At 41.1% G+C, this 121,326-nt stretch overlaps 3 protein-coding genes across 8 annotated transcripts; 1 reads left to right on the top strand and 2 right to left on the bottom strand.

Annotated features, from left to right (window-relative positions):
- Window positions 1–18,743: 18,743 nt before the first annotated feature.
- SOGA3 (SOGA family member 3) lies at window positions 18,744–88,870 on the bottom strand. Of its 6 annotated transcripts, XM_030489797.1 has the most exons (14): window positions 88,570–88,870; window positions 88,343–88,381; window positions 85,144–86,144; window positions 84,599–84,823; window positions 81,506–81,664; window positions 60,863–60,934; window positions 58,470–59,645; window positions 56,868–57,207; window positions 49,848–49,954; window positions 45,451–45,649; window positions 42,504–42,845; window positions 42,079–42,158; window positions 39,351–40,725; window positions 18,744–37,437 (listed from the first exon to the last, which is right to left on the bottom strand). In XM_030489797.1, exons 3-8 carry the CDS (start codon window positions 86,065–86,067, stop codon window positions 57,097–57,099), a joined length of 2,667 nt encoding a protein of 888 aa, XP_030345657.1. In that variant the 5' UTR covers window positions 86,068–86,144; window positions 88,343–88,381; window positions 88,570–88,870; the 3' UTR covers window positions 18,744–37,437; window positions 39,351–40,725; window positions 42,079–42,158; window positions 42,504–42,845; window positions 45,451–45,649; window positions 49,848–49,954; window positions 56,868–57,096. The 6 variants fall into 6 exon arrangements, with proteins under 6 accessions (XP_030345657.1, XP_030345655.1, XP_030345658.1 ...); XM_030489795.1 differs by lacking the exon at window positions 88,343–88,381 and having other exon boundaries at window positions 88,449–88,870; XM_030489798.1 differs by lacking the exon at window positions 88,343–88,381 and having other exon boundaries at window positions 49,848–50,236; window positions 88,449–88,779.
- Window positions 37,472–45,585, bottom strand: KIAA0408 (KIAA0408 ortholog). Its single transcript, XM_030490286.1, has 5 exons — window positions 45,451–45,585; window positions 42,504–42,845; window positions 42,079–42,158; window positions 39,351–40,725; window positions 37,472–37,543 (listed from the first exon to the last, which is right to left on the bottom strand). The coding sequence occupies exons 1-5, from the start codon at window positions 45,583–45,585 to the stop codon at window positions 37,472–37,474; spliced, it is 2,004 nt and encodes a 667-aa protein (XP_030346146.1).
- Window positions 88,871–108,769: 19,899 nt separating the features above from the next.
- C6H6orf58 (chromosome 6 C6orf58 homolog) lies at window positions 108,770–120,334 on the top strand. Its single transcript, XM_030490877.1, has 6 exons — window positions 108,770–109,328; window positions 112,452–112,538; window positions 115,761–115,945; window positions 117,123–117,256; window positions 117,621–117,859; window positions 119,885–120,334. Exons 1-6 carry the CDS (start codon window positions 108,908–108,910, stop codon window positions 120,070–120,072), a joined length of 1,254 nt encoding a protein of 417 aa, XP_030346737.1. The 5' UTR covers window positions 108,770–108,907; the 3' UTR covers window positions 120,073–120,334.
- Window positions 120,335–121,326: the final 992 nt, after the last annotated feature.

Genomic DNA, 121,326 nt, shown 5'->3' with positions numbered 1-121,326 from the left:
AAGTAAGAACTAGAGTTTCAAATGGGATTTTCTGCAATGTGACCTAAGAGCGTTCCCCACCATCTCCAGGAAGTCTGGTTTCTTTTTCATCATGAATCTAAAGAAGCTCAAGTGTACATTGATGCAGGGATCTGGAATTAAGCAATGAGGATGAATGCGGAAAAGCAGTGTTATTTGCTATACAGATTTATTGTTCCAAGTCACTGCAGGAAGAGCAGGGGCAAGCAAAACCATCCCCTAAATTATATTTTGATAACTTCATAAAATTAGCGACACGGTGTTACATCCTTGCTGTTCCTCTGAAACCTCCTCTCTGCTCTGCAATGACACATGAAAAATGCATCCTCTGCTATTGCTGCTCCGAGTTAGAGGAACGAATCATTTCCTATGAGCAGCTGTATCGTCATTGCATTGATAGCGTATTGAATGCCAGAAGTCCTCAGTAAGCTCCAGAGCATGGCGGGGGATCAGGGTAGAGAACAGGTTTATCAGATACTGCTGAGGAATGACTTTTCTCTGCAGGGACATGCTACCTTGGCTGACCTCCATGATCGCTGGGGCAGAGTGGAGTTAAGTGGTGTCACTGGAAGAGCACAAGACCCCTTAAAACAGAATAGCCTTTCGGCAGAGCCTAACACTGTCCTATCAGACCATGCACTGCAGGACAGCCAATGTCACCACTGTACCTTGAGGTGCAGCACTGCTGTGCCCTGAACTCATGTCAAAAGGGACACAAGCCATCTTCAAATGCTGCTTCAGACCTCTGCTCTCCTCTTCCTTCTCCCTACCTGCAGCTACAAATGAAACACCAGGGTTTTTGTCTGCCAGCTTTGCAAGATATTTACCATAAACCACAAATTGTGATTTTTGCTGAAATGCCACAAGGGGGAAGAATTGTGTTATTTGGAGGGCAGCATTCCTTTCAAACATTTGGTTTGTTCAGCCAAATTAAGACTGAGGTTGCTCTACAGACCCTCTGTTGGGAGGGCAGGGAGCAAAAGAGGAGAAAGAATAGGGTCAAACAAATCCTTAAGACCCTAGGAAAACTCAGTCAAAGTCTTCAAACAATTCTGGGTTTGTGTGCAGAGGAGGAAACTAAAGTTTTTCATTGTATTGGTGAAAAAAACCCCAACAAAACAAACAAGCAAACAAACAAAACCAAACCCAAGCAAAACAAAGCAGAAGAACAGGCTGGAGAATGAAATATCAGCCACCCATTTCAGGTTTGTCTGAAGGCAGTGTCGCTTTCCTAGCAAGCAGGGCTGTATTTCGCGCTAACACTGTGCTCCAGAGCACATCTGTATGATGATGTGTTTCTGGGTTTCTACAGAAAAGAAGTAGAGGCTAAAACAACCTTCTGCTTCAGATTAGTACATCAGCTTTACGCCTACAAGTTGCAAGTGCTGGAAATGTATGTATATATATAAGCATCGTTATGCTCATGGATTGACATAATGAAGACATGCTTACATGATGGTGTCATTTGGATGCTCTTAGGTAGCTGAGCAGTTCAATGAGACAGTGTAATGAAATACAGAGTGTGAATTGCTTTAAAATAATCTTGGATGTTCCCAAACTTTTGCCTGGGTTGTTTGACCATAACAAGAGAAAGAAGAGAGCCACTGAATTAGCATTCCTGGGAAATGAATAACCTGTTGCAGCCCAATCAGGAAGGCAGACATAACGTCTTCCCTCCTCAGGAAGTAACAAAAGCTGAGTTCATACTGCAAAACGTAACTAAGGGCGTTTGTCATAAGTTAAAAATCAATGAACTCCAGCTGTCCCTCTGGTCCTGAAAGGTTCCTTTTCAATGAAGAAATATTTCTTCTTGCAGGAGCATTCCAGAAAACAGACTTTGCCCTTAGTGACAGTGTGAAAAGTGAAATTGGGTGTGACATAGCTTTCCAAGCTAGCAGAGAGGCTTTCTGAGGAGCCCTTATATTAAAAAAATAACATGCTGAATGAGGCTTTTAGCCCAATTTCTACAATTAGAAAATCATCAGAATGAGACTTGCCTCTTCTTCTGAATGGAGGTTCAGCCTCTGTTTCGAAAGCTGCCTCCTGGCTTGCCAAGGAGCACTTTCTATTATCAATCCATCATGCTGAAGTATGCAGAAGACAAACCAACCTCTGGCATGAACCAGACTAGCCTTAGAGTGCCTATTTAGTAAAACTTATCTAACCAAGGAAGTATCTCACAAACCAGAACAGATGGATTGTATGAGATTTTGGCTCCTCCATCTTCTGGTCTGGATCTGCTTCCTCTTTATCATTCAAGAAAGGCTTATGGTTCAGCGCCTTGCATCCATGCAGGCATTAAAGATGCTCTAAGTCCCCTTTGAATAGGAGGAGTTCCCTAGTAGTAGAAGGCATGTTAGGGATCTGGATCTCCAGTTCTGCTGTTTATTCCTTATGGACTGGGCAATAAACCTGTGTGATGGTGAGGAGGCGAAACTAAATTCAAACTGTGAACCCAGGCAATAAATCTGACAGAACACTTTGTTGTTGGAAAAATGTCCCACATACAGCATGTTTGGGTGGAAAAGAAATGACTTCATAGTTTATAGAGTTCCTCATTCCCATTATGTTGATGTCTCCCAGGAATTAAAAAAAACAAAACCATTGGGATTTTTAAACCAGAGTTGGTGCCTGCCAGCCAGCCATCAGAAGCGATCATGTCACTCCTGAGAGCAAGCAGTGTAAGGAGGAATGGTGGCTTCTGTGTCCAGTTTGCAAGTTCTAACAATGCCAGCACATGGGTGGATTTAGACAAGAAACACACTGAAAGAAACACACCTGTACTGCAGGCAAATAAAGATGAAATTCACAGAGCAGTTTGGTCTCTAGCAATTATCCACATATAGTGAGTAAATAACTGTCAACAGGAAAGACGAGAAGTTACAGTTAAATCTTGGTTTCACATTCTTCTTTGAAGAAATATAAGACCAGAATAATTTCTTGGGAAAGTGGGAGCATTCCTGAAATTTCCTGAAATATTTCTGAGATTTCTTTCTATCCAGCATTTATTCAAAGGATACCCAACTACAAGTTGGTGCCATGACTTCCCAGGAGCGCAAGGCTCATAACTGATTAAAATGCAGTATTTCACAAGTTTATCATCTTCTAAGGGTGGTGCAACCAAAAGATTACATGGTCTCACCTACAGTGCTGAATTTAGGTACTGCGCTGTCTGTATTAAATGGCAAGTTAAGTTAAGGGCATTGATTTGCATAGTAAAGCTATTAAAAAAAATAGCTTTTTTTTTTTTCTCAGTTTCCTCAGTCCACACCTTTCTTGCAAAGCTAAGCCTTGTCTCCAGCTGCAGTAATAAGCAGCACTTGACCACAAATGCATTTTTCTGATGTGATGGATTTGGGTTCAACAATCCTGCTTTGGAATATGTTACTAGAAGTGAATTCAGTTTACCTAAAGCAATGAAAAGGATATTTTTTAAACTACAATCAGTTCTCCTTAAAGAAGCCCACACACTTTTGCAATCAATATATGCACAAAATGTTCCAGAAAATAATGTATTTTTCTTAAAGAGTTTAAATAGGATTTTTTGAAATCTGAATATATAATACAGCCTGAGCCTTGATGGCTTACGTCCAGGAGTCATAGAAAAATAAGCTAAAGGTCAAAGGCCTTCTTTAATTATTTCTGATAAATCTTAGTGTATGTGCGTGTGTGTGTGTGCATACATATACATACCCAGCAATCCACAACACACTAAATGGTATAACAGATTCTCCATCTCTGTTGTCTTTAGTTTCTTTCTAGAAGCTTTTTGGGTCAGGAATGAATTATTGCACTCAGGACAGGAATAGCTGGATGAAGTGTAATGACTTGTTGTTTTACAGGAAGTCAGATTTGAATATCTAATGGTTGCTTTAAATCACTGAAGCAACAAACCAGCACCATTAGCAGGAGTATTAGCAATAATTATTCAAAAAGCCAGTCCCAACCAAAATAGTCAGCACAAATGCTCATGTTTTACATTGATGCCCCAGAATTATTCTCTGGAAACACCATGATATGGGAGATTGCAGCCACATGTTCAGCGACCCTTGGCTCCTCTGTGCTTAAGGAAGGATTATCTCATGGATGTGCCATCCTTTTCTTGGCGGTGTGTGCTTTTTACTGTGGCTTATGAAGTGTCTTGGCGAGGCTGTGTGGACTGAGTATAGAAGAAGGCTGCACACAGCTTTTTACAAGCATTTCTTATAGATTTTATTCATACATATTGATCCAATAAAAGAAAGCCACATGCGAAAAGCAGATCCCAATGCATTCTGTAGAATCTAAACAGGTTTCTCATTTAAATGGTAGAGAAGCAGAGGCACGGAAAAAGACAAAAGATAAAAACCCAAAGGAGATAGATTATAAGCTATATCACCCTCAGTATGTTACTAAAAACTTCTGCTGGGGTCCTTCATGCCTATTGCCGTCATGAATTGCCACAGCAACAGTAACTCATAATAGAAATCTTTATTATACCTTCTTAAGGGCTGACAGTGGACCTTATAGTTTGATACTGATGTTTAACTTGCATATTTCAGATGCAAAATAATATATCGCAGGTCTGTGGGTTGAAAACTTTTCTGACTTGCTGACTCTTAATTACACTTTTTTTAAGCACCTAGTCTGCCTCTTTATTTAAACCTAGTGACAATAGGCTTGCTTTCCTTAATGCCTTCTCACAGACCTTTTAGAAGTAGTCTACAAACCCTATGTAAAACCACACTGCTCAACCACACCGTATGAACATGTTGAGGGGTTAGGGCTTGTTGACTTTCATCTTCACAGTATCTAATGCCAACCACAGCACTGTAGGAGCACGCAGAAATGCTTGTGCCTGTTGGAATCAGGGAGCTCCCTAGCATTCAGGAGAGCTCTTTTCCAACCACAATACCCAGCTGCAAATCGTAAATATTTGATGATACCTATTTGCAGCAATGTGTGTAAAAGGCTGCTGACCATGTCCCTCAGTGGAGCAGAGACGATGGACCCAAGAGGGCTGAAATGTAAATGCTAGGAAAATCCTAGGTGCAGAAAGAGACCAGAGTCTTTCTTCATGTAGGCAACATGATTGCAAGGGCTGCTGCAGGCATCATTTAGAAATCCAGGCCATCATGTACCTGCTAGTACCTATTGGCAATATATATATATGTAATATCAAATATTGCCTTAACACTGCTTTAGGTTTGGCAATGCTAGAGGGGTCTGGTTTGATGGGAGTACTCAGCATGTGATATTAGCATTTGAAAGAAGACTTTAGCAGGGTAGGAAATGAATGGGCAGGGGTAACTCAGGGTTAAAGTTGGATTTCAGAGACAGACAGTAAAACCCAACAACCAGGAGACAGCAAATTCAAAGCCTGGTTCTGCATGCCCTGGTTTTCCTGGCTGCTGGCTGCAATAGAAATGCTAGTGAGGAAACTACCCCAGCTGTTAGAGGCACAAAGGAGATATTTGTGTTGTGATGAAACGCAGATATATAGTAAAACTGTCAAACTTCATTTGAGCTATTTAACCCACACTAGGTCCCATCTATTTTTGTATTTTACTTTGCAGAACACACAAGTTCACCATCATTTTACAAACTTCACACATCAGGGGGCCTCTCTCCTTTGAGGTAATTTTCTTTAGACAATGTAAATGTCAGCTGCCAGTTGTAAGTATTATTATTTATATGGAACTGTCAAGAAGTGATGGGGAAATGATGCAGGTGGCTCACTTCTGTCTTGTTAGCTCTCAGGAAAGGTCAGAAGAGCCCTTGAAAAAGGACACACTGTCAAAGCCGAACTGTCTTCCAAAATCCATTCTGCAGAAACACTGCAAGAAAGCACACGCTTTAAAGCCAGCTAAGGCAGCACTAAAGTGCCAGGTTTTTCTATTTTCAAAAAGCTCCATTAATGACTACTTGTGGTGTAAGAACCCAGAGTGGCCAAAGAATGGACAGAGCTCAGACTAGTAATTGCATCCAGCTGCATTTTGTTTGCTTTGGGGATTGCTTTTTTCAGCCTCCTGTTTGAGCTGACTTAAATCTGAGCAAATTTCATCCTCTGATGGACATCCCCACATATCCCCATTTAATTCTCCCTGAGCTGCCAGTGCATGGAGCGGCTCTCCGCCCCATGACCTGGATGGCAGAAGAGGAAGGCCCTTCTACCCATGCTCCATTTCTTACCAAGCTGTACAGTGTACAGCTTTAACACTGATGGTAGATTTTGTCCTTGCAACCTTGGCAAAGGAAGATGGGACGTGTGGTTGAGAACAATAAGATTCAAGGCTGATTATGGCACTAAGCTGTGGAAAGACTGGCCAGAATTTTTGCAAGTGACAAAAGGAGGTCTCTTCACAGAGGTTGGGCTGAAATCCCCAAAATATTAGGTACCTAATTCCCAAGGAAATCAATAGCAATCAAATGGCTAAACGTCTTGCCTGTTACATAAAAGAAGCAGAAAGAAATTACTTTAGCTTACTTATCAGAATTGCTGATGCAATTCTTTGAAATTCTCCTCAAAGGGACAAGACTAAAGGAGGAAAGACAAATTCCAGATGAACACCATGAACAACTTCTTGATATCCAGAGGTGCTCTCCAAAGAACATCCCAGCCCAGAAATGCTCTGGAATAGTTTCAGGTGTGTTGGGTTTCAGACTATTAAATCCATGAAGGTTTTTGCTCCTTCCTACTAAAAAAAAGAAAATCAGAAAATCCTCACATTTCCCAACAGAGGAGAGAGACCCACTTATTATCGCTACTGTATAATACTTCAAGAAAACAAAAATGGGCAGGGCTTTATGAATTCTGCCCACACCAATATTTGCTGTTCTGACTTCTCCTTAGCCAGACCCATGTTGTCAAAGAAATGGGATCTGTCCCCAGCAGGATGTGGGTGAAGCTGTATAGCAAGAGTGGGTTCCTCCCTCCCACTTCTGGTTTCCTGATCCGAGGGCAATGCACAGCCAGATGTGTGGCTGCAGAGCCATGCCCCTTTCGGGATGGCTACCATGTCTATTTTTGTTTTACTGGTGTGCTCAGCTGTTCTTTTCCCCTTGGGCCATGGTGTGCTGGGATCTCATCTCCTGAGCCCTGCCTACAGAATTCACAGAGAGAAAACACTGAGACACAGAATCATTAAAAGGAAAAGTAGTTGCACGTGCACTTAAGTGTACAGCTACTGTGGGGCCAAGTCTTTTAAGAGAGCACCATGGTATATACTTAAATCGGAGACTGAGAGTTTGTTTTCACTGCTGTTTCTGATTCTGCCGTTGGAGGTCCTCAGGAGCAGAAGCACATGAAGAAAGACAAAAGCCCAGTGCCAGAACACATTTTGGATGAGGTCGTGATGGCTTGGAAAATGCACTGCTTGTTTACCCATGAGGCTGTTTTCCCTTTGACACAGACTTTGTCTTTGCTGGCAGATACTGAAAGCTCACTGGGAAGACTTGCCAGAAGTTGTGCTCATGAGAGAGAGGGAAATGCTGATTCTTTGGTACCTCCAACTCTTTGCTTTTGGCCGTGACCCCTCCAGCCACCTCAGCAAGCCAGCCACCTTCTTGTGGGAAGTGGAGACTGCTAGCCATGGCTCCTCAGCTCCCAGATGGAGAGGGGGGAATCATCTGCTGCTAGGGCTCAAGAGAGCTGCCTGGGGGTTGTCAAGGTTTCCTGTGAGGTGCTGGACAAACCCGCCACTCACATACACCCATCTTTGCCTCCCCAACTGTAAAATGGGAGGAGCAGCGTTAATTCATCTCACATGCTGCTTCTCTTTTAAGCATAGATGACTAGGAAGTGCTTTGGATGGAGGGTTCATCAAAATATCAAGCCTTATCCTTTCCCCTCACCATGCCTCTTTTGGCTACTTTTCCCTGAAGAATTTTATCTGGAGTTTATTGTTGCTCTGCTTTTACTTATTCCCTGGAGATTTACATCATCTCCCCATCCCTTCCCCCTGCCTTTTATTCCCTCATTCTCTCTTCTAATTACCTTGTGCTCTTACTCTCCAATCACTGCCTCTGCATTCTCTCAAGACTGTAGTTGCATGATAATTAGTACCAGACCTGAGCACTACCTGTCTTATCAGGACAAATGAGACCAAACAATCACATTCCTGCCAAATTAACGCAAGCTCATAGCAGCGGTTTCTGGCAGCCTGAAGCTTTCGTACAAGCTGTGGGAGAACAGACAGTACCTGATGCAGTGTGAAGTTAAAACAGCGAAATAAAGCCAGCTGACAAAATCTGAGCCCATCAATGTTCTTGGAACAAATGGGGGATGGCAGAGTTTATTGCTGTCAGATTGGTTTCAATGGGCTGGAAAGGTTTTGACCCAGTACTAGGAACCCCAGCTTTCACAGTCTAATTAAAGGTCTGATATTACCAAACAGCAGCCTTACACCTGTGAACACACTAGATCCTCCATCCTCTCCTTGCCCCTCACCACTGGTTTTTCTGGTGCAGGGATGAGAATGGGGGATAAAGAAAAGCAATGCAGGGCAGAGGGTGATGAAAAGGCTTTCACCAATGGTGTAACATCTGAACTTTCTTTTAGAAGTCACTTCCTCTATAAGTACGAAATAAGTAAAAGTGATCAGTGCATTGAACCCAAGAGCACTGGTCAAAGCAAGCCCTGTACTGGTTTGTGGAGGAGTGAGTGTATAAAAGTCTGCTCACCCAGGGGCACTGCGCTTGCTGGTTGGCTCTCGAGTCACTGCATGTGCAAGGGCTGCTTTTATGCTCCAGGCATGTGGCTGGGCTGTGTGTAACTGTCCTAGCAGTGAGGCCAGCCAGGCAGGCATCCTGGAGCTGCTGGTGCTGTGCCAAGCTGTGGTACCTTGTTGGCCACCATTTGTGGCTCTTAACATCCACCTCAATAGCTGTATGTGGAAAGGTCAAACTCCCAACTCATCCGCATTGCCCGTTTGGAAAGTCTGGCATTGGAAAGTCTATTATTCCTATGCATAAAAAGCATTTTGTCTCCTCTGATGGCAGGATAGCTCTGGGACTAATATGGTCAATCGAACGTTGCAGAAGGAGAGAGAAGGACACTGCCATTTTATAAGTCCTGAAAACCTGTTTGTAGTTAAAAGGAAACTCAAAATTACACAACCATAAAGCTCAGGTTTGTTGTAAAGATGGATTTTTAGAATTAAAAAGATGATAGAATTTTTGGAAAAGACTTGTTACCAAGAGAACAATTTTCATATAGATTAGCTCTGTGGGTTCAGCAGATTTATGTAAGAAGCAAAATTAATCCATTCAAGATGCACACTCAGCCCTTACCCATAAACAAAATAAGGCATTCAATCACATTTTGACAATAGGGAACAATATGTGTGTATGTTGCAAGCTGCTCTGGCTGGGATCGAGTTAAATTTTAAGTTATTCCCATCTGTTTCAAATATCCTGATGCATTTGTCACAGTGAAAGTACTGAAGAGCACCATGTCATGATAACCTGAGAGAATAAGCCACCCATTTACCTGGTTCTATATGCTCTCTCCCCGTTTCCCTGACCTTTGAAAGTTGCTTTACAACTTTTATGCAAAGAAGCCAAAAGTCAGCAAAAAAGTGTGTCGTGTTGGTAGAGGAGCTGCAGTGTGTAGGGATAGTGTAGGCTATCCTGAGCAGGCAATTTTTTATGTCCCTCTAGCTCTGCTTGTGCTCTGACAGCACTCATGGCTTAAATGAAGTAAACAAGTCAAAACAAAGGTCTTCTAAAGCTTGTGCAGGATCCTGTTCAGGCTTTCTACAGCAGGGACCCTGCTGGAAACTAATATGGACAGGACTGCCTTGGAGTAGGATCTTAGATGCAAAGGCCTGGTGACCATGAAAACAGATGCTGTGAGGAGAAAGGGAAAAGCAATTCTCCATGACAATAGCAGGTAAGACAAGAAGGAAGGATTTTAAATGAAGTGCAACATCAGATGTCCTGTTTAGCCTTTGGGGGAAGCTCTCCAAACATCAGGAAGGCATGGGAAGGGAGTTCTCTGAGGCAGTTCAAGTCTGACTGATCTTGCCTTAGTATTTGAGACTCTTCTTAAAGCTGCTTCCATCCCCATTTCCTATCATTTTATGAGTTATTCCAGAAAGCAAATACTTTTTCCTGGGATTAAACTAGCCCGATCAGTGAACTTGTCCTCTGGTTCAGAGTTCCTTGCATCATTCAAATACAATTTTTCTTTTATTAAACTTCATGGCATCTGGGTGTTTTCCAGGCTATTCCATGTGCTAATAGTTTTAGAGTCATTTGCTAATGTGCAGAAATGCCTGTAGTTCCCTCAGAATTCCTGCCTTAACAGGTAGTCCTGCAATAAGCAAATAAGCAAAAGTCCAAAGAAAGTATAGCTTATGTCCATGTCGCCTATGTATGGCTATATGGTTAATATAGAAAAAAAAGAAAGATTAAAAAAGAGAAACAATGGCAGCCCTATAGCATACTTTGACAAAGCCACAAACATGTAAACTCACAGGCAGCACTTGCTGAAAAGAAGCTAAGCTAGCCCAGTGCTTTCCAAGTTTCTTTGTTTTCAGAGGCATTTTCCAGAGAAGGAGACCTTTTTTCTCACTTTCCTTGGCTTGCTTTTCCTTCTATGAACCCCTCACGAATCAGTCCATCAAACAGTTGACCACAGATACTGCTATGGGAGGCAGCTGGTTTGGACTATATTTCTGAGCTAATCGGAAATACCAGGATGCAGAAGGATAAGACTGGCAATTTCCATGGCAATTTACTACCCTATTAAAAATAATCAATACAACAATCATAACAAGTAGCAACTTGTTACCACAGAGCAGGGAAGCAGAGAGCAGGTTCATGTCCACACCATACCGATGCAGTGTTCCTGAGATGCTGAAGTTGAACCAGCAAAACAGAAAACTACATTTGATATGATTTTTAATTTTTAAAAGGTTGTTGCATCCAGAAACATTCCTGGCATGAGCAGTAATTGCAGGGAAACAAGGCCCTGTCAAGTGTACACATGAATGCAGTATCAGGATATGGACTGTGGCAAGAAACAGTCTGCTCATATGCAGGTTAATTTACACAGTCTGTTTCAGTCCATACAATTCTATTTCTAATGACATGCCAGAGCCCAGACCATTCCTGAGAACACTTACATCAGTAAGACCTATAAAACCAGATTAAGATCTCAGGAGGCTTCTTTTAAGACATTATAACCTTGAAACTTATGAAGTAAACAAAGTTGTTTTCACATTTACAAGCAGAGATTTTGAAGAGTCAAATATGCTGAGAATTTTTACACTTGGTGCCAGGTATTCGTACCATCTTTTTCTTATTTGAGTTCATCAAATGCATGCTCTGTTTTTATGTTAAGTGATTCTCATTACATCTTCATGGAACAAATGCCATTTCTATCCAGCTGAATGTCCAGAAGAGCTTGCTGCTCAGGCACATCTGATTTTCACAGGATTTTAATTGACTGCTGTCTTTAATGAAGTCTCTGCCATTGGCAAAAGCCTCCCCACACAGTGTCATAGGGGACACTCCCCATGTCGTGGGGGGCTTCTCTCCATGCCTCTGGTATGTTTGGAGGACTACCACACAGCAGTTCCCTTGGTGCACACTGGCATAGACACCTCTTTGAACATGACATTAAAATGTGTCTCTCTAATGTCACATGCAGTAAATGATATTTAAAATGCAGAAGAGTACCTAACCACTATATTTGCTAATGCTAGTAGATCGATTAATTAAATTATACGAATGATAATATAATTTGCTAATTTTTAAAACTTTCAACACACTTTGATGCAGAGAAACTCCGTAGGAGGAGAGCTCCAGTGTGTGGTGTCAGCCTGTGCCATCTGCTGAACTCGTTCGTCAGCAGCCTCTGCTTTGGAGTGCTAAAACACAGTGGATTTTGTTAGGGGTGTTCATCTTCATGGGCACTAAAAGAGAAAGACGCTGGCACAGCTGGGCAGGTAACTTTCCATACAGCTTGTGGTACCAGACAGGGAAGGGGTTTTTCCATGCTGTGATCAGCCATACTCGCTGTCTGTCCATGGTACAAATATCAGGGTAGGCAAACTCTAGATAACGGGGTAGAGCATGGGTTGCAGGGTATGGGGTTGGAGCATGGCGCTGGCCATCTCTCCTCTGGGCTTGAGACAAGAGCCTCCAGGGACAGTGGCTGCAGAAATGAACTGAAAATCCACAGGCAATGCCATGTACATCTATTTTTTGTGTGTGGCCTTTCTTTCCTTGTGCCAGGAACAGGACACACTGTGAACTGAATAGCCGAAATTCAAACACTCGGGGCTGAGGAGCATGCTAAAGATTAAAAGCAGCATCACACTGTCAGGTATGCACCTTTTAAAGCTCATGACAGCAAGACATCTGATGGAAAGACTGCCCTCCAGTCTCAGCCTTGCTCTCATGGCACTGCTTGCATATAATTAAAGTCTCTGCTCCAAGAACTTGGCAGTGCTGGGAGACAAGACAATTGGCTGCTTTCAGGGCTGAATTCCCTTGCTTTTGCTCAGCGTTTGAGGCAGAAGGAGCCAAGCCAGTGGGAACTGGCTGGAAACCAGCTCCTTGCCAGCTGGATAGTGCCTGGCAGGGATCCGGGGGACCCCCAGCCAGAGCAGGGAAATATCACTCCCCCACCAGTAGAGGGTCTCCTCCTCCCCACCAGCTCCCGCTCTGGCAGCACTGCAGTACTGGGCTGGCTAAAACCACTGGTGAAACTGCACCTTGGCTCTTCACCTGCTACATGATGTACCGCATAGGCATGTATCCTACAGCATCCAAGCACTACTCCATCCAGCGGCAGGCAGTGCTGCAAATACAGGTTATTAATTCCTTACTATGCTATGGTCCTTTTCCTCCCCAGTGACAGTTAATAAATGAAAATACTACAATGGCCCTTTAAAAATTGTTCTGCTATAAGAACATGTGGTTGTAATTACTGTCCTTAGGGACACGCCTATTCTTTTTCTTTCCTTCCATCTCCTCTGTGTACCAGGAAATGTGCCTGCTTCATTACTAGTGGAAGGAAATTTCCAAAAAGCAGTTGTTTGTTTAACACAGGTTCCTGAGCCCATGCCAAGAGTCACCCCCAAAAACTGGGCTGGAGCAAGTCTGAATGAACTGAAGTTTATAAAAGTCTTGGGCACTTCCTTGCTTCTTTACTTTCATTCTTTATTTCTCTCCCTTACACTAACCTCCTGCATGTTTTCTTTTCCTCTTTCTTCTCCTGATTCTTCTTACACCAAGTCCAGCCTCTCTTTGCCTTCTCCCCATTCTCTTTTCTCTGCTCCATCTCTCTTTTGCCCACAGCTTTCCCGTCAGTCCTCATGTTGTTCCTGATGCCAGTCTGCTCTCTGAGTCCCTCTGTTACCCCTGAAAATTCCTTCCATTTCATAGAACTTGATTTCCCTCCTGGGAGTCTGAAATCATCCTTTCTCCTTGTTTTCCATGTTTCCTCCTTTCTATGGTTTCCTCTGCCACCATCTTTTCCCCTTCCAAGCCCCCTGTCCTTACCCAGTCCCCCAGCTCTCCATCCATCTGCTCAGCCGCCCTCCAGCATCCCTCTCTATCCCCATATATCTTCCTGGGGGCTTTCCTCATAGGGCTCCCACTCCCCATTGCCTCCATGCACTGCCACCAGCTCTCTATCATGCCTCCTTCAGTTGCCACCAGAGCTGGGGTCCCCATCTAGCAGTGTTCCATGGCTCTTCCCCTACTCATGCTCCTGTGGGGCTGGCACTGATGTGGCATGGGATTTGCATGGGTCCATGGGGTCCAGACGGCTTGGGGCAGGGGGGCTGCCACCATGCCAAAGCAAGCGCTGCTGGCTGCAGTCATTGGCACTTGGTTTCCACCTCCATGCTGCCCTGAGGAACCACTATTGGAGCCAACAGGCACAAAGCAGTGCGGGCTCCAGCCCTACTGTGAGGGGTTTGTTTATAATGAAAACAATCCTGATGGATTAGGGGAAGCTGCCTCTTCCAAAATACACATCAGATCTCAATATTAGATGGGGAGAAGTGGCCAAAGTAACGTGACCCACAAAATACCTTTGAACTTTTGATTTTTTGGCATGAGGGCAGCAGGCATGGTATTGTGTTCAGCCATCAAACCAATCCCACTTGCATGGCTAAAAACACCCCTGCTACTCCTGCTAAGGGTAACCATGGAAGAAGTTTGGAGTGCAATATAAATGTTAAGGAATTATCAAAACACTGAGGGCAGATAAATGTTTTCATTATTCGTTCACAAAAGGAGTCAGATCAAGCATAGTGTGTATTTCCAGTGACACTTGCCACCTTCTTTCTCACATCCTTCTGGTACAAGAAAGATAGTCTAGCAAGTTGGTGTGAGGCTTGATAATCCAGGAGAGTGGGACACTGGGCGGTCACTGGAGCATTATTAAGAATTAAAATGTAAAATTAAAATGCATTTTTTGTAACAGTATTTTTGGTTTAGAGATTTGGGGATTTCTGAGGGATTTTGGAAGCATGAACACTGACAAACTCTGAAAATGCAAATGTCTATTTAGGATATTTCTATGTTCAAGAATGAAACCTTTTTTTAAGGAAAATCTTCTCTGTTCCAATGCAAGGCTTGCATCTGCCACCTTTGGTGAAGCCACACTGTCTCATACCTGTCACATGGATAGACACGTGTATACAGTCAGAGTACTGCTCCTACATAATGCACTCAACACACCCTATAATGTTAATTCCTAGTCTTTGCAGGGCCAGAACTGATCATTAATTCATAGATTTGAGTCTTTCTAGAAGAGAGCAGAAAAAATTGAAAGTAAATGGGAAATACTGGAAAAGTAAATGTACGTGCTTCTAAATTTCCAGTATTATTTTATTTCTTGACATAATTTGTTATAAAACACTATTGGCTCAAAGTTGTTTTGAGTTTTAGGGAAATTCTCTGACCTCTGAATGCCCATTACTAGCAATCTCAAGTCTATGCACGTACTGACATTTCAAGTCTGTACAGAGTGTTTTGCTGCAGTTCAAAACAGCTCCCAGGAACTGGCTGACCAGTCTAGGTCAAGGCAGTAGCAAATGAATGGGTGTATGGGGATAGGGGTATGCAGGGCTGCACGTGGAATTAGGGAAAGGAGCAACTGGGAAAATGACAGACAAAAGTATAACAGGAACAAGCAAAACAGAACTTACAGAGAAAATGATTGGACGGCATGAACGAGTGAAAGAGAGAACCAGAACATGTAGCTGAAGAACAGAAAAAGTACACAAATACAAATACAAGTACTAACCTCAGTGTTGCGCAGTGCAGACATGAGATATTTGCAGGGCTAAGCCTCATGTAGATCAGGAGTGGGTTTGTTGTATTAGTTGCTGCCTTATAGATGAGAGAGAGAGAGGGATGTACAGGGCTGTGTCATCGTCGTCCCTGTTCCAACCCCCTCCCCCCCACTGGAGGGTACTTATGTAGAGGAAAGATATCAGGAAATCAACCCATTGAAGATCTATCTGCAAGAATGCACAAGTCCTGACAGTTTTGCCTGTCCTAAAACAAGACTACATGAGAGACATGACAGCAAACCAGAGATGTGTGTGCACTTCGCCTGACTCAATGGGAGCAGCCACCAGTTGCCATTAGCAAAACCGCATGAAAACAAGAGGAGCAACTTGATCTAGTTGAAGATGTCCCTGCTCATTGCAGGGGGGTTGGACTGGATGGCCTTTGAAGGTCTGTTCCGACCCAAACTATTCTGTGATTCTATGATTCTAACTAGTGAAGGCTGCACAACATGTTGCAGTGATGAAGTTTGCCGCGTCACAAGCCTGGGATGAGCATATGAGCTAAAGGCAAATGTGTGTTAACAGCAAAAACCAAAGAGAAAGCGTCATAGGTGTTCCTGGGAGATAACAGTAACCAGGCTTCACTGGCACAGAACTTGCTGCCATGTCAGGCTACGGGGTGCTCAGCATGGGAAATGACCACTCCTTCCAACTATGCTTCGGAGAGCAAGGCTTTATGCTGTGTAGGTTAAATATGTTCAGGGCAAAGGACATGTGAATCATGTAATTGACTATTCCTCCTGATGAAAATGATCCAAATATCAATCAGCTACTCCAGCTGGACAAGACATCTTTTATTTCAACACCTCCTGTGTTCTGGCCACCAAGAGAAAGCAAGCCAAGAAAGCAAATCCACTGCTTTTTTAAATTAAGATTGTTTATTTAAAACTAACTGCAAAGCACTAGTAAGATCAAAGGCTAGACTTCAACTTGCTTTTCACTATTTTTGCCAGTCACAAGACAGGTCAGGAAATGCACTATTTCAGAGCAAAAGGTGACTGTTGTGTTCTGGGGGTGTTGTCCCAAAGGGGAAGCCTATGCTGGTTTACCTGCAGGCTGCCATGATCGCTGCCCTTACCCCATGTTTCCACCCCTTTATGGTGGTTGTCAGAGGCTGTGCAAAAGGCATGTCAGTACCTTGGCCTGCTAAGGGAGAATTCATTTTCTTTTGATGGGTTAATGTGCTGAGGATTTATCACGCCAAACCACTCAGCACAGGGTTCCACAGGCCCCAGAGCCATTACAGCAGAGGGGAAAGACACAGCTGGGAACTGGTGGGTGAGGGGAAGAAGGGAGAGAAGCTGGGTCAGCCAGCAACTGGGCTCTCAAGTGGCCTAAATTAATCTAAATACCTAGGGGGATAAAATTCTTTATGCTTAATGCTTATTTCTATTTTTGCCTGGGACAGTCCAGATAAACAAACAGTCTCCTTGAAACAAACCCTCGAATGCTCCTCCAAGTCTGACCTGTGTGAACCAGACTGGGGTTTCATGTGCAATTACATAGATCTGATTTCACACTGTCATCAAAAGCGACAAGCCTGGCCCTGCTGCACATGTCCAAAGCCTCCTTTGCACTGTCACCAGCAGAAGTGTGAACCCACAGCAAGCTGAGTCAGGGAGAGTCTCACACTGAACATGAGTCTTTATTTTCCCTCTGGGTTGGTTTTCCGCTGGAGTTCTCCCCGGTCCTGATTGCCAGATGGGGGCATGAGTATTAGTGCTGGTAATGTGTGGCTTGGAGTAAGGTCCCCTTCAGCAGCAGCAGCGCCCACTGCAGTCTGAGAAAGCAGCACCATCTGATGCTGATGGCAACACAGGGCAATGCTAGAGTGAGCCATCTTGGGCTGTGTGTGCCTGGTGTCTGCACATGTATGCGTGACCGTATCCATGTATAGGTCTATTTTCATAGACAGAACAGAGCTGCCTTCAGAGGCGTGGAAACTGGTACACACATGATTTTTGTCCTGACTTGGCAAGGCTTCCACATCTTGCTGCCGTTAGTGCATATTTTCCTTTCAATGGTCCAGCCCTGGAGACCACCCTGAGCTCTTCATGGGATATGTTTGGCAGCTAGAAGGGTTTGCATGCTAATTGGCTTATATTTTATATATCAGCAGCCGTGCCTGGAACAGTGCCTGATCTTTTGGCTTCATTTTGTGGTGACCTCTTTCATTCAACCACTGCGTGCCTGTCAGTCTGTCAAGTGCCAGGGAAGAAGCAGCAGGACAGAAATCCTCCAAGGATGTGTTTGCCCTTTCCACGTCAGTTCAGGCACTACAAGGAGGTTCATGAGGAGCAGCTTATGAACAATTCAGCTCTTCTTGGACAACGTCCTCTGTATCAAGCAGTGGGCCAGCAGGGTTTGACAGGTTTGGCTTGTCTGAGTTAACAGCCACGCAATCAACACAGCTCAGGCCCACAAAAAACATAAGAGTTCTTGTCATCCCTTGGATAAAATATATGTCTTCTGGCTAAGGGCCCTGTGAAAGTCTGAGTGTTTGTACAGATCCTGCCCTTGCTCTACAGCAATTTGGGTGTGCTCTCTAGCATACTTTTATGCTGCTATAGGCCACCTCTTGACACAACATGGTGCTTATGATCAAACTCATATCCCACCCTCCATGGACCAGAAGATAATGACTTCCTTTTTCACAAACCACAAGACACTGTTAGCATCAAAACATGCCCTGCAGATGCAACAGATGCTAATCTTTCACTTGGGTCCGCAGACTTCTCAACATAACCCCATGGACCACATCGAGTGAGGAGTGGGACCCACGTCTCCTGGGACCCACAGAAATCTGATGTGAGATGATCCAGTAGGCTTTACCCACTCCTGCACACCCTCCTGAACTTTGCTTGTGCATTGGGAATGACATGCATTCTTTTCTCTAGATTTACGTTTTGCTTTCATCCTGGAGACACCTGAACAGCTAGAAGCTCATGATGGACCATGGTCACTGAAGGCATGGGATGAAAGCTCCTGCAGGAAGGAGGCAGGAGCTCTGCTCCATATTCCTGCTCACAAGCACCACTGAAGCCATGGGAATTTAGAGCACAACAAGCACATTGCTGAGGAACGTGGCTGTCTTTGGCACATTTTACACAATGCAGAAAGTGTGAAAGACCTTGAAGTAGACATAAATTCTATATAAACTTGACTGGTGTTTTTAAGGCCTGTTTTGTTCTAAAGGGCAGCCAGGCCCAAAATATCCAAGTTAATATAGCAGTAGAATTTCATGTTGTGTCATACCATGAAGGCCAAATGAAAGATCTAGTCCTGAAAAAATATTTAGTACCTTCAGAAGACTCTCAAACAGCCCTTGGTGCTATTTATAGTGGGTGCACATTGCTCTGTGGTGCTCTGAGGCCCAGGGTCTGCTGTAGCAGAAGGAACGCACAATCTGGAGCAAGGTATATTTGCTCATGGCTAATAAACAACAGACTTTATTGTAGATATTCTTCCACTGCTGTTTGCTACTCACTTTTAAATACTACTCACTTTATCTGACAGAAAAGTTCACAATTACTGCTAACAATCAGAATAAATTACACTCCTAAAGTAATTTCCACTTGAACAGTGACCCCTCCAGGGTAAATCACTCCAGCTTAGCTCTGCATAGCTGTGCTGGGGTACAAGCAGGGACAAAATAAAGACTCTATTAGAGTACAGGAACTTGAAAGAATTGTCATGAGCATTTCTGGTAACATGCTGCTTTTCTTCTTTTTCAGTTGAATGTTCCCTTTGCTATCACCTTTGCATCCTTTGGCTCCAGTTCAGTGAACTACTTGAGCATGTGTTTAACTTCAAGCAGACAATTGTGTCTTTGCTCAATTGGGAGCCTGATTTTTAACTACCTCCTTCCTATCATGAAGGAGGGCTCTCTATGAGAGTAAGCATCTGTATCCTCACCTTTGAGGGTCTGTGAGGTTACTTGAAACATTAGACCAAATGAGATTCTTCAGAAGCATTGCAGTTGCTATTTCCCCTGGGAATGCTTCATGCTGCCATAGCATCAGTCTTGGCCTGTGTACAACTCATTCTTGAGAAGGCAACTTGCCTCTGCAGAAAGCAGACTCTAAATCAGTGGCTTCCTGTGATATTGCATTATTACCACCCTGCAGCAACAGCTCTAGAGACAGCAATCTCAAAGTCGAACCTTCCATGGCTTTCAAAGCAAGAGGTAGGAACAGTATTTTGTCAGCACATTCATTTCTCTCTAGTTGTGCATGCAGTTGCACTGCATTAGCCTAAAGGCACTTTCCTGCTTATATGCCTGTTAATACATACCACATTCGGTTGACTACTGTTTAAAGTGAATTGGGCCTGGCAGAACACAAGCCTTGCTTTCCACTGCAAGCTTCTTTAACAAAGGCTCTCTTGGGACTCCAGGTTTATGGAGGGAGTGGAGGAAAAGCTGCAGAGCTGGGCACAGAGCCACTTTTGCAGGGAGAGAAGACTCATGTAGTGCCATCTGCACCGTAAATGTTTTTGGCAATGTAAACATGCATGCCATGTCTTCAACATATAGCACGCCACATAAAGAGAAAGCTAACATCCCTTGCTAAATCACACCCCTTTTCCCCCGGATTTCACTCTATTTGGATAGTTTCTTACAGAAATGCTAAACGCTTAATTCATCAACCGACTTTCATCCCTGTCTTTTTTGACAGGCCTGAGTTAACGTGCTAACAGGAATGTGTATTTAATGCTTTGTTCACGATTGTACAATGAGGATGGAAAAGCTGTAATGACTGTTCCATGATGCAGATACTATAAATAGAGTGTATGGAAAAGGATGCTCTCTAACGCATTATGTTGCAATCAATAACAACAAGCTGACTCCAATTAAATTTTATTGTCTCTGAGAAAAGTATTTACATTGCAGAACTGCTGTGAGTCACAGCAGTGGTTTAGTTAGCAGTCAGGTTCAATTAGGAATATTTAAGACTAGTGGCTTTTGTTTTCTGCACTCAGGCACTGCACCATTCACCGGTCTTGCTGCAGTTAGTATGTGATCCCCTTACTGAATTCACACTACGGCTGTCGTCACAAGAGTGCTCACTAAGGTCTTATGAACCAAAAAGTTCATATCCTAGCTGGATGCAAACCCCAACAAACATAAGAACTCTTAGTGTGGTGAAGTCTAGAGATCCCAGGTGCATATGATCCTTCAAGTCCTTTTAACCTAAGTAAACAAGAGAAAAGAAAAGCAAAAGGGAAGAGAAGAAGATGACAGGTCAAAGTGATTTGCCCAGAGCTGCACAGCAGATGAATGGCAAAGAATGGAGAAACCCCCAAGTTTCCTAACGCCTGCGTTGTTAGGCCTGACCACAGTTCTTGGACACCATCTTTTATTTTCACAACAGTCTGAGCTATGTTGCGTTACCTTATATCTATGGCAGACTAGCAGCTGGTACACAAGGATTCCTAGTGATAACCAGGCCTCAGGTGACACATAGGAATTAACCAGCAATTTAGTCATGTGGCAGAGACCCAATATGCCCATAAGAGCTCGAGGAAAACCTTCACAGAACATAATCAACCTGCAGATCTCATATACTCATAACACAAGCAAATTAAATCCAAATACTGTGTACTAACACTATGAGAACTGGACCTGGGAGAAGCACATAGTTTCAACTTTCAGCCATTTTCCCTCTTCAGAAATGTTGAGAAACACTGAGAAGAGTGCATGTTTTATCTTTTGTTCCTAACAGATTTAAAAGCTTGGCTAATGCTTTAAAAAAAATGCCTTCGATTATATACTGCAATATGGTTAAGTACAATGGTAATTATTATAATTTCATATATCTATTTTCCAGAGCAGTATTTACATCCCTGGTTTCTCCAGAGCACTTAACGCTTTCCGACAGCTGGTGAGGATGACTTGCTGGGAGGTGGAAAGCAGGGAGGCAGCACTCATTTGGTGTTCCAGGAGAGCATTCTATATCTATATAACTTCTATATGGAGGTTGCTTACAACAACTAATACAATAAAGTTCCTTTTGTCTACCTAAAGTGGCAAATTTATGACACTGCTTGTGCTTTCTTGCTTTTTTCAACTGCAAGGCAAGGAGAGAAACATGGGGAGAGAGACTGGGAGGCTACAAGAGAAACAGGTAGCAGTCAAGACCAAAATACAAGGCAGCCTCAGACATAAACCAGATTCATTTGTCTCTTGCACACAATGACCCCTTGGTGAGAGGAAATTCACTGCTGCCAGTGAGTTACAGGCATCAGAAGCCAGGACCTCAAAATATCCATTAGTACATTATTGGCAAGCTGGATCCCAAAATAGCTTTGCCTTTGAGAAAGATTAGGTTGGCTTGCTCTTAGTCTCTACCTCTTGGCTGTTGAAATCATGGACTGTGACTACGTCCTGCGGAGTTGCTAGTGTCTGGAGCCTGATTTCCAGAGAAACTGTGCCTTACTGGGATGTATATTTTGCCAAAAGTTGGGTTTTTCCCTCTTTGTAAAGTCTTGGTAATATTCAAGTACCCAAGGCAAGCACAGGTACTAAGTTACACTTTTACTAGGGATGTCCAATAGTTATTCTGATATAAATTGTGAATTACATTACCAAATCACTGCTTGCCCAGTGCTCTAGGGATCTAACACGCCACATAAACATCAGGTATCCTAAATTATCATGGTCAATTGGTGACATCCTCCACCTTGTCCGTTGCTGGCAGCGCTATCCAGTTTCACAGGCAGTACTGAGGCCCTCAGGGACAGAATGACCACAGCTGTGTAAATGGCATCACCAGGGTAAATACGTAAACACACAACATGAAGAGGTGGTCACACCTGATACTTTCAATACCAGAAAATAGTTAGTAGCTCTGCTATGACCTAGTCATTCAAAAATGAGTCATTGCCGATCTCTTGAACTTGGAGAGCTTGTGAGTTTATGCGGAAGATTTACCTCGTTTTGCAGTAGAATGCCTTTTAATATTTGTCTGCGTGGTTATAAGAAATGGAGGGTGTAGGATGCCTCTTGGTGTGAAAAATTACGCTAGAGTATTTGGAGGTGCAGTAGTTAAACTGATTTTAGTTACATCATTTCCAGTGATAGTTTCTATCTGATTCTGCCTACAGTATGAACTTTCAGCACGAGGATAAACAGGTTTGTTGTTTTGTTTTTGTCTCTCAGTCTCATTTATTTAATGCTGTATACTGTTCAAGCCCACAAGTTCTGATCAGCGTGCGTTTGTATGTGTCTGGCACCATGCAGTCCAAATCTCCCCTGCTGCCTCCAAAAGATACTCAAATAGATTTATGTTTCTTGCATTAAAATGCATGTCTCTTATACTGTGATGTTTTTAAACATTATATGATTACCCTCCTACTGTATTTCGTCTACCCTATTTTAAAGGGTATCTTTTTCTGAAACCTTGCTTGGCAGAACACTAACTACTCTCTGGTAATCTAAGAGAATGGTTCGCTTACTGAAGCAAAATTATCCACTTACTTAAACACTTCTTTAGCAAAGCCATGGCTCAGAAGCACTGAACAGGATCAAGGTCTAAGCAACAGGATTCTTTTTATGCTTTAATTATCATTGTCTTGAAAGGGAGAGAGGATTATACTTTACCAAACAGGAAAACTAGCAATTTTAAGAAAACTGTACCACAGAAATTTCATGACAGCATGTTTCAGAGTGGGATTTAACCTACTTTGTACCTGTGCAGGCTGAAATGCATCTCTGCTTTTGTCTTGAACTTAGACTTCTTTCAACCATCACTTGTCACATATCAGGTGGCTCTTCTAGGAAGAGCTAAAGAGATTACTCCAGGGCAGAATCGAGGATCGACTCCTGTCTATCTGTGGCCTGCCACTACTAGAGGCAATGGGACCATGGGGTGCACAGCAGGGAGGTATGCCAGAGAAGCTGCCGTAGTGCAGGGCTCGCACTGGGGAGCATCGTCTGGCTCCCCCTGGAGACGCGTCCTGGGGAGCTCCCACTGGCAACTGGTGTTGGCAGGGTGAACTCAGCTGCATGGTTGGTTCAGGGGCTGCTCCTGAGCAGCTGCACAAACCCAACCAGTGAACTCCTTATGAGCAGATGTTTCAAGTGCATACTTCAGCTAGATTTTTCCCTAGATCATTTTACTATTTGTCTGACCCTGAGGAACTTCTAGTATTTGTACTAGTCATTGGCAAAACTCCCATGGACTTCAGTGCAAGTTAAATTTGGCTGCAGAGACATGTCATTTAGTCTGTGTGACGGTTTTTGGTCTCTCATTAGCATTTGCTGCTCACTGCTATACAAAACAAAATGACAAGTTTCTAAAAAGAAAGATTATTCTTTTGCCTGTGTGTTTTCTAGCCACATGAGTAACAAATAGACATGGTAATTTCACTGCTTGCAAGTAAGCATCTGGAGCTTCTTGAAAATCATCTTTAAGAGGCACCACGAGAACCTGCAGGGCTCATTAACTGGGACCCATGTGCTAATTCCATGACTAAGCTGTGTTGAAGTGACTCAGAGACAACCACAAAGTGACACTCGGTGGCTTAGCATCTCTCAGGTCAGCGCATGCCCCAGCTCCATTTCTTTGTGTGGATGTGCCCCAGAGCATCTGTAATCCATGCTAGGAATTAACTTGGTGTCGGCATAAAGAACCACAAACAAAACCTCTGCCCATTTTGCAGCAGTGGCGGAAAGAGCTGATGTATGTCAGAAAACAAAAAGGGGATTGAGTATGAAATATGCTCTGTGTCATTTCCTAATCCAGGGAGAGTTTCTTACGCATTCTTTATGCTTGCCTATTTTGAGAGGACAGAACGGTATTGGAGGTAATTCCAAAGGATAGTTAGAGGCAAAGCAAAATTCCCCTTTAAGGGTGCTCGAAAAGTTTGGGACCATTTTCTTAGACTGAATAGAAAAGTTTGAATAAAAAGAAAGAAGACTAAAAGCACATAAAATGACCCAGGCAGAGAAAACGAATCAGAAAGTTGCATTCATTTTCTCTCTCAGTAAGTGCAGGTGGAGGAATGAAAAAAAAAAGCCATTAAAAAATGTACATTTTCACCATATGCACAGCTAACCTATGTTGCCATTAAAGCAGGCACCTCTTATGGCAGAAATGCAAGTTATGTATGCTTACAGCTTACAGCAGTTTCCAGAGTTGGAAGAGTACAAGAAAGCTGGGCCCAAATCCTAATCTTAGCTGGTGGGGATATAGCTATAACGGTGGGTGTGAGAGGTGTGGGTTCAATTTCCTTCTCTACCCTGTAATCTCGGTTTGGTCACAGAGGGAGGAAAGACAATAGTTGGCCAGATGCTGAAACTCGGTTTGGAAACCTGACTCCCATAAGAAGTCTCTGGAATTACAGAGTTCAATGGCTTTAAAACATGGGTCTCTCTGTGCCACTGCTCTCCAGCTACAAAGTGGGAACAATGGCATTGCACTCCATCCAGAAAATATAAAAAGGGCAATCCATCAATGTGCACAGGTACATAGTCCTGTGACCAAGAATAGGAGAAACATTATATTCAGAACAAATTAACTCATGTTCCTACTTCTGGGTTTTTTTGTTGTTTGGTGGTTGGGTTTTTTCCTCTCTCCTTCCCCCAAAGTACATGATACTGCTGACTGCTATCAAGGTCTAGCTGGGCTTGTGCTGCAGCAGCAGTCCTGATGCTGGAGGAGATTATTCTAACGCCAGAGAGTCAGGAGGGCAGAATCAGTGCTTGGCTGAGTCTTGTCTGTGACTCAGCATTCCCCTCCTCTTCCTGTGTTCTCTAAACTCAGGGACCGAACCTATATCCATACTTTTTCTCCAGCACGGTCCTTCAATAACAAAGCGTCAGAAAGGGTAGCAAAAGTGATGGCAAAATGAACCTAGGAACCAACTGTTGTCAACAGTGTGTTGGTCCTTTACTTCCATACATTGATACAGTACTGAAACTGTAAGTCCCAGCATGCAGTATCACATCTTCATCAAAATGGAATATTGGTTGCCTAGCAATTTAAAATCTTGGTAATAAAATATCTATATTTATGATTTCATGAGCAAACATTATCTGATTTGGTATTGCTGTCCCCCGTAAATTAAGTTTGAGGCATTTGATATAGCAAAATTCTGGACTCAGTGGATTCAGAACACTAAAAGCTACTAGATTCACAACAGAAGAGAGAAAAGGGAATTCAGCATTTTTTGACTGTATTCTGCAGTACATACTGGTATATAAATCACACGGCAAATATCAGAAGATGCAGTTTGGCATTATGTCTGACCATGCTTGAATAATTAGGTCAGTCTTATTTGTTGTTGTTCCAATCTCTCCTACAAATACTAGCTTCCTTGTTTTATTCTGATTCACTCAGGCCCCACAACCATCTGCGATTTGGCAGCTTCTACTGAGTTAGAAAATGTCAGCAGGAGAGGGGAGGGGTGGTAAAGAGAAGAGACAGAAACTTTTCTAGCCATCAGCTTGCCTGCCTTTTCAGCGTGCTTTGTGTGAGCTCTGCTGGCATCACCTACAACTCCTTTCTTTCATTAGAACATCTGATTCTTCTAATTGTGGCTGTCCAGTGCTTGATTAAAGACGTGTTTTTAACTGAGAAGAATGTAATTGAATGTGAGAGTTGTATGGATCCAAGACCTTAATCAGGGGCAGGAGAATGAATTATTGCAGATTTGGAACCTGCTGCATGGAGTCTATTAAATCACACTGACAGTCACAGACCAGTCCAGTTTTGAATCCAATATCCCTTATATGGTAAATTCAGCAATATTTGAATAATTTTGTCCATTGCCTTGATAATAATAAGTTCTTTTGATGACAGTCTGCAAGACTGTCAGCTGGCCTTTGGGATACCCACATTTTCCCAGAACTAGGACTAACAGCAAGTTTTGCCAAAGTGTAATTTGGAGAGATTTGTTAATCAAAGAAAAGAGTTCTCTTTGCACCAGTTCAGGTCCTTCTTTCACAGTTCCTTGCGTTAGAAATGTTAGCTGAAAACTTATCTTAAGTACACAGGGCATGATCCAAGATGGAAAAGACTTCTAATAATTTCAGTGGATTTTGGATTCTACTATTCCTTCTGCACTGAAAGGGAGTTCCTATTGTCTCTCTGCATTGACTAACATACTCTAAACAGACCGGTCAGCCAAAGAAAGTATTATTATAACCATTACTTTGCACAAAGGGAACCAAAGCCAAGGCCCACAGAACTGTGCAAGTGCCTCAATCACTTCAGTAGAAATTAGCAAGCACTATTGAGAATCTCACCCAGTGGTTTGAGCATGATCAGCTAAGGTGTGTCCTGGCAGATCAAAAACACTGAGCACTGAAGTCCCCGTCCCATGATCCATCTTGCTTCTGTTCTCTGGATTAAGACCCAACAGATGAACAAGAACAGATGAACAAGAACAAGAACAGTAAACATGCAGTTGTTAGACCAGAAATGTACATAAAAGGATGAACCTCTGTAGAACATATGTCAATTTTGAAAAGAGCTTCTTAAGATTGTGAATGCAGATTTACAGAATTACTTACTCAATCGCTACATCATTTGCTGGTTAGAATAAGCTTGACAGGGTCACTTGAGATAGTGACCCTGCTGTGGAATGAATCATGCAAGTCCCCCTCCCACTTCAATGCAACATAAGCTAAGTTTTCCCTTCCCCAGCATTAGGTGAACTGACATCAGTCTGAGAATTTGGCTTGTAAGGCAGTGGAGGTTTCACTCTTTCCCTCTTGAAAGGTCAGCTAAAAAGAGCACGGCGCATCTTACATTGCTACAGTAATTTCTGCTCTGCTCTTCTGCTTCATTTCCTTCCTCCCACTATCCCTCAGAAAGTCAAGAGTTCCCTGCTATTTCTTTTTCTGCTTCATTTTCCTTCACTTCAAAAATAGGAATGTTAATGCTTGCTCCACAGGGCTGCAGAAAACACAACTAGAAGATAAACATGTAGCAGTGCAGTGCTTTAAGATTTAACATCTCATATCTAGTGTGCTTTCACACTGTAAGCTGCCTGTGGAGAGAATAGTGGTCTTTCCAAGCCCCAGATTCATGACTTAGCTGGATCACAGTCATTTATTCTACCTCCAAACAAAGTGTAACAATCAGAAGTTCCTCTTGTGTGATATCATTAAAGACTTGAAGATTAAGACCTGTCTGAAGTGATGGATGTGGACGAATGCCCTCTCCTCTTGATCCAACCGGAAGCTCAAAGCCGTGTGCGTGTTGAAAACGAAATTCTCTGTGTCTCTGACAAAGAAATTCTAGAATAGCATTTCCTTATTCCTGATGCGCTGCAGCTAGCCTTATCAGTAACTCAGTCAACTGTGGGTAACATCATTGTTATGAAAAACAGTTTTAACCAGCAGTGACTAAGTGTGTGCACAGAGCATTTCAGAAAAAGTACAAGTGAGGCTGCTGGGTTTTTAAATTGTGTTTAGGAAAAGAAATGCTGCAAGATTCACCCTTTGGCAAACTTGCTATGGGTGCCAAGAGAAACCTTTTTAATTCCTGCCTTTCCTGGTCAGTAGTAACAGCAAGGAGCTCTGGAACAAAGATGATTACTAAGGACATTAGTGTCCACTTGTTGAACAGAGCTGATTTCAGTTCAGCTCTGCCAGTTGTTGCTCTTTCAGGAAACTGGGTGCAAACCTGGGAATCCAGCTACGAACATGAACATGTCCCTCTACTGCTCCTCAGTACAAGGGGAGGAGACCACTCTTTTTGCACAGACTTCTAAGGCAATAAGTCATCACTGCCAAAGCCTGTGCAGCAAAGCTGGCATCTGCTTCCTTGTCTTAGCAGAGATGTCGCACATGCGGCTGGAGCTTGGACTTTTCTCTGTGGTTTTTTTTCTGTTGGATTTGTTGTTGCTGTTCTTTCTCCTGTGGGTGTTGGGGTTCAATGGCTTTTTTTTTTAATGGTTGGCCTTACAGGCTAGAGTGGAGATCACCACTGTGAATTATTAGGAGGAAATTTTGAGCCGCACAAAGTGCTTTGAGATCCATTATAGTCTCTGCACGCTGATAATACTTACACATGGATGTGTAATTTTAAGTTTCTCTCTGCAGCCATTCAAAATTCAAACTCTGTAGGAGGTACCAGGACTGACAGATTATTTTGAGATTTGGTTCTGGATGTTAGGGAGGTTCAAGCAGCAATTAGAATAAACCAAAAGCCTGGATTTGATGACTCAGTTCTTCTCCAGCTTTTGATAAATTCCATTCTGACACAGTTTACATTTGACCCCTGTGTGCCAAGTGAATGAACTGAATCCGATTGTCTTGAATTTGAGAAGTCTTCAATCTTATACAAAGCCTTTTTTCTTACAGACTGTCTTTCTCCAAATCACAGGAAAATGTAGGTGGAGAAAAATACGAATATACTAAAACTAGCCCTGGAAAAACAGCTGCAAACCTATAATGTTTGAACAGAATAGCATGAGAAAGGATTAGGACTACTTTAGCTGAAGTGAATTATAAATGACTTGGTCCAGCTCCCTACCCTAAATGTCTTAATATATCCTTTCCCTAGGACTTTGGTTGGGATCCCAAGTCCAGTGTAACACCACTGTTTAGTTAAGAATGATTGTAACCGTATACAGGTCCCACTGTTGCTGTTTCCATATAGTGCAGTGACAGCACAAAAGCAAGAAGGAAGCAGTAAAAAAAATTAATCAGTGCATACATATACTTAATGTGTAGTGTGTGTATAGACATAAAAGGAAAGCAGGCACTCTGAATTAGTGACATTGATTTTCTCAAATGCAGATCACAGCGATGCCGTCTCCAGTATTACATCAGCCTGGTTCTCCCAGACATATTTAAATGTATACCTCCTATGAAACACAGCAGTCTAGACCAAAAGACATATGGGCTGGCACTGAATGGCATCCTAGGAAAAACAGATTATCTAACAACACGTAACTATTCACAGGCGGCTGTAAAAGCAGCATAGTGCTACTTAAATCACCAGACTGCAACATTTCTGAATGTTGCAAATTACTTTCATCATCCACTTTGCACTCACTACAACAGAAACAAGTTGGTTTATTTCCCAGAGCCAAGCTTAAAGAGACAATTCAGTTCTAAAAACCTTGGTGGGCTGACTGCAGATCACTTTGGCTGGAGATTTTAAAACAGTTTTCAATTCTTTCTGGCCCTTTTTACATCTAGTTCAGCTTTTGGCTAACTTCCAACAGAGAATGTGGATTTCTTCACTTTCTGTCCAAACTGCTGTGAAATTTTGCTATAAAATGAATTAAAATTGCAGAAACCCATCCAAAAGGTTGTTGTGGGAGGGACAGACTCCTGCATAGAAGAGGCAAAAGCTTTCTCCACAACTACAACAGCAAAAAAACCTCCTGTAAAATTATTCAGCCCTAAACTGGCTGCTTTAGTGCTTGTTGCAGAAAGACTGCAAAAGGCACCTTTCCCTGCCTTCTCAGAGCTGGTCCATGGAAACATCATGTGCTGTGCAGGTCTGGAGACCCACAGAAATGAAGCTGGAAGGTGAAGAGAAGCTTCCAGGCAGCTATTTTTACCAGGCCTATTTCTCTTCTCCTTGGGTGGTTGAAACTTAACCTCCTGATGGGAGAGGAAAGGAAGGAGTAAAACTACAGAGAGAAGAAATGGAAAGTCAGCTTTTCTGCAGGGTCAATACTGTTTTATCTTCAGCTGTCGAAGTCTCATACCCATGTACAGGGAGACCAGCACCAGTCGTTTTGCAGTGTGTAAGATAGAGGATTTTTCTGACTATCTCTATTTTCACTTTTTTTTATTTCTTTTCTTCTCTTTTTATGCAGTACAAGAGACAAAATCAGAATAGGAGCTGTAAGGTAGGCTAATAATATATGGAAGGAAAAGGTGAGATGCATAAGCACATTTCTATTTTTTCTTTTCATTGTAAGATTTTATTGCATTTATTTATATGAAAACGGGCTTTCAGAAACTGCTCGATCCCATCAAGTCACATGCTGTTTTTAATGTAAAGCACTGCAGTACTGTCCTTTGGGAGGAGTCTGTCTGCATACAATATTAGACATAATTTTTCTGTATGTACTTTGTATCTGACTGCGGTGCTCATATGCAGAGTAAATGGTGTCTTACAGCAAAAACAGCTGCTGGAGGAAAAAGTTCCTAAGATGTATCATATATATGTATATGTGTGTATATACACACACACACAAAGGAGATGTCACAGCGTACAAGCCAGCTTATGAACATCTTACCACCTTTGGTAGACAGCTACTTCTCCAAGTAGACAATTCAGTTTCAGAAGAACTCCCTGTGTAACTTCTTACCAGCAATAGCTTGGGTAGCTCAACTGCCTCCAGGTGAATTTGGGGGAAAAAAAATAATACCCCAAACTCTCAAAGCAATCAGAATATCTCTGTGGAAACTAGAAAGATTCTGCAAAGAAACAAGCAGACCATATATATACACTTCCATCAATAATATTTTAAGCAGCTCTACATCATGTCTGGTACAAGAATAGCTGACCTGCTGAAGGTATCTCGTAATGTAGAAGTAAAACTCTGTATGATTTTCTGTGTCGCCATGCCATCTGTCAGTGTCATGTTTGCAAAGTTCACAAATGTGTGCCATTTTCTTCAGTGGAAGTCGTTTTCTACTGTGAGTGTGGTTCAGAAATTCTTCTAGCCACACTTCAGGAAAATCTGAGGGGCACTGGCAAAGGACTACGCAGGCACATTTGCCACCGGCTGTTGCATACCTCCAGTTGGAGGGGCAATCAAAAGGAGACTCCTTAACATTAAGATCCCTGTGACATGCTAGCAAGTTAGTAGAAGCCTATGAATCAACTGAGACCAAATATTAAGGAACATCTGGCTTTGCGGGGGTGACTAGCCAAGGTATATTAGCTCGCCCATTAATACTAGCCAGTACATCTTGCTTACTTGTATTATATGCCTTAGACATATCTGTGCAGTGCCTACTCTCTTCCCCCCATTCATATTGGGATCACATCTACTCTATAGTAAAGGGAAACATTATCTCATGCAATAGAGCAGTATATTTGGGACTCGCATATTATATAATATGATTTAAAAGTATAAGATGTATGGGCCCTCCCATACAGTGTCATTTTTCAGTGAATCTTGGCCATACACAGGGAAACATGCATCACTAGGAGCAATCAAAATCTGGACCCTTAAACAGAAATGTTGTAGACTGCAGTTATGAGAGAAAAGGCATAAACCAGATGCTCCTGGATAGGTACCAGGAAAAGTGTAAGAATAAATGCTAATTCATATATTGCACTTACATTTCCCCCCTTTTTTTTTTCCCCTCAGTTTTCCTTGTATCTCAGAAGTGGCAAGGGATTTAACAGAGCATGAAATTGATCTTAACCAAATTCAGGAAATGCCCCATCCTAGGACAGGTTCTATTTCTCCTTTGATGCCCAGCTGTCTCTAGAAAAGGGCATCCCTCTGCAAAAGAGCATAAGACTGTAATTTTGTCACACTGTGGTGAAAACCATCCATTCGTCCAGAAAAGACCATAAGATTGTACTTTTATCCCAGTCTGGTAGAAAACATCCTGCAGTGAGGACTGAAGTTGCTCGCATTCTAGACACGCTGCCTGGCACAACCAGAGTATCTGTATCTGAAGTATCTGTACTCTTGCTGTACTCAAGCCCAAGGCTGGTTCACATTTATCTTCCAGGAATCTCCCCATTTCAGCAGCATGACAGAGTGTGCCCTTATGAAGTGCTGGGAATCCAGTGTGGGTGGAAGACACAATATGTTGTGCATTCCACGTTCATGCTGTGAGCACCATCATGCATCTCCTTGTAAAACTGTCTGCTGCCACAGAAAGGATTAACAACTGAAACTTAAGCATTCTTCAATAACCACCATGCCATCAGATGTGGGAAGAGGAAGGACTGGTGTTAATCTGGCATTACTAACATCAGACTTTCAGTACCTCTTGCTATTACGGGCTCAGAGCGTAGGAAAAGCTTATACAAATATGCTGATTGAAAAAAGATAGTACACTACTGAAGGTTTCAGGTGGTATGAAGTAGGCAGCGCAGAGGAGCTTCCATTAGAAGCAAAGAACTAGCCACGACATTAACTACAAGCGTTGCATCCTCCTCTTTGATTCTTCTTTTCTTTCTGATTTTTATTTTGCACACTTTCACTTTGATCATATTGAGGTTTTGATCTCTCTTACCCCATGGAAATTCTGATGCAGTTCATTTTAGAGCAAGGCACCCTTAGGTATGAGCTCCCATAGCCACACAGTAGCGGATCAACCATACACATCAGAAACACATCTCTGCTGATGCAAGCACTTTGCAAAACAGAAAAGGTGTGAAGGAGGGGGGTATGAGCAAACCTCTGATGCAGATTAATCATAATTTCAAAAAACAAGAACATATTTTGTATAATCTATGCCACTAACAGCTAATGAAGAAAGTGCGTTTTCATTGATGCAAAACAATAGATAGAAATCTAATATATTTGTAGATGGCAATAGAAATCTCAGCATTTTTTAGAATAGGCTATCCAAAAAGTATTTTGACTGTGGTACGGGTAGAAAGTCCTATGAGATGGCATGTCATAGGACATAGAGACCAATGCCCATAAACCACATAAAAAAATACACCCACTGGGAACTGAGGAAGGGTGGAAAGGCCAGAGGCAACAACGGGTTTTGATTTAGTGCATTTAGAGCAAACGCATTCTGCCTTCCAGTTTAAAGAGCATGTACACAACCAAAGACACCATTACAGATTAGTCCAATAGAGAATATCAGCAGTATAATGGCTAGAGCTGTATGTTACAGATTTCAAAGCCAAAGAAATTCTTTTCATAGCAGCACTGTGAGAATTGCGTAACTTCTTGCATGCTAGGAAATTTAGACTTGGTCCAAATATAACAAAACTCTAAGGGAAGTGGCCTGCCTGCTGTGTTGCTGCAGTTCTTTGCTAAAATGCTGTTGAAGCCATCTGGATAAAAAAATCCCTATTTACAGAAATAATTTTTCAAATAGAGAACTGGAGAAATAAATTGATGCTTTGAATACTCTGGGAAATTATGTTATACTGGTTGCCAATTCTTGGCTACACGTAACAGCTAGCTCCCTTACAGTATGTGTAATAGTGAAAGATAATTGTGTTGTTGCTGGAGAACAATCAAAGTTCATCCCTCCAGCAACACTTTAATGATACATAAGAAGTCTGTCACTAACACTGGAAAGCGGAAAGTCTATTTAGTGGAAATCTACTCTGAGTTTAAGGAATGATATCCAGAGGATTTGAAGGAAATTTTTTTTCCTCTACTCCTTCTGTCTTTAGAGAGGATCAGTCAGGCCAGCTTTCTAGCCTTCACATGGCCTATGTTGCATATGTAGATAAGGTCTAACTGACTTCTCTCTGTGTGTTTCTACCCTGCCACACTCCTGCCTAGAAGTGTCTCAGCAAAAGATTATGGCTCCATTTCCCAATGTGAGGGAGAATGATGCTTCCTTTCAACTAAGTACCAGCCAGCTGATTCCTAGTGACATCCCCGTTTCAATGGGCAGCTGGCTGTGTGCAGGGAGTTTTGCATTTATTTCAGGACTAAAGCCCATAAACATGCAATAAAGAGAGTCTTAGATTTGTTCAGAGCACAAGTGAGAAGAACCTATATCTGCATTAAAACTTTAGACAGCATATAATAGGGAGGAATAATATTAAAAACCTGTTTTAAAAACAGGCTTATAAAACTCACCGCTTCCATAGGTGACATTAGGATTGGTAGAAAGGCCAAGTCATACTTAGTCAAGTATTGGTAGAAAGGTCAAGTCATTTGTGGTTCTTGCATGAGAGTGTGTGTGTGTGTGTGTCTCTTGCTTCAGAGCTTCTAAGGTAACTACATTTCCTTGTCAGAGATAACATGGGGGAACCTGAAAGTCCAACAGAGCTCTTCCCCCCCCCGTAGCAAGTAAGTGCAATTAAGCCATTATCATGGTTCAGTAATCACGGTTCTGGGAACTAAAAAAAATCACCACAGTGCACTAGCCCTGTTACAGGTACAGCTGAAGAAAACATTTGAGCAGTGTTGATGGCAATTTTCTGACATTGGCATATCCAACTAGCCACCTGCAGACCAAAATCAGGAGTTTTGATACTTATCAGTATCAGATACTGATAAGTATCAGTACCAATGTCTGTAATTAGATGGACACAGAAAATCTCGACAAAATGGACTTGTCCTTGACCTATTAGTTTATTTCAAAAACCTTCTGTTCATTAAACTTACATACATCAGGGAATGTTGTAGATCTTTGATCCTTTCTCTGGTATTCAACAATGTGATATATGTCAAAGGCAATCAAAAAAACTGAAGGGAACTAAAGAAACACCTTCACTGACTAATCAGGGGAAACACTTTCATAGTTGCATACTTCAAACATAAGTGCACCACCATTTTTCAGAAGAAAACTGCTTAGCTTTACCATGAAGGTAATTTAAAGAAGTTTTATTGCAGTAAACTCTGACTGAAATTAAGAATCATATTGTTTTACAATTCTCTCATATTACCCTTTCATCAGCCTTTGGCATTTAAAGCTGCTCAGATACTTAGGCATTTAGAAGGTCAATTTGCAAGGCTTTTTGGTTTGCTAATTTCCACAGTTATCTACAATCTTAAGCCATGTTCCAAATTCGCTGTGAATCATCTTTAATTTTTCTAGTTCTAAGGAAGTTAATGGAGTGCAATCTCTAAATTAGGGCAAACAGGCAAATTTCTAGTACTCCTGATTTTTCACTCAGGCACATGGATTTTTGCCTCCATCCAAACTGTATAAATTTTCTTTAATATTTTCTTCAAGATTTTCTGTCCTTGTATCTTTTCCAGTAATAACTTTGCAATAATGCCTGAGAAAAATTTGGTGAATTGTTGATCTGTTTGAAGCCTTCATATATTGTTGTGGGATTTTCCCACCACTGACACCTAGAAAGGACCAGAACCTAGACTGGGCAAATTACTCTGAGCATGATTTTCCCATGCAGGCAGCCTCAGTGGCATGATAAGGTGGGATTTATGGTTCTAATGCCTGCTCGCACCAATACTGGCATGCCTGAAGAGTTACCGATGCTACCATACAGGCTATATTGCTCAGAACACATGGCCTCCTGTTTTCTCTCTCTGCAAAATCAAAGTTGTGCAGAGGAAAGAAGAATAAGGCCCTAAAAGGAAGGAAAGAGGCGTGGATTCTCGAGATGACCGGAATAGGACAATAGATCACTATCAAATTAAGCACAATTAATTTTCCCTATATTACCACATATACAATTCACTAGGACAAAAGCCTACACTCTCTCTGAAATCCTTTTTACAGTCACAGAAGAAGATGTGCACATTAATGGATCCTGGGGTGATTTTTTAAGTTCCTTTGAACACAGTATGTTTCCCCAGGAGAAGAAGAAAAGTTTCAAGACAAGATCAGGCTGATGTTGAAGTGCCTCTTTACTCCTTTTAACCTAGACATGCTGTTTAAAGGTAACATTTACCATCATTACTGCACTATGCATCCAGCAACAGCCTAGAAAAAAAATTCGAGGATGAGGGACATTGTCTTTCTGAAAAGTTCAGCAAGAGTCTGGGTAGCATCCATATTTCATTCACAAGCCAAGGAAGGAACAAGCCAGGCTCTGTGCACATCATTCAGACGGCCTATAATACAAAGTCAAGTGATGGCAAAAACATAACTTCCAACGCCATGTGTCTAGGATTTCGGGCACCATTGTGATCATACCTCGATGCAATATTTCCGTACTAGATGCGGCTTGTTGCCAGAGTGCAAGTAAACTTTGTAACTGGCTGCCACGAGTCAGCCTGGGAGCAGTAAATTAGCAAGCGGCTCAGGCACTCTAGTCTAGAAGAGTAAAAAAGGAGTGTGGCTGCAGCACTGGGAACAACGGTCCTTGTTCTCCTGCTTTGATGGAGGTAAATAAGTCCATTGTTATCTGACTTTGCCAAACCTCAAAGTATAATGCTAGAAGGAAAAATAAGTTCCACAGAATTGAGCATATACAACCCTTTTCTTCCCTTCCTTAATTGTATGTTACACTAGTTGAAACTACCAAAGTGTTTACAGTATGCTATATATATAATGGCACATTTAAGCTTTTGAAAGGGATTGGAACCTCAGAAATGTCTCTGGTGCTGAAAAAGGCTAATGTATTACAAATTATATATTATTTTAATTCAGAAAAAATATGTTTGGGTATTTTGACCTAGCATCATAAAGGTTAGGAAACCGAAGGAGGATGCCATGAAGCATGACTGACAGATCAGTCTAGCTAGTCTGCTTCAGATACATATTGTGCAAGGCATTATCGCTGCAATCAATCACAAAAATGCATATTTAGGTTTTGTACATTAAATACTACACCTGTGAACCTATGTAAAAGATATACAAAATATAAATGTCATCAGGACTGTATATTTCAAACTTTTTAAAATGAACACAAAGTATATATATGTAGGCATATAGGTTGTAATTTCAATGTCAACACTAGCACAGTTTGTCTCTTCTAAATACAGACCTGTCTACTTCCTAGTCCAACACATGCACCTACAAACACATGATCATGCATACAGCTTTATGTTCTGCTGTTTGCAGAAGAGTCAGAATATACAGCACTATACATTGTTTCAACTCAAAATTGATTGGCAAATTAAGGAAGATGCTATTTAAAAGAAATTCCTTGTGAGCTATTACCAAAAAAAAAAAACCAAAAGAGAAAACCAGGGTTATAGTTATTTTGTCTCAATAAAAACACTGAAGACCATGGTGATGATGATCTAAGATTCAAAACGCTTTGTCCGGCATGTGGTGGGGGTCACTCTTGGACAAGATACAACAGTGTAGAGCTGGTTGCTATAACACATACCGAACACAGTTACAAGGAGGCGTAGAGCTTTCCCAACACCATCCCACCCAGCTCCGTGTTCAGACTACTGAGGTCTCTGACCGCAAAGAGATAGAGCAGTTATATGCCGTTCTTCTCACAGCAGGTGGTGCTGATGGTGATCTGGATGCCCATCTGGAAGGTAAGCGTCGATTTGCTGGCCGAGCAGGCCGGGAGAAACCCTTCCCGCTTGAACACTTAGCTGGCACAGAGATCTAGAACACAAAGGCAATTCCTTGCTTTAACAAGTTAAGGCTTTTGTGGAATGCAGCGGGAATGTAGGAAGACATTTGGGGTGACCTCAGAACAGGTGGTCTGAAGCTATTAAAAGGAGCACAGTAATGTGCAGAATGCAAAAGAACAGCTATGTATAGGGATTCTCACATTGGCTGTGGTTTAAAATATATGGAGACAAGTGTCAGACACAAGGAAAGGTATAAAATGTTAATGCAAGCCAAAACTGACATTCACTTCTCATTTCTTTACATTTTTTTGAAGTTTTTTTGTCAATAAACACTGTACACTGTTCTAAATGTAGAAGTCAGAATACCATCTTACATTACCAGAGTATGTTCTACATCCTTTTCAGGTATTTTTTGACAACTGCCATTTCAGCAGTCACATCTTGCTAAAAGAACTCTGTTTCCGTTAGTGCAATATGAAGCTGTTTACACTTGGTAACTAATTCATAATGGTTAAGTATTAATGCAGTGTCATGCCTACATGCAGAGCCCTATATACACAGAAAAACCAACAGCTTTTGATCGCAGCTACAGTGATGCAAATAGGAAATAATGAAAATAAACCAAATGCCTCATGCTGTGTGCAGTTCTTTGTATCTTCGTGACGTGAATACTGCTTGACCTAAAACGGTATCCCCTAATCAGGCAATATTCTACACTTAGTTTATACAAATAGAAATGACAACATAAACTGTGAGCCTATAGAGAGTAAAATCCAATTGGTTCAGTAAAGTTATTCTGGGCTTATATCAATGTAAACTCAGTCTTTCTGTAGTCATTATTTCTTCCCTACGTTTCATTGATGAAAATTTGTTTTCCTATCAGAAGTCCATTGGATAAAAAAGAGAAGCTTCATGGTTTTTTTCTTTCTGTGCTGTAGTAAAGATCTGCTAAGCAAGATGCTGCATCACTGCAAGGCTGTCAGAAAGACATGCAAAAGAAAACCTGCATGGTAAGATTCTCAGCTGTTTCAAATCCACATAGCTCCACTGAAGTCTGTGAATTTGTGACAGTTTAAAGCATACCAGCTGACAGTCTGAACCCATATAGGTTTCTCAGCTCAAAACACATTTGCTTTCTCTTTTCTGAGATGCTAAGAGATGTATCTCTGTGTTTATTGGCTAAGGAGCATTTCAGGCAAAAGTACTTTTCTTTCTTTGTGGCCTTTTACAGAACCTGCAACTTAAAACGTATTTTCAAAATCATCTGTTTCTCTTTTCATTAAGAAAGAATGTTGGCAATGGCAATATTTCTAAACTTCTGCAAATAAAATTCAGCCAAATATAAATTAATTAGTCATGCCATACTCTCCTGTTTCTGTGAGCCTATGCATAAATATATAGGAGAAGCCTGGAACTGAGACTAAGTAAGAGGTCATTTTGTTACTAAAAAGTTTACGGAACTACAGTACCCTTTTTCATAGGCAGTTCCAAGGAAATCCTGAACCAACAAGCACCCTGGAGGCTGAAGAATGCTATCTAAGCCACCTAGGATTTTGATATGGCCAAGTGTGCTTAAGCTTTTTGGGAAGGCTTATGAAATAACTCGTCAGCTAAAGGAAGGAGGGAGGGAGTTAAAACCTGACTGCAGTTCTCGCTAGTTCAATCCTTAAATAACTGCACTGCAGTTAAAATCTTGCTTTACGCAACAGCAGCAGAGATCAGAATCCGGCACACATCTTCACTAATCATTCTTACTTTCATGCTTCTGCCCTGCCACAATTCTATTATCTCCAGAGGAAATACTCCTGATTCACCCAGATCCTGGCCTAAAGTGTCTATTTTTACGTAATTATTTACAATATCTTGTTACCCTGCCTCATTTTAGAATCTGAAGCTTGGTATGAAACTGAACTATTTTGTTCTTGTCATTTTTGTGAACCTTACCTCTCGTAACTTCTGCCTCTCTTTTCCTTGCTTGACTTGCTGCCCAATATGCCTGGCTGAATTCCTCGGAAATTCTTGCTTTCCTTGCTCAATCTGGAGCATTTCTAAATACTGACTCAATGTCTCACAATCCCCATCGGTGAATTCAGAATTTGCTCGTGTCCACTGCTCTTTGCAGCATTTTGCACTACACAGAGAAGTCGCTGTTGATTTTTCATAGTTCTTCAAAAGCTTTTCAACAACACCATAGTTCGACCTTGAGTCAGCTGACCGCGGGCGACCGGATAAATTACTTGGTCTCCAGTCATGCTCGTGAAGCATGTGCCTATAACCACTAGTATTTGGAAGTCCATTTATTGGCTTTTGTTGCCCTGCTGTTCTGACAGCTTCGCTAGGGTTGCCAGTCTCTTGCTCTTTTGCTGCAGAGAATTTGGGATTTGAAACACAAGATGTATTTAGAGTTTCTGTCCTGCTAATAGCAGAGTCACACAGTGGGCTGCAGGGTTTGTGATCTTCTGATGCTGTTTGAGGCACCTGGTTTGCTTGCAAAGCATTGTTACGTTTATCCGTGTGAAATACAGTCCGGTTAAACTCATCAATCTTTGCTGCTAAAGTTTCATTTCTCTGGGTCTTTCCCGAAGTATACCTAGAGTCTTCCAAAAGATCATTGTGCAGGGTAGAAGGGGCATAAAAGCCATTACTGTAATAAGGGCTGCTGTGAGACTTGGGATTTTGTTTCTGGTGCATCTTGTTGCTATGGGCCATATTTCCATCTGAACAACTCTTATGGGCTGACAGTGGGGAAGGTTCACTTCTATTGTCTTTTCCAAGTTTGCCCACATCATATGCCCATGTGTTGTGGCAGAAACTCGTTGGTACATTGCACTCATTTTTGGCTACACATATTGCAGCAGTTGCCATCACAGGACCTTTCACAGCCTGCCCTTCATTTGCAAAGGCTGCTGCAGTTTCATTCTGGTTTATAGGTGAAGGATTCATCAGTTTCCCTCCACTCCAACAGTCCTGAGCCTTGCAATTGCTTTTGATGCCTGTGTCTCTTATTGGAGCTTCAGAAAGCTGTACAACTGCAGAAAGTGAGTTTGTTAGGTGCCGAGAAGTACTTCGTGGAGGAACTGGTGGAGCTTCTTTCTTTTGCCAAGATCTGAAGTCTGTTCCTCTGTCACCAGTAAGAACACCATAAGACATGTCCTTCAAAGCCTTGGTGGAGCTCATCAGATTCTTCCTATTATTATGTTCCTCTGTTTCAAAAGCAACTGAAGTCTGTGATTCATTGCTGGACACATGGTTCATCTCAGGCAGAATAACTGTGCTTTGGGTTTCCTCAAATTCCCCCAGGAAAGGAAGTGACTTCATTCTGGAAATAAAAGGAGAGGTGTTTTAGGGATGAGCAATAAGGTTATTCTCCCAGGGGACCACAGCATAGATTCATTCTCCCCGTGACCAAGTGGTTTAACACTCGCCGCTTAAAAAGATCTGGGAGCAGTTTTACTGCAGTTGATACACCCAGCATCATATTTGAAACATACATGAAAAATTTAAAGAAAGCTCAACAAAAGGAACCTTGTATTCCTTTGTCTTGCATTAAAATTCTTTTTCTGAATCTTTATACGTGATTGCTTGTTTTCTTACCTATCCTACAGCAAGAACAGTGGGATCTTGTGAGTTCTAATGACTCCAGTGAGAGTCTATCTGACTATGAAATGAATGAAGCAAGCTCTGGAACATAGCGCATCCTTTGTATAGGTTTCCTAACATTACAGACAACAGTACAAATGTGTCTTTTGAGATCTGTTCAAAAAACACCTTTCTTAGCCAGGGTTTAGAAACTATGCATCAGCTTTATGAATCTTATGAAGCTTTAAAGATACAAACACTAACCCATTTACAATAATAAAACAGTGACAGACAGCCAACTGGTTGCATGGCAGGGAGTGGGGGTGTGAGAAGTCCCTCTGCTCTTTGGGAACATCTGAGAAGAGCTTGGCATGACGCAGAGTTCCATGGGGTCTCAGCATAGCTGAGACAGCCTTTCTCAACCTCTCTCATGGCGTGCACCCTGTCACACGATGGGTTCAGTCTTACCTTCTGAGAATTTCTGCACAACTCAAGAGGAAGACTGGTGTTTAGCTTGCTAAAGGGAGACTGTGAACATTGAATTTTTAACAGATGAAGGAATATTCATTTGTCATACTTTTCAGGGTCTGGCTTACTATCTTTCCATTACTATGTTTCCATGTATGGTTGTTCTTTTTCTTGCCTTCTTTACACTCTTGGGTTGTCAGTTCCTGTCACATCACCACACTTAAGGTTATATATGAGCTTAATGTAAGAAACCTCCCAGCCCAACCAACCCATACAGTGTTGTATAGAACTGCACGGAAATGGGACCAGGGCAGACAGAAGTATCTCTTCACTTTCCCAATCCTCTATATGGCCATTAGAAACAAGTACAATTTAATCTTGTATAAGTACTCATTTAATTTTGTAGGTTCTACAGATACACTCCACTTTGCTAGTAAAACGCGCCCTTGTACCATATCTCAGTATATTTCATTTGAATGTTTTATACTAAGCACTGAAACACTAGGAGGACAGGAACTGCCCAACTCCTAGTAAATTCAACAGCAATCACTCCTTCAAAGTGAACAGAAGTGCAGTCTCATTATTTGCTTTCTTCCTCTAATACAGAGTCCAAATATGTTTGTACCTTCTGTGGTTGGACTTCTTTCGAATTTCCTCTTGATAGCTGCATAATTCTTCACTGACTCTGGCAAGTTCTTTGAGAGCCTTTATGAATATAAAAACAGTCCTTTAATATAAGCCTTTAAAATGGTATCTCCAGAATTATTTTGAAACTTACGGTCACTTGCATTTAAGAGTCACAGCAGAGGAAAGTAGCACAAAGAAAGATATAAAAATGCCCCCAGGTTATAAATGGAGGTAAAGAGCATGCTGTTAACACATTTAAACAGTGAGAAACACTCATCAATAGCAAACCCAGGAGAAAGTAGAGACAGTGCCTTGGTGGAAAGCTAAAACCAGGGAGATCAGTTCTTTAGGCTACCCTGGCAGGCCAAATCCTGCAGTATTTTCCTCACCCTTGTAACCAAGACATGCCCATACTTTACTTACAATATTGAGATCACCAATGTAATTCTTGGCATTTTTCTTGGAAGTTTTGATGCTGAGGCTGTCTTCAGGTTCGTGACAGTTCTCAAAGGCCAGACTGTTCATTAACAGAGTATTATTTCCATTCTTGGCTCTGGTTTCTTTACATTCATGTCCTGTTTTACTGAGCAAACTTCCTTTTTCCATCCTGTCATTTGCAACGTTGTGTTGATAGTTCAGCTCCACTGTGTCACTCTCTTCCAAAGGAGGGGAATGCAAGGACAGCTGCAGCATCTTGCTCTGAATGGCCTTATTATCATGGAAGTTCATATTGCTCTCCCTTCTAAGTTTTACCTCCTGGTAAAGCTGAAAAAACAATAGAACCTTCTGTTAAATCATGGTATTGTGATGAACTTCACGGTAAAAGAACATATTCATATTCTGTTTTGAATGATGCTTCACTCAGTAGAAGAATACCAAGTAGAAGGATTTGTACATGTGTTAGTAGAAACTGTTTCTATGATTCTGTAACAGTGCACTATGTGGTGGACACATCCCTGACCTGATGGATGGGGAATGTGAGGGAATGTGAGGGAGAGAGAAGGCTCTGGCTATGTTACCACCTCTAAAATTATGTTAATTTAAGGAGGGGAAGTGAATTCTCATCACAGACAGTGTCATCTGCACTAAAGCAGACTCTTCTGGTTCTCAGGAAAGTGGAATTCTTCCCTATGACTCAAGATATAAATCAGTACAGCAGAATGGTATTATCTGGCAATGTGCTGTCGCCTTCTTATCTTCTTTCATGCTATCTGCTGAGATGCAGTGGCTTCATTAGTAAAGGAAAAGGTGTTAACTCCTGTCACCCAGCGATTTCAAACTAGGGAACTGTGATAAATTATAAATTAGAAAAAATAGCAACATCATAAAAACCTCTTTGCTTACAGTATCATTTCCAGTGCCAAGAATCCCACGGCTCTTTATAAACATTCATTCTTAACTTGCTTTTGTGAAGAAAGCACAGAGCAGGCACCTCTGGACAGCCATCTGCCTGCTCTCTCGCAGTGCACAAGGCCATCACAACAGCTTTTGGAAGGACAATGAAGAATAACAACAGGAAGAACATGTGGCCATTTCATGAGTAGTTGCTGTGGATTAGAAGTATTCTCACGTTCAGAGCCCTGACACTTGACCTCATCCTGATCTTTTAGACTTCAGCCCCAAGCCCAGCTGCTCCTAGAACTTGAGGGCTGAATTTTGTCATTTCCAAGGAATGAAGGCCTCATACAGATTCAGCATAGCAGTAAGAAGGAAGGATACCACCTCATAACAATATCATCTCCTAAACCACATAAGTCCTCCTGGAGTAATCCAGGAATTAAGTTAGATTTTGGTGGACTAGATAAAACTACCAAATAAAAGTACAAGCTGATAAGATAGCACAAGTTTTATTGAGGAAATCCATCTACAGATGATGGCATTTAAAAGGTATCTCCCCTTTTCTCCAGCCATGTGGCTTTTGGTGAAGAAATGTCAGGCAACTAAAATCAAGAGCAGCTATAGCCACAATTTAGGACGTGACCTTAAGCTACCAATAACCTTGAGGTATCATCTGCAGTTTTGTCTGGTCCTGTAGCATCCACTGATTTGCTTCATTCTCCTCCCCTTAGTCCCATTCCATTCTTTATCTCTTTTTCTGTCTCTGCCATGCTTTCCTAATCCATATACTAATACAGAATGTTAAAAAAACATGGTCTTTGCTGACATTGCCAGTACTGCTAATAGCCAAAATACCTTTTCACAACACATTACTGTCATTCCACAACAGCTCATATACCTAACCAACTGAAATTCAACTACACATGCAGATCACATCACTAACTTTTGAAGCACTCTCATCTCAACAGTGAAATTAGATAAGACTGCAGAAAAATGTCCTAACACAAAAGGCAAAATATGGCAAAGACTATCATACCAAAGTCTGCAAGATTTGCAGGTAAAATATAAGAGAGCTGATATTATGGAGTTTACGCTGCAGGATGGATTAACGGGCAGAGTATGGCTGCAATGCATTTGGCTCTGATAATTTTCCTTCTCATACTTTCATGTGAGCAATCTCTGCCATACATTCCTGCATTGCTCAGCCACAGGATGGTGTTGGCAGAGAGCAAGCAAAACTACTTCATGTATATATTAGAATGAAAAATGTGGAAAGCTCAGTGGCGAAAAAACTTGCTTCTATATGTTGCCAAGGCAGATTGAATTTATGCATAACAGCGTGCAAGAGGGTCCTGCCACAGGGACAATTTGGGAATAAAAAAGTAATAAATAATTACCTTAACTATATCTGGAAGGAGATGCGTTACAAATGGCAGGGAGTGAGTGTTAGTATGTGTAAGCACAAATGCTGTCAGGACTTTCCTGCTATTTACTGTAGCTGTTTTCTCCCCTGAAAGCTGTCTATAAATGGAACAAGTTCTAGCCAGAATGATTCTGCATCATGCAGCATTTAATATATGATCTTCTTTTTAATATTACCATTTACCCCAGCAGACCTGTGATGTCTAATCCATTTTTGCCAGAGAATTATGACACCTAGAGTTTTTGCTACTAAACATGCATTTTCCTAAACACCGTATATGCAGTTGTTCAGCGTGTACTTGAAAAAAAGCACGTATGATATGAGCAGCATGGCTCATGCCCAGAGAACTGGCAGCAGTATATACAGCCAACAATATCATAGCAGACTTCACACAAAGCGACATTGAACCTCCTGCTTCATATTCATGAATATTAAATGAGCAATTGCAAATACGGCTTAACACCCAGCTTTGCATCTTACCATCAGCTATTAGAAACTTCCAGTGACAAATAACAAATAGGATATGAAAAAAAAAATAAATTTGAAGCATCCCCCAATCACTTCATCCCAAGTGAAAATGTTAGTGTTCAGAATTTTGTTTTAAAGTACCTCTTCTATTTTCTTCTGCATAACCTTCCATTGACATTCCCATTCTTTCCTTTCATTGTCAAATCTCTCCAGCAATTCCATCTTCTCTTTATTCCAGTTCCTCTCAGTATTCTCCAGTTGTTTACTCAGGTCCATGGCTACAGTCTGTTTAACAGCAAGAAGATAGCTCTGCTTTTTCTCTTTCTCCCCTGAATGTTTCCTGGAAGTTTATCAGAATAAACCTTACTTGTGTTTGATTCTAACTTTCAGGGAAAAAAAGAATCAAGCAAACCCCCCAAATTATTAACTGAAATGTGCTTGCAGGAGACAGCATCACACAATTGCATGATCTATATCTGAAGTGGTATATGGACAAACCAAGTGTTACAGAACACAAACACAAGGGCAGAGAGGCCCAATGTGGAATGGGGAGGAGGAACACACATCCAGTACCACAGAATTCAGGAACATCTGCTACAGTGAGCTCTGTGTGGTAGCCACTTTGCCATTTCACTATAAACCTGTTTTCAGTGAAATTCAAGTCTGCATGATATTGAATGGCACTTCAGGACCTTGGGATCCTGCAACATCTGCCCTTGAGGGTGAAGGCTATTTTTATGTTTGTTCAAGAGACAACTGCAAGTGTAAAGGGATCATGTTTGCTCATGCACCCCTTTCACACATGCATGTAGCACGACAAAGACTGTGACATTCTTTTGGCAATTGAAGATTGTAAACTTGATACATGCAGAAAATTCTTGTGGCTATATGAATGCTTTAGAATAAATGAAGGAAAACAGGACAGGAAAGATAATAACAAACACATACAGTAGAAAGCATCATTCTACTACATGAAAGACCATAGCTTGCTATAAAAAGTTCATATATTTTGGATTTACAAATCTAAATCTAAAAATGTTAGTTCTAGGACCACCACAGGGAAAACCAGAAACTATTCTCTAGTCTAGTTCAAAACCTTGCTCAGAATATTTAACTAACTAGCCCTTCTCCTTCAGAAGTCTTTAGTATCTTAGTACCTGTGGATGAAAAATTACCAGTTGAACCACTAAATATGTATATTTTAAGTGAAATATTTTGAATCTGCTCATCTGACTTTGAAGCAAAACAGTTACAGATTTTATAGGCCTGGTGTTCCTCTTGCTTTCTTAGGCTTTACAACAAGAACTCCACTACCATCAGCACATTTACTATGCCAGCAAGGCCAAAATAACATTCATTCAAGGTACAATGATCAGTTCACACATATACACACAATATGGTACAATGGCCAGTACACACAGATTGATACTTGAGTTCGTTAACTTTGGCTCTCGAAGCCAGCTGTTGTGTTACTTATGTGGACACGAAATCCAGTTCTAGTCACAAAATGCCTCTGCCATGCTTTGGTCTCCTGCCAGAAACCAATTATATGGACAGGCAAATGAATTATCACAGAATTGACTAGAAGTAAACCTACTTTACCTTCCTGGAATTTGTTAATTTCTCTGACTGATGGTCAGTGATTGCCAACCCACAAGAACTGTCCATTTTATCATTCATATTTTCTTTGATATAGTAAAAATTAATTCTTGAGCTTCACACAAAGTTCTTCCCCATCCTGTATTTCATTGGACAAGTCTTGTTGGTTCAGCTGTGGCTACTGTGTAATCTGCTTACCAGTGTCTGCATTATTTCAGCTGACTGGGAAGCTGATGCCAAACTTGGAGTCAGCTTCTTTCATGAACAAGTATGGGTTGCTTAGTAGCCCAATGGGTTACTTAGGTCTTCAGGTCATAAGAAATCCTGCTAAAGGATCTCTCAACTGACAACCATCATGGGCCCAGTCCTAATTCAGGGTTTGCAAAACTGCTTGCCCCAAGCAATTTTGGGTGGAGGACTTAGAGAACAAGCTGACTATTCTTCCAACATCTTTGTCAGCCTGCTTCACAATGGTGATAACTATGTCACCATATAACATAGTACTGGAGCTTACTCTTTCAAAATCTGACTCATACCTGTCTTAGAGCTCCGAAATGGCAATCTATCCCTCAACTATCTACAAACAGATTTCAGACCCTTCTTCCACCTGCCTAAAAACATCCAGGACAGCTTTATAAAAACATAACCCCCCTCGAAACTAAGAGCAGCATTCCTATCACAAAAGAAGTCAAGCACCAGTTTACTCGTGGCTTCTTAGGGAAGGCAGCCAGGCTACAAAGACTGCACCTCTCCAGGCCACCATTTCAGCATAAAGTGTTGATGAAAAACAACTTACAAAAAAATTCCACTGCACTTGAGACCTGTAAAATCTAAACATCTATTGCTAATGAACTTTTAAACCATTTCAATACTTTCTCTCTTTTCTTTTTTTAGGTTGCAACTTTTAATGCAGTCATTTGCCTTTTTTTTTCTACATTTACATCTCTATAACCTCTCAAGACATCTCTGAGAAATAAAGGAAAGTCAACTCTCTGCTGCACTAGAATCCTTCAAATGTGTGTCAGAAAGAAATAAAAAACTTATAAATGCTGTAAAGTCATGAATAAGACAGTCAGACATAATCTGTAAACAACTTTCACAAATGGTGATTTTGCTAGTGCACCACTAGTAATAATGACCATGTTTCAATCAGCAACATATTACTAGAAAGAAAGTCAATACTATAGAGCATATTTTTTACACATATAAGAATACATATGTTTGTAAAATATGTATTCTTTTCAAGCATGCATACAGCATTGAAAAGACCCCTGGTGGTTTCTTAGTGCTGGGAACTACTATTGCCATGTTTACATTCATCTTTACAATTTCCAAGTTGCGTCATATAGGACCCTGATTATAAAAAACAGATTGGAGACCATCAGAATGAAATCAAGTCTTGGAAGAGGTTAGTTACAGAAATTACAGATAGTCACTTCTAGCTGTAAGATCCACAAAAAGCTTGTATTGCTTCTTAGGCTTCTCCAATTTCCTCTTGACATAAATTCTGAGAAGAAAACTCATGTTTATTGATGTTAGCAGCTGGACGACTATACAATTTTGCTGCTGTTGTACAGTGGATAAATTCCTCAGAGAGTTTTAGGTCCTATTTCTATTATTTTTTTCCCCTTTCTTTTCTTTAGTGTTTTTTTGGTTGGTTTGGGGTTTGTTTGTTTGTTTGTTTGTTTTGGATTCTTTTTGTTTTGGTTTGGGTTTGGGGTTTTTTTTGTTTTTGATTTTGTTTTGGGGGGTGGGAGAGAGGATTTTTGCTTGCTTTTTTTTCCTACTAGTAATAAGATCCAATTTGTCTTCCTGGTAGTATACCCTCTGCCTGTATAGTGCACCAAGATGTCCCCATGGGTATTTCACATGGCTTAAGCAACCCAAAGAGATGTAAAATGCCACATTATAATTTGCAGTGTAGATCAGAACAGTACTGTGCTCTTGCAGTATTGGCACTTTCTGCATGTCCTAGACAAGGTCAGGAGCTCATTACAGCAATCAGGTTCAAGCAAATAATCAATTTTGTCTACATCAGCTGCATTTTCCCTCAACTTTTCCTTTAGCTCTTTCTCCTGTCAAGCAAAAAATGTTTTAAGCAACTATTTGATGTTAATGTTATTATTCCCCCATGTCCTTCCCATGCCCTTTCTATGCACATATTAAAAATGCAAAATAGTTTGCAATTAACCTCTATTAACTTCTGAAAATAATCTGCAGTAACATGAGCTGAGATGTTATTTTTCAACAGAGATTAATTAGATTGGATGTGTACAACCATTCAGATACACAAATCTTCCCTTGATTTTACAGAGAAAAAAGCTACTAAATTATATTTCTAATAATGTGCTGTGTTTTAGATGAATAAAGAAATCACACATTTATGTATTTGTTCAATTATAAAAGTGTGCCATGTGTCACAATACCGTGGACTTTATACATAAAAAGAAACTCGAGTAAAAGAGTGAAAGAGAGAGAAAAAGAAAAGGAGAAAGAAAGAGAGAAAGAAAGAAGAAAGAGAGAAAGAGAGAAAGAAACAAAGAAGGAAAGAGAGAGAAAGAGAAAGAAAGAGGGAGAGAGAAAGAACAAGAGAAAGAAAGGAAAGGAAAAAAAGAAAAGGGAGGGAGGGAGGGAGGGAGGGAAGAAAGAGAAAGAAAGATAAAGAATGAAAGAGAAAGAAAGAAAGATAGATTTGAGTGTTTACAATGTTACCTGTCATCCCTGTTCTGCTGATGTCTGTGCCTGCTCTGAAGAAACTACTCTACTAATAAAGAGTCTTTCTCTAAGAATAAAGACCATACATAACATATGTGAGTACCACATTACATACAAATAACATTAGAGAGACATTTAAATAACTGTTTTCCACACGAGTAATTTGCTTTCTTTTTTAATCTTAGCTGTTGAAACCACTGATTTAAAATAAACCGTAACCATACCTTTCATGGAATATGAAATCCCTTAGAAGTCTTTCAGTCCATTTCTAAACAGCAGTGAAAGCAATGAAATGCATAGCTAGCTGGGATCCAGTTCTGCGAATCTTGATCTTTAAAAGAAATAAGAAAGCTGAGCAAGACACAACCTTCCAACTGGGGCAGCATTTGCAACTCTCTTTGAATAAGTCCGCAACTTTTGCAAACTGAAAAACAGTTCCGTTCAGCATCATCCCAGCAGCTGGCTTCCACGTGACGTCAGTGCACGGAGGATGGTTTTAAAGCCATCTCTTCCAACCCCCAGCTCTGTAACTTAATATCTCCTCATATTTTGTGTAAACAACTCCAAGTCCAGGACATTTTTGGGTTTTATAGTGCAGTCCAGTCTTTAAAGCCTGCCAAAGCAGCCAGTGTTAGTATTAAAGCTGTGACAATAGGCAATTTCAGGTTTCTTTTATTAGCGTCCGTGTTGTAAAGGAGGATTCCTTCCTGCCTTCCAGACCCGGTTTTCAGGGTTATATTTTTTAGTACGATCATTTTGAGCTTTGCAACTTGATCCTCAAAAACTGCTCTGTAAAGGGAGTTTGTTTGAAGCAGTAGTTTTGTTGGTTAACAGCTAAATGAAAGAGCTAAAAGCAAGCCACTCCCCTAAAATCCTTTTATGTATTCTAAATATGCTATCATTTATGAAGTGCAGAATTATTGAGCATTGTATAATTCTACTGTCCTGCATTCTGGGAATGGTGATAATGGTTTCTTTGAGATACACCCAAATATTCCTGCTACTTTATAAGGTTTCTGCATCAGATTCTTTAGTCTGTTAAGATACTTTGTGTCAGCAAAGCAAAGTGCTTGAAATTGGATGGAGAATCTCCCTTGCACAAGGGAACTCATCCCTGGCATAAGGCTAGCAAGGAAGGTCCAAAAACACATCAGTCTGGATTTAAAGCACTAGGAGTGCCCAATGCAAGTGTCGGCATGGGAAAAGGGAAGGGAGCATATGTGACAAAAAATGATCCAGCAAGCAAAGCCGATGGGAGACCCTGAAGCCAGTGTGGCGAAATTTAGCTGCTCTCCCTGCTGAGCCACAGGCATGAGGAGATCAGCTTGCTCCTTGCGTCTCTGCCCACCACAGTAACTCTCCTGTTGCACTACTTGTTAAATTGCTCTCATTTGGCACACCGAGACCCCCAGGCAGCAGCTTCACACATATCACTGCCCTGATGGATACTTGTGCTTGGATGTGGCTGTGCACAGTGATTGAGACCGCTATAGACAGAAACCTCACATTTCAGGGAACATTTTGTCCCCACATGTACCTGGAGAAGGGCCACAAAGTACTTGACTCATGCAGCACAAAATTCTGGTTAAATTCTGCTACCAGATGGGCGTCTTTGAATGCGCTAAGCTGGAGTGACGTATATTTTTGTAGGCAGAGCAGCCAATGACAAAGAGGATCAGCGAGATGAAGGACACGATATGAGGATTCACACATCCTTTGCCTAGTCAGCACTGTCATCTTTAGAACAATAAGGTTTTATCTGTGATAAAATCCATGCACTGCATAAAGATTTTAGCTCTGGGTACATTCTATAGTAAATACCAAAGCAGGTTTCAGGGAAAACACATTTTTTCTCCTTATATGGTCTAGCTATAAGTCTCAGTGAATACATCACTGTGGTGCTTATTCTGCTCCCATGTAACACAAATAATGGGACTTGGGCTATTTGTGAAAATTTCAAAGGTGATCTAAAAATTGAACAAAGATGCCCAAGACTGAATGTTCCTGGAGAAAATCCCCAGCCTCTAAACTCTGAGAATTTAAAAACAGAGCAACAGTGTGGCTTTCTTTTGGGAGGTTACATCCCAACACGACAGCAGACATGGCTGGGAGCGAAGCCTGAGTGCCTGGGAGCAGAACTGAGCCCGCAGCTGGAGGCAGGGTGCCACACTGCTGCTCCTCCCCAAAGCCAGCACAGCTGCACCACTGCAAATGAAGACAGACTCTGAAGATGTGTTTCTTTACTCTTATCGTTCAGAATAGGCTATTATTGTTGTGTCTTTAATATTGCTAACTCCATGCTCCTCCTCGTCTCCTTATGTGAACTTTTTGAAGTAAAACACAGTAAAATTAAACAAAAAAAATACACTTAACCCCAGTTTTCACTCAGGCAAAATCCTACATTTCTGTCAGTGTGAGAAATTAGAAATGTATGAGACTGAGGGGCTCATTATTAGGAGACAAGAGCTGGACACCACTCATAGTTCAAAGGGCCATGTTAAACTCACCCTAAGATGGGAAAGGTAGAGAAAAGTTGGGACAAAATAAATATGAAACAAGCTCTAATCCCCTGGACTTATTGCTACAGACACCCTTAAGTGTAGCAGTAGTGACTTTTTCTTTTGAGGAACAAAAGTTATTCAACAAAGACTGTCACCCCTCCAACAGCAGCAGACAAAGCAGCAAATGTGGCTTTCTGGCCTCTGGCTCAGGCAAAATAAGCAGGAAGACTACAGTAGGTTTATTATATCTGACACACAGCTTCCACAGGCAACGCGTACTTTGTCTACACCCAGTATCAGCTCTGCTTGTGTTAAAAGTCAGCACCTCAACAAAAAATGTGCAAGAGCATTTTAAACAAGTCCTCTGCTAAATTTCTCTTCAGCATTCAAGACTGAAGACAAAAGAGCATGAGTTTCAGCATAGGCTATAATCTGATTATATACTCAGGGTAGTATGTATTCTGGTCAATAGTCTGTGCTCAAGATGGTTTTGCAGCATTTATGGTTGTGCTGTACCAGCTTGGTTATGGTACACCCATTTTGCTATATCCACATAAAATTGGTAACAAGAAGGAAGAACAGTATTGCTGCCACTGTAATCAATCCAACTACAACATCAGATTCCTGAATGATGTACACCTTGATAATCCTAGCAAATACATCTCAGGAGTGGACATATAAATTGGGAAATGAGCAGAAGGAAATACAGCTTCTGTCTCCTCTTACTATTGCGCGCTTCCGCAGTAGCGTATAACTTAGTGGGAGAAATAGAGCCAAAAAAGTGTTATGTCACTTCTCCAAGGTTACATTGGAAATCGGTGACAGATACTTTAGATGTTTACTTTAAATAGAGCCACTGTAATTTTCCCCATAGGCAACTGCATATGTAATGGCGAAAGTTGAGTTTGAATATCACTTCCCCTGGCATTAAATCAGAGACAGAAATGTAAGCCAATAGGAATTACGTCCCTGATACTGATGCCTTCAGAAGTCTCCTACTCACCTATCAAATTCTAGGGTGATTAAGGGGAAGGGCATCTAATATCCTAAAGCTCTGCTTGTTTTTGTAAACAACTCCCAAGGTTCATGCGCAGTTCATGTCTTTTTATAACACATATGTAGACAGCCATGGTTTTGGCAATTTTCTATTTTCCGACTGGCAGGCATATTTCTGCACTATAGCACCTGCTCTCTTCTAGTTTTGATTCTGAAGCACTGGTGACATGTGTCAGCAGACACTTATTCTGTCTCTAACTGGAGCTTCAGGCATGGATATTTTTGGTTGAAAGAAATATCTCTGATCTTGGAGAAGATGAACATTCTAGTATCATGGGAATTTTTCAGTAACAGCAAAGAAAACATTTGTAGAGGTATTTTGTCAGGGCATTCAGAGCCAACTCTAAATAGGAAACAAACTTATCTGGTTGCATTAAAGGAAAAAATGCATCTAACTGGCATAATAATTCATTGGAGTTACTGCCGATTTACACAAGTATAAAAATGTCAGAATTAGATCTACAGATGCAAGATCTCTTCTTTCTGGAAGAACAAGGAATGAATTCTCTGGGAACACAGGAAACAGAAATCAATTTTTTCAGAGAAATGTAAAATTAAGGCAATCTTCGAGTTCAAATTCAATTTTTGCCAGAATATTAGTATTTTACCAGGATATTCCAAAATGACAACTGTGAATCTGCTATTGATATAACTAAGATCTGAACTGATGGGTAATCTGGCATAGCCAGCTTGTTGCCACTTAAAAGCAAAATCTTCCATTTTTCTTATCACTCTTCAGAATTACAAGCTATGCAGCAGACAGAATCTGGTGAATCAGCAGTATTCTGCTCGTGTCTGCCTTGCCTGACTCGCACACGCTCCTGCCAGAGGATGTGGACATGTTCAGCTGCATTTATTCCCTCACCTGTGAGGTGGATTTTGCCCATCAGGGCAGTAACTGAGTGGGGACAATCTGCCTTTCTTCGTCAGTGTGATTATTGTGCTTCCTAGTGAGACCAAGTTATTTCAATTTAGCAAGACACAGAACATACTCCCTGGCTAGATGTTATCTTCTGGCTATGGATAGATGTCCATACTGATTTTATTAGCTTTCTCAGCAGCTTTTAAAATAGTGAAAAATGGAGGGCTGTGAACTTCTTTGCAATATCTGGTACAAAACAGATAAGCAGCTCAAATCACTCCCTTCAAGATGAATGCAGAAGGACATGAAAACCACATCTCGTTTCTCCTTGAGATTTATCTGCACTGAGGTTTGCAGTGGTCCTCACCTTTCCCTTGCTCATCACGGATTCAAAGACCATGGGGAGCTTCTAAAACGATTTTGTATGCTTTGGTATGCCTTAATTTCAGATTGTACCCTTTACAAAAGCTCCCTAAATGTCCCAAAAGGTCTCAGCTTTGATTTGCTTTGTTTGCCTGACAGAATTAGGATGAGGAAAGCTCCAGCTACATGCAAGAAAAAACACTGGGAGAAATCAATGGAGTTATAATTGCCAGTCCTGTGCGGAGGTGATCATCTCCCCCTTTTGTCTTAAGAGGTCCATCCTCACCTTTTCAGGTTTGTGAGAAAGAAGCAAATCTTTCCCAATTACTTCCAAGATGTATTCAATGTATTACTTCAGTGTATTAAGCTTTCCTACTACTTTACAGTAGTACTGTTACAATACACTCAGTGTAAATGAAACCTTCTCTACTCACCTTCATTATATACAAGGCTGAGAAAGGTATAAGCAAGTGTGAGTTAAAATCTGAAAGCCCAGACCTTCAGAACAGACTGAAGTATGATTTTTTTCTCTTTTATGGGATTGAGCTAGTAACATTTAAGAAAACCCAAATGATCTTCTCTTCCCCCAAGGGATACACTAAAACAGAAAGAAACTCAAAAAGTTAGTTTCATTCTAAGACTTGATATGACAAGTTTAAGCTTCAAATTATTATACTTTCAATGTCCAAATTGCAAATCCATGGAGGGGGGGATACATTCTCAAACGGTTGCTGTAAAATTTCTTTCAGCAGTTGCCAAGAGAAAAGCAGCAGAAGAGCCTTTTCCCAGTGATTTGAGAACTACCTTTACAGTTACAGAAATTCACTGTGAAAGGATTATACGCTTCACCATATCTTGCCATAACAGTTTCTAACATGTGGGACTTGACTTAACTTTTAGGAAACTGAGCATAAGGTAGAGCAGCTTAGAAACTCCTCAAAATTATTTTGGGCCTGACTTTCTCTTTAATCAGGACATCAGGCAAGGCTACCTATTAGTCTCATACATATTGATGTATCTTGCTAATAATGATGACAACATCCCCTGGTAGGAATACATGTTTGGATTAAATCAAGGTTAAGTGATTTAACTGGTCAATGTTACTACACCTGCAGAGTATGCTGAGGGAAAGCTAGACAAACAAGGAGAGAAACAGATTTGTTTAATACTGAATATTATGAGTTTACTATTTTTTTCTTTCTTATAAAACAAATTTTATTGCCCAATCTCTGCTTTCCTCTGAGGGGTTTCCCTTAAAAAGGCATGTCTTTTATTTCAGGTAGCAAAACACAACCCAGGCACAGAGATGATCTGCTGTTACTGGGGAATGAGTTAAATGAACAGAGTGCTAGCACGATAAATTAAAGGGAATCCTTATTGCCAGCTAGAAAAACAACTGCTTTATTTATTACCAATATTTATGACTAGATTTTTTATGACGGCATCTGCACAAAAAAAAAAAGGCAGTAATCCACTTACTTGTAAACAACCACCTTTGGAGAATTCATATTTGTGGGACTCGGTGGTTTGGACTCATAAGTTGAATAAAACAGAAAAAGAACTGAGCTCCAGTGGGCATTTCAGATGAGGTTTTCAAAGTGGAAGATCTACTGTTTGTAGAAACTACCTATGTCCAGTGTGGTAGAAAGATATGAATTGCCTACACTCTCACTGCAGCCTCTCACGGGCAAGAAAGGAATACCCAGTGACTATTGATACACACCTGTGTACACAAGCTTCCTTCACCTGTGGTCCCTCACTACCAATGGCATGGTTAGACAGGGGTCACTCAGCAAGCCAAGAGTTACCATGTTCATTCAAAACCCATTCTGAAACCTGAACAGAGGATCCAGAGCCCTGACAGCTACAGGCTGGAAAATGTTATCTGACAAACTCGGTTGCTAGGAAAAGATATCTGACATCAGACCAGGTGACTAGCCTCACTCTCTTCAGTTCAAGTCAGACTATGGAGTGGCCATTTTTCTAGAGCACAGAGAGAATGCAGTCAGCCTACACCCCTCAGCAGTCTCCTCAGCTACTCTGATACCTCCTCCTCGTGTATCTCATTCTCAGGGCTCCAGCTTCTTGCCACATTTCCAGATATAGTGCTGTAATGCCAACCATTCTGATTTTGTGCCTTCCATGGTGTCTAATCCACATCATATAATACTGAAAAACATTATCATCACAATCACGCAAAATACATTCCAGCTGTGACATACAATTGCAGAATACATATAAAATGTGGTTTTACTATTCATATATGGCTAGAATACAAATTCTTTTTCTGGGAGTGGGAAGAAGAAAGGAACAGATTCTTCACACCCACTCTGCATATTTCTGTTTTGCTTCTGATCTGGTGCAAATTATGAATAATAAATTGGTTCCAGTCACTCAGGAATTTTTTATTAAAAAATGGTAAAATCAGACAAAGGGAAAAATACCATTTTCTCTTCGCTTACCTGGAACACCATGGTGAGAGGGTTTCCTATTCAAACTGGGTGACTTTTTGGTATGGTTCTTCCAGGGGTTTTTTTTGGTTTGGTTTGGTTTTGGTAAACAAGTAGTCTTCAGTGTTTTTACAGCAGTGGCTATTACAGAAACTATGTCTCTTGCACGTCTTATCTTGGAGGATGGACAAAATAAACAAACTGAAAATAATACTACAATGAACAGTAAATGATGAATGGCTTACAGTACAAAAAACAGTGTAAAAAGGAAGACAAGTTTAAATATTGTTGTGTATGAAAGGGATGAAAATAATACAAGGATGAGAATAAGTAAAATGATAGGCTGGAACATCTGGGAAAGTAAATACAAAGACAAAGAGAACAGCCAATTAATGGAATAGCAAGTCCAAAGTTTCAACAAAATAAATAGTGAATCAGACTATGTTTGTGGAGGGACCAACTGCCCATCTCCCATGACTTCAATAGGAGTTCTGCATGGCCAAGCCCTGATATGTCCAATTTAACTATTGATGTTATCAGAGATAATACTAACTAGTTTGCTTTAAATTTGTATAAGCCCATGCAGTGCTCTGCCTTTAAGTTAATGGGAGCTCTACAAGCTCAGAGCTATAGCTGGATCAAAAAGTGAGCATGCTAAATGTTGTTTCTGTTTGATTACATGCAATACATGTATAGTAATTGATTAGCTTTAAACTCACTGCGTCTGTGACTTTCTGATACAAGGAAACAAAAGACTAATTAGTCAGCATAAGAATACGGAACAGTAGATTTCAGCTTCACCTGTCAACTACTTTGACTGTAAACCAGCAGAACAGCACAAAGTAAATTAACACAGTAAGAGACTTACTAAAACATTAGATAATACCATGAGCAATAACAGGATTTGTCAACTATAGGATTGCATGCTAAGATAAAGGTAGGTAATTTTCATGGCAAAAGACGTTGAGTCAGCAAGGAATTTCCTCCCCAAAACCTCTCTGGAACAATTCTGCATAAAAATGAACCACAAAAAAGATGTTAGTCACTGCTGCATACAAGCAGTGACCCATAGGCCTTCAAAAGATATAATCAGTTACAGTAATTCCAATATTCACACTATTGTATGGCTCTGTTACTCTGCACAGATTTGCATGGTTTATTTTTCTCCGTGGTTTGTTTTATTCTCTATAATTTTGGAAATTTAACGTTTCCTCCTGTTTAAAATTGATAAGATTTTCTTTCTATCCATTTAGCAGGAACCTAACCACTAAGAAAACAATCATGTTCATTTATGCGCCAAAAATACCGTCTGCACTGCCTTTATTAGCACACAACTCTGGCAAATGCACTTGCAAAGCCAGAAAGGAGTAAAATCTTCCACCTCCTAGAACATAATTCTTATGATTTCCAGGACACTACACTTACTCACTGTTCACAAACAGCCCCATTGGTAGAAGAAGGTTCCATTTGGCCAAATGAGGATTTAAATAATTTCAGCAGTGATTTTTTCCATTGTCTAGAATAAAGAATTTTGATGTGCCATACATCAAATTTGAGACTCAGTTCACTTGGCAGAGCCTTTTTACCTGTAGGCCTTAATAAGTAAAAGTCTACCTGACTCACTGACAAAGGTTCATCTGCACTTCGGTCGTCCGAAGACTTCGGAACTTCCAGTCTGTCGATGAAAGCCTGCAGCTCTTTCCTGAAGGCCTTCATCTGTGCATTGATCCGGTAAAGAAGCTCATGCTCGCGTATTCTGCTGCCATCATCTTCCTCATCCATCAGTCCAAAGAGGTCCCCATTAGCTACATAAATTCTCGCCTCCGTTATGATGGTGCTTGTGTCAGAAATTAAGCGATCTATTGTCTTGCCCAGCCGCTCAGCTTCAGAGCGAATGTCCTTCATCTGCTGCCTGTCAGTGAAGTTTTTTTGCCACCCAGATGCTGTCGGATAAAAAGACCTCGTGGGTGTCAGGCACCGAATGTTGCGTACCTCTTCAGAGTCACTTTCCCCACCGATGGGGCCTTCCCTTTTGCGGTGAGGAGGGCGGGAATCATCATCACTCTCTTTTTTTCCTGCATCGCTTTCCGCATCACTGTCTCTGGGACTGCCACGGATCCCAAGATGAGAGGCCAAGTCATAGCGTTGCATGTTGGACATTAAGACTCTGTTCTCATACTGGAGTTGCATGACTTTGCCACTCAGCTCGTTGATCTGCATTCGTGCAGCTTTTAGCTCCTCCTGTAATGCTTCTGTCTTGGCATTATCATGGTGCCTAGAGCTCTCATGGGCTCCAGACTTGTACTTGTACTTGTTCAGCTCAGCTGTTATGCGCTTGTTTTGTTCTTCCAAATCAGCCAAATTTCTCCTCAGCAATTCTGTTTCATCTTCTACTAGTTGCAAATGCTGTCGTAATTCTGACAGGGATTCACTCTGCTCTCCCAGGAGTGGGTTAGAGGTCCCCGAGAAATCATCTCCTCTTAAATCATCAAGCTCTGCTTTCAATCCTCTATTTTCTACTTCTAGTTCAACTATTTTCCTCCCGAGAATGTTAGCTTCCTCCTCCACAAGTCTCAATCGAAGCTTGAGTTCAGCTTCTCTTGTGGTAGGTGGCCCACCTGCTTCACCTTTTGGCAAGGGACTGTCCAAATCCCCATAAAACGATCTATATTTTTGCAGCTCATGTTCAAATCTGTCTTTTTCTTTATCAATTTTAGCCATTTTCTTCCTCATCAAGGCTGCTTCTTCTTTGACAAACTGTAGCTGGCATTTCAGGTCTTCATTGTCCTCCTTAGAAAAAAGAAAAAGTAGTATTTGAAGAGACTTGATATAACAGGAGACCCCCAGTGGATGGTCTTACGTTACAAGATTAACAATCACAGGTACTTAGCTTGAGATACTAAGAGATTTTCCTGCAGTCATTTTTTCACTGATCAATAAATTTAAGAGAATAAAATAAATACTCAAATTTAAAAGACGGGAAAAGACTATTTTACTTGTGACTACAGTTCGCACAATGCCCAGAAAATATAGGGTGGAGGGCACAGGGAAGGACAGGGTGGGCTTGTAAAAAATCCCTGTATTTTCTAGGCTTGCAACACCATAATAGACTTCACAGTGTACAAAAGTCCTGAAGTCAGCACACAAATGGCCTATGATATTGTTTCACCATTTACATATTTTGCACAAAATATAGAGTTCATGAAAGCTGGAGGCTTCTGTTGCAGCACCAGCAGATAGATCATTTTGCCGAGGTGAGTAGCTCCAGAGAGAAGCCTTCAACACCAGACCAAGGGGAAACACAAGTGTGTACAGTTCTGGTGTCCTCAACATAAGAAGGACATGGAGCTGTTGGAGCAAGTCCAGAGGAGGCCACGAGGATGATGAGGGGGCTGCAGCACCTCCCGTATGAAGATAGGGGAGTTGAAAGTTGGGGCTGTTCAGCCTGGAGAAGAGAAGCTGCGTGGAGACCTCATAGCAGCCTTCCAGTATCTGAAGGGGGCCTACAAGGATGCTGGGGAGAGACTCTTTGTCAGGGGCTGTAGCAATAGAACAAGGGGTAATGGGTTCAAACTTAAACAGGAGAAGTTTAGGTTAGATATAAGGAAGAAATTCTTTACTGTGAGGGTGGTGAGGCACTGGAATGGGTTGCCCAAAGAAGTGGTAAATGCTCCATCCCTGGCACTGTTCAATGCTAGGTTGGATGAAGCCTTGGGTGACATGGTTAGTGTGAGGTTTCCCTGTCCATGGCAGGGGGGTTGGAACTAAATGATCTTAAGGTCCTTTTCAACCCTAACTATTCTATGATTCTATGATTCTACGATTACCTGGTCCTTGACATAGTGTTGTCTGACTGCGCATTTGGGCTAAGAGCTCTTCATTTCACAGCATACAAAGAGTAAAACAAACAAGCAAGCAAAATGCAAATCTACAAATCACGTACATCGTTTCCATAGCGTCCCTGAAGCCTTCACATGAGGATGCAGGCTACAGTTATTACAACATACCTCTGTTGGTGTCTGCTGTGACTTTTTTTCTGATTTTGGTAGGTCTTTGCTCCCTCTTCTTTTGAGTGATTGCTGCAACAGCAACAAAATGAGATGCACTGAATATTTCACTAAAAAGGTATATAATTCATATTTCATTAATTTTAAAACATAGCAAGTCAAAGGCACCTATAAAGGAATTAATTTCTTGCAATCCTAGAGATACCAAACACAGAGGGGAGACACAGCTGCCCCAAAATGACACAGTAATATTATACAACTAAAATATTTATTTAATCAGTCTGTTACTTTTTTAATTCAACACATTTTAAGACTAGTGCATAATGAACGTTTAACACAGAACAAGAGAAGTAAGAAAGCAGATATCCGAAGTGGTAAGTTACAGATATGAAAGCTGAGGCAAGCAGTGAAACCCAGCTTGACCATTTGATATTAACATTTCTGAGGACAAGGCACTTATACATGTGTCTAGCCAGCCATGTAGCCTTAGCCTTTGTAATAGGCAAGTTACATAAAACAGGGTCACTAAGATCCCATTGAGTGTACATTTATAAGCACACCTTTCTCTGTGTCCACCCACAGGCTTCAAGCTTGCAGTCATACCTCTGTAGGTGTATGCTGTAAACAAACTCTGTGCAAATTCACACACAGACCTGGTCACTAGGTTTGTTCTGTTTTCAGAACATATTCAAGCAGATACAATTTAAAACTGCTTGGACTATAAAGTCCTAGTGAGAAACAAACCATATTAGCTTAAGAACAGCACCACACAAACACGTGTATGCACCACCATATGAGCAAGATTCTTTGGTATCTTCTCATCTGCTATGTAGCCAAAGTGAGTAGAAAAGAAACTCCTGGTTTTGGAGCAGGAAGCGCTGGGATGGAAGCCTACCAGCATATCCAGCAAAAAACTCGTTATTGATGACAGCAGAAAGTTCATTAGTGGGCAAGTGGTAGCAGTGGAAAACAACTGCAACCATCCTACTGTCAATGCTCAACACAGATCATCACCAGCAGGATAGAGGAAAGTGAGCAAGAGAATATGTTAATACATTACATCCCACTTGCAGCTGTGCCCAGTTTTTATGTTCCCCAGGCAAAATGTAGGCCCTGAGGCAGGGCAGTGATACAACCAACAGCATCTCCCTCTCAGATTATTCTCTGGTAGAAGGATCTTTTGCGCCGCTGAAAAACACACATTTCCCTGCAACAAGCCAGGACAGGATCCAGCTGTATCTAAAAGCCATTCAGTTCCATACAGTGGGAACTAAAACATGTTCATAATCCTCAAGGAACAGAGTACAGTGGGCAAGTATGCCATACGTAACAATCCTGTGCACTATTTGCCTGCTGGTACCATTTGTTCTCTCCCTTCTGCAGATCATCACCACCACAACAAATATGAAGCTTGTGGACTGCTTGTTCCAAAGGAAAATCAATGACATGGAAATGACTCCCATATAAATCTGAGCAACCACAAGAGATGATTTCTCATGAGGCCTTTTGCTCAAATTTGCTATACAGTTATACAGGAATTAAGAAAAACAACCTCAGATTCAGAATCAGAACTGAAATTCACAGATGGGTCCACCAAAAAACCAGAAATAAAATTTGTATATGTCTTGCAAAAACATTGAATGCTCTCAGCAGTCAAAACAATAAAACCGATCAAAAATCATTAGCTGTGATATCTAGATAGCTTTGAATCACAGGCTTCTAAGGGAATCCAGAAAAGACACAAAAAGTAGTTACATTAACTTCACTTTTCCCCTTTAAATATAAGGCAAACAATCTTGGGATCCAGTCTACAAACAAAATTATTCTTCTTCAGGGTCTCCCATCAGTTCTCCTATTGTGGAAATGGTGTATGCATGTGGAGAGTTTTTTGTTGTTTTTCTTTTTGAATCGGCAAATTTATAAAGCATTAAACTTTCAGAGGATCAGCTTCCTCCTCAGTATTACCACTAATTATACCGCTATGTATTATCAGTTTGAAAAAAACCTTTCCAAATCAGTTAGCATTGCAAACTTCTCCAGATTCTTGCCAATACCACCCACTGATTAAACAAATAAGGGATAGTTAGACTATATTTCTACTTGGTTACCTAAATGCCTTCTATTTGCCCTGAAGAGCTCAGTGTCTCTCCAGATTTAATGAGGTTCTGAAATGCTGAGCTGCAACTTCTCGTGTATCCTACAACTTTTCAGAAGGTAAGATATATGAAAAAGTTTCCATGACAAAAAACCCAAACAAAAAACAAAACCAAACCAAACAAACGAGAAAACCCCAAACAAACCTACACAGAGCAAAAAGTATTTTCTAGGTTTGACATAAAATGAAAAATCTCGTTTTCCCCTTTCTCTCCATATCTTTTCTGTTCCTTTTTGTACTCAGGATACCAACATTTTAATTACAACAATAGTTGTGGCTACGAAATGACTAGGCGCTACTTTCTATTTTGCTCTACTGGAATTACAACAAACCATCCATAAAGCTTGTATTATTCACCAATGAAATGACGGTGTTTAGCAACAGAATTTTGTAGCAGAAAGCAATGAAGAATGTGCAGAATTCAATTAGCAGGATGATTTGGGTAAGTGGATTAGGCTCAGCTGGAACTGGTATGATCTCTTTTTCTGTGAAAACCACCATGGAACAATTTCTGATCACTAGAGATTAAGATCTCTCCTGCACAGATCTTAGCTGACAGATGACACCTGCAAAGTCACAGTGCCCCATAACATCATGTTAAGGCATTGTGGCAACGCTCATGCTGAACAAAGAGTGCCACATATCAAGCAGTATATCCCACTGTAAATAATAAATTTCTGAGAGTTTTTTCAGAGGTACATTTCACAATTTACAGTGGCTACTCTTTCTATCATTTCTCTGAAGACTTGCACTACTCCACTCTTCCAATCCAATATTTAGCATTAAACAATTTACTGCTGCTAATGAAAAGAAATTCATCAAAGCAAAACTAGATAAAAAAAAAGTTCAAATAAACATATGACAAAATCAAAACCAGGAAGCCAGACTCCTGCAAGTGAATCTTCATATTATCCCTGCAACTGGGAACTATTAAAACTTTCCTCATGTTGCTTGATTTGACGTATTAACAAATATTAGATAGGGCGAATGAGTGATTCAGCCATCTTCATATACAAAAACTGTTCAAAAATGTTTGTGTTAGATCACCTTTTAATATAATTCACCACTAATCCTTTTCCCATGTGACAGTGTGCCACAAAGCATACTGTAGTGCCATTAAAAGCCACCCCTGCTGTTCTCTCAATTGTAGCAAAAAAATCTGACCCTCATATTCCAGAACTGCTTTTGAAAATTTGTTGTGAAGGATAATTTGGGGGCTCAGATAGTTTTTCTTCCATAGAATTTAAAAAAAATCATACTGAGTTCACTCAATGATTGAGTTAAAAAAAGACAAAGGTAAAGTATGAAACACAAAAGTGCTCTTGCACTATCTGATCTGTAATGCTTACTAGACAGCGTTACAGTTTTAATAAGCTTGAACCAAGTTACCCATCTGCAGGAGAAAAGAATAAACAAAAAATGCATATAATACTGTTTCTACAGTGGAGACTTTGCTAAACTGCTCAAGCACTAATGAAATATTTCAACAGCACTTGGGATAGTAAGACTAACAACTGGGGCATGTATCATTATATTGTGTAATCTATGTCTGAAAGACGAGGAGGTAGAACTGGGTTTGACCTGACTATTCTAGCATTCACTGTAGCCAGCACACATGGGGCTATGTGTGTGTCCTGGCAATGTGGAGAAGTTTCCATGGTTCAGATAAGACCACAGATAATGTTCATATTAGAGTCACACCAGAGCACATGCAGCAGGCAATTCTGTTGTGATGTTCAGCAGCATCAATTCTCCACTGACCTTCACTGGAGTTTATCCAATGTCTTGCTGGTGCTGCTAAGCACTTCTCAAGACCAGATGGTATAATCCTTCCCTTGCCAGCCCTAAACCGCAAGCCAAATGTGCAGTCCTGTGATGCTCAGCGCTTCTCAGGTGTAAAAAGGCCTGAAATCTACTCTGAAAGTAACAGAATGCTGAAACAATAGCATCACCCTTCACCGAGTAGGAAAGCTGTAAAATAAACTCGAATTCTTGCTACCTAGTCTTAACCTACAGTAAATCTCCCAGCAATTAATAAAGAAGCCCTATGCAAAACACACCAAGATTTTTCAAGATGCTTAGCTTTGATTATTTCAAGCCTGATCTGGGGGTATATAATCTAAAAAATCAATGTTAGCAACCACAGCAGGAATTCCTCACACATAAAGGGATTTCTGGGTGCACAGAGCCCCCCTAACAGCCCCTACCCCTTCTCACAGAGCAGGCTAAGGCCAAAGGCTTCTTGCATCTCCACAGCTGCAAACCAAACCTTCTTATCTGCACACAACTGTACTGTACTCGGTCACGGTTAGCTGCCTCCCAACTGCTGTGACAGGTCTGAAGAACTTCCAAAAACCAGAGCAAACCTAACACCATCTTTACAGTCCTGAAAAACTGCTGAATACTGAACAGCTTTTGGGCTGCACACACTTGCCTCTGTCTGGCACAGAGTGACTATGACCAGGGAAATGGAAATATGCCCTAAGACTCTCACTACATTTTCCCTTCAGTCAATAGTTGGGTAGCTCACAAGGCTGATCACAACAGGCACAAACCAGATTTTTTAATTTACTGCCACTGACTCTAATTCAATGTCTTAGAAAATGTAGTAAAAACTAAATGGACACTATCCATGTTGACAAATTGAAAATTAATATTCTCCTAAAAAACCCAAAAAGATCTTTGTTTTTAAAATGTGTCCTTTATTTTGCACAACTACCGGTGCAATTTGCCAGCAAACAACTAGAGACACTGGCTTTTTCTGCCATTGGCACAAGTCCATAGAATGATACAAGCCTTTACTTCTTTCACCTCCCTTCTAGAATAGGAACAGTCCTGAGTATTTCAGTGTTCTACTTGCTTGCAAAATTAAGGCAGGAAAAAAAATAGCAGGGGACAAGTGAAACACAAAAAAGCACAGCACCCTGTCCATGAAGCAAACGCTAAGCATATCCCTACTAGCTCTAGCAATGCTTTTTGTATTAAAGCTGGCATATTTGAAAATGATACAAAATGAAAAGAATCTTTACTACTTCATCATGGAGAGAAAAATCGTTCTTACATAATCTTTTAAATGTCTTCATAGTACCGAAAAGAAAAGAGGAGCTGCCCTCCAATATTTGTGTTGTTTCACTTGCATTTACTAAGGAATTATTTCAGTCAGCATTTTCAGATCTTTTACCATTATTCATTTGCCAATTAAAAAATAAAAAGAGAAAAAAGATACACAACATTTTCACTTTACCTAGAGAAACCTTTTGCATTTTGAACCAAAACCACATTGCTAGAGTGAATAATGATAACTCTGTGGTTTATCTAGGTAAAAGCATTCTTTGTAACGCATAAAATGAAGCAGAAAATTTATGCTTCCTTCTTTTTCTTATTTGAAAAAAAGGATAATCCTGAGTGGTAGAAGATGAAAGCTGCCTTTTCAAAGCTTTCCATATGACCTGGTCAAATAGCTGGCCAAACAGCTGGCCAGACTCTGATGCTTTGCTTTCTGTGATTACAGTTCTTCATCCACCAGGATATCATAAAATAGTGGAAACAACCTCTCTGAAGAGGAAGATGTCCCCTGCCATTTGAACCTTTCAAAAGATTAAAGAGCCAGACATGCTTAGTTCCCCAGCACTATCTAACTAGGCATTATTACGGATGCAGAAATCACAGTCAGCCTACACCCAGCTCCCTAATCCTGAAACGCAAAAGCAAATCTCAAAACACCATGAATATCTTGGAGTAAAAGTGCAGCATAAGGTGTTTTGTTGTATCGTGATGCTAGCTAAACCTATTTCTTAGGTAGCTGTTTACTTCTCAGCTCAGCTATTTGTCTTTTTTGGGGAGAAGAGAGTCAGTCTTCTTGCCAGGGTTTGCACAATGCCTAGTACAAGCACTGTCCCAGACTTTATCTGGGATTGCCAGTATGACAGACACTATGTCAACATAGTTCAAAACACCACTACATAACAATAGCAATAATCACAGTCACAGACATGGATATGGCAATGATGAATTAAATAAAAGATTTTGCCAAATCTAAGAAGAGGGTTTTTTTTGCACACATTATCACATGTAGAGTTTTTTAGTCTTTGTAGAAGATCTCAGAAGAGATTGCAAAAAAATTTTCATGAGAATGAGAAAGTGCAAGCAACCAGATTAGGTTCATTGCCTTGATTACAAAAATGCATATATATAAACCAAAGGGTATTTACCATATCCCAAAAAAAAAAAAAAAAAAAAAAAAGTTTATTCTGAAAATTAAGAGTAATGAGAAGGAAAATAAGAATGATTCTGCACATGGTGTGTACCTCTATACTGCTCACTGGAAACGTGTACAGAAGCCAGTTCTCAAAGTTGTGGGCTGATTACACATGTACATTTGCTTTCAATCTTATTTCATACTGAGTAGTTGTATTAGATCCACAGACAGCTCTTGTAGAACTCAGGTTATTGAAAGCAGAGGATCAGACTCCACAGAGCTCTGAAGCTATACCACTGTGATGCTGCCACAAATTAAATCTAACTTTTAATCTAAATTTTGTTGAGCAGCTCAGGTAAAGAAGGTGCTCTGGAAAAATAAACCATGGAGGCTAGAAGCTAAAATAGAAGGAAGATATTTTAGCAGCTGGGACATGCCCACACCTACCTTTCTCACTCTGGTACCAGCCTGCTCTCCCATAAGCCTGCATCCAACACTTTTCCGGGTATTTCAACCATGCAAGATGAGATGAGGGGAAGGAGAATATTGCAGTGCTGTCTGAAGCAGTGTCACTGACTACAAAAGGCTCAGAAGACCTGTGACTGATCCCCATGCCTCTTCCTCCTAAATGATGACTCTTCTCCTTTAATTAAACATGCTCAGGCTCTTAAGGGAAATGCTATTCCCAGCAAGGGAAGGGGCTGTGGCTCTTAGGCTGACTTCAAACCTTCATGTAGAGATTGACTTAAGACTGTTATTTAAATGTTTCCTTTGCTATAAATGTGAAAATCTCATTCTGAAATGAAGTTTGACAGTCTTCAGCTCATATACATATTTGATCACTGGGATGCATTTTTAACTAGCTATTATGAACAAACATCAGCCTCTTGAGCATTTATCTTAAATGTCACCGAACCAGCAAATCACCTGCAAATTAATGACACAGCAGTGCTAATAGGGTTACACAAGAATCAATTCTTCCTCCTACACTAATTAACATTTCTTTTGCTGCTGCCTGGAAAAAAACAAAATAATATTCTATAAAGACTGCAAATAGAGCAAAGGTTGGAGAAATGTTAAATACTGGAAAGGATAGTCACCGTTAAAACCTTGGTGCAGTCAAATACCTGTTTTAATATCACTAAATACAAAGATACACATGTAAGAACAAGCGGTAAAAGACAACAGAAAAACAGCCCAGAGAATAGAGAAGATCTTTTGAAAAGCCACATCTCTGAAAAAGACTACAGGGTTATAAATGTCAATCAGCTGAAATAATGTCCAGGCATAATTTTGTGACCAAAGGGCTTAATTCTGTCCTAGGATGTAGATGTCAAAACTAAGGTTCACTGTGCAATAACTAGAAAGGGATGTGCCTCTCCACAGAGTCAAACCACCCTCAGACAAGCTGAATAAATCTCTTCGAAGTAGTGCCTATCTTTCTCTTTGAGGGAGGTCAAATTCCTAACTTAGGATAAGTGCTGAATTTTTAGATGGCTAAGTGATATCAACCTTAAGCATGTGGATTTTTTTAAAAAAGCAAACAAGAAGGCAACAAAAGCCAACAAAACCAACCATACAAACAAAACCCACCAAAACATTGATGCTAGACTCTTGAATTTAGTGTGGTTGTAAGAACATATGTTTCCTGGCTGGTCACTAACTTTCAGCAAATTCACATGAGCAGGGAATTACAAATTTTCAACTCTTCCTGGGATAGTTCAGGAAGAGTTGTGGTACACTGGTCTCAGCTGTCAATTTTTAACCCAGAGCAGCACCCTTTTCTGAAAAGTAGGCATCAACCTAAACAAAATAGCTGAGGGTTATTCAGGAGGCCAGACCGATTGTATTATACAGTTCTGGCTTCATAATTTCTGAATGCATGAAGCCTGACAACAGTTTGGGAACTTAGTAACAATGTTCCTAGAAGCACACCGCAAGGAAAATGATCCTTTGAGGGTATCTATGTGTACTTTCAAGCCAATATTCCAGTTCAAAACTCTTTCTGGGGCACTGTTACAGGTGCTTCTGATGAATTATTTTACCAAAGATCTAAACTGCTATCATCTGTAAAAATTCAAATAATCCAACCAAGCTCATAATATAAAACACTCCTGGTAATTAGGCCTGTTGGATGTCACCATCAGTCGTGCTTTACAGGGATGCAGAAGCCTCCCATTACACACAACACTGAAAGAAACAGATGCATAGCAAATACCTTCTAAGTGCAAGTACTCATCTGTGACCTAAGCAAAAAGCTAGGTTGTTATTCTAAGCTGGATTCATTGCTGAGATAGCCAAAGTCAATTAACACAATCATACAACTAGGATCAGACAAAGCAAAATAGAATTGATACCCACAGGTCTCATTCTACACATCTTGATATATGCTGTTGTTAATGGGAAAAAAAATAATATAGCATGTCAAAATAGCATGTCAAAACATCTCAGCAGAAACACTTCAGAAAAGTATATCTGCGCATCTAAAAAGTTAATCCACTGCCCTTTCCTTCAGAATCAGAAACACAGTGCTTGAAACTCCTAACTATGGAGTGTTATCAAAACCTGAATCTGCTGAAATGCCAGGGGGGTGCATTTCTTGATATTATGAACACTGCAGTAAATGAAAAACAAACCTCCAGGTTGTAGTGGAAAAAAAACAAAACCACCAAAAACCAACATCAAAAGCCTGTTGTTGCTGTTGTTCAGGGCTACTATAGATTCCACACAGTTCAGAAAGGCAGCTGGGCTGATCCCAGAGCCCAGCATGCCCTGTAGCTGGGTGTTCTTCCTAACAAGTGACTCACATCTATTTAAAATGCAGTTAGGTATTTTGTATTATGGATAAAGATTAAAAATATTTATTCAGAACAGAGCAAAGGTGTTTTCAATTAAAGGAGGCTTTAATTTTTATTTTTTAAAATCTCAGAAGTACTGATCATTTTCACTTTTTATTTCTCTTCATGCCAAACATCTGTAATTCAATCTCTTCTGGAGTTAGAGCAATTCACTCCTCCTGCCCCTTATTCAGTCCTATATAAAGCAGCATACAACAGAGTCTTTCCTTCACAGTGCATATAGTGTGCCAAAAATAATGTCTACTTGCAAACAAGTGTCTTTAGAAAGATAATTTCTGAAGAAAAAGTGAAATACTGGTGCCTATTAAAACACATTAATGGGAATGCAACTGATGGGGTAAGACTTAATTTTGTTTTAAAGTTTTGGCCTGCAGCCTTACTTCTATCTATTTTGCTCCAAGATTGTACTTGTAGAAACAGAGGAATGCAGCAAGGATTTACTCCAAACCTGAGGTTTTTCTGAGTCAGGGGTGAAGATAAGACCATCATCACAACGTCAGAGCTTTTGTATGGCATGGGAAGGCCAATGTAGGAGATGAAAGGTGTTAAATATTGTCTCTGCCCATGGCAGGGGGGTTGGAACTAGATGATCTTTCAGGTCCCTTCCAACCCAAACCATTCTATGATTCTGTGATATACACCACAGAACATGGCTATAGATGTGTGCAAATAAGAGGGTCTAAAAGATGAAGGCAGCTCAAAACATGACATACTGCTCTCTGGCATCTAGTATACTTCCAGGGCAGTTCAGAGGTAGAGCACAATTAGTGTGCTGACAGTCAATGAAGAATCAGTTGGCTGCCTTGCAGTCACATACAGTTTCTACTCCTGCCCAGCCCCGCCACGGTACCCATTTGTTGCGGAGTACTCCGCACCACTGTATCATGTATAAGACTTTGCTGTACTTTGCTCTTCATACATCACTCCCCTTACTTCATGTGAGGTATCTGCCTGATGGAAGGTTTAGTACTTTGCACGCAGACACTTGTGAAGACACTAAGTAGCATTGGGCCCAATATCAATCCCTGAGAGACTCCACTAGTGACAGGTCACCAGTTTGAAAAGGAGCTATTCACCAGCACCCTCTGGGTGCAGCCAGTTACCACCCACTTGTCTAGAACATAAGGCATCGGTTTCTCTAAGAGAAGGCATAGGAAACCATATCGAAAGCCTTGGGGAAATCCAGGCAGACAATGTCACTGTTCAGCCAACATCAACTGAGCAGGTTTCTTTGTCATAGAAGGTGATAAGGTTTGTCAAACACAATTTGGCCCTGGTGAATCTGTGCTGGCTTTTCCCAATCATATGCTTCATTTAACTTGTGACAGACCCAAGGAGGACTTTTTCCATAACCTTTCTGGGGACTAAGGTAAGACTGATAGGCCTATAATTTCCTGGATCCTCTTTTGAGCCCTTCTTGTAGATGGGGGTGACATTAGCCTCCTTCCAGTCTTCTGGGATGTCCCCCAATCTCCACAACTTCTCAAAGATTATGGAGAGCAGCCTCTCAGTGACATCAGCCAGTTCTCTTAAGCCACTTAGGTGGATATTGTCAGCACCCATCGATTTGTAGAGGTCAAGCTCCTGCAATAGTTCACACACCAATTCTCCCTTCACTGATGGTGGGTCTGTGTTTGCATCAACCTGGATTTTTTTCCCAAAGCCTGGGGTGCAGCAGTGCTGATAAAAACTGAGGTGAAGAACGTGTTGAGAACCTCTGCTTTCTCAATGTTGTTGATGACTAATCACCTCTGTCATTTGACAGCAGGCCAACATTTTCCTTCTGTTTCTGCTTGTTGTTTATGTACCTGAAGAACCTTTATTTGTAGTTTTTGACATCTCTGGCCAATTTCAGTTTGAGCCCAGCTTTTGCTTTTCTAACTGCATCTCTGCATACCCTGGCAATGCCCTTGTAGTTCTCAAAGGGTATTTGTCTGCTTTTCCTTCTCTGGTACGCTTCGCTTTTGGTTTTGAACAGACTCAGAAGCTCATACTTCAGCCAAGGGAGTCTCTTGCTCTGCCTGCTTCCCTTACCTTTAAGGGCATTTACTGGTTTTGTGCTTCCAGGAAAATGTGCTTGAAAAACTCCCAGCACTCTCTAGCTCCTTTATCCTCCATGGAAGCTTCTCACAGAATCCCTCCCAGCTGAGCCCTAAGTGAGCTGAAGTTTGCTCTGCTAAAACCTAAAACCTTTGTCTTACCACTGACCTTCAGCGTGCTCAGCAGGATCCCAAACTCTACAATATTGTGATCACTGCAGCCAAGGCTATCGCTAAGCTAGATATTACAAAGCAGGTTTTCTTGGTTTGTGAATAGCAAGTCCAGCAGTGCCTCATTCCTGGTTGGCACATCTAACATTCGTATGAGGAAGCAGTCCTCTACACATTCCAGGAAATTGATGGATGACATGTGAGCTGCTGTATTGCTCTTTCAACAAATGTATGGGTAGTTGAAGTCACTCATAAGAACCAGGTTCTGTTGACCTGAACATGGTACGACAAGGTTACCCTTCCTTCCATTGGCAGCTGAGTTCAGCCAAAACACAGGACAGTGCTTACCTCCATGTCGCTATATTCTCCTCACTCTCCTAAAGCCAGGATAAACTACCTAGGGCTGTGAGGTTCCACCAAAGAGCCATCAGGAACATGGGCACTGGGAAATTCGATGTGCAGAATAACTACTAAATCTACCAGGCTACAGAGTGCCCTGTGTTTTTTAACTGTAGACTTGCTAGCAGCACTGAATATCTAAAACCAGAAAACTGTTTCACGTGGAGTTGCTAAAAAGCTTTAGTTTAGTTTAGAGTTTAAGACTATGAGAAAGACAGCCCTGAAGCCTGCAGTGAGCACATGCTCATGAAAGAAACAAAGCTATGGTAATTTTCCTTTCAATTTGAAACAAGCTCAGCTTTGACTTGTATCAGCACATTGCAAATGCTCTGTTTTCCCAGGTGTTTCTTTGAAGGGACAGGTGCATTTAAGTAGTGGACTGAACACAGTGCTGAAAGGACTGAAATCATGTATTACTATTATTCATCAAAGCCTCGGTGAGACTTCCAGGAAGATTATGACATTTCGTGTATACTGATTTCATACAAAAACATGTGTCTAGACCTCTGGTTCAGCACTTAGAAAATGTCTCTATTCTGCCTCTATAAAGCCTTCCAGATGACAGAAAGCAATTTTGCAAATTCATCTGGATTTCTGCTAAATATAGAGACTCTTGGCCTCCCTTTAAACTCCCATTCATGCTTTTGTAATCAGCACAAAGGGGTCAAATGTGTCTTCTATCATGCGATCTCTTCTTTTAAGAAACTAAGCAAATTACACACAGTGTCTTACAAAAATAAATCCAGAGACCTGCCAAAAATGGCAAAAGGGACATAAATAAAATGATAGTTTGAATTTAAAAAGAATAATATGTTATTAAAAAAAACCCAAAAACCCCAACAACCCTTAATCAAAACAACAACAAAAGAACCAATGTGAATTATACGCTGTCTATGGATACAACTGTGGAAGATAGCATGACAACTGCCAAAAAGCCAGCTGAACCAGGGAACTCATTTTTACACTTTTAAGCTACCTGGCAACATTTTCTGTCATTTCAGCAATCAGCTTGGTACCTCTATGACATACATAATTTGTATGTGGACACCTGAACGTCCATCTAGGTAAAGAAATACTGAAACTGGGAAGTGCAAAAATGGAAAATTGTCTTCTTAGATTGAGGACCATTACAGAGTCCTAAAAACTTGCCAGCGCAATGCCAACAATTAGGAGATGACTGAATATAAACCAAGCAATCCCGGATTTCCCAAATTTAATTCCATTTATTAATGTGGCATCATACTTTGAGGGCCTTAGTGAAGTCAGTAGCAATATCACCTACTTTGGTAATGAGATATAAAAGGCCTTCTTTCTCCTTTAGATCTCAAGAAACTCATACCTAAAGACACAGCAACAGACATAGATCTTTTCGAGCCTGCCCCACTGTGAGTGGGGGGCTCACAAGCCCTTTTCTCTGGCAACCAGTTACTATCTGCAGTTACCATAGTGTCCATTACTCCCACAGACAACCGGGCATGACACTTGTGTTGGCTTTGCCTCTGCTGTTGATTGCCCCTTGCCAGTCATTCTCAGCAGTAGGAATTCATATGGCAACAATGGACTGGACTTGGTGTTCTGTGTTCCATTTGCCATCTCACCTGGCTCCATACCAAGTCAGAGAGCCCTTTGCCTAGTTTTGACACTAGTAAATGAAATGGTCGGGGATTGTTCTTAGGACCTGACGCCAACTGGCACACCACATTTCAGTCTCCTTTCAGCTACGGTGACAATACAGCTAAACTTCCCTAGAGCTTCCTTCCAAACAAGCAGGACCACATCCAAACTGTCAGTCAGGAATAAGCTCTGACCCAGGCTAGACCCCAGATCATGCCCAAGCACTGAAGCAGTGGTAGCTGATACAGGCCAAAACCATCCAAGGGATGTGCCAGTCATCTCTTGTCAGAGTGTGGACCCTTCCTTAGCCTGATTTATTTTACAATTGCAGTTTTTGACTAAACGAAGCAATTCGGTAGCAAATAACAACTTTGAGAAGAATGACCCAAGCAAAAAACAGTGTCTCAGGTGCTGACTCATGTCCTTTCTCTAGAACATCATTTCTATGAGTCTGGAAGCTCAGCTCTTACTCTGTGCCTCTGTTCTGGTTAGGGGTTTTTTTGGTTTGGTTTTTTTTTTTAAGATGGCCATTACTTTTATTTTTCCTTTAGAATGCAATTTACTGCAGAGAAACTTTGATTTTACTTGAAGACTGTACACAGTATCGATAACAACTCTGACAAGAGAACTTGCAAATCTAAGGCTACTGATACTCATCACAGAAAGGAAAGAAAACAAGGTAACATTCTGCCACAAGGAAGGAACTCTCATGCCCCCATCAAACCAGAATAGCAGTATTATGTTTAGAGATAATTGAGCAAAATTTATTTTGTGATGGCTAAATTCTTTTATGTTTTAAATGTATTCCAGATACACTCTTTTTCACTACAGTTGCCACTCTTTCATTATTACTTTCCCATTACCAAGCAATCCTGCCACTCCTTTTACACATCCTTGCAAATTTTAAGACATTTCAATAGGAATCCACAAAGCAGCACAGCAGCTTCAATGACTCCCTGAAACAAACATGCCTTCTAGGCACCTTTACTCACAAAACCTCCTCACAAAAGGATATTTATGGAGATTTAGTCTTTGCAATCATTCACTATTTGTCACATATGTTTCGGAGTTATATTATTATTGACCACCAGGCTGTTTATTTTCAGGTTTGATAAACTCTCTTGAAGCAAACGGCTCATGTGAATTGCTGATGGCTGATACGTAACTAAAAATGTAATTTTATGAGGTTTAAGTGTAAACTGCTTCTCAAAGGCACATAATTTGTTCCTGTTTATGGCATGACAATTTCAGAGAATTACTGCAACAGATTTTGTAAGAGATTAATTTCTTACTCCATTATAATTCTTTTCTCATATTCGAAGAAGTAAACTGAAGCAAACTGTTTATCCTGCTCTCTGTAAAGTCGCAGTGTGCTCTGAGCAAAGATGTCAGAATCACACCCTCACAGATTATGAACAGCATCCCTGCTGAGCACTGTTTTTAAAGGAACAAAATATTTGGGCAGGATACCAAAGGTAACAATTTCACACAAGCAAGTCTGTCAGAAGTTACTGGGGGTTCTGCATCTCCAGGCATGCGGTGCTTAGAGAATCACTGAGCTGTGGTTGGAGACAGATGACTGGTTTGCTTTTTCCCGTATAAACTCAGGCAGAGACTTGTTTCTCATCTCTTTTTAAAAAAGCCTCCTTATTATCCTGTTGTTCTTTTCACCAAAGAAAATTGAATTTTCATGAGGCAACAAGCTGAGATTCCAGATCACAGAAACCCTCTGCTTAACGGTGCTTTTAGTAGAAATGTTGCTGATATGACTTGGTATTTGGGTTCTCCAAAGGATCCAGCAGAGCACTGGGTTTGTGAGAAACCTATTAAATCCTCCACTGCTGCCATCTGGTGCCAGGAGCAAGTAAATTACTGTAACTCTTCGAAGACTTACCACTTACTACACTGATCCTGTGAAGCTGATCAGCTATATCAGCAGGCATGCTAGCATCTCATCTCTCTGCCTTGTATCTACTCCCTCCATTACAAACTGTTGGAAATGAGGCTCAAAACCTGAAGATAAATTAAAACATGAGGTACAAATAGGAAATGCTTCGGGGACAGTACGATGGAGGAGACTCAAACCTTCCCTTTCAAAGCAGCACAACCAAGCATCCATCTCCAGTGACTTGTATGCATGCAGCATGGTCAACAAACAGAAGCTAGAAATCCACGAACGTTTACGGAGCTATAGCCTTGCTGGGATCACAGAGACACGATGGGATAGCTCAGGCTAAGCATTAGAACCAGAAACCTTTTCTCCAGTGCTCACAGTGATGTAGTTGCCATTTCCTAGCACAGAGTGGTTCTCCATTGCTCTTAGTTCAGATGCAAAAGTGAAGAGCTACAGCTTGGAAACAAGGAAAATAACAGAACGAACCAAGGAAGCTGACAGATTTGTATGTGGAGGTGGAAGAATCAGGGGAAAAGGACAAATTTTGCAACAGAGAGAAGCTGTAACTAGGAAATGGGGATAATATATTTGGAGCAGAGTAAGACAAAAATGAACTGGAAAATCTCCTCCTCCAGGGAGGAGATTGAACAGTCATGCAGAGTTGGAAGGGTGCAGGGAAGGAGGCAGTGGGAGAGAGAAGAACAAGACTGGAACTTAGGAACCAGAAGACAGAAAAACAGCCACTGCTATAAAATACACCCTCCCAGAAAAAAAAAAGAAGATAAAAAACAAATACAGGATGAAGCCCAAGAGAGAGAACCTGAGACTCCGAGCTGTACGAGAAAGACTAGAAATAAGTGCTTGTGGTTAAATGGCAGAAGTGGTTTAGAGAGAGAAAGGGCTGTGAGAAAAGAGACACACTGGATTTTTATCACAGACACATAATGGGCAAGCTGATATTGGTGATGAAGGGGACTAGGACGGGATCATCCCTTATCGGTTCTTTTCACGGCTCTCCAGATTTTGGTTTTGAGGCGGGGTGTTTTGGGGGTTTGTTGGGGTTTTTTACAGCAGCTCTTTTTCTGAAATTTCCAGCTACCCTCCTTAGTTCTGTGCAGCCTGAGCACTCAGAGATATAAAGAGAGCTAACCTATGCATAAACAGCGCAGGCAAAGGTTGCAAGAGTAAGCAGAAAAGTGTAATTACTTTCCTGTGGTCCCACAGCAGGTTAGTGCCAAAATGAGGAACAGAATTCAGATTCCTCCTCCCAGCTCCAGTGCCCAGTTCCCCAGACCCTGCTGACTTCTTCCATTTCTGTGCAGCATACAAAACAGACCGACTAACAAGACAGGCACCACTGCAGCAAAACACAGACCCATGTCAGGAGGCATAAACTCCTCTGCCCGCAGTGTGAACTGAAGGGACAAAACACATCTCTGGTTCATGTTCCATGTAGCCACAGTTGCCACGAGCTCTGCATCTGAGCTAATAACTTAGGCTTAGAAGAAGAAAATGGTAGACTGACAACATCACCCTAATATGGTTGTAAGAACTCAGCTGTCTTGCATGCACCCAGGTTACAGCACTAACAAAGCAATCTATTTCTATCTAGAAACACATATGTCTCTGAAAAGCACACTGCCTCTTGCAGTTACATATCCACATTGCAATGAGAATTTGTAAAGCCCAAGGTCCACTACATCTGTCATATTTTCCTGCTACTTCATTTGTCTCACAACAAACCATCTAAGGCATGGCTGACTGGTCATTTCCTACATAGTTAGAGCAAATGAATGAACTTTTAGTTCATGATCACAAAAAGCTCTACAAGAGAGTTAGCTAGGCTTTAACAAGTGGTTACCAATGAAGTCAGGAACTTTAATTAATTAATTAATATTAATTAATTTACAACCCATTAATTTTTCTTTTTTTTTTTTTTTTATATCTGAAAAAAACTACATCTAGCTTCTCTTTCTTCTAGGAAACATTTCACAGAACCACAGAATCATTAGGGTTGGAAGGGACCTCTGGAGATCACCTAGTCCAACCCCTCTGCCAAGGCAGGGCCACCTGGAGTAGGTCACACAGGGACGCATCCAGGCAGGTTTCTCTACTTCATTTTCAGCTTCGCAAAAAGCATTCCAATTAATAATAACAAATAATAAAGAGGAAGTCAACAGCAGTTGCTACAAATGAATTCTGAGAACTGGTAATGCAGATTAAAAAACTTGTGTTTCTGTGTGGACGTATGTAGGAATAACACTAACTGAAATAGATCAGGTTGGGAGACTGAAAAGTAACTTGTAGAAATGTCTGCTTTGCTGGAACACCTTCCAAATCCTGGATGCTTGCAAGCTTCTGCTGCCATCCACAACTTCTACTTGTCATGGAATATATCATAAACATTTTTTTCAAAAGCTCCAAACCAAGAAAGCAAGCATCAACTATATCTCCATTAATGGACAAATATAGTCACAAGTCTATATTCACCCAAATGTTCACTGGAGAACTCTAGATTTATCTCTACACAAACACATCTGCTAGCATTTATCTCTTATATAAGTTTCCAGTCAAGTCTACCATGTTTTTTGAAACAATAAAGAATCTACACCAAGAGAACTTTGGCTTTTTTTCTGCTCTAGAGACTGCCTAAAAAAAATTATGCTTCTGCCTCCAACATTTTTTACTAAGCCTTTTAACCATTCTCTGCTATTTCACACTGTTCATTATAAAAGGAGACCAAATTTCCCATGACAGTTATACATAAATATGTTCTAAGAAGAATTGAAAAGTTTTTGTTTTAGCAGTACATTTGATGACATAAAAATACAGAAATCAGTCATTATATACTCTGAGCACTGTTATGCTGTAAAATAAAAATGTTTTATTGTCTTTGGAGAGTAACTCTCATTAATTCTAAGCTCAATAAAGTGAAGATCACAATCCAGACAAAAGGTCTTGACTCTCTATTTTTACTTGTGCTGAGTACAGAACTTCCTTAAGCAGGAGGCACCAGTGGTTATAATGGCTGTACTGAAATGAGAAAGGGTTGTAAACCCATGAAACTAGATGAAATAACTCACAAGCAAGCAGAAAATCAACATTATGACTATCTGAAAATGATATTTCAGATGCACTAACCCTCCAATTGTCAGAGAAGAAGAAAAGGTATTTGTCACAGAAAAATCCTAATGCACTTCAGATTGCTTTGGGTTGGTTTTATTGGGCTGTTTATTCACAGATTCTACATTTCAAATCTGTAAGAATTAGTATTCTTCACCAGCATTCTTCCATTAGTCCCCCAAGTCACAGCATGCTTGCAAAATGCATAATAATTTGGCTTCACTTCAAACTTGTGTTTTTCTGACTTGCACTTCCTCAACCATCCTCCAACTTCTCTCATGCTGTGCTGAAAGTCCTAGCCTGAAAAGCAGCCTTCTACTAGGAGGGAATCAGCAGCCTGTTTGGAACACATAAATGAAAACTCCTGCCTAGTTATGATAATGTATGTAATGACTGGGCATGGCAGTTCTCCTCTCCACTTCAGTACAATCATGTATTTCTGACTCTTTGTCCAGTCCACCTCTACTCTGATGTAAAGTCTTACTGCATTTTTCCATTCTAGCTCAGTGCCCCTATTCTATGTCAGTAGTAGGTGTCCATCTGTTTCAGCTTCACAAAACTGTGTAGAAGAGCCCCTAGCTTAAACATGACACTCTCTTCTGGAGTCTCCAGTATCCTTCCATTGATACCAACAGCAAAAACAGAAAGGGGCAGCCACCTAAGCTAAGAAAGAAATGGAGAGCAGTATGAAAGCAACAGAACCATAATTGAGCATAGTGGGCCAGAGGGAAGAATCAGGATTAGGAGAAAAAGACTACTGATGACAGAAGTCTATTTGCTGGGTTAATTTCCTGCAGGTACACAGCACCCAAAGAACACAAGCTATTAAATTGCCACTACACTTCATTGTAATCTGAAGATGAAGAAGCAGCAAGGCAAAAGAAGCTTACACAAACTATCAGAAGGCAGGAAGAAAGGATCCAGAAATGAGAATCTACAAAAAGGTAGAGTCTGAATGGACTAGAATAATGAAAAATTTGGGGTAAAGCCAAGCTTAACAACAAATTGTAAGGATAATTACAGAAAGATCATGCTCCCATAAAGAAGATAGTCCTGGAAACTGAGTTGCATTTGATGGCAGAAACCAGAATGAAAACAGAAGAAAGTCTCAGGCAGACGAGAGAGAAGCTGAATAAGGCTCAGATTTCATGCCCTTTTCAAATCTGTAATTATCTGAAAAAGCAGTAGAAGGTGGAACAAAAATACCTGTTTATCCTCTACTAACATGTCTGAAATTCAGTTCCTGTAAAGAAAACATGTGAATATTCTTAACAGTACATCACTTAAAGTAAGCACTTGCAGTTCCTAAAAATTCTGTAACTTATACAATTGAAAAATTCCTGCCTTTCTTAACAACCAAAACATCTCTTCTGCTTCATACAAGATCAAAGTAGACACTGGCATTCCTACTAGGGAATACTACTAAAAGTGAAAATCAATGGCATTCATTGAATTTTAAACAGTGAACTGGAGAGCTGTTTCTAAAATTTGTTCCGAGAAGTCACTCTTATTCAACAGTTTCTTTTTATTGTGTGCTTTTTTATCTCTGCTGACCAGGCTATTACTGTTGTAATACAATTTTCTGCTTACTTAATGGCACAGGATTTTGCATCTATATAATGGCAAATGGAGTAATTTTTAAGATTAATTAGATATAATGTAAAAATAGGCTTAAACTAAAAGGCCAGGTAGAGTCTTTCACTTCACAATACTCTAAAAAACATGACTGAACAAGACGAGGAGGTGGCTGAATCCACAGTCTCATTGTGCCTGCTAGTCCCTAGCAGTAGTTAGCAAGGGAAAAACACTGGTCTTTGTAAAAATGTGGGGGAACATCATCTGCAAAGTTAGGTACCTCTGACTGCCTTCAGCACTCTTCCTGCATGTATCTTAACATAAGTACATTGTCTCAATTCCTCTGACCTCTGTTACCATCAGTTCCACATTTCTCTCCTTGTATAAGAAAAACAAAGCCACAGTTTGGTTTCTGTTTTGCATAGGAAACACCAAATATTTTAGTTTGTTCTCAGCTTCCCAATCACCAAGCTGCACTTCAGCACTCTATAACTTTCAACTTTTGGCTGTCATATTTTGTGACCCCAATACAAGTTATATGAAGAAAAACAGTTAGTTCAGCAATATGAATTTGAGAACCACAAATACTTTGTGTAGAAGTAAATAGCAACACTAACCTCTTTCATTTTTTCCAGTTCATTCTGTAGTGCTTGTTTGGCAATTTCAACTTCTATAAGCTGCTGTCTTAACTTTTCATTTTCATCTTCTGTTACAGTACGTTTTTCTTCCACGTTTTCCAACTCGTGATGAAGTCTCACCGAAACATCTTTTGCAACCTAAATTGTTATATCAAAAGAAAGATTTAAAAAATTACTACTCCAGTGCAACTATTTAGAAGTTAATTCTGGATGTTTTGATGGAAGCAGTATGTAAGGAAACATGTAGACAAGGACATCCACAGAAAGAATTCTCAATGGTTCCAAATTCAAGCCAATTGCTTCAAAAAAAATCATACATTACTCCTGAGGACTTCACTGTAAACCACATTAGACACTAAACCTCAACTCCCTCTTAAGTTCCATTACGCTGATGGTGAAACAGGACCTTCATTATTCCTGGAGACAGTGCAGCATCTACTTTCTCTCAACCACTCCTAGCTTTTGTTTTGCAATGCGCTAAGGTATACGCTCTTCAAACAGTTGACATGCAGAAGCATCTAAAAGCAGGGCCCACCTTCTCTAAGCCTTTCCTACCTGTGCCTTGCACATAACAACAGACACATCTTGATTTCGACCCTGTTAGTTTCTCTCTTCTTCCTGGACAGTTAATCTAAATATCCAGCATTAACTGCTATTGGTTCATTTAAAGATTAAAATATGCACAAACAATATCTTTACTGACCTTGTGTTCACCCAAATGATGCAAAACTAATGTTTTTTATTGTTTGGTTTGTTTTTTTTTTAACACATTTCCCAGGAATTAAGTTAAAAGGCATATTACCATGATCTAATTCCTCTTCTTCATGTAAAGTAATGAGAATTTTGCCATTCAGGCCACTTGTGTTGTATTTTGTGAAACCACCAGAAACTATAATCATGCACCAAAAATATTTAAATATATACTAATCACTGTTATGATGGTGATTTAGACACATACTTGAAAAGCCTAATTTCCTGCTTTTTTTAGAACATTGGAAAGTATAATTAATCCTTCTTAGCATTAGCTAGGGGAGCTCAGAGAGCTATACTTTATGGCTTTCACTAGAATGATCTTTATGTTTGTGGGTCAAAGAATTCTCTTTGACATACTAACACTCTAAAGAAAATCATAATTGTAATCAAGCAGTCTAGAAGAATCCGATCTATCAGAAAACAGCAGCAGCTAGTGACTCAGCCTCCCCTGACAAAAAACCCAGTGTGTGCGAATTACAGATACAACACTGCAGTGTAGCACAAGATCATTCAACAATCTCCACCACTGTACATGCAGTCAAGACACAATGCCCAACAGAAAGAGTGAGTGGAGGGGAATTTCAGTTAAAACCATACTCCAAAGAGACTGCAGGATGATCTAAGAATCACACCACAGGGCTGTAGCTTGATGTTTTTTCCTACGCTCAGTATTAAACTGCTCACCTGGTTGCCCAACCAAAGTAAATGGAAAATCATGGGGGACATTTTTAACAGCATCCTGTCAGAATGTATCTTCAGTCCACAAATACAGGCTGGATCAGTAAATACAACCAAATAACAAAGTCATTACTAGTAGTGATTTTTTGACAGAAAATTTGGTGGTGTAGCAGTTAATGCAGGGAAATCCTACAGAGCATTCTAGATGATATGGGAAATGGGACTCACTTGAAAGATGCATTTTAATACAGCTATGTGCAAGACTGTATCTATGAAGGATTAAGTCCCCTAATATATTACCTATGCAAAATGAACAGCATTATTTTGGATAGAAATTCTTCAGAAGAGGGCTCGGGAACATTACAGAAAACTGCACGAGTTACAATGATGGTTAGACAGCACCCAAATTCAACTAGACATTCATCCCTGCTCCAAAGCAGAACACATTCATGATCTGTGGGAACACTTTGCAAAAACACTATTCCTTTCCAAAGAGTCAGTTATATGGTTATCAAGAAAGACATGGGAGAAATCCTAATTCAAGTGAGGCCTTTGTCCAGCTCAACCTAAGGCCTCAGCTGTCACATGCTATATCGCAGGCGAGCACCTAACCAGAGGTGCTCTCACCATTTCCCCTCCCAGGCCCTGCACATGTATGAATTGCTGATACGAAGTAACACCAAGCCAATAAAGAATTCAGCCGTATAAGACGGAATCACAATATTCACTTGGGACACGAAGGCTCACATTCAAATTCTGCCTACAAGGTGCATGCCTCCATTATTCAGCTAAGCATCATTCTGAGTGTGCAAAACATCTCGTTCTCCTCCTGCAGCTTCTCCATGTGAAATGGCAGGAGACCACTCAACTGAAAAAAGTTGGAGTCCTGATTCAGCAGAAGCCTTTAACAAAGTCTAGTGGATGGAAGCAGAAATTAAACAACTTCCAACTAGCACAAGAAAGGCTGTATTTTTTCTGTAATTGGACCATTTAGCTGTAGAATGGAGATGATGGATACTTTACCAACAGCAATCTTTAAACAAGGACTGAAACTTTTCCTCAACAATGGGCTGCGGTTCATTCAGATGTTATGGATGAAGTACAGTTGATTACACATTGAAATTTGATGGGTTGTGTTTATGCTTTCAGGTGGATGTGGAAAATCCTGGCTTCACTGAAGGTATCAGCAGTTTTTCCACTGACACCAGCGATGCCAGGATTTCGTGTGTTGACTCTGCAAGTATTCGATCTGCTGGTCCTACAAAATCTTTACTACAGAGTACCGTAATGCCCTCAAAGTCAGTGGGATTATTTGGTAAGGTTGGTTCAATTTTGCAGTCATAGGGTATGTTTTGCGTTCATCCTAAAAGATTCCAAACCACGAGATCTTAATTTGTACTTGAGTCATTTCTTGCACATTAACTTTACAAAAAATGATTGGACTGAAGCTGAAAACAGATTATCTATGTACTGAGGGGTGCCTAGTACTAAGGTACACTTGGCCATTGCTATCCTGCAAGCTGCTTTGAGTACACACTGTACAACAGAACAGATGGAAATGCCTGAGTCATGAGGACCACGAGCACAGTCATGTCTCCTTCTGAGGTGCTCCCTTCCCTCGACACCTGTTCACGTCTGTACCTTGAGGTCCTGCTCCATGCTGCGCAGGAGCTCGCCATCAATCTCGCCGGTCTGGGCGTAGCGGAGCCTCTTGCGCTCAGCTTTGCGCAGCCGGTACTGAAGGATCCGGCAGTTCTTGTTGGCTCGCTCCAGTTCGTGGCGCATTTCCTGAAGCTGGCAGGCATCCTCCTCAAAGAAACTGTCCCTCATCTCGTCCATCTCTGTCCTCAGCTCATCTATTTCGTTCTGGCACCAGGGCGAGAAGGGGACAGAGATGCAACAGGTGGGTCATAAGCACAAATGTTAGCACGTATAGGTGAAGGCGGCCAAAATGGAGCTCCTCCCCGCAGGGACGCCAGCTAAATACAACCCGGCTCATTAAAAGAACCGCAGCGAAGCAGGGAAGCACCACTGCCCGCGACAGGGCCATCTTAACCCTGCCTCCAGCGCCAGTACCGGGGGAGAGGGCGGCCGGGAAACCCCTCCCGGGCGGGGGAAGGAGGGAGACCGCCCGGCCCCCGCCGGCCCCGGTTCCCCCCACCCCTGCCGCCGCCCCGGCCCCTCACCTTGAGGCTCTCGTTCTCCTCCCGCAGCTTCTCCATCTCTTCCTGCATCTCCTCCTGCAGCTGCGGGCTCAGGGCGCCCTCGGGGGCGCCACTCCTGCCGCCGCCGCCCGCCTCGCCCTGCCGCAGCCCCTCCGCGCCGGCCGCCGCCATGGCAGAAGGCGAGGAGGCGGAGGCGGCCGGGGGAGACTCGGCCGGGGCGGCAGCCGCGGAGGAGGAGGCGGAGGAAGCGCTGCCGCTGCTGCTGTGGTTGCTGCCCTTGGTTTGCATCTGGGCGGCCGCCGCCAGCCCTTTCCTGAGGTGGAACTGGATGAGCTCACTCTGCAGGCATCCCTCCTTCCAGTACCCGCCGCCGCCCGCCGCCCCGCGGCCCTTCCCCGCACCCGAGGAAGATGGAGGCGCCGGGGCCGCCTCCCCAGCGCCCTTCAGCGGAGACCGCCCCGCTTTCCCCCGCCACTGCTTGGGCGGCGGCGGCGGCGGCGGCTGCGGCGCCACCGCCCCCTCCCGCTCCCCCCCGCCGCCGCCGCCTCCTGCAGGGGGCGCCTCCTCGGCGGTCCGTGGGGCTGCGGGCTCGGCGGTGCGCGGCGGCTCCTCGGCGACCGCCTTCCCGCCGGCGGCGGACGGCGATTCAGCACCGGCGCAGGGGTGGACAGCTCCCGGCGGCGCGGCCCCGCGCGTGGGCTTGTCGGCGGTGCGGCCGCGGGCGGCTCGGGGGGCCTGGCCCGGCGGTGGCCGCCCCGAGGCGGCCTTGGCGGTGGCGGCGGGCGGAGCGCGGGAGGCGGCGGCGGTGGTGGCGGCGGGCGGCGGTCGCGGCGGGGTGTCGCGGGCCCTGGCCGGGGAGGAGGCTCGCTGCTGCTTCCTGCCGCTGCTGCCCTCGGGGTGGAGGCGAGGCTCGGCGGCGGCGCCCCCTGCAGGCGGCTGGCTCATGGCGGCGGCTATCTCGGGTAGACGTCCATCACCGGCGGCGTCCTCCGCCTTCTCCTCCTCCGCCGCCGCCCTGAGAGCTGCGGGAGGAGAAGCGGAGAAGACGGTCGGGGTGGGGACGGAGAGGGCAGCCCCGGGGCGGCGGGGACACGGGCGGATAGCCTGCCATCGCCCTGCCGCCGCTGCGCCCCGCCTGCATCCGAGCCCGGCCCCGCGGCCACCTGCGGGGACGAGCCGGCCGAGGCTGAAGCCCAGCGTCAGTGCGGGGCGGCTTTGGGGAGGGAGGCCATGCTGCACGGCTCAGTCTGGGATCAGTTCCCGCTCCGCTCGCATCTAGGGGCGTTCGGTCCCCGGTGCCCCCCGCCATGGGCTGGCGAATACGAGTTAAATCTCCATCCACACACAACCTTCCCTCTCGCTCGCCCTCACTACCAAGCCGAGTACAGGTCTGGGTTGCTGCCGCTCCTGTTTGTCCCCTCAAAGGCCTCTTCCAGGCGTCTGGCACAGCCAAGGGCTGCTGTACAAAGGGCCGCACACGTGGAAGCAACAACAGCTACCCCTTCATCTTTGAGAGGGACTCTTCCAGGACAAGGTTAGGCCTCCGAAAGTGTCAGGAATTGAGTGCCGTAAAGGAAAAGAACCATTCAATCAGCTTCTGAACCCAGATTTAGGCCAGCTTGGATGGGGCTTTGAGCAACCTGGTCTAGTGGAAGGTGTCCCTGCCCATAGCAGGGGGCGTTGGAACAGCTTGATTTTTAAGGTCCCTTCCAACCCAAACCACTCTGTGATTCTGATTCATTCCAGCTTGTTTTCAGTGGCATTGTCAGGAATTAAGACTATTAAGACTTTGTTACTGGTTGCGCTGGTATAGGACTGAGGTATAATCACTCCAGGAGATTTTCAAAACAGAGGAAGCAAGGAATATACCCTCACCCAATATGAGAGGTTGTGGAGTATTTACCAAAGGGTGCTCACATGGCATTTTTCCTTCATAGTGACAAACCCCGAGTTTTTATGGCCGCAACAGATTTAAAAGGACTGTTAAAAGCCATATCACGTTGCTAATGTTCCTTAGTATATTCTGGAAATAATAGCTATGATCCACATAGGCTTTATTCAGCTATTCCTAAAGGGAAAATGTGGATGAAAGTAGAAATGACAGCATTCCTAACAAGGCCTAACGATTCCCTCCTAGAAAGTAGCTTAACTATTCCCGACTAGAACAGGGAATAAAGAAACACAGCTGGGCAGACAAAGTCATTGCAGACATCATACCATACCCTGACAGTTGGTTTACTCCCTGGAACACACCAAACAATGAGGCTGTGTTTGTTCTGCTCTCACTGGCAGGAGCACAGGGTTTCCTCCCAAATGCACTGTCATTATCACCCTTATTTTAACCAATATACTGGAAATTAATGCTCAGAAAAACACAATTTGACAGAAACTTCCCAGGCATTAATTAGTACAAAGGCAGCACGGGAGCACAAACCTATCAAAACTCACACTTTATAAGAGATTTTCTGTGTATCTCTATTAACCATCACAAACAGAATCCCCGCGGTATTGTTCAGAGCTATGCAGGCACAAAATGTCACTCTTGTAAATCCAAGCTTAAGGAAACTGTAAAAAGCCGTGACTCAGCTTAGATCCTATACCTTACTCATTACTATACCTTTTTTCTAATGTTCAAAATTAAAATGAAATCGGGAACCCCGAACTATAACTGGATCTTTTCGGGAAGTTTCACTGCAGCAAAGTCATCCGGCTCCGCCGTGATCTGCTAGGAGCACAAGCCGCACCGTGCCTGTCCCAGTTCCCGGACCGGCCACCGCCGGCGGTTCGGGCGACTGGCGTTATTTTTAGTTTTTTTTTTCTTTTAACTGGCACAACGAAAGGCCCGTTTAAGCCCAAGTCAGAAATCTCGGTCCTCACAAAACTCCTCCACACAACCTTTCCCCCCGATGCAAACCCACGTGGCGCCAGGACGCGGCGTCTCCGCAGGTTTTCCTGCCGGGAACAGCTGTCCAGGAGGAAAAACGTGTAAATAAAAGGCAGCAGCAACAAAAGGGAAAAGTCCGGAGGCTCCACCCGCCAGCGTGGGGGTCTCCCGTGCCCGGGGTCCCAGGCAGGGCTTCCCCCGCCGCCAGCCCCCTTCCCCCGCCTCTCCCTCTCCCAGATCCCTTAAGGTCGAGATGGGCTTAAGCTTTGGGAGAGCTGCTGCCTTTTGTCCGGGTTTTGAAGGCGCGGAAGGATTTTCGTAGGTCCCCCTTCATACCTGGCGGGTTTGTTGCATCCTAATCCCGAGTAATGTTCCCTTTTCGGAGGAAAAAAAAAAAATATAAAAATAAACGGCTTGGGTCTAAACAATCCGCATTACTCACCACCACTTTGTCTGCCGCCGGGCTAGCAAAATGCATGCAACGGAGAGACGAGCACCCGTACACGAGGTACCCGGCGCTGCCAGAGCCGCTCAGGAAAATGAAGTAATATTCATGAGCTGACCTCACCAGGCCTGGGAGACGGAAAGGGGGGGAGGAAGAAAAGCAGCGAAGAGAAGAGAAAAAGAGAAGATAAAACGACAAGAACCCCGCCCAGGCCTGAAGGCTGAGTTGCGTCCCCTTCTCCAGCTGCACATGATGGAATAGGATTACAGAGCAAATGGGGGAAGGAGCGAGCTGCATGCGAGGGATGCGCCCGGTTTCCCTTCCCAATGCATGCAGGCAATCGATGCCGATCAATTATTCAGTGCCCCCTCCCAGGGAGCCTGCTCTGCCCCGGCAGGGAATACCGGGCGCCACCAGGACGGTAAAGGGATTTTCCTTTGTTCACTCTCTCCACCCGCGGTGGGAGCGCAGCAGCCGGGAGAAATAGAGACAAAGGCTGCTCTGGTGAGGATCATCCCCTGGTGTTATTTATTCGCGTGAATACAGGAACTACCGGGCCATTGACCCTATAATGGGCAAACCCCTGAAGTGATCATCTCTTTTACCTGCTTATTTTATCACGAGGTGAATTCACCTTTGCTCTGAAGCATCTCAGAGGACTCCTAAGATTTCATGCTTGAAGTCTTTTCCAATCATAGACAAAGAAAAGGAGAGAAAAAGCTTTCTTTCCTTTTCTTCTCCCTGTCCTCTGAGGAAGGGAACATTTCCATGCCACAGCTGTGCCTGGGAGTGCCCTGGGCCAACCCTTGTCCGTGTTCTGCGTGAACACCCACCAAGAACAGGCTCGGAGGAAGCAGTGCTGGTGTTGGGGCCTTCTTATTCTCCCCGCAGCAGCTGGCAGCTTTGGTGGGCTCCTGGGCTCTGCCTCAGCCCTCGAAAGCACCAGGGGGACACAGCCTGCACTTTGCTCCAGCCAGGAGAAAACTGTTTTCAGGCTGGAAGTTCCTCCCCAGGGATAATTAACTGAGGATTTTGTGCCCATAAGTATGCCAGCATATACATACATGCATACATCTATCTACAAAATATATATACACAAATACACTGTACAGACTTACATACATAAATGTGTGAGCATACACATATGTGAGTATACATATAATGTATATGCACATAGTTTTATATATTGTATCTACATATATGTAAGTATCTGTACATACCTGTAGGTGTATGATGTGAGGTCCTCATGCATCCCCCTCTTGCAGGGGGAGGGCAAGCTCAGGGGAAACAGCTGCCTTCTTTCCAGCTACCCCTGCTCCACAGTCCTCTCTATCACTTCTGATATGGCAAGCAGGACCCAACACATCTGAAACAACATATCCTGGGGCAGGGGAAGGTGCTCCCCCCATGCAGATGCATGTCCTCCAGTCTTGAGCCCAGGGACTACATGAACTTGATATATATATATAGATGTGATGAGTCGAGGAGAATCAGAAAATAGGAAATGGAACATTTATGCTGAAGAAGAAAAACACTGGGATGATGAAAAGCTACATTTACACATTAAACATATTTAATGATTTGTTAGGCCTTTGAAACTCCTAAATATTGACTGCAGTCATACCAACTGAACAGAGTAATTGGTTGAAAACATGATGAATGAAAATACAAAATGTTTCTGGAGTTGGAGCTGAGAAATTTTCCTATTAAAGTGGTGGGTAGATTCTGCTAGAACACCTAGGCTTCTTGTCTCAGTGAATATACAGAACAGCAGTGATGAGGTCATCACAATAACGTAACATTTCATCCACATGATATCCTTCAGAAGGACAAGCACATCAGTCCCTACCATTAAGCACTGGACAACAACTGGCATCCTTTCTGCTCCCTTGGTAGATGAGATCCCTGAAGGGACTTTCCATAGTAAACCAAAAATGGGATATGGTGACATCCCATACAACGTACAGGTTTTATTGTGCTTTTGGAAAAAGAGCCTTGTTTTCTCATAGTAGAAATGAAAACCAGGTCATCAGATTATCTTCACCCATATTGTCAGGCCACTTGTCTGATAGAAAAGACCAATCTTATGGTAGAAAAACTTGCCCATCTGTCAGCATAATTTGGGATTTTTGACTTTGTTCTCAACACTTCTATTCTGCCTAAACCTTCAGTGCCAACACAGTTACAAAAACTGACACAGACAAAAAAAAAATGCTTCTACTTATAACATCTACTTTTCTGGGGGGAATGGATATAATTTACACAAGCAAAACACTCTTTTGCTAATAAAAGCTCTATTTCCATTAGAAATTTGCTGCTAGGTCTCTGTAGGCATTTTACATCACCAGCAAGTCATGTATATAATAGATGCAGTAATTATATCTACTCTAGAATAAATCCAGTATGAAGAGACCTATACAGAGAATTCAACACAGTAAGAGTTCCATTTATGATCATTGTCAGTCTCTAAAACCTGTGGATAGAAAAAATGCACAGAAAAAAAATATTAACTTCACATAGAAAACAAGGGGCTCTCTGACTAATACCATTCAGAAATGAAGCACTGACTTGATGCTGAACAGTTGTATAAATACATTGGCTAAAATGTCAGTTCTAGGCAAAACAATGGAATCAAATATTAGAAATTATTTTGGGATAAGTAGAGAACAAACTAGAAAACTTTGTTATTGCTCCAGCATTATTGCATTGTACAGATAGATTTTCATTACAGAGAGCAGTTCTGGTCCCCCATCTCAAACCAGGCATGATGGAAGTGGGTGAGGTACAGAGAGGGTCTACCAGGGTCTGAAGTGGCTCTGCTCAAGGAATGACTGGGTATGGTAGGAGTCTTCAGCTGGAAATGGGGTGACTGAGGAGAAATATAATGCAAGTCCCTACAATCTTTAGTTAGGAAAGTAAACAAGAGTAAAAGGTTCACTGTTACTCACAGTCCCTTCCCTGTAGTAGTAGTGCAAAGATGCAAATGCGAAGGAAAGAAACAAGCAGAAGAATTCCAGAACATAAAATGGTCCTTGTGGTTAAGCTATACAACTCCCTGACACAAAGTGTTATGAATATAAGGGTTTACAAAGCAAATGAACAAAGTCACAGAAGAAAAGTCAATTGGAGATAACAGGATAAACATGTTGCTAAAACACTCCCCACTGACAGGTGTTTTTGTTGTTGTTGCTTTGTTGTTTTTTTTTAATCTGGGAAATGGTCTGTGAGGGATACTGGTTTGTGTTTTTGTATTCTCTTCTAACATCCGCTATTGACCACAACCAGTTACCTATTAGTAAGCTAAAAGATCTTTGATCTGTCTCCATATGAAAATTCTTATGCTATTAGTATTACCCTATAGTTTTGCCTTTCTGTCCCACATTCTTTTAATTTCTTCATTTCTTTTTCATTCTTCTTCCTTAGATTTGTTCTTATGCAGAGCATTGGTAACCTGCTGCATCCTGGCAGAACATACCTGTGACTTCTTCAGTAGTTTTTTGCCTTGAATAGCTAAAAGTATTTTGAGTTGGATTAGAGCTGGAATACCTTGTTTTCTAGTCCCCGTTACTGCTTGCTTACATAGAGATGCATCTTTTATTCGGCCTACAACTGTGTTTAGTTGTGTGCAGTTGTGAAAGAGATGAGAAGACACCAGGCTGAAAGAGGAGGAGAGGAGGAGAAAGGAGAGGAAAAATTTCTCCTCCAAGTAGAGTTTCAGCTGAAGTCATTTAGGTTTCTTCTCCTAAGTTAAGAATTCCTTTATGTAACATGCTAAAATTATGACCCAGACATGACCTCCTAGCTTTCAGTAGAGAATACTTTAATAACAGAAGCGAGTTGGAGAGGACGCTTTTCCAGGAGGATGCCTGGGTGGCACGCACTTGCTGTACATCTATCACTGCTTACTCACCTCCTCTGCCCTCTTGGGAATATGCTGGGTTATTCTGGGGTGGAAAGAGGAGTTGCTGGAGCGTGCTGTGCTAGTTCATGGTACTGGCACTGCCCCAGCTCGCACAGGCTGCAGTACATCTCCCTACCTATGGAGATGTGCTGGACATGACTGATTATACACCAGACCAGAGCCCTTTTTCTCTGTCCATGAAAAATTGAAAGTTTGAGACTTTAACTCACCAACTTCCAATATGTTGACTAAGCTGCCTGATATCTATAGCACTAAGCAGTAATTTGAGAATAAACAATGAATACTTTATAACTGTTCTCTTTTCTTATTGACTTGGAAATGGAAAAGCTTTCCAGAAGTACTGCACAGCAGAATTGCACAGCACTGAATCATGGTATTTCAAAAAGAAGAAAGCTTTACGTTAGAGAGGAATAAGACTTGGATGAAAAAGCAAAGCTAAGAAACAAATAGTCTTTTAAGTTCTTACAACTCATCAAATAGAAACATGCAAACAGCACCAAATAGTTTGTTAAAACAGGCATATTTTCGCATACACGTTTGTCCAGATCATTACACAAAGTCATGGTGGTCCTGGTTGTCATGTCTCTCTCCTTTTGCCTCCTCCTCCTATTTAACGGCTGCTCCTCAGCTGGAGACAGCTATAGCATGGCACATTGGGTCTGCACCTTCTGTTCATCCATGTCCTCCTACCCATAGACCCCACCAAGGGGACAATGATACCATCTGCACCCTCTCTGACAATTCATCCCAATGGCAGAAGTAGGTCATGCTGCTTTTCACTGCTAAGTAAAGGAAACAGCTTCAGCCTGTGTATCTGTAAGGGATCTCCTTTATCTCATGTTGGGAAATCTGCATGTCACACACTGTGTCATACCTGTCTTGGTTTAACTCTTGTGTTCCAACACCTGGCTGTTTCTCAGCATCACAGGGGGTGAGAAGGCACAAAATATTGAAATTATAATGGAAGTTAAAGCAGCCTTTGGCTCTGTCAATAAAACTAGATGAAATTAGATCTGTTGCCTATTAGAACTCAGTTCTCATAAAATAAAGGTTTGGGTCTATTTTTGCTATAAAAAAATTAATTCAGCTTTTCTGAAGGCTTCAGGAAGTATTATATTCCTGGTTTTTATTCCTACTGCAATCAATTGCACCTATTGTTCAGAGATAATGACAGAACTGAGCATGCTCTGAAGTAGGCCAGAGTCATTCAGCCATTTCTAATGAAAAAACAAGCTCTACCAGTCTCTCTGTGTGTCTCCTGGACTTGCTATACCTTATGTTACTAGAATGATTTAGAAAAAAATAATAATAATTTGGAACTTAAGACATCATTTACGCTGAAAATAGTCTCTTTGTATTGCTGAGTTTGCTGCCACTTTTTCATATTCAGAGGATAGCATTATACCAAACTTGCATAAATCACGCATGTATATACCTGCATAGTCTATAGATTGCATTAGTATCTAAAGCTCATTGGTTACTTAATGAGGCTAATGGGAGAGGAACAGCACAGAAAATTTTATAGCTAAGACTGTAAGAATGAAAGCTAAAGTATGGAATTTCCATAGATTAATCAGTCTTGTACCCTGTCTCATTGCATTTTATGTAACATGCTTACTAGCTGCTGAAGAAAAACAATATTCCTGTTTGGGCACTGACACAGTACCAATACGTTCAAACAGTCATTTCCAGGGAGACATTTCAAATACAAAGGACAATGACTGCAGGTAACCTCAGAACTCTTCTCTAGCATTAAATAGATGGTCTTAAAAGAAGTTAGTCACAAACAGGCTGTACTCCAGGGTCTGCCTTCCTCCTCCTGTGAGAGGAGCTGTGCCACAAGCTCTGCATCGCACCAAACAGTGGCCACAGCCAATATGAAGGTTTTGTTGCTCATTTGAATTCCTCATTACGACTTGCCCAAGCAGGTTGCAGAATTCTTACCACATTGTGCTCCACCACAGCATAGACTAAGTGACAACAATGGTTCGAGCATCCTAGGGGGTTTACAGACTCCTTCCTCTGTGCCTAAAGAGAGCTTGGGAGAAGCACGGCCATCCCAGTCTCATACATCTGGCAACTAACAAAGCAAAGTCCTTTCTGGAGGTCTCCACAGTAGGTGATTTTTCTTCATTAGTCCATTAATGAAGCCGTCGACCACAGCATCGGTCAGGCAAGTGTAAAATGAAGCTGCACAACCTTAAAAGCACTAAAGTGCCTGATTATTTTTGACTGCTGGGGGACTTAAGCCCTTACCTCGAAAAGGCAGGGGCTGAAGTGAGGAAACAGGTGATGAAACAGTTCGTGTTTTGTCAACTGAGAGGCTTGATTGTGGTTTATTTTTTATTTATTTCTTATTTAATGTTAATTGATTTTTTTATTTCCTCCTTGTTAGTTTGGGATGCTTCTTTTGATAACTTATGGATGTGTATAATTGTTTAGGCTGGAACTGTAGCTTGTTACTCTGGCTTCCAGGTGGCATCACATTACCATACACATAAGCTTCCAGATTCAAAATTTAATGTAGCTTTTCCAAGAGTTGGTGTTAGACAGCTGGTTGCCTTTGCACCTGTGGTGCCTCCTGAATTACCGTCTGCCTTACTGTCATCTTCTTACAGATATTCTGTCTTTTATTTTCTCTTTAGTCTCTCTGGCAATTATTCACTGTAACTTGTAATTCAGAATCAGTGGATTTTTGTTCGGATCTAAGTCATTTGCGAGACTAATGCCATTTTCCAGGATAACTCCTGGACTACAAACTTTTGAAAATGTTGGCAAATTTATCTCTGTTCTTTATTCTCTGAAAAGCCTGTAAGAGCTCAGCATAAGTAACTTTGAAAATAAGTTTTTTCATGCCTATGTCTTAGTGAATTTTGAATATGATGAGTTGACACTTTATTTGTTAATTTATACTAGCAAAGGCTGGAGAGAAATCACCATAATTACGCAAGCTGAAAATTAATACATCAATAGTGAATCAGATCCTTTGTTCACCAATTTGTTGGGCTTTCTATCACGCCTGTTATGCTGTTATCTAAATGCTGGGTCATATCCAAGCTTCTTACATAATGCCCTGGTGCTTTTGGAGAAATCAGACGACTTCTGGCACGCATCACAATAGTAAAATCAGGATATCAGGTTTTTCTGGTACATGTTGATGGAAAAGGCTCTGTAGGTGTATTAAGAAGTATATATAACAGCTTTGTTGTATGGCTTTTAATTCAGGGACTGCACATTTGAAGAGCAATTGGGAAAATTATTTGCCCCCCATATCCTTCCTTGTATTTGTTGGTATTGTTTTATATGGTGCTGAACGACAGGCAGTGTCTGTTGGCTGTGATTACACCTACAACAGCTTTGCGTGCTGCAGCTCAGCGCGGGAATGAGGCCAGAATCTCCGTTTCTATGGTGACTTCACCCGCCCATCACCCTATCAGGCAGCCCCTTTTCAATGCCATTGCCCTGGTGGGAGGGAGGGAGAGGAGGTGGAGGTGAGGAAGGAGCATTTCCAACGGGGAACCTGGGAAATCAGAGTTGGTACATTACCTTCGTGGCCTTTATGGTAGTCTCGGAGGATCGGGAGAATGGAAACAGAGATCTCACTCCTACAGGGCAAACTCTGAGGGGATGCTGGGCTCCTTACCCTATCTCCTTCCTGCATGCTTTGCATGTCTCAGAAGCACAGCACAGACAAGGTGCTAATAGCCTGATCTTGTTCGGAGTCCCAGTGGAGTACTGGTGTTCAGCACAGCATATCTACTCTGGTGTAATTCTATTACAAGCAAAATAGCTATCAGGCTCCATGGAGTAAGGGCAGGCCAGGTGACACTGGTGTCCGGGAACAAAGTTCTGGGTCACACTGGCACAGCAAAATGTAGATGCTGGACAGATGATATTGCTGCCCATGGAGAATCAGAATGCTGCAGCACAGATCTGAGATAATCCTTTATTGATCTGAGGCACTAGAGACCGTGATTGAAGGGTACACTTTAGCTCAAGATAATGCTTTTGGGTTGGAAAGGGTGCTGCAGAGTGAATCTTTCTCCTTCCCTCTCCTCAGAGTCTGAGTGTGGGGTTAACTTGGTATCTATCTCAGCAAAGCCAGCAACAAATGCAGGTGTTTCTGTTTGGCCTAAATAATCAGTTATTAACGAAACATATATAGAGTTTATATATACAGAATGCCCCACAGGTTTCATTCATTACTGAGAGAGAAAGTCCAAGGCAGGCATGTCAGATTACCCTGCTGCAATTCAGTACTTGCTCAAAAGAGCTGTGATCTGCTCTTTTCAAACTCACCTTCTTTTCCCATGCTCCAGGTTGTCTTGTAGTTGTGGAAGACACATGTGCACGAAGAAACAAAATCTCATATTACAGTGATATCCTTTAAAATCTTCTGTGGCTAAATTTTGGCTCCACTGAGGTTAATAGCAAATCTCACATTGTCATTAAAATGGCCTGACCAAAATATTAGGATTCCTTGGCCAGTTTACTCAATGTCTCCTCTAAGGTGGCACAGGATTGTTCACAGCGATTTGAGTACTGACAGAGTTAATTTAGAAGCTTTACTAAATAAACTGCTATAAAGCAAATGCATATTTTCAAGTCACTGGTTATTTCTGCCATGATTACTAAAAAAGCCCAATGTTCTGTTGACCTGAAATACTTCATATAACCTGAGAAAGTCTGTGAATCATAACAATGAGTTGTACTACAAAGAGATTTTATTAAAACAGCAGTTGTCTTTGCTGTCTTTGCATGTAACATTTTTTTGTATGACAGAAAAAATATAAGCAGTGCACTGATCTCCTGTTTGATGCTGGCCATGTACCACATGGCTTTCTGTGTGACACTCTCCTAAAGTCACGATAATACTCGCTGCTGTCTCTTCCCCTCCTAACCTTCAGATCTAATCCTGGAACAAGCTATGAAAAACAGATTAACTCAGGGAAGTTAAGTCCCTTCTCTCAGAGAGGATTGAATTCAGGTTTTTGAAGGGTGGGAGGAAAAAAGGCATTTTTACCACTTTTCATTTCCATGCACTTTCTATTAATCCAAAATAATTTTTAAAATGCCCGAGTTGAAGCACAATTCCAGTTTTCTTTTTGTTCACCATACTTTTAATAGCCCAAAATACAACTATAGTGCTGAAGGCTTTGCTATCTTTAAAGCCCACAAAAAGACATGTGAAAACTTTTCTTGAGCCCAGAATATCCCTCTTTCAGCAAGAATAAGGAAATGGCTTCTTCAGCGGCTGCTGTGGCGATGTTCTATCTTGTTGCAGGATGTTTTGTGAGCCACTGGGCTCTGAGTCTGGATCTGAGCACTGAATGATGAAACTGATTTGGTTATGTTTATTTTTATAGCTTTTCAGCCCCATTTTCTAGGCCATATGCAAAGATTTCATAACTACACTAAAGCAGTTAAATTGGATTGTACATTGGGTACTGTCTGTATAATGCAAGCGAGACTTGCAGGCCCCCAAAATCTTGAATTTCTGCAAAGTTGAGAAATTGAGGAGCTGTGAAGCTGTCTCATCTTATGACTTCCCAGAGTAAAGAATGTTCCTGTTAGCATCCTTCTCAGTATACTGGTAAAATCAAGTAGTTTCCCCACATGCACAAAGGAGGAAGTTGATCTCTCCATAAAGCAACTGGAGACATAAGAAAACTGAAAGATAAATGTTTGATGTATACTGCTGTTGAAGTAATACTTATGAAACAGGAAACAAAAGGCCTGCATGCAGGGAAGCCTTCTTTCCTATCACAGGAAGCTAAAGGTGCATACAGGGAATAAGTACGAAAGTTCAGTTGTATATTAAAATATTCTTGATGAGGGCATGAACTTATACACAACAGATAGAAAAGTCTTGCTGAGTTAAGTCAGAAGTTCTCTAGTTTGTATGAAAGAGGTAGCAGCATTTGCTCCCCAGTTACACTCTTACCATTATACTTGTAATCACACTCAATCAACAGGGACCAGAGTTGTTCGCAGGCTCCAGAGTTGTTTTCAGTGCTCTAGTTGTGATAATGCTAAAATTCAAGTGTGCTAAACTTTTACCACTATAGACTTCTATAACAACAGCAACAGCCTTCACAGCTGCTCTGCTGTGTCTTATCTAAGAAGGTACATCTTTGCTACGGTGATGGCTGTCTCAGACAGTATTTCTTAGTGATGCTTTGCTGGGTCCACGCAATGATTTCCCTGAAATCCACTCATTTTGGCAGAAGACTGCTGGGTAATTTAAATGTCCTTTTTCCTGTACTCTATTCAGTAATCTTGCCACAGTCTACTCCGTGCCTCCTGGGACGCTGAGGAGCCATGCACCTTCTCAGGCAAGAGCATGACACTTTTGAGGCCCTACAGGCAAAGTCCACAAAAATCATCCCATAACAGGAATCAGAATCAAATTCTGCCAAGAGTCCAACAGTGGAGGATTACTAAACTCAGCCCTGTGTCTTATGATTACCATATGCATTTTCACATCTTCTCTTCTTCAGCATAGGCAGTAAATGAAAAGGAGCTGCAAGAACAGGGTATAAATACACTCAGAAAGTACATCTTAGAAGAGATGTGTAAGTTGCATACAAGTGGAATTGCTGTACCTTTTTCTGCCCTGTATTCGATTCAGGGTGTTTTCAATAACATATTTTTTTTTCAGGCACTACAAATATTTACTGCATTTTGTCTCTTTCTTGATTTTATAGCAGAATTAAATGAAAACTATGATTACTAGGTCTCAAATTAGTGAAATGCCATAAGACTTTTATAATTTACAGAAGACAGGCACAACTGTTTTCCCACATATAAAGCCACAGAAACATGCAGATAGGTATTTCAGTGTCTTAACAACCAGGCAGTGCAAACACCTTCTGTCATTTCACTGTAAAATATCAATGGTGTTAATGAATGTTTTTATTAACATTATGCTGTAATTAATACTATTAATTCACTAGCTAGGTTGGGGTTTTTTGTCTGGATACAGCAACAGAAGACTCAAGACATCTGTCAGATGACATTGTTATCTAGGAACGGAGGATACATGGCCATTATTTAGCACCATCTCTCTTTTCTTAGTTCAGGTCAAGGACTAAGCATAGTCGCCCAACACCCATGTATCTTGGTGGGCAAACATTACAAAGCAAGACCAGAGCAGCATCAGTGAGCCAGAGCCTGGAGATAAAAAAGCATGCTTCGCAGGGGTGAGACAAAGCCCAGCACGATCTTCGCTGCTCTGTGTCCTCCTCAGTTCTTGGGTGAATTTAGGATCTGAATTCTTCCTGAACCTCATTCTCTTCCAGGCTGCGGAAGAAACAGTATGGTCAGCAAGAGATAGTAAAAAGATGTTGTCTTTCACCTCTTTCATGTAGGGGTGACACTGAACAGGAGTGGCAGGGGCTGTCAGAAAGAGACTTCTCCCTGGCTCTCCTTTGAGGAGGGGGAGGAGGAACAGGGGGATGGAGTAGGCCATTCCAGGAACGGCATGTGACAAGCAGGGTGTAGGGATGCTGCTAACCTTGACGTGTTGTCTGGTGTCGCTTGGGAGCATGCAATGGGTAAACTGAGCCAAGCAAAATAAACAATCCAAGAGCATTAGTATATTTTAACTTTAAGCAAATGAGCAGATTGACTAAATATATTTATGAATGAAGGAACAGGTAATCTTATCCACTAAGACCTATAATACTTAATCAGTAGTCTACACAACTTGGCTCAGCCACATACTGAAAATTAGGATTTTATTGTGCATCCACCTAGTAGATAGAGTTTATCTCTGGGTAGTGGCTTGTAAAATCCAGAAGACTTTACAAAAGTATGAGACCGCTTTTCACCAGTGCAACACCCCCAAAAAAAAGACCAAAAAGCAGAAAAGCAATTAGATTTACCCAGACAACTTACCTTTCGGAAGTGTTTTGCAGGTCTTGCTGAAGAACCTTTTAAAGCTACTTCTTCAAATCGTTACCAAAGCTTAGGCAAAAGATCAAACCAATTCTTTGAGCAAGTTTAAAGTGTAACTAACTCAAGCCCTTGTGGCCTCATCAATTACCCCTTTCAATTAGTCTGATTCAAGCCATTCAGATAATGGTGACCTTCACCAGTGGTGCGAAATGAGCACATTTATGACATCAGAGTTATTTCCATGACTGCCTGGTGAGCACATTAATGTATATGCAGTGTCCCTTGACCGGGGAGTTCTGGGAACTGCATAGATCCATACCTCCCTGAGGCAAGAGCAGTTGAGATTTTTCCTTTCAGTATTTCTGCAAGTGATAAAAACCTCATGAATATGTGAGCAGGGACTTGCCTGTATCTGTAACTATATCCACCCTGAGACTCAGATTCACTGTTTGGTTAGTGTTTGAATAGTGACATAGAGATGTGAAATGTAGAAGACATCATACATACAAGGATCGTATTGATCAGAGGAACTATTTCTTATAGGAAAAATAGGAGACATCAGAATGACTCCAAAGCCTTTTTCTGAGCCACAGCCTTTTCCTGCACACTACCACATTACCTGGCAGCACAAGTTTCATCTAGATCAAAACCAAGCTGGCTTAGTCCAGTCAGCTTTATGCCAGTTTAAGGTATCATCCTGAGTGTAGGAAAAGAGCTGATACTTGATCCAGTATAAAAGCAGCTGGGCAAAAGTTACTTTTCACCAGTTTCTGAAAGCGCTTTGGTGGATAAAGGTTTGCTTAAAATCATTTTGTAGCACGCTGCCACAATATTTTTGGTCTGGCACAAGAAGCCCTAAAATCACATGTACCCTCTCATTGCATTCATCAGTCAACCACTGCTGACCGAGAGAGGAATGTAGATTTTTTTACGTCAGTGCTAAGATTTGGCTTATGTGCATATCTGCCACTGTATTTGAACCAAGTTCTATTCCAGTCTTCAGATTCTAATTTATTTTTTATTTTTTTCAGTTATGTGCGAAACGGAGATTGAAAAGTTCTATAGCATCATCTAGTGGTCACGTACAAATTTACAGGAGCCTGCAGTTTCACCACCCTTACCACCACTTCCTTTGGAGTGCTGACTCCAAAGGAAAATGTGAGGTAAATTCTGTATTTCCAGTTGTGAACCTGGGGACTCTGAAGAAAAAAAAAAAAGAGAGCATGGGGTTATAAGCTGTGTTATGCCCATTTACCCTGTTACCATTCGCAGTTGTGGAACAAGAATATCAAGTATATTATTGCAAGGGTTTTTTGCAGATAAGGTTAAGCCAAAAATTTTGGCGTGCAATTTTAGTATAAGGATGGTAAAAGCCCAGGATCAGAGCCTGATGGAGTCATTCAGATTTGACAAAATAAACTATAATACTTTTTAATTATTTGTTCAAAGGCAGAGAATCAGAACTGGAATCCAAATCTTCTGGCTCTAAGGCTGATCTTTTTAAAATTAGATTAATTAAAAGAAAATGCAACAGAAATCCAGGAGGAAGTCACAGACTTCAGAAGCCTGCCTTCTGTAAAGCTTGGCTGTTTATACTCACTGTTCTGGAAGGGATTTGTCTTCTGCCTCCTTCTTAAAAGCTTAAGATTTCAATATTTCAAGAATTTAAGACTGATTGTGTTTAACTGTGTACTATGTTAGTATGTGTAAGTTAGCCTATATCTATGCTAAGGCAAAAAAAATTACTGCTGGTCTTTCTGGTTTCTCATTTAAATCTAGGCTGTGGGGTAAGGCTTTTTCATACCTGTGCCAACAACACTCCTAGTCATCTCGAACAGGTCTCATCACTCTCGGAGGAAGGCAACCTTTATTCCCAGGAAGCACAGCAGCTCCCTTCACCATCTGAACAGCAGAAAAAAATTCACATTACAGCTCCCAGCCTCTTCTGCTGGATGGTTTCCCATGGTATGCCATTCCCTGAAAGTAAACATCATGTTGTGGCTCTCTTCAGTGCCCACAGAGAATGACCCGAGCGGTGGTGCAGTCAGGGAGAAGATGAAGGTAGGTTATATTGGAAACTAAGGTGGCAACAGGACAGAGAGCTGGATGGGAGGCTGAGGGAGACGTACTTTTTTTCAACAAAGGCTATTTTCATCTTCCCAACGTGAACAAAATATGACAATGAAATATGACTCACACCGAGTAAGGTCATGTGCCTCATTCATTTGAGGAAATGGCTCTTTGGAGTAGGCCAGGAATGTTTGGGAAGCTGGATGTTTTTTCCAGTGAAATCAGTAAGTCCTCAGAGGTTCTCAGTTGAGTGGACCTAAAGAATGCATTTCAAACACATTTAAAACAAAATGTGTGTTTCTTTTGCATCCTTTTGATAATCCAAGACCTAACTTTTTGGCGACATTGGGCAATCGACTAGAAAGTCGTGTCCCAAAGCAGTTGCCCAGTTGTGTGCCACATGGTTTTCATTATCGTCTCAAGCTTGAGGGCGTTTGTGGCACTTACTCATGTTTGTGTTTGCTGAGTAATATCAGCAGATAGCTGTCAGCTACAGGAAATACATTTCACATGAATCTTTATGCGTTGGGCACTTGTAATATGGAATTGTGATTGGTGTGCGTGAAATCGTGTCCTGTGAGAAATCGAGTCCTTGGGAGCATATAGGTATTGGATTTAAAAAGAAATAAAAGGTGTGACCTAAAAAGAAATAAAAGTGAAGTGAAAAAAAAGCATAAAAAAAAAGGAATGTGGAAATATTTATCATGTTTTCCAGAAAAATTTTCTGGTTTACAAAATGTGTTTTCTGCCATCTCTCAGCTGCTGATGTGATACCTCTCCATATACTATCATTATGTCTCATTTTAAAATAATAGCTTTGTTGCACAAGTATCTGTCAATACTCAGTCAGTTCTCTCTTTTAATATCTGTCCATGCACATGTTTGCTCATTGCATACCTTTCCTAGGTCTATAGTATTATTATTATGTTTCTGAAAAGACAATATGTTGTAGAAAGTATATGTTCAATATACATCTTAATTTAATGAAATGGGTTTGGAATCTGTTTCTAGTGAGCTATTCATACTTCTCTAAACAAGACTGAAATATCTTTTTCTTGAAAATCACCCTTTTTTCTTCTGTCATTGCAAATGAAACAGCAGAACCAAACCACTGTGTTGTATACCAACACAGAATATCAATTAGAAACAACAAGAGTGTTATTCTTTCCCATGACAGAAGCAAAATTAGGCAGTGAATGTGAGGATGATTTCTACTTCCTGTCTTTTATTTTACTACATTTCATTCCAGTTGTCTCGTACCAAAATTTATCTTTCCTGCTTACACAATAAAGACTCATTTATTTCTTTGAGAAACATTTTTCCTAGCTCTCCTTTCCTTTCTTGTAAGGAAGCTTCTTCCCTCCCCCTCCGTTTGATTTTTTCAGTCTAAGGAAAATGGCTGCAGCTGGAAGAAGATGGATCACAGTTATCTGAAAATTGCAGAGGACTCTCTGCAGTCTTTGAGTTTAAAGAGGTGAAAATATCTCCAGATTTTAATTTCTGAATTAATTGTTTACTCCTTCCAAATAACAAAAAAGCTGTTTTGGTCCAAGTTTTTAATTGATGCTGTCATTTTACATACTTCACATCAGTTAATCTGGGCACTAGCATCTAGCTACAGATTTACTGCTTTGGATGTTTTTGCATTTCTTTTAATGAATCTTTGCCATTATGCTGATTTTTTCTAATTAGTTATTCCCACTTCTTCTCATTTTCATCTAATTAAAATGCCATGCTAAAAATATAAGTGAAGATTCAGTTAATTTGTCTTATAAATGGATGCATAATTAATGAAAGATTGAAAAAAAGCCAACTCGCAATATGGTTCTGGTACTTTTTCCTGCAGTTTGCTCTTTCCCTAGTGATGTACAAACAAACAGCCAAAAGATTTCCTTGAATTTATAAGCAGGCTTAGGGCTGTGTTTGAGTAACTATCTCTGAGACAAAACAGGCATATTATATTAATAATGTACGATCATCTTCCTACGTTAGACAATAGTTTACAATCCTGGTGCTCTCAGGAATACATTTTCGTTTAACCAAATTTTATATATGCATTTCAGTACATGGGGAGTTTGGATGGTCTGCTTTAAAGGAATCAATTCCATCAGATTATTAAAATAAGGATGATGTCTTTTACGATGTGTTGTTGAAGAGGCGGTGATGAAGACCATGTATCTGTAGGTGCCAAGTACTACAGATATCCAACTCCATGCAGTTTAACCTTTGCCTTCTCAGCTGAAGATAACAGAAACACATGAAGGTTATGGTACCACCTGAAGTAACCTATAAGGTAAATATACATTCATAATATCATAATGAAAATATAGGTTAATTCAAATTTTCCTGTTTCAGGATGAAGGGGGGTTATTGTTTATTTATATGTATATACCTTAACAGTGGTCCTGCAAGCAACCCTGCACAGGAAATTTGAGTATTGCCTGTACTTCTCTGGAGAACTCTGATTGAAAAGAGTACCTTTGGGACTGCATCAGGTACCTGTTACACATTCTGTGTGTAGGCTTGCTTCTAAGTCAATATTTTTATCTGGTTGGTAGTGCGTCTTCTTTTAATAATAATAATTGGAACTCTGGAAACATTGGATTTACACTTAATGTTTGTAGCCATTTATTCAGCCAGTCATTCACCCAACCACCCTCATGGAAAAATGACTGCCTCATGTGGGAAAGAAAAACTACATATGGTAAATATCCCACCACAGTTATGAATCTGGTATTTCCTAAAATAGGAGTGAATGAATTTGATTTGGAACATTACTCATTATGAGTTTATTTAAATTTAAATTTGAATTATTTTTTTTTTATTGCTTCTGTTAAACAAACAAACGAATGAATGAACAAACAAACAAACAAAAAAGACAAAAATCAGTATTTTATTATGGCCATCCTTCATCAGCAGGATTTATCAGGACAATTTAAAGCCTGAATTGTCGGTATCTGTAACACAGGTCACTCTTTCTGGTGAGGCATGATCAGCAGATAACATAGGAAGGTTTTGCAGAGAAGAAAAAAGATTAATAGATAACATGAGAATGATGTTTTCCAACGAAGGAGAAATTTTAGGTCCAAGGATGTATGAAGGAGCCAGGGTATGAGTACGCAGCACCTCATGCTGGATCCCCACATAGAGAGTGTAACTTCCCCCTTGGATGCCTGATGCTCTTACCACAACGTGTGTTGCTTCATTAGTAGGGGAATCTGCTCACATGGCCATGGGCTTTGGCTAGTGACCTTTACTCAGAACCACACCTAAAAGAAGTGGAGTCGCAATTTAAAATCCCTCCTATAACCCTGTCATGAAGTTTTGCTGGAGGACACTGGAGGCAGAGATCCTCCCTGCCAAATTTCAAAGGCCTGTGAAAAAAATAGAAATAGAATGCCCATTCAAATCGATAGCTGCAGACAGTAGCAACAGAGATGGGTAAACAGCCTAAATATATTCACTGCTACAAGTTTATCCAGTGAAATACACGGAGAATGCCTTTTGCTACAGTGTGGTTTTGTTTTCCCTGGAACTACTTGCAGTCAAGCAGCATACACAATCACTTGTGGAAGTGTCAGGGCATGAGAAAAGGCCGACAGGGAGTCTCATCGAGACTCATATTTCTTCCCCTTAGGACATTTGCCCTGAAAGAAGGTGCATGAACGTTCAGTGCTGGTTTATGTGACTGGAGGATAGTGACATCCCCAGGCTACCTGAAGGTTTCTCACCTGCAAAACTCCCTATCAGTTCTGAGCTCATTCAGTGAGGGTACTGATGTCTCTTCCTCACTGGCTTGCCAGTTTCTTCCTCAGTGTGTTCCACCAGGACTAAGGAACTTCATGTTTTGGTAGTTTGGGGACTTAAACATGGCCTGCCATTTCTTCTTATAGCCACCTCAACTAATCTAATTGATGCTTATTTGCTTTTCTGCAGTTACCTTGCAGCAAACTCTACAGCACAGCTGAAAACTACAGTGTTCTCTCTTGAAGCTTGACAATAATTACATATCAGACCTGAATTTACCATCTGTCACTATCTACAGTCTTTTCCAGGACTTGCTTCTGCTACAATGCGTGTAAGAGCACAGTCCTACTGAGAAACTTGTAGAGTACTTATTAAGAGTGGTGAATAGATCAGTGATGCTGTCATTACCAATAATCTTCCTTAATATTTCACTTATTTAAAATGTTGACATCCCTGAAGGGATGCTATGACTCAAGACCTGGCACCAATACCACTCAAGTCCAGTTAATGTCACATGAATACTCCCCTCACTCCACTCAGGGCAGCAAACCGGCAGGACTGGATTCCAAGCTGGAAACTCCAGCGCAGAGGTTTCTCAAAGGAGAGCTGTTGTCCTTAAAGTCTTACAAAAACTTCAGCAACTTAGTTGCTCTCACAGATAAGTGGGGAAATGGTGTAAGAGCTACAAAATGAATTATAATATTTTGCAGGAAGAATATTTTTATTTCATTAATTTAAAAATTATTCCTGACTCTTTGAAGATTAACATGGTTGTTGAAGCTCTGTTACCATAATACAGCAAAAGCTCAAACTTAAAAAAGTGAAGGAATTCAGCAGAGTCTGTCTAGTAGGTGTGTTCTTGGTTTATGATTTTTCACTACATGTAATTTACTACACGTAATCTGCCATGAGGATGTAAATATGTGGTATCTCTGTGAAAAATGAAGATGTTTGTTCACATCTCTCTACCTTAGGCACCTAAAGTGAAATCACTCATGTAATACAAATGACTGGTATCCCTCAGCAGGAGAATTCAAACTCTGCTCCTTGACTATAGCAAGGCAGAGAGAGTTTAGACTCACAAATTGGACACTTCTCCCAGTGATGGTAAAAACAACCCCCACTGTAACTCGCTCCTTCACATTTCCAACTAACATTTCTGAACTAGTGCAATTATGACATATGTGCCATTTAAATCATAGAATCACAGTTTCCTCCATATATCTTGCAACCTAGTTAATGCTTTTCAGCATCCTGCTTTTCAGGTGAGCTTTGATGCCCATTACCTCAATTAGAACCTAATACATAGATATATATATATAAAAAAAAATGTTCGATATACATATTAAAAAACCATCACAGTTCTTGGCATTTATCCTTAGGATTATTTTATACAATGTCTTCTTTCAAGAAAAAACAAGTACATTTGAAAACATTTCTAAAATTATTATATAAAAGTAGGAAAACCAATATTGATTTTATTTAATCGAAAGTATTTTTATATGTCTAAATCTAAACTTGTAATTTCAACTCCCTCTGAAGTCAGTCAAGAGAAATACATCTCTCAGTGGTGTATTTAAATGTGTTACATTCTCTGCTTTGCCTGTTGAGGGAATCTACATAGATAAGTTAATGTTTAAATATCCACAGTTAGGTTAGATAAATCCAATCCATAGAAACTCAACGAAAGAACAAGTTGATTATTTCAAACCTCTGTGAGGCATCATGATTAGGAAAAGTGATCTCAGATCTGTGCTAATCTCTGTTGAACACTGATTGTTTTTCAAAAGCCTTTGGGTTTCTTTATCAGTAGGGGAGCCAAAAATAAAAAGTAACGATTGAAAAATAATGCTGTTTGCTAGAAAATCTCCTAAATAAATAGAGAAAATGGAAAAAGTTTGAATTAAACTGATGCATTTCTTTTAAATTTACCGTCGAAAGTTTTCAGCCAGCTTTGACTTGCTCTCATCCAGGGTTGAAGGTACTTTAGGGACACAAAGCCCAACCAGAACTCACGGAATTACTTCAAAGAAAATGGGCATCTGCAATTTTTCTCATGCAAAAGAAAGGCTACAGAGATAACAAATGATGTGTTTGTTTGCCGGCGCTCTTTGGTAACCCTTGCTTATCTGAGAAAAGGCAGCTGAAGATTATAAACAAGTAAGTGAGGTGAAGGTACCTGGACAGTTTAATTTTTGTTGGATTGTAGTCAGACACCGATTTTATCAGTGGAGGAGTGTATTCTCTTTGGAGTCTACAGGATCATGGAGCTCCAGTAGCAGGCTTTAGGTCTTTATAACAACCATTTCCACACAAGGCAAACAAACACTAAAAATACAGCTAGCCAGGTGCTGCACAGCCTGCAACCGGGCTGGTTTGGCTACTTCCAATGCTTTCATGACCTGAAGGCTGCAGGCAGTTGTCCTAAGGCCAAATGACAAAGGTGCTAACGGCAGTGACTGCTTTATCACTGCTGCTCCTTCATCAGTGCCTGGAGCTATCATCAGGGCGCCTATCTCAGCCCTAACCTAACCCTGCCTGTGTCTGGCAGGGGTGAGCTCTGTGGCACTGCTGTCCCCGGAAGGACAAATAATGTGACAAATACGGTGTAATCAGTACTGTAGCATGTTGGCTTTTTGGGAGGTTGGGAGGGTGGGTATACGTGGTGGCCAGCAGAGATTTGGATGTTTTCTCGTCAGACTGATCCCTCTTAAACATCTGTTGCTGCTCCCCAGATCCCACAGGGAGGACATAGCATTACTCAGAGCTTGCCAATCTGGCAGCTCCACGTCAGGGTCACTGGAAAGAGGGAAGGGAGATGGAGAACTCTGCGCCTGAGTCACTGTTTTTTGCCCAGCCCTCACCTTTCATGATAAAAACCCTGCAGCCACAAACGCCTCGGTCACACACCTTCACAATGTGGTCCTACTTTGGCATACCTGCTCTTCTTACAGTGACTATTACCCTGAGTCCAGTGACTGCCGCAGCGTGGAGTGAAAAAGATGCTACCGGAGAAGACATCTATCCCCCTCTGTGGAACCTCGCCCCTGAAAACCTGTTGGATTTCTTAGTAAAGGACAACAAAATTGTTATCAACGCTTGGAACTATCAAGAACGACTGGGATTGTATAAGAGCTTGCTAAACTCTTCAGCCAAATATTTTACTGCCTTTGGATACCAAAATTTTGGCAATATTCTCTGGGGATTACCATTGCAGCATGGGTGGCAATTTCGTACAGGTATGAGTTATGCCCTTTAGCTGCTGGAGCAGCAAAGTGTTTACCAGACCCACTTTGGGCCGTTCTTTCCAAGGTTTCTGCCTTGCAAGTCCAGTACAACCTCAGATGGTGTAAATTTTAACATACTGAGCTAAGCTGCTAATTTGAAAAAGAAATCCTGAATGAAGGGAACACCCTTCTCTTCTTGAGCAATAACTATTAAACACTATTAAATGTGTATTGCTATACATAGTACCGGTCAGAATTCAGAAGACGTGTGGTTTAGATGGAGAATATTCTAGTTAGCTGGAAATCCCAGTTGCCTCAGTTTATAGTAGGTATATTTCAGGGTCTGCACTCTGCAGTGCTGTTCTTAAATTGCTAACTAATAGGCTTTTTTGTTGTTGTTGTTGATGTTACGATCTTCTGTTCGTGGTTTGAGTTTCATTTTTAATACTCATTTCATTTCTAATTCTCCCTGGGAGAATTTGTTTCAATTTGCCCTTTTTGATCACTTCAGGAGTAACCTCATTATTTTCTAAATATATTTTTTACAAAAAATGAAAGTTTGTTCTGTTTGTTGGGGGGAGGGGAGGTATTGGCTCATCCCCCAAAAGCTGTTTGTTATCTGAGCAGCCATTCTTTTTTGCTTGTTGGCCATGCCAAGGAAGCAGGCACAGAAACGCATGTGAAAGGTCCCTCAAGGCTAAGAATGCATGATCTTATTGAAAGGTTTATGAGAGAACATGTTCTTTCACAAGCTGCTTCACACGCAGGAGACAGTGAAGCTTCCTTTCAAAGCCAGAGTTGTCTTCCCTTGTTCTAGCAACCAGGAGATGTGGAAAGAAAGGAAGAAGAGTCAGTGACGTTTTCAGGAACTTGTGCCTGGTGGTAACAAGGCCTAAGCAAATGCAGCTCTCTGCCCGTTGTTTTCTGTAGTGGCTGTCATCTGTAGATTCACAAGGTGGTGGTTTGGCTGAAGCTGTATGTTTGGAAGAAGACAGAGGTGCTGCAGCTGATGGTGAAGGAAGGCTGCCAGCATTTATTCACACCTAATAGAAAATCAGTTGCTAAGTCAAAATGAGGAAAAGGAGGTAAAGTAAGCAAAATCCTAGCAGACAACTAGCTGAAAAACAGCAGCAAGAATTTGGTTGGAGTTTAGGCAAGCTGTTTCCTCTTTCCGTTCTTTATGTATAGGAAGAGAAGATAAAGAGAATGGCTGGTGCAGCAGAAAAGTTGACCCAATGTGTGGCAGAGGCAAAGATGACTGGAAGCAGAAGCTATGCTTGAGTGGTGACCTGCTGGAAAGGATCTAGTTGTGTAGTGTGGCCTCATCCACAAAGGGAAGATGTGTCTGGTTGCAGTGACAGCTGCCAAATAGAGTTGAGGGACATGGTACATGAGAGGAAGATTTACACCTGCGCGCAGACAGGTAAAGACCTACCGTCACCTGCCAAAGAGCCATAGGGCTGGTCCTTAGACAAGGGGATATATTTTTGAAATTACATGATCAGAAGGTTAAAAAAATAGTAGAAGGTGAAATATCACATGGCTGAAAGAGTTTTACAGTAAAAAATGTGATAAGTAGAAGGATAAATGGATAAGGGGGAAAGAAAGACAGAATTTTGGTGCATACAGTAGTGAGGTTAACAACTGGCTAAACCTAATCCAGATAGGCAGCTGGGCTAGATTAGTAAGGAATGACTGAAGCATTTATATATTGGCATAATAAGCTTGGGTAAACAAAAGCAGATCCTCGAAAAGAGGTGCAAGACAACAGATGCTTGAAAATACTAAAAAAATTGTTGAATTAACAGTTCTGTCTGGTCATGTTATGTTGCTGAGAAAATATTTTTATGGATATGATTGTATATAAACCATCAAGAGCAAGTGACGCTGCTACTTAATAAGAATGGTAGAAAGATATGCAATAATCTACTCGTGGACATAAAGTTTAATCAGTAATTTGGCTAAATTTTCTGTAGAGACAATGATGTTGAGACAGCATGGTTGATAGGAATGAGATTTTGGAAATAGAAATTGTCACTTGGGAGACAGAGCTAACCTGAGAGTCCTGCCTACACAGAATGAAGAAACTGGATAGTTTCTACCCCCACTTGAAAGAGTTGACATATAGAAGTACAAATCCAGGAGCACTGGATTTAAGAACTTTAAAAGAGACCCAGGTGGTATTCTATGTCCAAAGAGCAGGAAAGCTAAGCAATGCAAACATTCCTGAAATCATCATGTGCGTGTTTAAAGAATGTAATGAGGTTTACTTCTAAACTGACAGAAATGAGGCTGTCATTATTCAGCTGACTCGTCAGAGAGTAAGTGCTCTGCAGGGCAGAGATGAGGAGCTTCTGGAATAGTTCAAGTCATTGGACCTGACCATGGCAATTTCATGTCATACACTTAAATATGAGTCAGATTTCCTGACTCACTCCTTACCACATAATGTACATGTACATGATGATTTCAGGAATTAAGTTGTTTCTCTGTGCCACGTGCTTAAAGTGAAATATGCTTTACATGCTGTCATGAAGAATTGTGAAATGTCTTGCATGTTTGCTACAGCCCAGGTGCTTGAAAACCTTCCTAATCAGACACAACAACATTTGCATGCTTAGCTTCACAGTAAGGCCGTGTTTGTATGCATCATTAAACTGGAGGGATTCCATATCACACAACCCAATTAGATGAGACGATTACTAGCACATTTAATTTGTGCTCTTCTGCTCATTAAGCAGCTCTCCTACACTAGCAGCCCTGCATCTATGGAAAAAGAAACATCAGCTATGCATGTGTTTATGTCTGTATGTGCATGTATATTTATATCTCCAGAAAAATATCACTGTGATGTCCTACTTTCAGACAGTTCCATAAATTCTCAGAATACATTTACACTGAGGAATAAATCAAACTGTAAAACACAACCAAATTACTATGCACTGCATGAAGTATTGACTGAGAAATGCAACTACTCTACCAACAGTAGTTTATGAGGCAAAACAACAGTAATTGTTCTGTGTCTCTGAGCAAAATTCTGCATTCTCTGCCTCTGTATATTTTTTTTCATCACAGTGGGATTTCTTGTGTGAAAAAGATTGAGAAGTATTTGGTGTGTTATTTCATTTGATTCAGGCAGATTAGCAGATCCTTCCAATGTGACTTCCTGTGGCTATGAAGATGGAGACCTCCTGTGTATATCTGTAAGAAGCTGGTGGTCCTGTAAGTATAAGCTATTACACTGTTCTTCTTCAAAATATGATTAGTGTCTGAGAAGGCAGTCTAGAATCTTTCTTCCCCTTAGGCTTCTGTATTACAAAATAATTTTAGTGCTACTTAATTCTCCATCGAAAACTTGCAGCAAGTGTGAGTAAATGAAAATTAATTGACTTTGATAACTCATTTGGGGAGGGAAAAAATTGTGAATTTGCAGCTTTAAATAGAATAACACTGCAAAAATGCATGTAAAAATGTGTAAGAAACATCATGACAGGTATTTGTATTTGTAGACATTTGTAGAAATTAGAGTTTTCAATTACTCCAGAGCAGATTTGTTCAGTTCAGATGCTAGTACTTCCAATTAAAACTTAGTGTGAGAATGTCAAGCAGGAATCTTTGCGATTCTTATGTTACCCTCAGTAATACAAATCTGACAGGACTTTTCTGCCTTCGGTTGCATTTTCACAACTTCACTGTGGTCAGGAGGCTACAGAGAATGAAATAAAGGGAGACTTTGTGCCCATGATAGCCAAATAACTTAATTATCTTCATTACACTGACTTTTATCCAACAGCCTTTCAAGTATTCAGCTAAAACTTAGTTGGTACTTTGACGTGGTGTACACAAGTTATTAGGCAATTTCTATTCACTTTAATATTGGCTTTGAAGTTCCAGAAGGTCAAAAATCTGTTAAATTCTTTTCATTATTCCAGTAAGTAGCAACAAACTGAACACAGTTACAGAGAGAAGCATAAAAATCTGAGTTTCCAGTGCCAATGCCCCAGACATTTTTGGCGTTTTCTTCAGTACGTCTGAAAATACACATCCTGATAATTCAGTCTTCCCCAAAATTGAAACATCAGAAATACTTGGATACTTTTGATAATTCAAGCCTTTCATATATCGGGATCAAGTTAATACATGGTTTCTTTTAACCTGAGAGACACAAGAATTTCATTTGTAAAAATGTGTAATGGAAGAATGGGTCTATCCATTACACCCAAGCAAATTTCCATTGCAGGAAGCAGTGCCATCTTAGTGATGGTGGTATAAAATTTGGAACCACCTTTGCACTAGGCAGTGCAGAGAAAAGGCAAAGTGAAAAACTCTACTGATGGACCAGCTGTGAGCTAACTCAGCTATATTTGCTGTTGGTATCACTCCTGGTAGATGTGGCAGAACATCATGTCCTCCTATGGGGCATAAAGTTAGGTCCACTGCCAGGATCATGGGAGAAATAATAGTGTGTGAGACAAGGTTTTTTAACCAGGTTTTTGCATAGAAAGGAAAAAACTCCACTTATATCTAATTCTAGCTAAGAGCTTTGCAGAAAAGGAAAGGAAGGAATCTGGAATGCCACATGCAGCTCAAGCATATCCATTTGTTGTTGCACAGGGCAGCCCAGTGAATAACACTTGTAGCACCAGTAGAAAAAGCACTGATACTACAGCGCTCTCTGTCTCAAGCGCAAGAACATGCGCAGCCTGTTTCCTTCTGGTATTTTTAGAGCCAGTGTCTGTATGGAAACAGATTCCTCAAACAAAAATGGATAGCTAGATTTCCATAGAGTTTCCATAGAGAGAAAAAGGGATTTCTTTTCTGAGCCCATGCAAAAACATAAACCACTTTTATACTTTCTCATATGATTAATGAAATTTAATTAATTTTCCCACATAAATCGAAGAACATATCCTAATGAGGCCAAATAAAATCTTCCAAACAATGTTTTTGTTTCCATTTTTCAAAAGATGAACAAACACATTATTACAAAAAAAACCCCAAAAATCCCTTTTTCTCTGATCTGAGTCAAAGTCAATATTTTTAGAGACTTTTTTCCTGAAACTGGAACTGTAACTCTTTTAGAAAGTTTGTCTTCTATTTTAAAATAAATTGTACTGACAGATAGGGTAGGGAGACGAAAGACACCACCAATGTATGGATTACAATCACTGCAATAAAATGACAGAAAATTTCTGTTTGTTTTTTTGTTTTTAAGGAGGTAAAAGACCTTGAAAGCCCTCCAGTTTAAATATCCCTTTCCTTCTTTGGAAGGAAAAGCCATACATTCTTTTTCCTGTAGTACATTTTACCTCCATCACTCTGTCCCTTGCTTCCTCAGCTTCCTTGCTGTCTTGTCACAAGTCACCCTTTCCACCCGACCTGCTAGCAGGTTTTAGCAAACAGCTCTGTCCCTTTCCTGACACACAAGCACTTTGTTGTAGAGAACCTTTGAATGAAGCTTCTGCCTGTGAGCTAGCAATTCAATGTACGTATCTTCAAGTAAACAAAGTCATAAGCATAGAGTAAATTAAATATGTAAATTTTAAATAAAACCAAAGCTCACTGTGATACTCACTCCAACTTCAGTTTCCCGTCTCTGTGGCTGGCTAGCAGTAGGTGCTCGATGGGAAGGCATCCCATGCAGTGACAAGTAACAAGGGATATTGCATAGACCTGTGCAAGCAGGGGACCTTCCTGGAAGAGAAACCATTACCTTTACTTTTTTGGTGCTTGCATTTCTGCTGTTCGCTTACTTCTAAATACTGCACATTTATTTGATACCAATTTTGCTGCCTCTAGAAAATGTGTAAACTCAGCCTTGATTTACCTTGCTGCAGTAGGAACATGCAAAAAGTCTTTCAGACTGCACAGAAATCTCTCTCACTGTTCCAAGGACGTAAGTGGTTTCAGCTGACCTTCAGGGCCCTTTCTGGCCCGAGTACTCATATGAAGCCAGGAATGAGCTTAAACCAGAAACTCACATTTAGTACATCCCAAGGTGTATGAGACACTCCCTGCTTGAGAACGTCAGTCCTTTTTGCCTGGTATAATATTTAGTATAGACCTCTCCTGCACTGTTTCCTGCCTGCCCTCTCAGTTACCCAAGCAGGCACAAATGTGTAATATATGCAAACCCACTTACAGGAATGTAAGTACTTTCTGAGGTGAAATCAAGGTTTCAACACTTCTCATGGAAATACTGAACAAGAAGCTCGTGCAAGGCTATTAAAGGACAGTATATAGATGAACATTACAAAAAATACTTAAATCAATACAGATATCATCATTAGTGTATTTCAGTACATATGTCCTACTGTTGAACACAGCTGTATCAGTGGCAATTTGAAACCATTGCATTTGGTATGGGAGAGTGTTTCTTTTTCTACACAGGAATTTTTCATTTGCTCGAGGTTAACACCTCCTCCTTTTTAATTACCGTTACAGGTATGAATTACTACCTGGCTGTCATACCCTTTCTGGGGGCAGTGGAAGCTGGACTTTTTGGGCAGCAGCAGTATGAGATTGAAATATTGCCGCCAGAGGAGCGAAGAGATGATTTCTGTTATAGTGTTGCTGACTGCTGGTCTCGCATTCCCGATCTCATGAACGCCTGGAAGGCCTATTTTGAAGTAAGTAATTTTACTTTGGTGGTTTGGGTTTGGGGTTTTTTTTCATATTTTCTGGGAAATTATACCAGAATGTTACCTTTAAAAACTATTATTGCTGTTATTTGTAAGATTCAGAGAGCTTAGTTTGCTTTCAGTAACAGCTTGCTATAAAAGTAACAAGCAGGAAAAACGAAAAGCATAACATAAAGTGATTTAGAGATAAGAAAGCCAGTTTTTTTCACAGGTTATGGATTTTTTCCTTTCTTTAAGATAATTCTGTGCTTTGGACATTGTCCCAAGAGACTGTTTTGTTAACAGCTATATTTGTATTCTTCCTATAGTTCTTATATTAGTAATGCAAAATAAGCATGCAAGGTAGAACATTACTCTTGAGAAATGGCCTTACATTGGATTTATAGGGTTCATTTATTCTTTTGAATATCTAAAAAACATGAAAATGCTGAAACTTCATTCAGAAGGACACATTTATGTAAGTAGATATTTTCTTTCCTCCTCATTCAGCTATTCCCAAATCCCGAAGATGACAATATTTCTTAATTTGTAGATTCAATAACTATTTTTACAGATAGACTTCTATATTCAACATTTTTGTTAGCAGTCAAATAATTTATAATGAGAAAATTTAAACCCTAAGTCCCTCTTGGGAACTGTGAGTGAAGGTAGAGGTTCTAGGAGCAAGATTTGATTTGTTTTCTTAAGATTAATTTTCCTGAGCAGTATGTTTCAGAAGTTATTATAAAAGATCTACTCCTCAAATAGCCATAATGATAACCATTAAGGATCATTGTCTTATTTTCCAAAAATCTTCAGAAAGTTGTGGCCAAAAGAGCATAAACAAGTTTTCAAGGAATCCAATACTTCAGCACAGAAACTTCCATGGCACTCAGATACAAAAGTCCACTGAATTATCATGACAAAGTACCTAAATTATGTGGATAAAACCCTCACTCTGTTGAAGTCAAAGAATAGCAACTCCCCATTGACTTCATCTTCATCCATATTAATCACCTATGTCTCTATGTCAGACAGTCATTTACAAAGCAGCACAACCTTACTACTCAAAAGCAATTTCCCTTAGTTTGCAAACTTACTATTTTGTGAGGCATGTGTGTAAGTCTAAAAAATTAATTTGGTTTAAACCTCCCCTATGTTTCTCTGCCTTTTTTCATCCCTGCAGTATCTGTTATCTACAGAACACACAGCCACGAGCCCTGCAACCTTCTCCTCCTTCAAACTGGATGATGCCCTCTGTCTCATGTGGAGGGCACATGTTGCCTCCATTGCTTATGCACAGCCCAAGTTCCACGACAGGTATGGGGATGAGAGAGGTGGCCAAGGGGGATCTTCCTACCTGCATGCCTCTTTGGAAGGATAGTATCCCAACAAAGTCCACATGAGCTTTCTTGCTTTAGGCCTCTACTCTTTAGGCTCTGCTCTCCCTTCTGCTCCCTTAAAGCATGAGAGGACCAGCGAGAGATGGCTGCTCGGGATGTGATGGGTGGGCAAGCTGTGGGCTTAAAATGAGATGCTGATTCTTCTCTGGGAGCCAGGGCCCAAGTCAGGAGCTGTATTTAGTTTGGGCAGAGGCAGCGATGCCAGGATAAATTAGGCATTTAATTTATGTTCTACAGGGCATGTCAATTATCTGTTACACTTTTATTTTGATCTCTTTCAGCTTAAAATACCTCTCTGATCCAGAAGCAAATTTTGGTGAACACTGGGCTAATGCTGTAGATTTCATTGCAGCCACACACTTCTCTACAGATTTACTGACCACAAACAACTTCCAGGTTTTCCTGCCCCAGAGGATGCTTGTTGTAGGGGATGTCATCCCATTCATTAGTGACTTCAGTCCACAGCAAAACAGAGTCCTGCTTTCACTGAGTGTTCTTTACAAAATAAACAAAGCAACAGGTATGAGCCCAACCTACAAATGTTTGTATTGCATAGATATTTAATAACTCATTCTCTCTTTCTATACCTTTCTCCATATGAACACAGTGATTTTTTATATAAAATAGTATAAACACTTTTATATAAGCTTTTATATAAAGTCAGTATAAACTGACTTTTTACTGTTAGAGACTAACAGTAAAACAGTACAGCTGAAAATACAACTGTAAGTAAACAACACACTGGAGAACAAATGCAATATTGACGATATGCAGTGAGGATTTCACACGAGACAAATGCATCATTTGTTGGAACAGATGATCTCACTTTTTTTCTCCAGTTTTTATAGGGACTTTAAACCACAAATACTTTAGCTTTGTGTTTCACCAGCTAAATCTGAAACCATTAAAGCTGTAAATGAAGCTATTACATCAGTTGGGGTCATTAAAAAAAAAAAAAATGGGCAAAAGATCAAGAACAACACTTTGTGTGCCCACAAATGTTCTTGTTTTGTCTTTTGGTTTCGCCTCAGTATTTGGTTTAACAGAGAATATAATCTGTCCCAGCAAAACTGCATCTTTAGGCAATGCCTGCTTCATCACGTTCGCTAAAACAAGTTGTGCATCACCATCCAGCGGTGAGACGCAGAATTACATTCTTCTTAGGTTTCAGTTCATTCGTATGTATTGCTGCGTTGGATATTTCTGTTCGTCATTTGTGGAGAGAAGTTACTTAGAATCTTTAAATGAAAATACAATATAAAAATACACTGGAAAACTAGTTTCCGGAGCTATGGCGATTTTATTTTTTTTTCCCCCCCTTTTTTTTTTCTATTTTTTGTGATTCTCTTTTTCTGCCCATACATTCCAGTGAAAATTCTCTCACTATTGTAGCCGAAAAGCCATATGATGAAGTTATTCAGTGTTACAAAAGAGCATCCTCACATCACAGAGTGCTACCCTCACACCTTCCACAGCAGAGGGTCTCGGTACCTCTTAGGAGGGGACCCTATCCAACCCAGTGTGAGATTTGATTTCATAATTCAGAGTTTGATTGCCCTTTATTTTCCTTTAGCTGCCTCTGCCAGTCCAGCTGGCATCTGTACTGTGATAGTTCTGTGCTGTCTCTAAAGTTTCCTAACCCTTGGACAGCAAAAAGCTTTAATTTTTATGCTTTTCCCCTCACTGATATGTGAAAGCAGGACAGCAGATGCCTTGTTACTCAAGACCTTTACTGCTGTCCTCACCTTTCCAGCAGTCCTCCTGCAGTCCTACTAGGAGAGAGGGCTGTTTGCTGCCTTCTCATCTTAGCTCCTCACCTCCCCAATGCAACACTGTACAAATTCAGTTCTTCGCTACTGTCAGTTTTATACAAAAGCATGCTTTGCAGAAGAATAAACTCCTCTTGGTTTTCTAATAGACTGCTTTTTTGGGGTTTTTTTCCCCTAAGAAAGATTCCCTCTGTGGGTTCTTTATCCCCCATAAAAATCAGCATTGAGAAGAGTGGGAAGCAGGCAAACTGGTGCTAATGCTGGACTGGTTATGCATACTTCCTAGACAGCCACTGCTTATTGCTTGTATGAAAGCATTAGGATCACTTGTTTCTTTAGCTTCAGGGCTTAGCTGGCAGAAAGTGCAAATTCTTGGCTGTTTTAGAGTAAAAACAAAGATGTGCTTGACTATTACTACCAGGCTACTGCTTCATAAGCCTTGAAGCTATGTGCAGTTGCAGACCAAGACCTTAACATGCGTCTTCAATCATTTTGACTTGCAACACTGGTGACAAGAGAACAAGCCCAGTTGTCTGTCAATACAAAGGATCCTGAGCTTAATAAATGGCCTGTGTCTCCCTACACATTTGTGGGCAATTATTACCCCATTGGCACGCTCCATCTTTGTCTGCATTTCACTATCCGCAGGAGAGCGGTGGGTGTTTGTTGCTGGACGAATACCCACATCCACCACTCTCCTGGTTTCATCCTTTGTGTATGTGAGCTGCGTGTGTGCCGTGTTAATTTGACAATGTCATGTTGTGTTTCTTTTCAAGGAGGATTGCTGCTGAGTCTCTGGCAAAAGGCTATGTCTACTGAAGAAGGAAGAAAAATGGGCCAAAAACTCATTGCAGGCATGGCTTCAAGCCAGAAGTTTGACCCCCTGGGAATATATAATGATTTGAAAAGAGCTGATTTGACAGCACCCAGTTTCTTGAGAAAAAGCAGTTCCAACATTGAGTGATTTAATCTTTTAGCAGATATGTGTCTGGTAATCCGGCATTGGTAATTTCTTACAGCAGAATTTCCTGAGTAGCCATGTGTGCACCTCTCTCATATTGAATCAGTATTTTTGTCCTTAATTTTCCTAATTAGCTCATTTGTTTAACTCAATTCTTTATAAATAAAAGGCCTCACAGAAAATCTTATTTTATTGTTTTTTTCAACTTTATAAATAATGTATCATTATTGGAGACAAAAGTAAATAAAGGCAAATTATATTCTGTTTCCGACTGGGTTTTTCCCTGTATACAGGAATCCTGCCAGATATGTAATTACTCAAGTCCTTGAGGGTCTAACAGATGATCATCAGAAACTTTTCTTTGAAGTTCTAATCCAAAACCAACGCCTCGACTGTTTTCCACCGAAGTTATTATTTTGCAGACCAGCAGCAATCAAATTTGAAGCTTTCAGTCTTTTCAGATTAAATACTGCAGTACAGACAGATTCCCTCAGTATGCTGCTTTGCAACAAGTGCGTGCCTCATGGAGTGCTGTGGAGCCAGTCCTGGAGTAAATGGGCTTATTCTCTGGCAGCTCTTACATGATTCTAGTATTTGATTAATTTCACTTACCTCAAGGAAACATTGATCTATCAATTTATTTATGCAATTATGTAGTCTGTATAGCCACAAGTTGCTTTTCCATTCCCTCATGTCTAGCCCTTCTTGTTGCAGTGTGTCATACATTAGATTTGATTACTGAGGAAGAGATGCATTTGTACTGTTTGCGCTCCGAGCCCTTGGCACACTCAAACCCAAGTGCTAATCCTAGTCTTCTGTGTTGGGAATTAATTAGAATAACCTGGCATTCAGAGGTTGTTGGGAAGTGGGACAGGGGTCCTGCAGGCAGACAGGGGTTGAAGTTTTTTTAGGAAATCTGCTGACTTGGATCCTCTATCCTTATGAAAACTTCCCCTAGAGAGCAGACATGGCTGGAGCTCCCTTTCATTGATGGAGAGCTGGGGATGGGCACTGCCTGCTGCATCCTATCAGACTATAGCCTATACTGCAGCACAGTTAAAAATAACATAAGCCTTAGGTTCGTAAGTCAAAACAAGGGAAAGCAGCATTGCTTTTCCACCATTTTAGGGCTGCCCCACATTTTTGGTTGCACCTAGCATCTCAGTTGGTAACTCTGTCCCACACCCTCTCTCAGAAGGAGAAAAGCATGCACCACTCACTCTTCTGCTGGAGCACAGAGTTCTGTGCATTCCCATA

The sequence above is a fragment of the Strigops habroptila genome, chromosome 6, assembly GCF_004027225.2.
Source record: "Strigops habroptila isolate Jane chromosome 6, bStrHab1.2.pri, whole genome shotgun sequence".
Lineage (NCBI taxonomy): Eukaryota > Metazoa > Chordata > Aves > Psittaciformes > Psittacidae > Strigops > Strigops habroptila.
Note: the sequence above shows the minus strand (reverse complement) of the source record. Positions and strands in the feature narration are given on the sequence as shown.

Excerpts from the sequence above, each read along its gene's own strand:
- C6H6orf58 (XM_030490877.1), top strand. The coding sequence starts at position 108,908 with ATGGAGAACTCTGCGCCTGAGTCACTGTTTTTTGCCCAGCCCTCACCT. Across the intron at positions 115,946-117,122 it reads CCTGGAAGGCCTATTTTGAA|TATCTGTTATCTACAGAACA; the intron begins GTAAGTAATTTT and ends TCATCCCTGCAG. Across the intron at positions 117,257-117,620 it reads CAGCCCAAGTTCCACGACAG|CTTAAAATACCTCTCTGATC; the intron begins GTATGGGGATGA and ends GATCTCTTTCAG.
- SOGA3 (XM_030489795.1), bottom strand. The coding sequence starts at position 86,067 with ATGAGCCAGCCGCCTGCAGGGGGCGCCGCCGCCGAGCCTCGCCTCCAC. Across the intron at positions 60,935-81,505 it reads AACTGGAAAAAATGAAAGAG|CAATCACTCAAAAGAAGAGG; the intron begins GTTAGTGTTGCT and ends TTGCTGTTGCAG. Across the intron at positions 59,646-60,862 it reads CACAGCAGACACCAACAGAG|GAGGACAATGAAGACCTGAA; the intron begins GTATGTTGTAAT and ends CTTTTTTCTAAG.
- KIAA0408 (XM_030490286.1), bottom strand. The coding sequence starts at position 45,585 with ATGGACCTGAGTAAACAACTGGAGAATACTGAGAGGAACTGGAATAAA. Across the intron at positions 42,846-45,450 it reads TGCAGAAGAAAATAGAAGAG|CTTTACCAGGAGGTAAAACT; the intron begins GTACTTTAAAAC and ends TTGTTTTTTCAG. Across the intron at positions 40,726-42,078 it reads AAGAAGTCCAACCACAGAAG|AATGAAGTCACTTCCTTTCC; the intron begins GTACAAACATAT and ends TTTTATTTCCAG.